The following is a 144179-nucleotide window of genomic DNA, read 5'->3' on the forward strand; positions in this document are numbered from 1 at the left end:
CCGGTGGGGAGTACAGTGGAGGTGTGCACACAACACCTGTACTACCGGCCCCCCACAAGGCCCTCCTCCGGTGGGGAGTACAGTGGGGGTGTGCACACAACACCTGCACTACCGGCCCCCCCACAAGGCCCTTCCTCTGGTGGGGAGTACAGTGGAGGTGTGCATACAACACCTGTACTACCGGCCCCCCACAAGGCCCTCCTCCGGTGGGGAGTACAGTGGAGGTCTGCACACAACACCTGTACTACCAGCCCCCCACAAGGCCCTCCTCTGGTGGGGAGTACAGTGGGGGTCTGCACACAACACCTGCACTACCGGCCCCCCACAAGGTCCTTCCTCTGGTGTGGAGTACAGAGGGGGTCTGCACACAACACCTGCACTACCGGCCGCCCACAAGGCCCTTCCTCTGGTGGGGAGTACAGTGGGGGTGTGCACACAACACCTGCACTACCGGCCCCCCCACAAGGCCCTTCCTCTGGTGTGGAGTACAGAGGGGGTCTGCACACAACACCTGCACTACCGGCCGCCCACAAGGCCCTTCCTCTGGTGGGGAGTACAGTGGGGGTCTGCACACAACACCTGTACTACCGGCCCCCCACAATGCCCTCCTCTGGTGGGGAGTACAGTGGAGGTCTGCACACAACACCTGTACTACCGGCCCCCCACAAGGCCCTCCTCTGGTGGGGAGTACAGTGGAGGTGTGCACACAACACCTGTACTACCGGCCCCCCACAAGGCCCTCCTCCGGTGGGGAGTACAGTGGAGGTCTGCACACAACACCTGTACTACCGGCACCCCACAAGGCCCTCCTCTGGTTGGGAGTACAGTGGAGGTCTGCACACAACACCTGTACTACCGGCCCCCCCACAAGGCCCTTCCTCTGGTGGGGGGTACAGTTGAGGTGTACCCACAACACCTGTACTATCGGCCCCCCACAAGGCCCTTCCTCTGGTGGGGAGTACAGTTGAGGTCTGCACACAACACCTGTACTATCGGCCCCCCACAAGGCCCTCCTCTGGTGGGGAGTACAGTGGAGGTCTGCACACAACACCTGTACTACCGGCCCCCCCACAAGGCCCTTCCTCTGGTGTAGAGTACAGTGGAGGTCTGCACACAACACCTGTACTACCGGCCCCCCCACAAGGCCCTACTTCTGGTGTGGAGTACAGTGGGGGTGTGCACACAACACCTGTACTACCGGCCCCCCACAAGGTCCTTCCTCTGGTGTGGAGTACAGAGGGGGTCTGCACACAACACCAGTACTATCGGCCCCCCCACAAGGCCCTCCTCTGGTGGGGAGTACAGTGGAGGTCTGCACACAACACCTGTACTACCGGCCCCCCCACAAGGCCCTTCCTCTGGTGGGGGGTACAGTTGAGGTGTGCATACAACACCTGTACTATCGGCCCCCCACAAGGCCCTTCCTCTGGTGGGGAGTACAGTTGAGGTCTGCACACAACACCTGTACTATCGGCCCCCCACAAGGCCCTCCTCTGGTGGGGAGTACAGTGGAGGTCTGCATACAACACCTGTACTATCGGCCCCCCACAAGGCCCTTCCTCTGGTGGGGAGTACAGTTGAGGTCTGCACACAACACCTGTACTATCGGCCCCCCACAAGGCCCTCCTCTGGTGGGGAGTACAGTGGAGGTCTGCACACAACACCTGTACTACCGGCCCCCCCACAATGCCCTTCCTCTGGTGGAGAGTACAGTGGAGGTCTGCACACAACACCTGTACTACCGGCCCCCCACAAGGCTCTTCCTCTCTTGGGGAGTACAGTGGAGGTCTGCACACAACACCTGTACTACCGGCCCCCCACAAGGCCCTTCCTCTGGTGTGGAGTACAGTGGGGGTGTGCACACAACACCTGTACTACCGGCCCCCCACAAGGTCCTTCCTCTGGTGTGGAGTACAGAGGGGGTCTGCACACAACACCAGTACTATCGGCCCCCCCACAAGGACCTACCTCTGGTGGGGAGTACAGTGGGGGTGTGCACACAACACCTGCACTACCGGCCCCCCACTAGGCCCTTCCTCTGGTGGGGAGTACAGTGGAGGTGTGCACACAACACCTGCACTACCGGCCGCCCACAAGGCCCTTCCTGTGGAGTGGAGTACAGTGCAGGTGTACCCACAACACCTGTACTATCAACCCCCCACAAGGCCCTCCTCTGGTGGGGGGGGGGGGGGAGTACAGTGGGGGTCTGCACACAACACCTGTACTACCGGCCCCCCCACAAGGCCCTCCTCTGGTGAGGGGGGGGGGGGGGGGGGGGAGTACAGTGGGGGTCTGCACACAACACCAGTACTATCGGCCCCCCCACAAGGCCCTACCTCTGGTGGGCAGTACAGTGGGGGTGTGCACACAACACCTGCACTACCGGTCCCCCCACAAGGCCCTTCCTCAGGTGGGGAGTACAGTGGAGGTGTGCACACAACACCTGCACTACCGGCCGCCCACAAGGCCCTTCCTCTGGAGTGGAGTACAGTGCAGGTGTACCCACAACACCTGTACTATCGGCCCCCCACAAGGCCCTCAGTGGGGGTCTGCACACAACACCTGTACTACCGGCTTCCCCACAAGGCCCTTCCTCTGGTGGGGAGTACAGTGGAGGTGTGCACACAACACCTGCACTACCGGCCCCCCCACAAGGCCCTTCCTCTGGTGGGGAGTACAGTGCAGGTGTACCCACAACACCTGTACTATCAGCCCCCCTCAAGGCCCTCCTCTGGTGTGGGGGGGGGGGGAGTACACTGGGGGTCTGCACACAACACCTGTACTAACGGCCCCCCACAAGGCTCTTCCTCTCTTGGGGAGTACAGTGGAGGTGTGCACACAACACCTGTACTACCGGCCCCCCACAAGGCCCTCCTCTGGTGGGGAGTACAGTTCAGGTCTGCACATGACACCAGCACTACCGGCCCCCCACAAGGCTCTTCCTCTGGTGGGGAGTACAGTTCAGGTCTGCACATGACACCAGCACTACCGGCCCCCCACAAGGCTCTTCCTCTGGTGGGGAGTACAGTTGAGGTCTGCACACAACACCTGTACTAACGGCCCCCACAAGGCTCTTCCTCTGGTGTGGAGTACAGTGGGGGTGTGCACACAACACCTGCACTACCGGCCCCCCACAAGGTCCTTCCTCTGGTGTGGAGTACAGAGGGGGTCTGCACACAACACCAGTACTACCGGCCCCCCCCACAAGGCCCTACCTCTGGTGGGGAGTACAGTGGGGGTCTGCACACAACACCTGTACTACCGGCCCCCCCACAAGGCCCTTCCTCTGGTGTGGAGTATAGAGGGGGTCTGCACACAACACCTGCACTACCGGCCGCCCACAAGGCCCTTCCTCTGGTGGGGAGTACAGTGGGGGTCTGCACACAACACCTGTACTATCGGCCCCCCACAAGGCCCTTCCTCTGGTGGGGAGTACAGTGGGGGTCTGCACACAACACCTGTACTACCGGCCCCCCACAAGGCCCTCCTCTGGTGGGGAGTACAGTGGAGGTCTGCACACAACACCTGTACTACCGGCCCCCCACAAGGCCCTCCTCTGGTGGGGAGTACAGTGGAGGTGTGCACACAACACCTGTACTACCGGCCCCCCACAAGGCCCTCCTCTGGTGGGGAGTACAGTGGAGGTCTGCACACAACACCTGTACTACCGGCCCCCCCACAAGGCCCTTCCTCTGGTGGGGGGTACAGTTGAGGTATACCCACAACACCTGTACTATCGGCCCCCCACAAGGCCCTTCCTCTGGTGGGGAGTACAGTTGAGGTCTGCACACAACACCTGTACTATCGGCCCCCCACAAGGCCCTTCCTCTGGTGGGGAGTACAGTTGAGGTGTACCCACAACACCTGTACTATCGGCCCCCCACAAGGCCCTTCCTCTGGTGGGGAGTACAGTGGAGGTCTGCACACAACACCTGTACTACCGGCCCCCCACAAGGCCCTTCCTCTGGTGGGGAGTACAGTGGGGGGGTGCACACAACACCTGTACTACCGGCCCCCCACAAGGCCCTTCCTCTGGTGGGGAGTACAGTGGAGGTCTGCACACAACACCTGCACTACCGGCCGCCCACAAGGCCCTTCCTCTGGTGGGGAGTACAGTGGGGGTCTGCACACAACACCTGTACTATCGGCCCCCCACAAGGCCCTACCTCTGGTGGGGAGTACAGTGGGGGTCTGCACACAACACCTGTACTACCGGCCCCCACACAAGGCCCTACCTCTGGTGTGGAGTACAGTGGGGGTGTGCACACAACACCTGTACTACCGGCCCCCCACAAGGCCCTTCCTCTGGTGGGGAGTACAGTGGAGGTCTGCACACAACACCTGTACTACCGGCCCCCCACAAGGTCCTTCCTCTGGTGTGGAGTACAGAGGGGGTCTGCACACAACACCAGTACTACCGGCCCCCCCACAAGGCCCTCCTCTGGTGAGGGGGGGGGGGGGGGGGAGTACAGTGGGGGTCTGCACACAACACCTGTACTACCGGCCCCCCCACAAGGCCCTCCTCTGGTGAGGGGGGGGGGGGGAGTACAGTGGGGGTCTGCACACAACACCAGTACTATCGGCCCCCCCACAAGGCCCTACCTCTGGTGGGCAGTACAGTGGGGGTGTGCACACAACACCTGCACTACCGGTCCCCCCACAAGGCCCTTCCTCAGGTGGGGAGTACAGTGGAGGTGTGCACACAACACCTGCACTACCGGCCGCCCACAAGGCCCTTCCTGTGGAGTGGAGTACAGTGCAGGTGTACCCACAACACCTGTACTATCGGCCCCCTACAAGGCCCTCAGTGGGGGTCTGCACACAACACCTGTACTACCGGCCCCCCCACAAGGCCCTCCTCTGGTGGGGGGGGGGGTGCAGTGGGGGTCTGCACACAACACCAGTACTATCGGCCCCCCCACAAGGCCCTACCTCTGGTGGGGAGTACAATGGGGGTGTGCACACAACACCTGCACTACCGGCCCCCCCACAAGGCCCTTCCTCTGGTGGGGAGTACAGTGGAGGTGTGCACACAACACCTGCACTACCGGCCGCCCACAAGGCCCTTCCTCTGGAGTGGAGTACAGTGCAGGTGTACCCACAACACCTGTACTATCGGCCCCCCACAAGGCCCTCAGTGGGGGTCTGCACACAACACCTGTACTACCGGCTTCCCCACAAGGCCCTTCCTCTGGTGGGGAGTACAGTGGAGGTGTGCACACAACACCTGCACTACCGGCCGCCCACAAGGCCCTTCCTGTGGAGTGGAGTACAGTGCAGGTGTACCCACAACACCTGTACTATCGGCCCCCTACAAGGCCCTCAGTGGGGGTCTGCACACAACACCTGTACTACCGGCCCCCCCACAAGGCCCTCCTCTGGTGGGGGGGGGGGGGGTGCAGTGGGGGTCTGCACACAACACCAGTACTATCGGCCCCCCCACAAGGCCCTACCTCTGGTGGGGAGTACAATGGGGGTGTGCACACAACACCTGCACTACCGGCCCCCCCACAAGGCCCTTCCTCTGGTGGGGAGTACAGTGGAGGTGTGCACACAACACCTGCACTACCGGCCGCCCACAAGGCCCTTCCTCTGGAGTGGAGTACAGTGCAGGTGTACCCACAACACCTGTACTATCGGCCCCCCACAAGGCCCTCAGTGGGGGTCTGCACACAACACCTGTACTACCGGCTTCCCCACAAGGCCCTTCCTCTGGTGGGGAGTACAGTGGAGGTGTGCACACAACACCTGCACTACCGGCCCACCCACAAGGCCCTTCCTCTGGTGGGGAGTACAGTGCAGGTGTACCCACAACACCTGTACTATCAGCCCCCCACAAGGCCCTCCTCTGGTGGGGGGGGGGGGGGGGGAGTACATTGGGGGTCTGCACACAACACCTGTACTAACGGCCCCCCACAAGGCTCTTCCTCTCTTGGGGAGTACAGTGGAGGTGTGCACACAACACCTGTACTACCGGCCCCCCACAAGGCCCTCCTCTGGTGGGGAGTACAGTTCAGGTCTGCACATGACACCAGCACTACCGGCCCCCCACAAGGCTCTTCCTCTGGTGGGGAGTACAGTTCAGGTCTGCACATGACACCAGCACTACCGGCCCCCCACAAGGCTCTTCCTCTGGTGGGGAGTACAGTTGAGGTCTGCACACAACACCTGTACTAACGGCCCCCACAAGGCTCTTCCTCTGGTGGGGAGTACAGTGGGGGTGTGCACACAACACCTGCACTACCGGCCCCCCACAAGGTCCTTCCTCTGGTGTGGAGTACAGAGGGGGTCTGCACACAACACCAGTACTACCGGCCCCCCCCACAAGGCCCTACCTCTGGTGGGGAGTACAGTGGGGGTCTGCACACAACACCTGTACTACCGGCCCCCCCACAAGGCCCTTCCTCTGGTGTGGAGTATAGAGGGGGTCTGCACACAACACCTGCACTACCGGCCGCCCACAAGGCCCTTCCTCTGGTGGGGAGTACAGTGGGGGTCTGCACACAACACCTGTACTATCGGCCCCCCACAAGGCCCTTCCTCTGGTGGGGAGTACAGTGGGGGTCTGCACACAACACCTGTACTACCGGCCCCCCACAAGGCCCTCCTCTGGTGGGGAGTACAGTGGAGGTCTGCACACAACACCTGTACTACCGGCCCCCCACAAGGCCCTCCTCTGGTGGGGAGTACAGTGGAGGTGTGCACACAACACCTGTACTACCGGCCCCCCACAAGGCCCTCCTCTGGTGGGGAGTACAGTGGAGGTCTGCACACAACACCTGTACTACCGGCCCCCCCACAAGGCCCTTCCTCTGGTGGGGGGTACAGTTGAGGTGTACCCACAACACCTGTACTATCGGCCCCCCACAAGGCCCTTCCTCTGGTGGGGAGTACAGTTGAGGTCTGCACACAACACCTGTACTATCGGCCCCCCACAAGGCCCTTCCTCTGGTGGGGAGTACAGTTGAGGTGTACCCACAACACCTGTACTATCGGCCCCCCACAAGGCCCTTCCTCTGGTGGGGAGTACAGTGGAGGTCTGCACACAACGCCTGTACTACCGGCCCCCCACAAGGCTCTTCCTCTGGTGGGGAGTACAGTGGGGGGGGGGGGGGGTGCACACAACACCTGTACTACCGGCCCCCCACAAGGCCCTCCTCTGGTGGGGAGTACAGTGGGGGGGTGCACACAACACCTGTACTACCGGCCCCCCACAAGGCCCTTCCTCTGGTGGGGAGTGCAGTGGAGGTCTGCACACAACACCTGCACTACCGGCCGCCCACAAGGCCCTTCCTCTGGTGGGGAGTACAGTGGGGGTCTGCACACAACACCTGTACTATCGGCCCCCCACAAGGCCCTACCTCTGGTGGGGAGTACAGTGGGGGTCTGCACACAACACCTGTACTACCGGCCCCCACACAAGGCCCTACCTCTGGTGTGGAGTACAGTGGGGGTGTGCACACAACACCTGTACTACCGGCCCCCCACAAGGCCCTTCCTCTGGTGGGGAGTACAGTGGAGGTCTGCACACAACACCTGTACTACCGGCCCCCCACAAGGCCCTCCTCTGGTGGGGGGGGGGGGGGGGAGTACAGTGGGGGTCTGCACACAACACCTGTACTACTGGCCCCCCACAAGGCTCTTCCTCTCTTGGGGAGTACAGTGGAGGTGTGCACACAACACCTGTACTACCGGCCCCCCACAAGGCCCTCCTCTGGTGGGGAGTACAGTTCAGGTCTGCACATGACACCAGCACTACCGGCCCCCCACAAGGCTCTTCCTCTGGTGGGGAGTACAGTTGAGGTCTGCACACAACACCTGTACTAACGGCCCCCACAAGGCTCTTCCTCTGGTGGGGAGTACAGTGGGGGTGTGCACACAACACCTGCACTACCGGCCCCCCACAAGGTCCTTCCTCTGGTGTGGAGTACAGAGGGGGTCTGCACACAACACCAGTACTACCGGCCCCCCCCACAAGGCCCTACCTCTGGTGGGGAGTACAGTGGGGGTGTGCACACAACACCTGTACTATCGGCCCCCCACAAGGCCCTTCCTCTGGTGGGGAGTACAGTGGGGGTCTGCACACAACACCTGTACTACCGGCCCCCCCACAAGGCCCTTCCTCTGGTGTGGAGTACAGAGGGGGTCTGCACACAACACCTGCACTACCGGCCGCCCACAAGGCCCTTCCTCTGGTGGGGAGTACAGTGGGGGTCTGCACACAACACCTGTACTACCGGCCCCCCACAAGGCCCTTCCTCTGGTGGGGAGTACAGTGGGGGTCTGCACACAACACCTGTACTACCGGCCCCCCACAAGGCCCTCCTCTGGTGGGGAGTACAGTGGGGGTCTGCACACAACACCTGTACTACCGGCCCCCCACAAGGCCCTTCCTCTGGTGGGGAGTACAGTGGGGGTCTGCACACAACACCTGTACTACCGGCCCCCCACAAGGCCCTTCCTCTGGTGGGGAGTACAGTGGGGGTCTGCACACAACACCTGTACTACCGGCCCCCCACAAGGCCCTCCTCTGGTGGGGAGTACAGTGGGGTTCTGCACACAACACCTGTACTACCGGCCCCCCACAAGGCCCTCCTCTGGTGGGGAGTACAGTTGAGGTGTACCCACAACACCTGTACTATCGGCCCCCCACAAGGCCCTTCCTCTGGTGGGGAGTACAGTGGAGGTCTGCACACAACACCTGTACTACCGGCCCCCCACAAGGCTCTTCCTCTGGTGGGGAGTACAGTGGGGGGGGGGGTGCACACAACACCTGTACTACCGGCCCCCCACAAGGCCCTCCTCTGGTGGGGAGTACAGTGGGGGTGTGCACACAACACCTGTACTACCGGCCCCCCACAAGGCCCTTCCTCTGGTGGGGAGTACAGTGGGGGGGTGCACACAACACCTGTACTACCGGCCCCCCACAAGGCCCTTCCTCTGGTGGGGAGTACAGTGGAGGTCTGCACACAACACCTGCACTACCGGCCGCCCACAAGGCCCTTCCTCTGGTGGGGAGTACAGTGGGGGTCTGCACACAACACCTGTACTATCGGCCCCCCACAAGGCCCTACCTCTGGTGGGGAGTACAGTGGGTGTCTGCACACAACACCTGTACTACCGGCCCCCACACAAGGCCCTACCTCTGGTGTGGAGTACAGTGGGGGTGTGCACACAACACCTGTACTACCGGCCCCCCACAAGGCCCTTCCTCTGGTGGGGAGTGCAGTGGAGGTCTGCACACAACACCTGTACTACCGGCCCCCCACAAGGCCCTCCTCTGGTGGGGGGGGGGGGGGGGGAGTACAGTGGGGGTCTGCACTCAACACCTGTACTACCGGCCCCCCCACAAGGCCCTCCTTTGGTGGGGGGGGGGGGAGTACAGTGGGGGTCTGCACACAACACCTGTACTACCGGCCCCCCACAAGGCCCTCCTCTGGTGGGGAGTACAGTGGAGGTCTGCACACAACACCAGTACTATCGGCCCCCCCACAAGGCCCTACCTCTGGTGGGCAGTACAGTGCAGGTGTACCCACAACACCTGTACTACCGGCCCCCCACAAGGCCCTTCCTCTGGTGTGGAGTACAGTGCAGGTGTACCCACAACACCTGTACTATCGGCCCCCCACAAGGCCCTCAGTTGGGGTGTGCACACAACACCTGTACTACCAGCCCCCCCACAAGGCCCTCCTCTGGAGTGGAGTACAGTGCAGGTGTACCCACAACACCTGTACTACCGGCCCCCCACAAGGCCCTCCTCTGGAGTGGAGTACAGTGCAGGTGTACCCACAACACCTGCACTATCGGCCCCCCACAAGGCCCTTCCTCTGGTGTGGAGTACAGTGCAGGTGTACCCACAACACCTGAACTATCGGCCCCCCACAAGGCCCTCAGTGGGGGTCTGCACACAACACCTGTACTACCAGCCCCCCTACAAGGCCCTCCTCTGGTGGGGGGGGGGTACAGTGGGGGTCTGCACACAACACCAGTACTATCGGCCCCCCACAAGGCTCTTCCTCTAGTTGGGAGTACAGTGGAGGTGTGCCCACAACACCTGTACTACCGGCCCCCCACAAGGCCCTCCTCTGGTGTGGAGTACAGTGGGGGTCTGCACACAACACCAGTACTATCGGCCCCCCCACAAGGCCCTCCTCTGGTGGGGAGTACAGCGGGGGTGTGCACACAACACCAGTACTATCGGCCCCCCCACAAGGCCCTACCTCTGGTGGGGAGTACAGTGGAGGTGTGCACACAACACCTGTACTACCGGCCCCCCACAAGGCCCTACTCTGGTGTGGAGTACAGTGGGGGGTGTGCACACAACACCTGCACTACCGGTCCCCCCACAAGGCCCTTCCTCTGGTGGGCAGTACAGTGGGGGGTGTGCACACAACACCTGCACTACCGGCCGCCCACAAGGCCCTTCCTCTGGAGTGGAGTACAGTGCAGGTGTACCCACAACACCTGTACTACCGGCCCCCCACAAGGCCCTCCTCTGGTGTGGAGTACAGTGCAGGTGTACCCACAACACCTGTACTACCGGCCGCCCACAAGGCCCTTCCTCTGGAGTGGAGTACAGTGCAGGTGTACCCACAACACCTGTACTACCGGCCCCCCACAAGGCCCTCCTCTGGAGTGGAGTACAGTGCAGGTGTACCCACAACACCTGCACTATCGGCCCCCCACAAGGCCCTTCCTCTGGTGTGGAGTACAGTGCAGGTGTACCCACAACACCTGTACTATCGGCCCCCCACAAGGCCCTCAGTGGGGGTCTGCACACAACACCTGTACTACCAGCCCCCCCACAAGGCCCTCCTCTGGTGGGGGGGGGGTACAGTGGGGGTCTGCACACAACACCAGTACTATCGGCCCCCCACAAGGCTCTTCCTCTGGTGGGGAGTACAGTGGAGGTGTGCACACAACACCTGTACTACCGGCCCCCCACAAGGCCCTCCTCTGGTGTGGAGTACAGTGGGGGTCTGCACACAACACCAGTACTATCGGCCCCCCCACAAGGCCCTCCTCTAGTGGGGAGTACAGCGGGGGTGTGCACACAACACCAGTACTATCGGCCCCCCCACAAGGCCCTACCTCTGGTGGGGAGTACAGTGGAGGTCTGCACACAACACCTGTACTACCGGCCCCCCACAAGGCCCTCCTCTGGTGGGGAGTACAGTGGGGGTCTGCACACAACACCAGTACTACCGTCCCCCCACAAGGCCCTCCTCTGGTGGGGAGTACAGTGGAGGTCTGCACACAATTGTACTACCGGCCCCCCCACAAGGCCCTTCCTCTGGTGGGGGGTACAGTGGAGGTCGGCACACAACACCTGTACTACCGGCCCCCCACAAGGCTCTTCCTCTGGTGGGGAGTACAGTGGGGGTGTGCACACAACACCTGCACTACCGGCCCCCCCACAAGGCCCTTCCTCTGGTGGGAGTACAGAGGGGGTCTGCACACAACACCAGTACTATCGGCCCCCCCCACAAGGCCCTACCTCTGGTGGGGAGTACAGTGGGGGTGTGCACACAACACCTGCACTACCGGCCCCCCCACAAGGCCCTTCCTCTAGTGGGAGGGGGGGGGGGGGGAGTACAGTGGGGGTCTGCACACAACACCTGTACTACCGGCCCCCCCACAAGGCTCTTCCTCTCTTGGGGAGTACAGTGGAGGTCTGCACACAACACCTGTACTACCGGCCCCCCACAAGGCCCTTCCTCTGGTGGGAGTACAGTGGGGGTCTGCACACAACACCTGCACTACCGGCCCCCACAAGGCCCTTCCTCTGGTGTGGAGTACAGTGGGGGTCTGCACACAACACCTGTACTACCGGCCCCCCACAAGGCCCTTCCTCTGGTGGGGAGTACAGTGGGGGTGTGCACACAACACCTGTACTACCGTCCCCCACAAGGCTCTTCCCCTCTTGGGGAGTACAGTGGAGGTGTGCACACAACACCTGTACTACCGGCCCCCCACAAGGCCCTCCTCTGGTGGGGAGTACAGTGGAGGTCTGCACACAACACCTGTACTACCGGCCCCCCACAAGGCCCTCCTCTGGTGTGGAGTACAGTGGGGGTCTGCACACAACACCTGCACTACCGGCCCCCCACAAGGCCCTTCCTCTGGTGTGGAGTACAGTGGGGGTCTGCACACAACACCTGTACTACCGGCCCCCCACAAGGCCCTTCCTCTGGTGGGGAGTACAGTGGGGGTCTGCACACAACACCTGTACCACCGGCCCCCCACAAGGCTCTTCCTCTCTTGGGGAGTACAGTGGAGGTCTGCACACAACACCTGTACTACCGGCCCCCCACAAGGCCCTTCCTCTGGTGGGGAGTACAGTGGGGGTCTGCACACAACACCTGTACTACCGGCCCCCCACAAGGCCCTTCCTCTGGTGTGGAGTACAGTTGAGGTCTGCACACAACACCTGTACTACCGGCCCCCCACAAGGCCCTCCTCCGGTGGGGAGTACAGTGGAGGTGTGCACACAACACCTGTACTACCGGCCCCCCACAAGGCCCTTCCTCTGGTGGGGAGTACAGTGGAGGTCTGCACACAACACCTGTACTACCGGCCCCCCACAAGGCCCTCCTCTGGTGGGGAGTACAGTGCAGGTCTGCACACAACACCTGTACTACCGGCCCCCCCACAAGGCCCTTCCTCTGGTGTTACAGTGGAGGTCTGCACACAACACCTGTACCACCGGCCCCCCCACAAGGCCCTCCTCTGGTGGGGAGTACAGTGGAGGTCTGCACACAACACCTGTACTACCGGCCCCCCACAAGGCCCTCCTCTGGTGGGGAGTACAGTAGAGGTCTGCACACAACACCAGCACTACCGGCCCCCCACAAGGCTCTTCCTCTGGTGGGGAGTACAGTTGAGGTCTGCACACAACACCTGTACTAACGGCCCCCACAAGGCCCTCCTCTGGTGGGGAGTACAGTGGGGGTCTGCACACAACACCTGCACTACCGGCCCCCCACAAGGTCCTTCCTCTGGTGTGGAGTACAGAGGGGGTCTGCACACAACACCTGTACTACCGGCCCCCCCACAAGGCCCTACCTCTGGTGGGGAGTACAGTGGGGGTGTGCACACAACACCTGCACTACCGGCCCCCCCACAAGGCCCTTCCTCTGGTGGGGAGTACAGTTGAGGTCTGCGCACAACACCTGTACTAACGGCCCCCACAAGGCCCTCCTCTGGTGGGGAGTACAGTGGGGGTCTGCACACAACACCTGCACTACCGGCCCCCCACAAGGTCCTTCCTCTGGTGTGGAGTACAGAGGGGGTCTGCACACAACACCTGTACTACCGTCCCCCACAAGGCTCTTCCCCTCTTGGGGAGTACAGTGGAGGTGTGCACACAACACCTGTACTACCGGCCCCCCACAAGGCCCTTCCTCTGGTGGGGAGTACAGTGGGGGTCTGCACACAACACCTGTACTACCGGCCCCCCACAAGGCCCTTCCTCTGGTGTGGAGTACAGTTGAGGTCTGCACACAACACCTGTACTACCGGCCCCCCACAAGGCCCTCCTCCGGTGGGGAGTACAGTGGAGGTGTGCACACAACACCTGTACTACCGGCCCCCCACAAGGCCCTTCTCTGGTGGGGAGTACAGTGGAGGTCTGCACACAACACCTGTACTACCGGCCCCCCACAAGGCCCTCCTCTGGTGGGGAGTACAGTGCAGGTCTGCACACAACACCTGTACTACCGGCCCCCCCACAAGGCCCTCCTCTGGTGGGGAGTACAGTGGGGGTCTGCACACAACACCTGTACTACCGGCCCCCCACAAGGCCCTTCTCTGGTGGGGAGTACAGTGGAGGTCTGCACACATCACCTGTACTACCGGCCCCCCCACAAGGCCCTCCTCTGGTGGGGAGTACAGTGGGGGGTCTGCACACAACACCTGTACTACCGGCCCCCCCACAAGGCCCTTCTCTGGTGGGGAGTACAGTGGAGGTCTGCACACATCACCTGTACTACCGGCACCCCACAAGGCCCTCCTCTGGTGGGGAGTACAGTGCAGGTCTGCACAAAACACCTGTACTACCGGCCCCCCCACAAGGCCCTTCCTCTGGTGGGGGGTACAGTGGAGGTCTGCACACAACACCAGCACTACCGGCCCCCCACAAGGCTCTTCCTCTGGTGGGGAGTACAGTTGAGGTCTGCACACAACACCTGTACTAACGGCCCCCACAAGGCCCTCCTCTGGTGGGGAGTACAGTGGGGGTCTGCACACAACACCTGCACTACCGGCCCCCCACAAGGTCCTTCCTCTGGTGTGGAGTACAGAGGGGGTCTGCAAACAACACCTGTACTACCGGCCCCCCCACAAGGCCCTACCTCTGGTGGGGAGTACAGTGGGGGTGTGCACACAACACCTGCACTACCGGCCCCCCCACAAGGCCCTTCCTCTGGTGGGGAGTACAGTGGAGGTGTGCATACAACACCTGTACTACCGGCCCCCCACAAGGTCCTTCCTCTGGTGTGGAGTACAGAGGGGGTCTGCACACAACACCAGTACTACCGGCCCCCCGACAAGGCCCTACCTCTGGTGGGGAGTACAGTGGAGGTGTGCACACAACACCTGCACTACCGGCCCCCCCACAAGGCCCTTCCTCTGGTGTGGAGTACAGAGGGGGTCTGCACACAACACCTGCACTACCGGCCCCCCACAAGGTCCTTCCTCTGGTGTGGAGTACAGAGGGGGTCTGCACACAACACCAGTACTACCGGCCCCACGACAAGGCCCTACCTCTGGTGGGGAGTACAGTGGGGGTGTGCACACAACACCTGCACTACCGGCCCTCCACAAGGCCCTTCCTCTGGTGTGGAGTACAGAGGGGGTCTGCACACAACACCTGCACTACCGGCCGCCCACAAGGCCCTTCCTCTGGTGGGGAGTACAGTGGGGGTCTGCACACAACACCTGTACTACCGGCCCCCCACAAGGCCCTTCCTCTGGTGGGGAGTACAGTGGGGGTCTGCACACAACACCTGTACTACCGGCCCCCCACAAGGCCCTCCTCTGGTGGGGAGTACAGTGGAGGTCTGCACACAACACCTGTACTACCGGCCCCCCACAAGGCCCTTCCTCTGGTGGGGGGTACAGTTGAGGTGTACCCACAACACCTGTACTATCGGCCCCCCACAAGGCCCTCCTCTGGTGGGGAGTACAGTTGAGGTCTGCACACAACACCTGTACTATCGGCCCCCCACAAGGCCCTCCTCTGGTGGGGAGTACAGTGGAGGTCTGCACACAACACCTGTACTACCGGCCCCCACAAGGCTCTTCCTCTGGTGGAGAGTACAGTGGAGGTCTGCACACAACAGCTGTACTACCGGCCCCCCCACAAGGCCCTACTTCTGGTGTGGAGTACAGTGGGGGTGTGCACACAACACCTGTACTACCGGCCCCCCACAAGGTCCTTCCTCTGGTGTGGAGTACAGAGGGGGTCTGCACACAACACCAGTACTATCGGCCCTCCCACAAGGCCCTACCTCTGGTGGGGAGTACAGTGGGGGTGTGCACACAACACCTGCACTACCGGCCCCCCACAAGGCCCTTCCTCTGGTGTGGAGTACAGTGGGGGTCTGCACACAACACCTGCACTACCGGCCGCCCACAAGGCTCTACCTCTGGTGGGGAGTACAGTGGGGGTGTGCACACAACACCTGCACTACCGGCCCCCCACAAGGCCCTTCCTCTGGTGGGGAGTACAGTGGGGGTGTGCACACAACACCTGCACTACCGGCCGCCCACAAGGCCCTTCCTGTGGAGTGGAGTACAGTGCAGGTGTACCCACAACACCTGTACTATCGGCCCCCCACAAGGCCCTCCTCTGGTGGGGGGGGGGGGGGGGGAGTACAGTGGGGGTCTGCACACAACACCTGTACTACCGGCCCCCCCACAAGGCCCTCCTCTGGTGAGGGGGGGGGGGGGGGAGTACAGTGGGGGTCTGCACACAACACCTGCACTACCGGCCCCCCGACAAGGCCCTACCTCTGGTGGGGAGTACAGTGGAGGTGTGCACACAACACCTGCACTACCGGCCCCCCCACAAGGCCCTTCCTCTGGTGTGGAGTACAGAGGGGGTCTGCACACAACACCTGCACTACCGGCCCCCCACAAGGTCCTTCCTCTGGTGTGGAGTACAGAGGGGGTCTGCACACAACACCAGTACTACCGGCCCCCCGACAAGGCCCTACCTCTGGTGGGGAGTACAGTGGGGGTGTGCACACAACACCTGCACTACCGGCCCTCCACAAGGCCCTTCCTCTGGTGTGGAGTACAGAGGGGGTCTGCACACAACACCTGCACTACCGGCCGCCCACAAGGCCCTTCCTCTGGTGGGGAGTACAGTGGGGGTCTGCACACAACACCTGTACTACCGGCCCCCCACAAGGCCCTTCCTCTGGTGGGGAGTACAGTGGGGGTCTGCACACAACACCTGTACTACCGGCCCCCCACAAGGCCCTTCCTCTGGTGGGGAGTACAGTGGGGGTCTGCACACAACACCTGTACTACCGGCCCCCCACAAGGCCCTCCTCTGGTGGGGAGTACAGTGGAGGTCTGCACACAACACCTGTACTACCGGCCCCCCACAAGGCCCTTCCTCTGGTGGGGGGTACAGTTGAGGTGTACCCACAACACCTGTACTATCGGCCCCCCACAAGGCCCTCCTCTGGTGGGGAGTACAGTTGAGGTCTGCACACAACACCTGTACTATCGGCCCCCCACAAGGCCCTCCTCTGGTGGGGAGTACAGTGGAGGTCTGCACACAACACCTGTACTACCGGCCCCCCACAAGGCCCTTCCTCTGGTGGAGAGTACAGTGGAGGTCTGCACACAACAGCTGTACTACCGGCCCCCCCACAAGGCCCTACTTCTGGTGTGGAGTACAGTGGGGGTGTGCACACAACACCTGTACTACCGGCCCCCCACAAGGTCCTTCCTCTGGTGTGGAGTACAGAGGGGGTCTGCACACAACACCAGTACTATCGGCCCTCCCACAAGGCCCTACCTCTGGTGGGGAGTACAGTGGAGGTCTGCACACAACACCTGCACTACCGGCCGCCCACAAGGCTCTACCTCTGGTGGGGAGTACAGTGGGGGTGTGCACACAACACCTGCACTACCGGCCCCCCACAAGGCCCTTCCTCTGGTGGGGAGTACAGTGGGGGTGTGCACACAACACCTGCACTACCGGCCCCCCACAAGGCCCTTCCTCTGGTGGGGAGTACAGTGGGGGTGTGCACACAACACCTGCACTACCGGCCGCCCACAAGGCCCTTCCTGTGGAGTGGAGTACAGTGCAGGTGTACCCACAACACCTGTACTATCGGCCCCCCACAAGGCCCTCCTCTGGTGGGGGGGGGGGGGGGAGTACAGTGGGGGTCTGCACACAACACCTGCACTACCGGCCGCCCACAAGGCCCTTCCTGTGGAGTGGAGTACAGTGCAGGTGTACCCACAACACCTGTACTATCGGCCCCCTACAAGACCCTCAGTGGGGGTCTGCACACAACACCTGTACTACCGGCCCCCCCCACAAGGCCCTCCTCTGGTGGGGGGGGGGGGGTGCAGTGGGGGTCTGCACACAACACCAGTACTATCGGCCCCCCCACAAGGCCCTACCTCTGGTGGGGAGTACAGAGGGGGTCTGCACACAACACCTGCACTACCGGCCCCCCACAAGGCTCTTCTTCTGGTGAGGAGTACAGTGGAGGTGTGCACACAACACCTGTACTACCGGCCCCCCACAAGGCCCTTCCTCTGGTGGGAGTACAGTGGAGGTCTGCACACAACACCTGTACTACCGGCCTGCACAAGGCCCTCCTCTGGTGTGGAGTACAGAGGGGGTCTGCACACAACACCTGTACTACCGGCCCCCCACAAGGTCCTTCCTCTGGTGTGGAGTACAGAGGGGGTCTGCACACAACACCAGTACTATCGGCCCTCCCACAAGGCCCTACCTCTGGTGGGGAGTACAGTGGAGGTCTGCACACAACACCTGCACTACCGGCCGCCCACAAGGCTCTACCTCTGGTGGGGAGTACAGTGGGGGTGTGCACACAACACCTGCACTACCGGCCCCCCACAAGGCCCTTCCTCTGGTGGGGAGTACAGTGGGGGTGTGCACACAACACCTGCACTACCGGCCCCCCACAAGGCCCTTCCTCTGGTGGGGAGTACAGTGGGGGTGTGCACACAACACCTGCACTACCGGCCGCCCACAAGGCCCTTCCTGTGGAGTGGAGTACAGTGCAGGTGTACCCACAACACCTGTACTATCGGCCCCCCACAAGGCCCTCCTCTGGTGGGGGGGGGGGGGGGAGTACAGTGGGGGTCTGCACACAACACCTGCACTACCGGCCGCCCACAAGGCCCTTCCTGTGGAGTGGAGTACAGTGCAGGTGTACCCACAACACCTGTACTATCGGCCCCCTACAAGACCCTCAGTGGGGGTCTGCACACAACACCTGTACTACCGGCCCCCCCACAAGGCCCTCCTCTGGTGGGGGGGGGGGGGGGTGCAGTGGGGGTCTGCACACAACACCAGTACTATCGGCCCCCCCACAAGGCCCTACCTCTGGTGGGGAGTACAGAGGGGGTCTGCACACAACACCTGCACTACCGGCCCCCCACAAGGCTCTTCTTCTGGTGAGGAGTACAGTGGAGGTGTGCACACAACACCTGTACTACCGGCCCCCCACAAGGCCCTTCCTCTGGTGGGGAGTACAGTGGAGGTCTGCACACAACACCTGTACTACCGGCCCCCCACAAGGCCCTCCTCTGGTGTGGAGTACAGAGGGGGTCTGCACACAACACCTGTACTACCGGCCCCCCACAAGGCCCTTCCTCTGGTGGGGAGTACAGTGGAGGTCTGCACACAACACCTGTACTACCGGCCCCCCACAAAGCCCTTCCTCTGGTGGGGAGTACAGTGGGGGTGTGCAGACAACACCTGTACTGTCGGCCCCCCACAAGGCGCAGGGTACTCCTGGGGCCCCTACGCCTCGGGGCCACCTTTGCCTATGAGGGCTCAGCGGTCGCAGCGTGAGGTATACAATGGGGCACTCCGTTAGTCCGTGGCTACACTATAGCAGTAAGACCTCCAGCACCGTGGTGGCGCCCTGCTAGAAGTCCTCTCGGGGACAGCGGCGCTCTTGGCGCCTGTGCAGCGGCCTCAGCCATAGGACTACAAGTCCCATGATGCTCCGCGGCGCTGCCAGGGTCGGCGGGATTTGTAGTCCTTCGCCATCTTAAACGGTGCGTTCGGCGCGGACTCGGTTTCCCATCAGCCCCGGGAAGCGCGCAGATCAGAGTGAGACAGCTGAGAGCCGAGTCTCCAAGATGGCCACTTGGGGAAGGAGGCGCGCAGGGCTGGGAGGCCGAGAGAGGTGAGCACGGTGTGCCGGCCGGCGGGGCCTCCTGCGGGGGCGCTGCGGCTCTGCTCGGGGGTCTGCGAAGGCCCGGGCGTCCTGTGTGTGCTGTGAGCGGGGACAGGCCCGAGGTCAGGGGGGACTGCGCAGGCATGTGCCGGGCGGCGGGCTCTCACGGGGTACCGGCAGCAGGGGGCAGTGTTACCACCTCCCGGCTTGTGGCTGGGTCTCTGTGCAGCCCCACCAGGGCCATCTTCCCAGTAAGGTCGTGTGGCTGAGAGGAGTCCGGGCCATCAGCCATTACGGGGGCGCGGTGCTAAATGTAAGGGGTCACTTTACTAACCCGTGACCCCGCGATGATCCGCCGCCGCAGGCTCGTGACGCCACCAGGAGAAGCCGCTTCATTCATCGCCGTTGTGCGTCAGGGCCTCGTGGACGGGGATGGCCGGGATCTGACCGATGGTCGCTAGGTGTAATGCCGGCCGCGACGAATGAGAATACTCCTGGAGCACGAAGACTGGGCGAGCGGCCCGTGTGAAGGCAGCCCTGTGCGGCCCTCCCGGCGGTGGTCCTTGTATGAGCCATGGCAGCCGCTCAGCTGTGGGCGTCCATCACGCTGACACAAGCCACGCCGGAGCCCACTGACACGTGAGGTGACTTTACACGGGATGACCGTTCTCTAAACCTGGGGGTCCAGCCGCCAGACGGAGTGGGCTGGGCCTTGGAGACGGAGTGGGCTGGGCCTTGGAGACGGAGTGGGCTGGGCCTTGGAGACGGAGTGGGCTGGGCCTTGGAGACGGAGTGGGCTGGGCCTTGGAGACGGAGTGGGCTGGGCCTTGGAGACGGAGTGGGCTGGGCCTTGGAGACGGAGTGGGCTGGGCCTTGGAGACGGAGTGGGCTGGCCTTGGAGACGGAGTGGGCTGGGCCTTGGAGACGGAGTGGGCTGGGCCTTGGAGACGGAGTGGGCTGGGCCTTGGAGACGGAGTGGGCTGGGCCTTGGAGACGGAGTGGGCTGGGCCTTGGAGACGGAGTGGGCTGGGCCTTGGAGACGGAGTGGGCTGGGCCTTGGAGACGGAGTGGGCTGGGCCTTGGAGACGGCGGCGGGAGGGCTGGGCCTTGGAGGCGGCGGCGGGAGGGCTGGGCCTTGGAGGCGGCGGGGGGGGGGTGCTGGGGGTTGGAGGGGTCGGCGGGGGGTCTGGGCCTTGGAGGCGGCTGGGGGGGGGGTCGGCGGGGGGGGCTGGGCCTTGGAGGCGGCTGGGGGGGGGGGGTCGGCGGGGGGGCTGGGCCTTGGAGGCGGCTGGGGGGGGGGGGGTGCTGGGGGTTGGAGGGGTCGGCGGGGGGTCTGGGCCTTGGAGGCGGCTGGGGGGGGGGGTCGGCGGGGGGGGCTGGGCCTTGGAGGCGGCTGGGGGGGGGGGGTCGGCGGGGGGGGCTGGGCCTTGGAGGCGGCTGGGGGGGGGGGGTCGGCGGGGGGGGCTGGGCCTTGGAGGCGGCTGGGGGGGGGGGGGGTCGGCGGGGGGGGCTGGGCCTTGGAGGCGGCTGGGGGGGGGGTCGGCGGGGGGGGGCTGGGCCTTGGAGGCGGCTGGGGGGGGGGTCGGCGGGCGGGGGGCTGGGCCTTGGAGGCGGCGGGGGCTTGGAGGGGTCGGCAGGCAGCGCTTGCAGATCTGTAACTGACTCGGGCTCTCCGGGTCCAGCGTGCTGCCGGCGTTGGGAGGCCGGGGCGTCGGGGTGGAGGACTTCGGGGAATACTTGGAGGACTGTGATTATTCTTAGCTCTGGTCAGTGGATTTAACGGGCGGCCCGTGGTTCTTCTCCCAGTGTAGGCCAGAGACACCAGGAGGTTGGACCCCGCTGACTAAAACGGTGACGAAGGTCGCGACACGACAGCGTTCTATTATTTTATATCCTCTCGTCGGCAGTGAATACAGGGGCTAACGTATGCAGGCGTAATATTCAGCGGCCACACGACTGCGCAGACGAGGCACGCGATGACAATTAGGACATACTAATGCGTGTCGGCAGCCCGATGCACCCAACCCCCCGGGACACGACTCGTACACATGGCAGGTTGCACCCGGCCTTCAGCATATCGTTTGCCCACTAGTTGGGGGGCACGAGCTGCTTTGGTGGGCGTGTACCAGTAGTCTCCACCCCCACCAAAGAACGCTCATTGTTTGCACTGAACGCACTTAAATGTGTGAGCGGTATTCGCACAAACACTCGCTGCTATGAGTGGCCGTAGCATGAAGGGTCCTGGTGAAGGACAAGCCCCCCTGAGACGGCGGCAGTGAGTGGTCCCTCAGTGGCCGTAGCATGAAGGGTCCTGGTGAAGGACAAGGAGTGAGCGGTCCTTCAGAGGCCGTAGTATGAAGGGTCCTGGTGAAGGACAAGCTCCCCCCCTGAGACGGCAGCGGTGAGTGGTCCCTCAGAGGCCGTAGCATGAAGGGTCCTGGTGAAGGACAAGCTCCCCCCTGAGACGGCAGCAGTGAGTGGTCCTTCAGAGGCCGTAGTATGAAGGGTCTTGGTGAAGGACAAGCCCCCCTGAGACGGCGGCAGTGAGTGGTTCCTCAGTGGCCGTAGCATGAAGGGTCCTGGTGAAGGACAAGCCCCCCTGAGACGGCAGGAGTGAGCGGTCCTTCAGAGGCCGTAGTATGAAGGGTCCTGGTGACGGACAAGCTCCCCTCTGAGACGGCAGCGGTGAGTGGTCCCTCAGAGGCCGTAGCATGAAGGGTCCTGGTAAAGGACAAGCTCCCCCCTGAGACGGCAGCAGTGAGTGGTCCCTCAGAGGCCGTAGCATAAGGGGGTCCTGGTAAAGGACAAGCCCCCCCCCCTGAGACGGCGGCAGTGAGTGGTCCCTCAGTGGCCGTAGCATGAAGGGTCCTGGTAAAGGACAAGCCCCCCCTGAGACGGCGACAGTGAGTGGTCCCTCAGAGGCCGTAGCATGAAGGGTCTTGGTGAAGGACAAGCCCCCCCTGAGACGGCAGCAGTGAGTGGTCCTTCAGAGGCCGTAGCATGAAGGGTCTTTGTGAAGGACAAGCCCCCCTGAGACGGCAGCAGTGAGTGGTCCTTCAGTGGCCATAGCATGAAGGGTCCTGGTAAAGGACAAACCCCCCCCCCCCCTCCAGAGACAGCGGCAGTGAGTGGTCGCTCAGAGTCCGTAACATTGTGTCCTGCCCACCCCCACCCCCAGAGACGGCAGCAGTGAGTGGTCCCTCAGAGGCCGTAGCATGAAGGGTCCTGGTGAAGGACAAGCCCCCCCTGAGACTTCGACAGTGAGTGGTCCCTCAGTGGCCGTAGCATGAAGGGTCCTGGTGAAGGACAAGCCCCCCCCTGAGACTTCGACAGTGAGTGGTCCCTCAGTGGCCGTAGCATGAAGGGTCTTGGTGAAGGACAAGCTCCCCTGAGACGGCAGCAGTAAGTGGTCCTTCAGTGGCCATAGCATGAAGGGTCCTGGTGAAGGACTAGCCCCCCCCCCCCCCCCCGATACGGCGGCAGTGAGTGGTCCCTCAGAGTCCGTAACATTGTGTCCCGCCCCCCCACCCCCAGAGTCGGCAGCAGTGAGTGGTCCCTCAGAGGCTGTAGCATGAAGGGTCCTGGTGAAGAACAAGCCCCCCCTCCCTGAGACGGCGACAGTGAGTGGTCCCTCAGTGACCGTAGCATGAAGGGTCCTGGTGAAGGACAAGCTCCCCCCTGAGACGGCAGCAGTGAGTGGTCCCTCAGAGGCCGTAGCATGAAGGGTCTTGGTGAAGGACAAGCCCCCCTGAGACGGCAGCAGTGAGTGGTCCTTCAGTGGCCGTAGCATGAAGGGTTCTGGTGAAGGACAACTTCCCCCTCCTCCCCCCTCCAGAGACGGCGGCAGTGAGTGGTCCTTCAGTGGCCGTAGCATGAAGGGTCCTGGTGAAGGACAAGCTCCCCCCTGAGATGGCAGCAGTGAGTGGTCCTTCAGTGGCCGTAGCATGAAGGGTCTTGGTGAAGGACAAGCCCCCCTGAGACGGCAGCAGTGAGTGGTCCCTCAGTGACCGTAGCATGACGGGTCCTGGTGAAGGACAAGCTCCCCCCCCCCCCCCCCCCCTCCAGAGACGGCGGCAGTGAGTGGTCCCTCAGAGTCCGTAATATTGTGTCCTGCCCCCTCTGCCGAGTGACTGTTGGGAGGATGGTTGTCCCAACAGCAGTCTGGCATGCTGGCGGTCAGAACACCAATGAGAAGCTGATGCCGGCGTCGCCGCGGTCTGCGGGTGCCTTCATACATCGCTGACTTGGTGTGGATTTTGCCACGGATCTGCAGCAGACTTCAATTGGAGGGTCCGTGGCAAAAACCACATCTTTGCCCGTTCTAATGGTTTTTCTGCCGTTTGGATGAGGCTCTTGGCACGGACATTCTCCCACCCTCGGGATCCGCTCACATGCTCCATGCCGCAGTGTTTGATGTGGATCGCCACATGGAGTTTGCGTTGTCAATGAGCAAAATCCACATGCAGAACTCAGATGTGCGTGAAGAAGTTACGAATTCCACGGCGAATTCTGCCATGTGAGCAAACCCTCAGGCGCCCTCACACGGGCGTACAGCGAAGCGCCGCAGCTGGGTGTAGCATATTTCATCATTGATGAGGTGCGCATGGAAAATGGAACAGACTCCGCGATCGAGCGGCTGTCTGAGAGGCTCCATTGAAAACATCGGGAGCGCTGTACCGTGGTTAGCGCGGCGCTGAAAACGCTGCATTAATCGCAGAACAAGCGCCTGTGTGAGGGAGGCCGTAGAGTGGCAATATGGCGGAATTCTCAATGGAAATTGGCGCGGTAGCCTGCAAATTTCCAATTAAAATGTGTGTGGGATAGAAGTGACCTGTGAAGTCCTGGCAGGGACTCTGCATGCCGCTTTGCCCGTTGAGGAGGACTAGGTCATCGTGCGTACCCACGGGCGTACAGTTATACACAGCTGTAGACTTCTGCAATGGCTGCCAGGCGGAACAATCCACGTTAGATGCCGCTGTGTCAACGTACTAGATGGCAGTGGGAAGCCTAAATCACAAGGGCAACCTACAGAGGCGAAGCATCATGTGGAGGTCCGCACGCCTCTGTACTTGGGACCACGCCTGGTTTGGCTTACAGATACTGACACAATATTGCAGTATGAACGGGGTCTGATTTGGTTTTGTCTCATTTGACTCCCTGGTGAGGAGACCCGCTGTGGTTCAGTGAGATGGTTGTAGACCCCAACAAGGCTTGGGTGATGCACTACTGGACTGGGATGATTTAGTGATCCTGCACTGAGCTGGGGATCGGCCCAGAGGACCCCGGAGGACCCTTCCAACTCTGCCAGTCTAGGATTCTATGATACTAATATACCAGTAGCACACTCTTGATGCCAATGTCTTTCCTCGGTTGTCACATGAAGGTCACTCGCTCAGCCCTGCTAGTCACTGACTTGGGCAATGTTTATGGCTGAACAACCAGTGTGTTCGCTGCCGACAGAAGTACTGGACACATAAAGGTGATGAAATTGGATTTTATTCCCATTCTCCCCTTTGTTGGCCTCGATGCCTGCAGTCCCCCTCCGCGGACACTGCCCGACCAGATCCCCATAGATGTGTGGAGGGGTTTGCCTTATTCCTGGAGGCGCTTCATATAGTGATGGGGAATGATGGGTGTGTTGGGCGCACAGATACGGCAGTCTAGTTCCTCCCCGCTCGATAGGATTGAGATCCGAGCTTCGGGTCGGTGAGGTCTGCAGACGTTCTGCTCCTCCACACTGCGTGCCGTATAACATGGCGCTCGGTCATGTTGGTGGAGACACAGAGCTGTACCAGCATATTACCACAGGGGAGGTGATGCCACAGTGTCCGGGAGGTCTCTGTACCAGTTGGTGTGAAGGGCGGTCTGCACTATAACCCAACACACACACAGCAGGACCTCTTCCACACCTCACTGTTGGGATGATGCTGTCACATAGAAACTGCTGTCCCGACGACCGCCACACTCGTGTCGCCATCCAACCGAAAGATGGTTACCTGTGATTCATCCACAACACTTGCTTCCATTTGCTTACAGTCCGTCGCTCCGAGCCCCATCACAGGCGCCGCTGTACATTCACTGCTGTGATGTGTGCAGCCACTCGTCCATGGTAACCCTTCACATGGTTTTCCCTACAGAGGGTTCTGGTGCTAATGGATGTTCCAGCGGCCTATGAGACCCCCTGAGCGAGGGCAGATGATGTGTGTGCTGTCTTCACAGCTCCTACAAGTCTTCGTTGTCCACATTCTGTCAGTTTACGAGGTCTCCCTGAACGTGGCGGCACCTCACACACAGGATGGCTTCCACCTCCCACTAACATGGCCAACAGTGGGCTCTGGAAGGTCCAGAAGCTGCAATGTCTGTGCTGATTGGTTGTCAGCTCTACACCTGGTGACATCCCCCCACCAGACCCTGTTGTCGGCTCTACACCTGGTGACATCCCCCCACCAGACCCCGTTGTCGGCTCTACACCTGGTGACATCCCCCCACCAGACCCCGTTGTCGGCTCTACACCTGGTGACATCCCCCCACCAGACCCCCGTTGTCGGCTCTACACCTGGTGACATCCCCCCACCAGACCCCGTTGTCGGCTCTACACCTGGTGACATCCCCCCACCAGACCCCGTTGTCGGCTCTACACCCGGTGACATCCCCCCCCCCGCCAGACCCCGTTGTCGGCTCTACACCCGGTGACATCCCCCCCCGCCAGACCCCGTTGTCGGCTCTACACCCGGTGACATCCCCCCCCCGCCAGACCCCCGTTGTCGGCTCTACACCCGGTGACATCCCCCCCCCGCCAGACCCCGTTGTCGGCTCTACACCCGGTGACATCCCCCCCCCGCCAGACCCCGTTGTCGGCTCTACACCCGGTGACATCCCCCCCCCCGCCAGACCCCGTTGTCGGCTCTACACCCGGTGACACCCCCCCCCCCCCCCCCGCCAGACCCCGTTGTCGGCTCTACACCTGGTGACATCCCCCCCGCCAGACCCCGTTGTCGGCTCTACACCCGGTGACATCCCCCCACCAGACCCCGTTGTCGGCTCTACACCTGGTGACATCCCCCCACCAGACCCCGTTGTCGGCTCTACACCCGGTGACATCCCCCCACCAGACCCCGTTGTCGGCTCTACACCCGGTGACATCCCCCCCCGCCAGACCCCGTTGTCGGCTCTACACCCGGTGACATCCCCCCCCGCCAGACCCCGTTGTCGGCTCTACACCCGGTGACATCCCCCCGCCAGACCCCGTTGTCGGCTCTACACCCGGTGACATCCCCCCCCGCCAGACCCCGTTGTCGGCTCTACACCTGGTGACATCCCCCCCGCCAGACCCCGTTGTCGGCTCTACACCTGGTGACATCCCCCCCGCCAGACCCCGTTGTCGGCTCTACACCCGGTGACATCCCCCCCGCCAGACCCCGTTGTCGGCTCTACACCCGGTGACATCCCCCCGCCAGACCCCGTTGTCGGCTCTACACCCGGTGACATCCCCCCCGCCAGACCCCGTTGTCGGCTCTACACCCGGTGACATCCCCCCCGCCAGACCCCGTTGTCGGCTCTACACCCGGTGACATCCCCCCCGCCAGACCCCGTTGTCGGCTCTACACCCGGTGACATCCCCCCCGCCAGACCCCGTTGTCGGCTCTACACCCGGTGACATCCCCCCCGCCAGACCCCGTTGTCGGCTCTACACCCGGTGACATCCCCCCCGCCAGACCCCGTTGTCGGCTCTACACCCGGCGACATCCGCCTCCCCCCCACACACACACACACACACACACACACAAGACCCCGGTGTCGGCTCTACACCTGGTGACATCCCCCCCGCCAGACCCCGTTGTTGGCTCTACACCCGGCGACATTTCCCCCACCAGACCCGTTGTCGGCTCTAATGCCGGCGACATCCCCCCACCCACCAGACCCCGTTGTCGGCTCTACACTCGGCGACATCCCTCTCCCGTCCCCGCCAGACCCCGTTGTCGGCTCTACATCTGGTGACATCCCCCCCCGCCAGACCCCGTTGTCGGCTCTACATCTGGTGACATCCCCCCCCGCCAGACCCCGTTGTCGGCTCTACATCTGGTGACATCCCCCCCGCCAGACCCTGTTGTCGGCTCTACATCTGGTGACATCCCCCCCCGCCAGACCCTGTTGTCGGCTCTACACCTGGTGACCCCCCCCCCCCCCCCCCCGCCAGACCCTGTTGTCGGCTCTACACCTGGTGACATCCCCCCCGCCAGACCCCGTTGTCGGCTCTACACCTGGTGACATCCCCCCCGCCAGACCCCGTTGTCGGCTCTACACCCGGCGACATCCCCCCCCCCCTTTCCCCCCCCCCCCCCCCCCCCCCCCCCCCACACACACACACACCGAAGACCCCGGTGTCGGCTCTACACCCGGCGACATTTCCCCCACCACCACCAGACCCGTTGTCGGCTCTAAAGCCGGTGACATCCCCCCACCCACCAGACCCCGGTGTCGGCTCTACACCTGGTGACATCCCCCCCGCCAGACCCCGTTGTTGGCTCTACACCCGGCGACATTTCCCCCACCACCACCAGACCCGTTGTCGGCTCTAAAGCCGGCGACATCCCCCCACCCACCAGACCCCGTTGTCGGCTCTACACTCGGCGACATCCCACCCCCACTCGGACCTCGTTGTCGGCTCTACACCTGGTGACATCCCCCCACCAGACCCTGTTGTCAGCTGTACACCTGGTGACATCCCCCCCGCCAGACCCCGTTGTCGGCTCTACTCCCCGCGAGTGTCCCCCCCCCCCCCCCCCCACACACACACACACACAAAAGACCCCAGTGTCGGCTTTACACCCGGCGACATTCCCCCACCAGACCCGTTGTCTGCTCTACACTCGGCGACATCCCACCCGGACCTCGTTGTCTGCTCTACACCTGGTGACTATGCACCTACCCCCTACCCCGCCAGACCCTGTTGTTGGCTCTACATCTGGGGGCATCTGATGGTTTCTGTCCTGGGATCCTCTCCTTTTATACCCATTGCTCACACCTCACCGGACTGCTGGGGGGCCAATACGTTTTACCAACATAGTGTGTAAGGCCTCTGGTGCACTTGCCGTCTGTGGCTTGTGATCAGGCAGGACGTGCCCTCCTGTCTGTTGTGGGCATAGGCTGCACATTGTCGTATATTGGCATGTCCTATTTCTTGTCCGTGATGCAGAAAAAAAATAGCGCATGTGCTGAGGTGGTTTTATTCCTCTGTAGTCCATTGGTCCGCTTGTGTGTGCGCCAGGTGCCATCCAGTACCATGCCGTGGCTGCGTCCTCCTGTCCTGGCAGAGAAGGGCAGCAATCACATGATATAAATGGTGGCTGGCATTCTGGTGGTCCTCTTCCGATGGCCTGCAGTTACTTCATACATGAGCTTTTAGGTGGTGCTCATCTTACTATGGAGACGGAGTCTTGGGACGCCTGTTGGGTGTCCAGTGCATGAATAATGGCTCAGTGAATGGAGGTGTAAGCGTGTGGTGCTCGCTGTGGCCGCCCGCCTCCCGTCAGTGAGCCGCCTGTCGTTGCTGGATGCTGATTACACGCTGTGCCTGCCAAAACTGAACAGATGAATTATCATTTGCCAATCAGCACTGAGCGCCGATCAGACCGTGTGGAGGTATGAGCGTAGGCTGCCTGGGGGCGTGCGTGCGTGCGTGATATATACATATACACACACGGTAACAGAGGCCCCGGCTGCTGTTGGCGGTGCCGCAGCTATGGGGATCCTAGTACAAACCTCCAGTAAGTCCTCCTTGTTTCTCTACAACGCTCTTAATTTGCAGAACTGTTCTCTCTACTACTGAGCGGAGTGAGTCAGCTGACCGCCGCCGTCCTTCAGCTCTTAGACCGGCCCCTCTACAGCACCACCTACTGGCAACTTCTTACTATTTTTTTTTTTCTTTATCTTTCATAAATGGTGAGCGCGTTTTTTGAAGTGACTGTGGTCCACATTTTGTCATTTGGAGCAGCAGAGCGCCCTCCAGAGGCCTCCGAGTTGAGGAAGTGTAATTTTAAGGCCTGTGTCACACAAACGGGTGTCAGGAAGGACCTAGTTGCTCCTTGGGGAGAGCAGCTAGGAGGTGCGAGGACAGTAATAAGGCCAGGCATGCACCTCTGGGTAATATGCAAATGGAGGTTGCCACAATACCTCTACAGCGCCACCTATTGGAAGGCCTTGTCTTTTCCCACCAACTAAGTGCTCGGGTATCTACAGGCCTCTCACCAGCCAGCCGGAAACTACAGCAGATGAGGAGCGAATCCCTCTAAACAGCAGCCGGTGGTGGAGGGGTTCTGGCTGACACTTCCAGTCTTTGCCACAAGGCTTGTTTAAGAAGTCTAGCATTGACTTGCAGGAACGCTGCCTTCCAGTAGGTGGCGCTGTAGCTGTATGGTTCCATCTTCCCATTTACACAAACGTATGTGCCAACTTGTGGCTATAAAACACGAGCTGCTCCTGTCCACGGGCGACCTTGCATTGCGTTACTCGTGGCGATACTCCGGCTGCAGTGAACGCTTTGCATAGTGTTTCTATGGAAAGCGCAGCCCTCTCTGTCCACGAGTGGAGAATCATAGCGATCTCCGCTCGCGGGACTCAGATTGCAGCATGCCGTAATTTGCCGCGACCCTCCGTGGTGAGCCTGTCTGTCAGATTGGCTCACTGCAGAGAACGGTCAGCTCCCCCTGCTCCTGTTACGGATATTCCGCCTCGCCCATGGACACGGGGCCTTAGTTTACAAGCGGATATGTCGCGTTGCACAACCCGCCGCTCGCTCTGTCTTCCAGCACACTTGCGCAGGGAAATAACGCATCTCGAGGTCCTTAAACTAATTGGCCATTCCGATCACCTGGAGCATCGGTGCGTGCACGCACAATAGTAAACGTTGCCAGGCCCAGCGCCCATGTGCCAGGCCTCACCCTGTACACAGCAGCCAACTGGGTGTGTTGTTTTTTTTAATGGCAGGCTAAGCTAAGTGAATTGATTGCTGCTGAGGTGAGTCTCCTCCCCTTCCTGTTAGATTTCCACTTCCTCTAAAGCCATCTTCCCTTTCTTTCCCCGCAGGGCGCCATTTTCCACCAGCGAGTGGTACATCGTCCATGAGATCTACAACGGTGAGAACGCCCAGGACCAGTTTGAGTATGAGCTGGAACAAGCCCTGGAAGCCCAGTACAAGTACATAGTGATCGAGCCCACCCGCATCGGAGACGAGACCGCCCGCTGGATCACGGTGGGGAACTGCCTGCACAAGACGGCGGTGCTTTCTGGTACATTCTGCCTTCTTACCCCCTTAGTTTTGCCTTCAGAGTATTCACCCTACTTGTCTCTGCCGGCCGGGATCCTCAGCTTGGCCTGCTCCACCCTCTATGGAATCTCCTGGCAGTTCGATCCTTGCTGCAAATACCAGGTGGAGTACGATGCCTACAAGCTCTCCAGACTGCCGCTACACACTCTTACCTCCTCCACGCCGGTGGTGCTCGTCAGAAGGGACGACGTCCACCGGAAGAGACTACACAACACCATAGCGCTGGCCGCACTGGCCTATTGTGTCAAGAAGCTCTACGAGGTCTACCTTGTATGATCGCCGGGCCCAGGATGCAAAAATAACACTTACTTTTTGTGGAATTTGCTAGAGATGAGAGAATTCTTCCGAAGTGAATAAGTCGTCGCTCCTTACGGGGTATTTACTGCGCTTTCTACTAGGATGGGGAGGACCTATACACAACATGGAGTATACTCACCCGTGGCGTATGGGGGAGGGCTTTTCCTTTTTTAACATAGACACCCAAGTATTTGTTGTACCATACTTAACCAGCCAGAAGTCCATGTGACCATTAAAGTAATAAAAACCACTTACCCGCTTTACTTGCTTTCCTCTTGTGGGAAAACCTTAAACTAGAGATTCCGTGTCCTGCGCCTCCACCCGTCTTAAAAGGGTGAACTATGAGTGGTGTGTGCCGGGCGCCCTCCGGGTCCTTGTGGAGGGCACTGGGGCTGCTGGAGGAGTATTGGATGTCCTTTAGGTAAAGCCCAACCAGAATAGGGAGATGCTGGCGGTCCGTGCGCCGATGAAGAGCTCTCCGTGTTTAGCCTCGTTATTTACAGCTCGCACAATCTGCCGGCGGTATCGCTTTCCTGTGATTGTACCTGATGGTTCAGAGAGCAGGTAATTTACCTGGAAACCACCTGGAGTCGAGGGGAATTGTGCCCTGTTAGCCTCAGGCGCTGACCACCTGATGCCCGCTGTAGACAGTGATAGTCTAGTGCCCCGTTTACACGGGACGTAGCTGTCAGCACATCATGTCCAACACTTGGCCCCGTGATACTCGCTGCGCTGTTACACAGGAGCACGGTCGATGTGGAGCCGACGGAGGAGCATTCTTTCCCGCCACCTTCATTCACTTTAAACTGTCCATCAGAAGTGAGCGACCGCTGTCTACGCTGACCGTCCTTCAGGCTCTGCATTCACTCCATCATGGTTCAGATTCCTGTGGGAGCCTGACTGATACTGGCCCTTTACACACTACAGGCCTGCGGGGGCCACCCTGGCCAATCCCAGCAGGTGTAGAGTCTTACTAATACATGGTGTGCACCCGGTAGTCGGAGAGGACTGTGCAGCCACCTGTTTGTCCAGGACCGAAGGGGCGCTTTAAACTGACCCCTCCAGTTTCTGTCCTAAGGCCGGGGGGGGGGTATTTTGTTCTTCTACCCTCTGATCGCATGGTTTTAGGCTCCACTTCTGCCCCTCCAACACGGCCACAGTAATCTACCTACCTAATGCACACTGTTCACTGCTGTCTGATTGGCCACTGCTGATCATGTGAGCAGCTGGGTAATGGGGTAGGTATGGGAACATTGGTAGTCTAACACTAAATCAGTGCATGCAGGTATTGGGTAGTCTGCAGATTGTGGTGGCCAACAATGAGAACCACAAGCGGAGGATCGGAGAGGCAGCAGAAGGTAATCTCCTCTGGGCCTGAAGGCGTAGAGTAAGTCCTTGTACACTCATGGCCAGAGCGCCCTCCAGTCCTGGAGAAACATAGAGGGCGTCCCCAGCTGACCCGACTACAGGATGCACACCGTGCATTAGTATACCTCATTAGTCACTACACCTGCTGTCATGACCAGTCAGAGCAGCATGTAGTGTCCTAGGGCTTATGGGGCCGTGTAATACATCGTATTAAAAGCCTGTTGATTCAGACACGTGTGTGAAACCCCGACGCATCTCCTATTGGTTGTAACATAGTATGTAAGGCCGAATGAAGACAATGTCCATCTAGTCCAGCCTGTCTATCCTACTGTGTTGATCCAGAGGAAGGCAAAAAACCCCAAGGCCAGAAGCCAATTAGCCCATCAGGGGGGAAGTTCCTTCCCGACTCCCTAATGGCAATCAGACTGTTCCCTGGATCACCCCCTAATAGTTCCTACCTTCCTATATACCCGGATTGACACTTAACCTAAGATTTATATCCTGTAATATCCTTCTCCAGAAAGACATCAAGTCCCCTTTTAAACTCCTCTATCGATTTTGCCATCACCACTTCCTCTGGCAGAGAGTTCCACAGTCTCACTGCCCTTAGAGTAAAGAACCCCCGTCTATGTTCGTGATGAACCCTGCTTTCCTCCAGACGTAGCGGCTGCCCTCTTGTTTCCATCACGGTCCTGGGTGTAAACAGATCCTGGCAGAGATCCTTGTATCGTCCCCTCATGGATTTATACACAGTTATTTGGTCGCCTCTTAGCCGTCTTTTTTCTAGAGTAAATAATCCCAGTTTTGGTGCCTCTCTGGGTATTCCAGTCCCGTCATTCCATGTATTAGTTTAGTTGCCCTTCTTTGATCCCCCTCCAGCACTGTAACATCCTTCCTGAGCGCCGGTGACCAGAACTGTACGCAGTATTCCATGTGGGGCCTGACAAGTGCCTTATATAGTTGGGGGATAATGTTCTCGCCCCTATGCCACTTTTACTGCACCCCAAGATTTTATAAGCTTTTGCAGCAGCTGCCTGGCATTGATTGCTCCAGTTACGTCTACAGCCCAAAAGTACCCCCAGGTCTTTTCCCTAGCAGTACCCCATTTAGTGTATATTGGTGACATCCGTTTCTCCTACCCATGTGCAGAACCTTACATTTATACACATTGAACTTCATTCACCATCACCCCCCCCCCCCCCCCCGATCCCCCGGCTTATCTCGGTCCGTTTGTAGCCGCACATTGTCCTCCGTTGCATTGATTATATTGTATAATTTTGTATCATCTGCAGATACTGATATTTTACTGTGCAGCCCCCCCTATCAGGTCATTGGTAAATATATTGAACAGGATGGGGGTCTAATACTGAACCCTGTGGCCCCCCACACCAGCAACGGGGGCCCAATCGGAGTATGAGCCATTTATTACCACCCTCTGCTTTCTATCATTGAGCCAGTTTTTTACCCACTTACACACGTTTTCGCCCAGTCCGAGCTGCCTCATTTTGTATATTAGCCTATTATGTGGCACGGTGTCAAAGGCTTTAGAGAAGTCCAGATATACGAGATCAATAGACTCTCCCTGGTCCAGCTTAGAGCTTACTTCATCGTAGAAACTGATCAGATTTGTCTGACATGAGCGACCCTTCATGAACCCGTGCTGGTTCTTCGATGGCGTCTCTCAGAAACCCCTCCAATATTTTTCCCGTTACTGAAGTGAGACTTACTGGCCTGTAGTTACCAGGCTCACTGTTAGACCCCTCTCTGTAAATTGGAACCACGTTGGCAATGCGCCAATCCAATGGTACTACACCGGTCTTGATAGTGTCTAGAAATATTAGGTATAGTGGCCTAGCTATCTCATCACTTAGTTCCCTTAGTATCCTTGGGTGTAATCCATCTGGGCCCGGCGATTTTATCGATTTTATATTTTATTTTTTTAAATCTTCTTTACCGGTTCCACACCTCCTCCTGCGTTAGGTATGACATATTTTGTGAGGGGTTCATTTTATTCCCCTGCATCTCATGTGGCATTTCCTTTTCGTTTGTGAATACACTTGAAAAGAAACTTTTTAATAGATTTGCCTTCCCTCCATCATCTTCAATGATTTCCCCTGCATTATTCATTAAAGAGCCAGTGCTCTCGGTGCAGATCCTTTTGCTGTTAATATACCGTATATTCCGGCGTATAAGGCGACGGGGCGTATAAGACGACCCCCCAACTGTTGCCTTATACGCCTGGAGTACAGTGTAGAGAAAAAAAAACAGTACTCACCCCCCCCCCCCCCCCCCCCCCCGTGGCATTCTGCGGCGCTGCTGCAGGCTGTCTCTCCCTCCTCGTCTCCGACAGAGCATTGCTTTCTGGATGCAGGGCTTGAAATCCCCGCCTCCAGAAAGCTAATGCTGCGATTGGCTAATTCATGCTGTCAGCCAATCACAGCCATTCAATGACATCATTGACAGCTATTCAATGTTGAATGGCTGTGATTGGCTGACACCGCATGGCGTCAGCCAATCACAGCCATTCAATGATGTCCTCCGTACCGTTATTTTTGAGGGTGTTGTCCCAATTAATGTTACCGATAGTTCTAAGCTCATCACATTTTGCTTTACTAAAGTTTAGTTTCTTTGTCTCTCCCTGATAAGGCATCCTATTGATTGACAGCTGGAAGTTGATTATATTGTGGTCGCTGATCCCCAAGTGCCCCTCAACCTGCACCCCCTTTATACGTTCCGGTTTGTTGGTTAGTACTAGGTCCAGAATGGCCCTCCCTCTTGTTGGTTCCTGCACAAGTTGGTTCAGGTAATTGTCTTTAATTACGCTCAAGAACTTATCACCCCTGTGAGATTTGCAGGTTTCCTTCTCCCATGTTATATCTGGGTAATTAAAGTCCCCCATGATAATTACTTCGTTTCGTTTTGACACCTCTTCTATCTGCCTTAGTAGTAAGTTATCAGTTTCTTCTGTTGCTTTTGGTGGTCTATAGAAGACCCCTATCAGGATTTTGTTATTCTCTCCCTGTAGTTCTACCCCATGTGTGTGTATTCTGCTCATTCTAGGCTGTAGAGGGTTAGGGGTGCAGAGTAAATGCATGTTCTACATATTAACTGTATCGCCTAGGGGACAAAGGCGCAGTCCGAGCCAGCAGTGTGCGCCCTCGCCGTCTGCCCATAGCGTCGCTTTGAGTGCATTCACACGCCGCAATATTCCACAAGATGCTGCAGAATATTCAATCCTGCAAACAGATCTGCGTGGGTGCGGACGGGTGCCACGTGGGTGCGGACGGGTGCCACGTGGGTGCGGACGGGTGCCACGTGGGTGCGGACGGGTGCCACGTGGGTGCGGACGGGTGCCACGTGGGTGCAGACCTGGATATGGGGTCTTCACACAACTTCTACCTTTTATAAACCGCTTTCTGTTGCAGTTTTTGGCGTAGATCCTTACACTGAATTTGCCCTGTTAGCAAAAGCCGGGGTGGAAGTCCGACGAGGAAACCAGCGTGGATTTTACCTGCGGGGGAGAAAATTGTGTGCAGATCAGCGCTGAAAGCAGCGGTGCTGAGAAACTTCGCCGGCGTTTCCCCCATGTGAATCGCCCTCTTACTGCTGGCAACTTCGTATCAAAATACGCACTTAGATTGTGACGGCGAAATAGTCTGCAGCGCCCCGCCGGATATTCCCGGAGGGTGAAAGCCATTCACATGAGCGCAGACCAAGATTCTTCGGGCTGCCCGGAGCATCGCTGTTGCAGCACATGACCCCCTCTCCATTCACATGGGGGGGGGGGGGGGGGAGTGCAGCCATGGTTTTTTTTTTTTTTTTTAGCTTGCACAAAAGGCCAATCAGCTGGCAAATAAGTGTTCGCTCGTTCACTGATTGGCTGCGGCTTTACAAGGACCTTAACGCCGGTGAGCCTGCGTGCGTCCGGATCCTGTCGCCTGGAGGCCTGTACGGTCTGATGCAGCTCATACATGGCACACTTCCAGTAAGGGGTTTCTTCTACATTTGTGGCTGGGCATAGATACAAAGGTGCTCATTACCACTAAGACATCCGTGAAGTGGTAGTACCTGTCCGCAGACCCCGCTGCTGTAGGCCGGCCCTCCATGGACATCCTCCAATCTTAAGGTGAAACCATCTCAGTTCAAAACTTGTCCGCGCCGCATGTACATGAGACGGAGCAGTCCGCTCTGCAACCCTGACCGGCTCTGCTAGCAGCGGCCCGCTGCCTTGTGGTGGCGTCATCCACGTAGCGCTGCCAAGTCTTCTGCGCATGCAGATTGGCAGCGCAATTCTGTCCACAAATGGGATCTATCGGCATATGCGCCAGCTGAGACTTGTCAGAGGCGGTGAGAGGGGAGGACGTTGGGAGCCAAACAGGCTTGGCATTACATGCAAAGGTCTCATTCCCTTCTATGGGAACTTTACGTGTAATGCTGAGCCTGGCCACTGCAGTATGAACGGAGCTGTGTGCTTCCTGCCTCTACGGTGCAGAACAGTCTTCTACTAGCATTATTAAGGTATGCTGTTTTCAACTGGCAAATTAAGGTAAGTGTGAGACAGGGAGGACTATCAGTATTGTGGCGTGCATTAGTAACATCGGATGACGAGTTCCCTTTAACGCCTATTATCACGTTTCTCTTCAACTCTAGAAACAATGCATATTTTTAGTGTACTTTTTCTGTTTAACTACTTTTCTCTGCTATCGGTAGCCTGTATCAGTGAGGTTGGCGGCCCAGGCCCTCTACTGATGGGATGCTGCATTCCTAAACGGAGCTGATTTTGCAGGAAGCAGACAGCTCCATTCTTACTGTAGTGGCCAGACTTGTTATCACATGCAAAGGTCTCATATATGTAATACCAAGCCTGGCCACTGCAGGAGAATGGAGCTGTCTGCTTCCTGCAGTAATCAGCTTACTGACCCATGAAACAATTGATAGGTGGTGATCCCAAGCTGCAGCCCCCGCTGATCTAGTACTGCTGGCCTATCCTGTGACTAGCAACTGGATAACCTCTCCTACAAGGAATTTACATTAAAACGGGTTTGAAGAAGACTTCTAACATTGAGAGCTCCATATTCTTGTTGGTCCTAGGAGCTCCATTGCCGTGGAGTAGAAGAGGTCATGCTGTATTGTAGTAGGGGTGCACGACGCCAGCTACCCGTGGGCTCCGTTACCGAACAAGACATCTAAGTGGCTTCCTTACAGGTTCTCACCACTTCTCCAGGCTCCGTGTAGAGGGGCTGCGCCAATGTAAGTCTACAGTTGGGGGAGGTTTTCATAAAGTTCACTGAATCAGTATTTTTAGACCTTTTGAGTCAGCTGTCGCTGCGGATACTATTATGTCTGAGGGGGCTTCATCAGGAGAAATGACTTCACCCCAGTCCATCCTTGGGCAGTATTCGGATGACTGTTTGGGACATCTGGAAGAATGACTGTCCTGATAAGAAGAGGGGAGGGCCACCACGAGTCCAGGGTCATACCCGCTGTAATGCATCCTCAGACCACTCATGGGTGGGCTCACTCACAGCCTAAGACCACCGCCATGAAGAAAGGACAGGACCTAAACCACCTCCAAGAGCAACTTCTCCCAACCATTAGGGGCCATGGCCAGAAAACACAACTATCAGTCTCATGGGGAACTTGTGGTCAAGCAAGGGACAAAGAAGAACACAAGCGGTGCTGACCGCCAGCAGTGAGGAGGAAGAACGGGCGTCTTCAAGGTTTGGCCCAGAAACCTCTCCAGCGTGTCGGAGGGAAGTGCAGACGTCTTGGAGGGTCAACACTTAAAATGTTGAGTCTTTACCTAAACGGTGCTTAGGATCGTACTTCAGTAACATAGACACATCTGAATAACGGCTCTTTCACACAAGCGGATATCGGCCGCCGGTTTCACGGTCGGCCGATATATGCTGTGATCTGATATATTGGATTCCATTGCATCAGATCACATGGCCATATTCCTGTGGCGTGAAAGCGGCCGGCTGGCCAATATAGCGCCAGGCGCTTTTACATCGCGCCCAAAAGAATTTCCGGCCAGGAAGATAGTTCTAAGACTGTCGACTGCTGCATGGGCTTCTATGGGAGACAATGACAGCGGCCGGAGGTGGGAGGGAGTTTAGCGGCGTGACTGCCCTCCACTACACCTGATTGCAATGGAACAGGGTGCAGACAAGGGGCGGGGAGGGTGCAGGAGCTTAGCTCCACCCCCCCATTGCAAACTGCCAGAGGGGGGAGGGGCAATGACATGGCGGCCTTGGCGTATTTGTGCCGGGGCCAATGCCATCTGAATGGGCGCACAAACGTTAGATTTGTGCGCCCGTTTACGAGTTTTTACTCAGTAGCGTATATCGGCCGGCTGTGAAACCGGCGGAGGATGTACGCTCGTGTGAGAGAGCCCTAAGGCTGGTGTCACAGCGGCGGGGGATTCTGGTTTCCTATTCCATTTGAGGAGCAGGAAATGGGAATCCCCAGGCCGAACGGTTCCCATTGACTGTAATGGCTTGCAACGCTTTTTCTTCCGGTATTTGGGCCGGATCAGCGACGGAACCTCCGGCCGGAGGCTGCGATGCAGATGTGCGCCCGCCCTAAGAGCTCGGAAAGCCAAACTTGTATCAGTCTCAAAGCTTTTGGCCGCGACTCTAGGCTGAAATGTGATAAAATAATAAGCGCAGGGGTACTTACCCACTGATCCAGCACAGCCGCCCCGCTCCTCCCAGGTTTTGTTGTGGAACGGATAGCACCTGTCCGCTGCAGCCAATAAGAGGCCGCGGCCGTTGGGTGCCATTCTGCATCACTGCTCAGATGCCAGGAGAACGGCACCCAATGGCCGCGGCCTCTTATTGGCTACAGTGGGCAGATGGTATCCGTTCCACAACGGCTGGCAGCACTGAGGCAGAGGAGGGTAAGTGCCCCTCCTACTGGCTAGCACGTTGTGAGCTTATCCTGCACCCAGACAACCCCTTTAAACCCAACTGCAGGGACCAACATGTCAATCCAGAAGGTGTTGGGCTGCGGCCACACAGGACACATTTACCACAACTAAGCTGGCAATGCCACCCCACCGCAAAGGGTTAAAGGCCTTTTCTGCCCTCTGGCCCGTTGATGGACGGCTGTCCTTGGCTGTTGCCACCCATGAAGCACCATACTCTCTGCTAGTCGGGGCTGGATGTAACGTCAGCACTGGGAGAGGAGTAACAGCGCGGCGCTCCCCCTTCTAACCGCAGCTCCAGCCAATGGCAGCGCAGCACTGGCAACCTCTGTATGTAATAACATGATGCAGCAGTTATTACAGTTATTTACCCCTTGCCAACTCAGGCAAATGGACGTACACTTACATCCTGCAACAGCGGGGATTGATGAGAAGACAGATCCCCGCTCTTGATCCCTTACGTACCACGACCAATGCTCATTACAGAGGGAGGGGGCTCTTCTGTGATGTCATCGGCCCTCTGCAACGTAAGTGAGGAAAGCCTGTGCGTTACCATGGTATCAGTATGGCTTATGACTGCTGTGACTAGTGATAATGCATTGTAGTACAGAAGTACTGCAGTGTATTACCAGTGTTATCATAGCTTTGCATACAAAACATTAAAAAAAGCTAAAAAGAATGAAAAAATAAAATCATTTTTTTGCATACTCTTCCCTCTTTGTTTAAAAACAACTTAGGGATGCGACAACGCCAAACATGAGTTTAACCCCTCAGTGGCCAGGCTGTTTGCGCCTTAATGACCAGGCCACATTTTGGAGATCTGAGCTGCGCCTCTAACATAGAATAACTCCGTAAAGGTTCTGCAGATCCCGGTGATCCTGACATTGTTTCCCACCACAGATTGTACTTCATGTAGGTGGGAATAATAGAACAAGAGAATGTGTGAATGTTTATTAAAAAGCAACAAAATTGGGAACATTTTTTTTTTAAATTGTCATTTTTTTCCCCCCATTTTCAATTGTAATATATCTCATATGTGCAGACAGACCGCAGACCTTGTTGATAAGATATATATTTCCATCTGCTTCCTTTATTCTGGAAGCACATTGTAGAAACTTTGTTGTTGTTTTTTAACCATTTAGGAGACGCACCAATCTAACATTACTTGTCAACATTTTGATGAACCCTTTGTTTTCCTGCACCGGGCCAAGATTGTAAAGCCTCATGGGTGTCCGAGTGATAGAGACCCCACTCTATAAACTACACCCCTGAATGTACTCACTGAGGGGGCCGGAGGATTTGGACCCCACAGTTTATTTTCAGGAGTTAATGCAATTTAGAGGAGAAAAAAGAAAATTAAATATTTTTGTAAATACGTCATTTTACAGACATACAGGTGCTCCCCGACTTGCGAACAGGTTCCGTTCCGGGAGCCCGTTCGCAAGTCCGTTTTGTTCGCAAGTCGAACAAATGGTAGTATGGAGGGGATCGCGGGTGGATCCCGCTCCATACAACGTCGGGAGCAGGCTGTTCTTACAGCGGGCACCCGGCGGCAGCAGTTCCGACGAGCCGCCCGCTTGTCAGAACTGTTAACACTTTAAATACCCCTCTGACAGCGGTATTTAAAGTGTTAACAGTTCTGACGAGCGGCGCGGCTCGTCGGAACTGCTGCCGCCGGGTGCCCGCTGTAAGAAACAGCCAGCACCCGACGTTCAGGGGGCCCGTACAGCGTCCCACGATGAGATCGTGGGACGCTGTGTGGTTGCTAGGCAGCCGGGGACCTCCTGAAAGGCCCCAGGGCTGTCTATGCAGAGTGCCCATCAAGCGCACGGCTTGCTAGGCGCTCTGCATAGACAGCCCTGGGGCCTTTCAGAAGGCCCCCGGCTGCCCAGCAACCGCGATGTGACCGGACAGGCTTCTATCAGGCTTGAGAGAAGCCTGTCCGGCCCTGCACAGTATGATGTCATGCCATAGCATTACATCATACTGTGCTGTACAGATAGTTCGTATCTAGCGAAATTCGTAACTCGAATGTTCGCAAGTCGGGGACTATCTGTATATATTTTTTCTAAAGTGCACAAGAAAACGAGGATTTGCACCCCAAAATGGATCCCCCTGTTTGTACTGTGATCAGAAAAATACCCACTGTGGCCCTCATCTTATGGCCGTATGCACAACAGGGCCCCAAATCAAAAGCAGCATTACACTTCAACTGTTTTTTACCTTTCACATGATCGCCATTATCCATTGAATAACGGTGATCACGTGACTTCAGACCGCTCACCGCTGCCCTCGGTCACTGCTCCAAGTTCTTGGCTACCTTTAGTACCCAGAAGCAAGGAGATATTAAATTTCCTGGGCTCTCCCCAGCTTCTGCGCTTGCGTTCGCCATTTCGCCGATGGGACTATGCACCAAAGCTGGGGAAAGGTCCGCGGATAAAGATCAGATACGTAATGGGGGGTGAAAATAACTTTTTTTTAACTTTTACATGATTGCCGTTATCCATTGGATAATGGTGATCACGTGACCAAGGACCGTGCACTGCGCCCCTTCCTCATGAAATCTCCAGGCTCTCGGCTAGGTTTAATAGCCGGGAATAGGGAGATTTTAACTTACCCTTGCAATTTGTGGCTTTTGCGCATGCGTCTGCCATTGTGGCAATGGGCACGTGCGAAGAAGCCGGGGTAAGGTCAGCGGATAAATCAGGGGGCCCCAAGTATCTAATTACGTACGATGAAACAAACTTTTTTTCTTTAATTTGCGTGGTCGCCGTTATCCATGTGACCGCGAGCCGCATACAGCGGTCCCCTGTGAGATCTCTCTGCTCCCGGGCTCCCAGGCCTTTTGCGCATGCGCCTGACATCTTATGTCTGGTACGCATGGGCAGAAGACAGCGTCAGGTCTTGGAAGGAGCAGAATGATGCAAGACGTTGCGGAGGATGGAGGGGAGTAGTTTCAGCTCCCTTCACGGATTCTATCTGTGAGGGGAGCTGAAACTTTAAACTTTTTGTTTACTTTCATGTGCTCGCCATCATCCATTGAATAATGGGGATCACATGACCGGAGGGTCGCATATCGTGGCCGCCACCCTGACAGCTCCAGGCTGTCAGCTACTTCCGGCAGCGATAGCAGGGAGCTGTCACATCCACAGCCCCCGCGGCTTTAACCCAAGGGATGGTGTGTTTTTACAGCCCTGGGGCTTGAAGCCCAAGACATAAAAAGACATCAAGCCATCGGACATCAGGCCATCGGACATCAGGCCATCGGTCGGTCAATTAGTTTGACGTTTTGTATGCTAAGCTCTAATGATGTCACTCATCTAACCCTGCGCCTCTGAGGTACATGCATTATATGATTCATACAGCGCAGAGCCGGGCAGAGCCTTCAGTGTCCTCTACGGTTCTTCCCTGATGAAATGATTGTTTTCACTGGTGCCGCTCCTCATCTATGTCCCTGTCATGAAATAACCAACTGCATATGTAAATCAAGACTTAAAGGGGCTGACTGATACGCGAACCTGGACACTAGGTAGCGGTGGGATTCCTATCTAGGAGTCGCACCGTGTACCAGGTGAGTTGCATCGACTTTCTCTATTCATACGTTGGGGCGCTGATATATGTCGACACACTATTTCCACATTGAGGAGGAGCTGCAGTAGTGCAGGGCCAGGGCTGGAGATAGCTGAGTACAAGTGCTTGAAAGGTAACGTTTCTCTTCCTGGTTGTGCTCTTACCCCTAAGGACCAGGCAAGATACTGGGCTTTAATCCCAGCCGATAGCAAAAATACAATGGGGGATTAAAGCCTCTGCTCCTGCAATCAAGCAGGTCGGGTCCTCAGTAACAGCTGAGAACCCGAGGGGAGAAGCAGTTTTTAACCGCTTCGGCCTTCTCTTTTCCCGGGTACATAGCACTCAATGAGCGCTATGTACTAAGAAGTGGAAGTGGTTCTTCCACTATGTGACTTGTCAATCACGTGACCAACGGGTACGCCCTGTTACAGCAGAGCTGCAGGGTCCTAGAAGACTCCCATCAGCTTTGTCACTAAAGGGGGGGATGTGTTCCCTGTAACTGGGGCTCCTATGGACGCCCCAGCTACAGTGAAAAAGTGTGTAGTAAAAATATATATATATGAATGACCCCCAGAGGTCTTATATGACATCATGGGGGTCATAGATAGTAAAAGCAATAGTTACAAAAATGAGTTTGAAAGAATTAGACTAAAATAAAAATATATACATCACAAAGAAAATGACCTAACGCCGACATCAACCAAAACAGTCGTCGTATGCGGCCTATAATTCGAAACAATATATATTATGTATCAAAATGTCTGAATCAAAATTAGGAACCCGTTCCCATTCTTTTTTTTTTTTTAATTAGTATATTTACGCTTAAACAACTATAAACATCAACAGATCTTCCCTGTGCTATCGGGGGAATAAAAGAATGCAGGCTATCTATAAGCAGAGAGATAGTGAGGGAACACTTAGCTAACTTACATGAATCCAAGTCTCAAGGTCCAGATGAATTACATCCTAGGGTACTAAAGGAAGCAGCGGTGGTAATTGCTGAGCCACTTGCCATAATCCTTGAAAATTCCTGGAGAACAGGAGAAGTCCCAGAAGACTGGGGAAGGGCAAATGTTGTCCCTATCTCCAAAAAAGGGAAGAAGGTGGATCCAGGAAACTACAGGCCTGTGAGCCTGACTTCTATACCGGGAAAGATCTTTGAACAAATTATTGAATAGCATGTATGCAAGTACTTGGATGAGAATGGAGTAATTAACCAGAGCCAGCATGGGTTCGTAACAAACAAGTTATGCCAGATGAATCTAGTTTCCTTCTATGACAGAATCACCGACTGGGTTGATCAGGAAAATGCGGTAGATATAGTATATCTTGACTTTAGTAAAGCATTTGACAAAGTATCTCATACTATACTTATTGAGAAAAGGACCAAATCTGGGATTAACAAGGCAACTGTTAGGTGGATTCACTACTGGCTGAGTGATCGTACCTAAAGAGTGGTCATAAATGGCTGCACATCCAAGTGGAAGAATGTATAAAGTGGGGTACCACAAGGCTCTGTCCTAGGCCCAGTGTTGGTCAACATTGTTATAAATGATCTGGAGGAGGGAATTGATGGGAAACTGATCAAATTTGCCAACAACACAAAGTTAGGAGTGATAGCTAACACTAGGGAAGAGAGGAAGAGTATTCAAAAAGATCTAGAAAAGCTTGCACAGTGGTCATTCTGACTAACAGAATGGTATTTAACAAGGAGAAATGCAAAGTCCTACATCTGGGCAAGAAAAATGAAAAAACATACAGAATGGGAGGAATTGGGCTCAGCAGCAGCACATGTGGAAAAGACTTGGGTATACTAATAGATCATAGACTGAACATGAGTCAACAATGTGATGCAGCAGCCAAAAAGGCAAACACAATTCTGGGATGTATTAAGAGAAACATAGAGTCTAGATCACGTGAGGCCATTATCCCCTCTACTCTTCCTTAGTCAGACCTCATCTTGAATACTGGGTCCAGTTCTGGGCACCCCACTTTAAAAAAGATATTGACAAACTGGAGCAAGTTCAGAGAAGAGTTACCAAGATGGTGAGTGGTCTGCAAATCATGTCCTATGAGGAACGGTTAAAGGATCTACGAATGTTTAGCTTGCAAAAAAGAAGACTGAGAGGAGACTTAATAGATGTCTACAGTATTTGAAGGGCTGTCACAGTGCAGAACGATCACTCCGATTTGCATTTGCAGAAGATAAGACCAGAAGCAATGGGATGAAACTGAAAGGGAGGAGACACAAATTAGATATTAGAAAAAAAACTTTCCGACAGTGAGGGGATCAATGAGTGGAACAGGTTACCACAGGAGGTGGTGAATTCTCCTTCAATGGAGGTGTTCAAACAAAGGCTGGACAAATATCTGTCTGGGATGTAGTGAATCCTGCATTGAACAGGGGGTTGGACCCGATGACCCCAGAGGTCCCTTCCAACTCTACCATTCTATGATTCTGTGGAGTGATGAAAGTAAACTAAAACTTTTTGGACCTATGGATCAGCCGTATGTCTGGAGAAGGAAGAATGAAGCATACACTGAAAAGAACAGCCTGACTACAATGAAGAATGGTGGTGGCTCGAAGATGCTTTGGTGGTGCTCTACTTCATCTGGCACTGGAAACCTGTAATCTGTAGCGGGCAAGATGGATTCAATCAAGTATAAGGAAATCCTAACAGAAAATGTCATGTCTTCTGTGAGAAAGCTGAAGCTTGGGCTATATTTGGACTTCCAATAGAACAGTGATCCCAAGAATATCAGAAAGTCAACCTTGGTTACAAATGAAGGCCTGGAAGATTCTTGAGTGGCTGTCAGTCTCCTTACTTAAACCTGATACAAAATCTTTGGTGGAATTTGAAGAAGGCAGTTGCAGCACGCAAACCCAAAAATATTAATGAACTGGAGGCCATTGTCCATGAGGAATGGGTTTAGATTCCTCAATCGCCAGGCCCAGATGGAATACATCCAAGGGTTCTAAGGGAACTAGGTGATGTGATAGCTAGACCACTATTTCTTATATTTATAAACACTATGGAGACCAGTGTTGTACCATTAGATTGGCGCGTTGCCAAAGTGGTTCCAATATACAAAAAAGGGTTAAAAAGAGAGCCTGGTAACTACAGGCCGATGTGTCTTACTTCAATGATTGGAAACATATTCAGGGGTTTCTGAGAGACGCCATTGAAGAATACCTCAAGGAGAACAACGGAGTAACTCCTCACCAGCACGGGTTCATGAGGGGGCGATCATGTCAGACCAATCTGATCAGCTTCTACCATGAAGTAAGCTCTAGGCTGGACCAGGGAGAGTCTATTGATCTTGTATATCTGGACTTCTCTAAAGCCTTTGACATCGTGCCACATAATAGGCTGATATATAAAAGAAGACAGCTCGGATTGGGTGAAAACGTGTGTATCTGGGTAAAGAACTGGCTCAGAGATAGAAAGCAGAGGGGGTAATAAATGGCTCATACTCTGATTGGGTCCCCGTTGTTAGCGGGGGCCACAGGGTTCAGTACTAGGCCCCATTCTGTACAATATATTTATCAACGACCTGATAGAGGGGCTGCATAGTAAAATATCAGTATCTGCAGATGTATTAATTATATTGTATAATTTTGTATCAACGGAGGACAATGTGCGGCTACAAACGGACCGAGATAAGCCGGGGGCTTGGGCAGAAAAATGGTGACTGAAGTTCAATGTTGATAAATCTAAGGTTATGCACATGGGGAGGAGAAACGGATGTCACCAATATACACTAAATGGGGTACTGCTAGGGAAAAGACCTGGGGGTACTAGTGGGCTGTAGACGTAACTGGAGCAACCAATGCCAGACAGCTGCTGCAAAAGCTTATAAAGTCTTGGGGTGCAGTAAAAGAGGTATAGGGGCGAGAACATCATCCTCCCACTATATAAGGCACTTGTCAGACCTCACATGGAATACCAGGAAAAATGTTGCAGTGCTGGAGGGGATTCAAAGAAGGGCAACTAAACTAATACATGGAATGAAGGGACTGGAATACCCAGAGAGGCACCAAAACTGGGATTATTCACCCCGAAAAAAAGACGGCTAAGGGGCGGCCAAATAACTGTATAAATACACGAGGGGACGATACAAGGATCTCTGCCAGGATCTGTTTATACCCAGGACTGTGACGGTAACGAGAGGGCATCCGCTACGTCTAGAAGAAAGCAGGTTTCATCAGCAACACAGAAGGGGGTTCTTTACTGTAAGAGCAGTGAGACTGTGGAACTCTCTGCCTGAGGACGTGGTGATGGCAGGATCCATAGAGGAGTGTAAGAGGGACCAGATGTCTTTCTAGAGTGCTATGATATTACAGGATATAGACATTAGGGGACCCGCGGGTTGGTGATCCGGGTTTTGTGGTCAGGTGGGAACTTTCAAAACGTTGATCCAGGGATTATTCTGACTGCCATTATGGAGTCGGGAAGGAATTTTTTCCCCACATGAGTTAAATTGACTTCAGCCTCTTTGGTTTTTTGTTTTTTTCGTCTTCCTCTGGATCAACAAGGGAAGTAAGCGGGCTGAACTGCATGGACACTCTCCTTTCAGCCTAACATACTATGTTACTATGTTCACACAGGATGGAAATATGCCGCAGGATGCAGCCAATTCTCCACACCAAAATCCGCAGGTCTAACTGCAAATTCTGATATGGAATTGCAAGTAGTTTTTCTACCATTTTCGTCCCACATGATTTTACTGTGAGTTTGCGGAGCATTGTGCCGCCTATTCTGTCCCGAAGGTTTCTAGCTCTTGTTCCCATAGCTTCTACTATTATGTTTTGTTGCTTTATTTAAATGCTTTTTCTATCTAATATAAAAATATTGGAAGAATCTCACCTCTGATGGGAACTGGTTGGCGTCACCAACAGATGAAGCCCTTAGAACTTAGGCAAAGTCCTCAAATGTTATGAACGGCTCCATAAACCGAGAATTAGGTAACAAAGCAATAGAGGAACATTGGATGGGAGAAGTTCTCTATTGCTTAACTCATTTTCTTATTCCTTTTATGCCAATGTGACGTAATGTATTTTTTTCATCCAGTCTACATGAAGCCGGGTCGTGTATGGTTAACATTGTTTTAAGGACAAGTACCTGTAAAGTCCTTAGTGTACATACCCGTGCACAGAGGAAGTCTAGCCACATCTATACATGTTGTACTATTCTGCTCTGCAAAAGCCATGTTCAAATTATTTTTATTGGATTTTCAATAAAAAAAAAAATTCTTAGTTTTACATTTGTAGTTTTGCATCATCTTACAGCAAAGGAGAAAAAAGAGCCACTGGCATCTCCCAATTCTGCATAGTCAAAACGGTCAACTAGTCCGTATGGGGGACAGATTATCCCTTCAGCAAGTCCCTGTTGGTGGGAGAACCAGTAGTGGCATACGCGCTTCAGAATTTCAGAGATGATGTGCATTTAAAACAAACAGAATAAAAGGAGACAGGGGTCGGGTAAGGTGGGGGGTGGGCTATCCACAGTGACCAGGATCTCAAGGTTAGAACTGCATGGATGAAATCCAATAAATAGCACCCGATTGGAGCCAATTTTTAGTTCCATGGAATTCCTTAATAGGATCCAGGCCATTCAGATGGCATAATATTTTTGTATTTTGCCCTCATCTGTTGCCGCAAGTTCTTCCATTTGAACTATATTGTCAAGGGTTTCCAGCCACATAATCCTTGTGGAAGGAGATGAGGACTTCCAAAGCCTTGGTATTATTTGCCTCATGGCGATGAGGAAACATCTAAGGGCACTTTTTTAAATTTTTGCGTACGGTCCCGAGATCATGGATAGCAGGGCTGCTTCTGATGTAGCGATCACAGAGTCTCTCTATAAACCGCATTGTAGAGGTTGGTAATCTCCTGCCACAGAGGATAGACCATGGGGCAGGACCACCAAATGTGAATGAAATCTCCTCTCCCTCTGGAGCATCTCCAGCAGGTGTCCAAGGTCTGGGGGTACATCTTAGCTAGACGTGAGGGATTAATGTACCATTGAATAAGATTTTATAATTAGTTTCTTGGAATTTCGATGATACTGCCAATGAATGGGTCAATGTAAATCCTTGTTCCACGCTTCCTCCTGGAAGGATCTCCCCAGCTCCCTCTTCCAATTCCCAACAAATCCTGTTAAGTCAGTGCGGGTTTTCTGTCAGCAAGAGACTATATAGTGTTGAGATACTTACTGTGCCCGAGGTAGGGGGAACACAAAGTTGTTTGAACCGAGAGAGGGGGGCAAGAAGGGAAACCAGTGGCCCCTGAGATTTCTACAAAGTGCTTAATCTAAAAATATATAAATCATGCTCAGGTCTGGGCCCACCCACCCATAAACCATGCTCCGGTCTGGGCCCACCCCCCAAAAAATATCTCACTCATTGGGTGGACTCCCAGTACCGTTATGACGTCTCTGACTCTAGGAGTAGAGGTACCCCCTACCCAGAGGAAGGAGCCCTCCAGGAAGGCCGGGAGATCAGGGTTGCTGACCAATGGGGTGAGGGTGGCAGGACGCGAAACTAGACCCACTCATAAGGCAAAGCCATTCCCGGCAGCCAAGACCTGTCTTAGAAGAGGGGGCAACAAGGCTGCCCTGCTAGCTACCACAGGCGGGAGCCAAAATGAGCCTGTTACCATGTCCCAGAAACCTTCGCACTCCATCTCCACCCACAACTTAGAGGACCCACTGTGTATAAAATCTAAAACACATCTACATTTGGCTGCCATGTAATAGAGAGCAAAGCTGGGCAATCTCACCCCCCCCCCCCCCCCCATTTCCCTGTCTTCGGATGAGGGTCTTGAATTTGACCCTGAGACTTGTACCTCCCCACACAAATTCTATTGAGAGTTTAACAATTTTGGTCAGGTAGGATTTAGGAGTCTTTAGCAGTTAAGTCTGGAGGAGGTACAAGAATTTAGGTAAAAAGTCCATCTTTAGGATGTTTATCCTCCCAAAATGAGATTGTGATGGGTCGCCATTTCCTAAGATCTCTTCCAAAGCTCTCGAGCATCAGTTTGAAATTGGCATCAAATAATGCTTTAGGATCGCTAGTGAGATTAATTCCCAGTATTTAATGTGGTCGCTCCTCCATTTCAAAGTGGAGAAGCTGCTAATATCTGAAACTACTTCCCGTGGAACTGTTATGTTAAGGGTTTCCGATTTACTTATATTGACTTTAAAGTTACTGATTGTGCCAAATCACTCGAACTCCTCCAAAGCAACTGGGATGGCAATCCGAGGGTTCGTACATTAATAAGTCATCAGCAAAAAGGGCTCGTTTATGTTTGGAATTACCTATCCGTATCCCTTGAATACTCCATCACCAGGACATATAAAAAGGGGAAAAGCGGGCAACCCTGCCTTGTTCCATTATTTATTGTAAAGGGAGAGGAAAGGGCACCTTCTACCCTATCCCGATCTGAGGGGACGTTATATAGGGCCATGATCCATTTTATAAATCTGGATCCTAGGCTGCTTTTCTTCAGGGTTGACTCCAAGAATCCTCAATGTACCCTATCAAAGGCTTTTTCCGCGTCTACTGATAATAAGCATAGCGAGATACCAGTCGAGCCTGCGAAATAGGGAACATTTTTCTGCTAGTATTGTCCCTTGCCTCCTGGCCCAGGACAAAACCAGTTTGTTCGTGGTTAGTCAAGATCGGGACGAGTGGCTTCAAGCAGGATGCCAAAATGTTTAAAAACAATTTAGTGTTGATATTTAGGAAGGCTATGGGACGATAATTGGAGCAGAGGGAGTAATCTTTCCCCGATTTTCGAAGAACTGTAATTACTGCCTGTAGGGCCTGCTGTGTGAAAGGGCAGGTCCCTGAGATGGAATTAAATGATGTTAATAGAATTGGGCTCAGTAGGTCTCAGATGGGCGGGGATTAGGAATCATTTTCGTGGTCTGAAATAAAGTTGTGTATTGTCTGCTTCACCTACTCTAGACACAGTGGGTTGTTAAGGAGATTATCCTTAAGACGCAAGGAATGGCTCACACCCCCTCCTGAGTAACCCCCTAGAGCCCCATAGTAGAGGAGTGTGGTCCGACCAGAGAAATGTTTCCACTGAGCTAGAGGGGGACAAGTCTAGGAGATATTCCAAACGCTTTTAGCTAATATGTGCAAATGAGTGGTAACTATAGTCTACCAAACGCAGTGAGACCAAGGCCTTCCTGAGTTTGTGTGTAAGAGAGAAAGAGACCCCGGACCTACCTGCTGCAGAGTCCAGCTCAGAATCGAAGCAGAGGTTAAAGTCTCCCCATAGGATTATTCGTGATCTAGCAGCAAACTTCGAGAGTGCATCCATGCCAACATAGGAAGTAACCATACAGCCGAATCCAGTCCGGAACTTAGTAGGCTAGTCCCAGAATAATACCGGGAAGTGGGCTAAAAAAAGCCAAAGATTGTAGAACCATCAGACATCGACCTTCGGGTTTGCAACAGTCCCAAGGATAGTGTTAGCTTCTTCAGATCAGAGGGTGTCTGGTTCTGCAGTCTTCCCTTCTATGTTTCAGGTTAACAGTGTGCCATGTTTCTGTGGATCGCTGGGCTGGAAGTGAAGGCGTAGTTGGCCACTCTGGTAAAGAAATCATAGGGAAGTCAACAGTCCCCATGAAATTTGGCAGGTCTCCTTAGGTACGAAGGGTAGCAGATTTACCGCTCTTACAGGCTACCAGTTGCAATGGATAGCCCCATTGATATGGAATGTCCCTTCCTCTGAGAGCATCCAATAATGGCTTTAGAGCCTTACAAAGTTGTAGTATTCTTCTTGCTAGATCTGGCAGGAGCAAAATAGGAGTACCCTGATATGACACTTTTTTAGCATTCCTAGCTCGATTTCGGATATCATGCTTGTCTTTATAAAAGTGGATATGGCAAATAATATCACATGGACATTTTAGGTCAAGACCTTTGGGGACCAGTGCCCTGTGAATTTGGTCTATTTTGACCAAATTTGGTCTATTTTGACGCTCCAGCTGCGTGTTAGTGATTTCTTCTGGTAATCCCCTAATATGAATATTGTTCCTTCTGTGCCTATTCCCTAGGACATCAATAAGTGCGAGGATACTTGAGATCTGTGTGGACTGTGCCATGATGACCTGTCTATGAGATTCAAGAATTGCAGCAGTTTGATCCTGATTTTTCTCTAAGGCGTGTACTATGTGGCCTATCTGCTGAACTTCTTTCTGGATCTGCGCTACTGCTTGTTACTGGGCCTCTTCAAGCCGTGAGAATGAAGAATTGGAAGCCACAGCTGTCACTGTCTATGTGCCGCAGATCCGCGGAAAAGCAAGAGATTTACAAAGAAAAAGAAAAATTGCACTACGCATGCGTCCGGCATATCTGGACACATCCGCCATGCTGAAGAAAGAAGATCCAGACGGCACGGAAGAGACCCACTCCGGACATGGACAGGTAAGAATTTTTTTTTTTCCGTCCTTGTCTGCAGGCACGCATGGATACCGCTGCGGGATTTAGCAGTGACATCCGTGTGTGCAAGTGGACATTGGGTCTTAGCATGAGTAAGGGTGGCTTTACACGGGGTAACTATCAACCAAATTATATTCCAGTCCAGTAAATGTAAGCAATAGTTGTTTTGTGGAAGCAGCCCCCCGGCAGGGTGATGAGCGCTGATTCTTTCACTAGTCGCTTCGTTCTACTTCACCTACAATTAAACTGGTTGATTATGTTCTGGTGTAAACAAAGGATCATCTGTCTTTGGCCGCCTTTGCAGGGGGTGGGTCGGACCCCACATGTGGGAATTCGTCTTGGTGCCCAGTGAGTGACCCCTGCATACCTATCCGGCAGGTGGAGGACGGGGTGCGGCGGGGGGGAGAGTAGGGAGGAACGGGGGTGGGGGGTGGGGGATCTCTCTCTCCCCCCCCCCCCCCCACCCACCCCCGCTCCCCTCTACTCACTCCCGCAACTCACCGCTCTCCCCCGTTGGCACCCGAATCTTTTGAGACGAGCGGGCAGGTACTCGCATAAGGCACTACTCGCTCGAGTATCTGTCCTTACCGAGTACGCGCGCTCATCTCTAATTTTTAACCTTTGAATGTAAACAAGATAAATTCCATTCAACAAGCAGAATTTAGTGAGACATGAATGGTAAAACATTAGAAAAGCAAACTGTTATTATGTCTATTATTATACAATGATGGGTAATCCAGCCCTGAATATTGATTTCCTACTTATTAGACAAATGTTCAAATACTGTTGGTCTGACTACTACGCCCCCATTGTTAAAACGTCCCCCTCACTCCCCCCCATATATATTTCCATCTGTTTACTTTATTCTGGAAGCACATTGGAAAAAATAAATTATACCTACCCGATAATCGGGTTTCCAGTCGTCTCCACGACAGCACCAATTGAGATTGCCTCCTCCTGATAGGACAGGAACATACTGAGAGGTTAAAAGCTCCCCCCCTTCCCCACTTTCCTCAGTGGATTCTAACGAATTGCCGGGGTAGGAGCTCAACTTCAATTTTTTCCCCTAACCGGGTTTTTTTTTTTTTTGGAAATTATATTCTATACTACTTTCTTAGGGGGGGAAGGTCCGGGTGCTGTCGTGGAGACTACTGGAAACCTGATTATCAGGTAGGTATAATCCATTTTTTCCCCAGTCGTCTCCACGACAGCACCAATTGAGACGTACCAACTAAAGTTTTCCTAGGGTGGGATTGCTGCCGAGAGGACTTTGCGGCCGAAGGCCATGTCCTCGTCCTGCTGCACTTTTACCCTATAGTGTTTAACAAACGTGTGGGGTTTCTTCCAGACTGCGGCTTTGCGTATCTGCTCGACCAAAGCTGAGCTGTGTTCGGCCCATGAGGATGCTACTGCCCTTGTAGAATGGGCTTTAAGAGCTAAGGGGATTTCCTTCCCGAGGGCCTTATAGGACTCTATGATGGCCAGGCGGATCCACCTGGCTATGGAGCTTTTTGCTGCTTTGCTCCCTTTATTTGGGCCACTGAACTGGACGAACAAGTTGTCGTCCCGCCTCCAGTGGCTTGTCGCCTCTATGTAGCCTAGGACTGCTCTCCTAACGTCCAGGCAGCTTAGGGTTTTTTCTTCCTCGTTTTTAGGTTTACTAAAAAATGAGGGGATTATTATGTCTTCGGACCTATGAAAATGTGATACCACTTTTGGCATGAAGGCAGGGTCCGTTTTAAATACTAATTTGGTGTCCGAGATTTTCAGGAATGGGTGGCGGATGGACAAGGCCTGCAGCTCGCTAACCCGCCTTGCGGAGGTGATGGCTACTAAGAAAATGGTCTTGATAGTAAGCATTTTTATGGGTAGTGCTTCGATCGGCTCGAATGGTACCGTTGTCATGGCCCTTAGGGCCCAATTAAAGTTCCAGTCTGGAAAAAGATTTATGGGCCTAGGCCGTAATCTAGTTGCTGCTGCTAGGAACCTGTTGACCCATCTGTTGTCTGCGAACTTTGTGTCACATATGGCGCTAAGGGCTGCGACCTGGTCCTTCAGGGTGCTTGGAGAGAGGCCCATCTCTAGGCCCTCCTGCAAGAACTCTAAGATTAGAGGGATGTCCGGGATAGAATCCCCGCGATCCCTTCCCTGTCTCCATGAGGCAAACCTTCTCCAGACTTTCTGGTAGATAAGGTGGGTCGTCTTTTTTCTGCTGGACATTAACGTTCCTACTTCCCTCTCTGAGAATCCCTTCTCTCTTAGTGAGGATTCCTCAAGAGCCATGCTATTAAGTGGAGCTTGTCTAGGCTCGGATGGTTCAGTGGCCCCTGTGATAGAAGATCCGTCCAGGTAGGAAAGGTGACTGGGTCCTGGACGCTCAATGTTGCTAGAAGACCGAACCAGCTTCTCTTGGGCCAGAAGGGGGTCACCAGGATTAGTGTGCATACCTGGGTTCTGAAATGTTGTAAGACCCTGGGGATCAGCGGTATAGGAGGAAAGGCGTACGCCAGCTCCTCTGCCCAGTCTTGACCTAGGGCGTCTACTGCTGTCGGCCGATCTCCCGGCCGGAGGGAGAAGTTGCTTACTTTGGCATTTTCCCTGGTTGCGAACAGGTCCAATTGTGGGGTCCCCCACCGGTTGGTCAGGATTCTGAACGCCTCCAGGGAGAGAGACCATTCTCCTGGGTCTATTTGCCTCCTGCTCAGAAAGTCCGCTTTTTGGTTTAGCGTCCCCTTCAAGTGGGTTGCCGTGATCGAAAGGATCCGGCCCTCTGCCCAGTGAAAAATTTTCTGTGCGATGTTTTGCAGGGCGGGAGATCTTGTGCCCCCTTGGTGTCATATATGGGCGACCGCGGTAATATTGTCTGACAGTATCTTTATATGCCGTTTCCGTAGCGAGTTCCCTAACTGCTGTAGGACCTGCCATACGGCCTGTAGTTCCCTGTAATTTGAGGACGGTTCTTTCGTCCTTTGAGGCCAGGGGCCCTGAAAGAACTGGTTCCCCACATGCGCTCCCCATCCCCGGGCGCTTGCGTCTGTTGTGATGTGAGTGGCTGGGTTTTGTAGCCAATGAACCCCTCTCCGCAGGTTCTCTGGGGATGTCCACCAACGCAGGGATGTTTTCACCATGCTTGGGATGTACATTCTTGTCCCTAGAGAGGACTGTCTCTTGTCCCACGTGGATAGGACTGAGGCTTGCAGAGCTCTGGTGTGAGCCTGGGCCCATGCCACTCCTGGAATGCTTCCCAGGAGAGACATGGCTTCCCGTGCATAATCGTCTCCGTAGGAAGGTCTTGACTAACCGTCGGATTTTTTGTATTTTCTCCTCGGGTAGGCAGGAGCATTGCGATTCTGAGCGTTATTCCCAGAAACGTTTTCTGCTTGTCGGGATCTAGGCTGTATTTTTCCCAGTTTATGATCCATCCTAAGGATTGGAGAAGTTCTAGCACTATCCCCAGGTGTTCCGTTAGGAGTTCTCTGGACTCTGATATTAAAATATCATCCAGGTAGGGTATTATTAGGACCGACTTCTTCCTCAGGTAAGCGGCTACCTCTGCCATAATTTTGGTGAAGATTCTGGGTGCTGAGGAGGAGATCCCGAAGGGCAGGCATCTGAATTGGTGGTGCTCTATTCCCTTGCCCATATCCACTGCGAACCTTAGGTATTTCCGGGACCCCTCGTGGATCGGTACGTGGAAATAAGCATCCTTTAAATCGATGGATGCCATGTAGGCTCCTTTGGGAATCAACTTTATCGTTGAGGCGATGGACTCCATCTTGAATTTTCTGTATCTGATTCAGAGGCTTCAGGTTTACTAGCATCCACTGCTTCCCGCAGGGTTTTCTTACTAGGAAGAGCCTGGAATAATGGCCCTGGGTTTCCTCGTTTTGCGGTACGGGGGATATTGCGTTTAGTTGTTGCAGGTCCCGAACGCTTTGCCTTAGTAGGTGTAACTGTTGTTTGGAGCCTCCCGTGGTAACGAATTTCCTTCTGGGGAGGGACACCAGCTCTATCCGGTATCCCTGCTGTAAGATCTTTGGGATCCATGGGCCTTCGCAAATCGCGGCCCATTGATCCACAAAGCTCCCCAGCCTTGCCCCTACGGAGCTGGCGTCAGGGTCTCTGCTTTGGCTCCTCTGCCCCCCTTGGGGTAACTCCAGCGGCCTGTCTTGCCCTTGCCTCGGTAGGCCTCGGGCTGTTGCCTTGGGGCCCGGAAGGTCTTCCCTCTCTGTGGCTTTTCTTCCGGGAATCCCTTCTTTTTGTCGGCCGCCTTCTCTAGGATCTTGTCTAAGTCTGGTCCGAACAAAAACTGGCCGTAGAACGGGAGGGCGCATAGCTTATTTTTTGAGGCTAGGTCGCCTGACCACGATTTCAGCCATAACACTCTTCTGGCTGAGTTAGAGCGGGCTGTAGCTTTCGACGAGAGTTTGACAGTTTTGGCCGCGGCGTCCGCTAGGAAATTTGTTGCCATACGCAGGATCGGAAGGGAATTTAGAATCTGTTCCCTCGGCATCTTATTGGTTAGGTGTAGCTGTAGCTGTTCTAGCCATACCCCCAGAGTCCGCGCCACACAAGTAGCTGCGATCCCTGGCCTAAGTATGTTTGCCGCTGCCTCCCATGATTTTTTTAGAAGGCCCTCCGCCTTGCGATCCATGGGATCTTTTAACTGTGCGGCGTCCTCAAAGGGCAGGGTCGTCCTCCTGGCTACTTTGGCCACGGGACGTCTACCCTAGGTACTTCCTCCCAGCTTGCGCAAACTTCCTCCTCGAATGGGTACCTTCTTTTTACCCCTCTAGCGGATAAGGAACCTGCGTCTGGTTTCTTCCACTCCTTTTGGATAATTTTAATGATGTTTTTGTGGACAGGGAAGGTATGCTTACGCCTCTCCCTTATGTCCCCCGAATATCTCATCCTGCAGGGTGCGTGGTTCCCTGGGCTCTTCCATTTTTAGTGTAGCCCTGACTGACAATCAATTCCGTTAAATCGTCCTGATGGAATAAGTATCTTTTGGGGCCCTCGTCATCTGAGGACTCCTCGGCCGCCTGTTCCTCTTGCTCCGACCCGATAGAACTCTCGGAGTCGGAAGGCTCGTCAGGAACATATGCCCTTTTCTGGCGTTTCGCTGGCGGCGCCAGGTGTGACGTTAGGGCTGATCTACCTCTTCTTTCACCAGCTTCCTAACGTCCTCCCGATTCCTCTTTGACTAGCCTAGCTACGCATGCCTTGCATAGAGGCCTCTGGTACGTAGCTGGCAGTTTTATCCCGCATTTTCTGGGTTTTGTTCTGGGGAGGGGGGGTCTTTTTTATCCCCCTGACAAATAAAGCATTTTTGCGGGTAAATATGCAGTTTTCCATACACAATACACTGGATATTTGCATTGTATTTTTTGCTGCACTGGCTACTTACGGCCGCTGAGGCTGAGGTTTCAGCTGTCTCTGGGGCTGGAGCACTCATTACTGTACCGATGCTGCAGACACCCTGCGACCTGTAGTGCTGGCTGTTCTGGCTTCTCTCAGGTTCCTATGTTTTTTTAAATTTTCGCGCTCCTGCGCTAAGCCCCGCCCCCTCCACTCCTGATGCAGACGCGATGATGTCATCGCGCTGGACACGTGACGCGGCGCCCCGCCCCCCGCCGTCAAAGGGCTTCCTGGAGCGCCGCGCTGTAACTCTGCAGGTAGGAGGAGGGGGACTGAGGCTCCGGCTTTGTACCCCCCATGGGCCGCCGCGGGAGGAACCTGGCCCGGGGGCTACCACCCCATGTGGCGTCCCAGGAGTCGTCTGGCTGGGAAGGGAGGACAGGCTGACCCACTGCCCTCCGATCCGCCCATGAGTAGACTCTGGCTGGCTTCTCCACCAGCCCCTCTCAGAGATCCTGCCTCCTGGCAGGACAGGAAGACACTGAGGAAAGTGGGGAAGGGGGAGCTTTTAACCTCTCAGTGTGTTCCTGTCCTATCAGGAGGAGGCAATCTCAATTGGTGCTGTCGTGGAGACGACTGGGGGAAACTTTAGTTTTTTTTTAACCATTTAGGAGATGCACCAATCTAACATTGATTATTAACCTTTTGATGAACCCTTTGTTTTCCTGCATCGGGCCAAGATTGTAAAGGCTCATGGGTGCAGAGTGACAGAGACCCCACCAATGACCTCACTCTATAAACTACACCCCTGAATGTACTCACTGAGGGGTCTGGGGGATTTTGACCCCACAGTTTCTTCTGAGGAGTTAATGCAATTTAGAGGAGAAAAAATAAAATGTCATATTTTTGCAAATATATCATTTTAAAGGTTTTTTCTTCCTATAGTGCCCATGAAAATGAGGATTTACACCTCAAATTGGTCCCCCCTTTTTGTCCTATGTTCAGAGACATCTCCATTGTGGCCCTCATCTTCTGTCCGTATGCACAACGGGGCCCAAACCGAAAGGAGCAGCCGGTGGCTTCCAGATCAGACATTTTGCTTGAAGGTGTTTTAGGCCCCATTGCCCACTGGTAGAGCCCATGAGCGGCCAAAACAACAGAGATCCCCACAAATGACCCCCTTTTGAAAACTAGACCCCTTGGTGAATTAATTTAGGGGTGTACGATGTATTTTGATCCCACAGTTCTTGAATGAATCTAAGAAAAGCAGAAGGAAAAATTTACGATTTTCATTTTTTTCGCAATTGTGTCATTTGAAACCTTTTTTTTTTTGCACAGCACACATCTAAATGTAGACTTACACCTCAAAATGGATCCCCCGTTTGTCCTGCGTTCTGACAACTGCAGAATAACAAGCGTTCCTGGGGCTTAGCGATGACGCAGGTACCCGTACACAATATAGTTGCATATGGGCTGCGGGTATATCCACGACCACGGAGCACAATGGGCTCTATGCTGCGGATAGCCGCCGTAAAATAGAACCTGCTGCGTTCTGTGTTCCTTGAGTGGATTACGTGATTCCGACCCGCTAATGTGAGCGCAATTGTGTAATCCAGTGCTTCTGATTGATCCACGTATTACCACGGATCAAATGCATATGGAATCCACAATTCCTATCCCCTTGTGTGAGAGCGGCCTAGTGGTAGATCACTCTTTATCAAGAGCCCGGGGGCCGCTCAATGCTCCAGGCTCTCAGGTACCTTTGGTAGCAGGGAATAAGGAGACTTTACATTTCCCGAGCCCTCCCCGGCTCCTGCACACGCGTCCAGCATTTTGCCGGCGGGCGCATGTACAGAAGCTAGGAAAGGTCCGTGGAGGAGGATCGCGTCAGGGTTCAAATGTGGAGGAATCCGGTAAGACGTTTCGTCTCCTCTCACTAATTGCAGTGGAGAGGGGGGATTAAATGTTAACTTTTTTTTTACTTTTATGTGATTGCTATTATCCATTGGATGACGGCGATCATGTGACCAGGGATCGTTCAACATGGCCCTTGGTTTCCCAGGCCCTTTCCAGCTTCTGCGCTTGCGTCTCCCATTTTGCGAATGGGTGCATGTGATGAAGCTGGGGAAGGGTCCACGGATAAAGATCCCATCGGGGGACATTACCGGAAGCCTTAGGTAAGTAATTTCACCTGCCCTCATGGATCTGACCCAATCCATGACAGCAGGTCAATTGCCGCGTTACCAGGGACCGCATACTGCTGCCCGCTGTCAAATCTCAAGGCTCTCGGCTACGTTTGGTAGTCAGGTGCAGGCAGATTTTGAATTCCCCCGGGAATCTGCGGCTTTTGCGAATGTGTCCGCCACATTGGCGACGGGCACATGTGCAGAAGCCGCGTAAGGTCTGATAAATCCAGGGGCCGTAGGTACGTAATTTCATCTTCCCTCATCGAAGAACCTTTTTTTGGGATAACAGCGATCATGTGGGAACTGCATACCGCGGACCCGGTGACAGCTCCCCGCTCCCCGCTACTAATGCTAGCAATTAGCAAAGAGATTATAAATCTTCCAGGCTTCCAGCCTTCTGCGCATGCGCCCAACACTTCAGCTGGCACGCATGCGCAGAAGACAGCGTGGGGTCTTGGAAGGACCAGAATGCGGCAAGACATCATAGAGCACAGAGGGGAGTACTTTCAGTTCCCTTCATGGATCTCATCCGCGAGGGGAGCTGAAACTTTAACTTTTATTTCCCTTTTTCTTCACTTTTATGCGATCGCTGTTATTCAGCCTTGTGGAATAACGCCCATCTAGTGAGGCTGTTAAAGGCATATTGGTGGTCACTAGGGGGTTACTAGGATGTCCCATGTCTTATACGAGTGCTAGAGCTCGCATTTTCCCTAAATTTGCCAGGCTAACTTTTCACGCGCAGGTGCAGCCCGACAATCAGAACTGTGGCCTGAGCATTTTTGGAAGGTCAGTGTTCACCTACCAGCTGGATATTTACTACACAGAATATTACAACTTTACTTAAAGGGAACCTCTCTTAACCGACCATCACCATAAATGATTGTGATGCTGTTCAGTGAGGTGGGGAGGTCATTGTTTATAGTCACTTCTATGGGAGTGTGCACAGTGGTCCAGAAAGAGTCAGATCTTCAGACTGACTGGACTTCATTAGCGAGCACCACGAGAACTGTGGAGCGGGCGACTATTAAAAAAAGACTTAGTTTATGGTGCGGTTTGGCACTGAGAAGTTCCCTTTAAGGCTAGGTTCCCACAGGGCATAATCCACCGGTTTGACCGCAGCGAAAACCCAGAGATTTCTGCCGGAAAAACACAGCTTCAAAACCCGCGGCACTTAGCCACAGGTTTTGGAGCGGCTTAGCCGCAGGCTTTTCCTTTGCGGTTGGCGCTCCCAAATAGGAGAGCGCGGCCGCAACAGAAAATAAAAATTTCACATGCTGCGGCCGTGGAATCCGCACCACACTGACGGCTTCTGCTGGCTTTGCTGTGACAGATTGGCCGTCCCGTGTGCACAAGATTTTTGACAAATCTTGTCCGCATGGCTTGCTAACCCTGAGATTAGCGGCTGCAGGCGGATTTGCCGCAGCAAAATTCCGGATGGAATTACTGCAACAAATCTGACCTGCGTAAAAACATCAATGTGGAGAAAGAAATGCATACATACTTCTCTCTAGCAAATACCAGGAGCGCCACGGCCTACCAGGAGCGCCACGGCCTACCAGGAGCGCCAACGGCTTACCAGGAGCGCCAACGGCTTACCAGGAGCGCCAACGGCTTACCAGGAGCGCCAACGGCTTACCAGCAGCGCCACGGCTTACCAGGAGCGCCACGGCTTACCAGGAGCGCCACGGCTTCCCAGCAGCTCATGTCGCCTCTTCTACAGAGACAAGAAAAAAGAATGTTAATACTGTTCATTAAACGACAAGAGCAGTTACTAACACGGCGCCATATTTATTCCTCGCCACCCAAATATCTCTGTAGTTATTCCCAGGAAAGAGAGCAGCGCTGAGTAAAACAGTCCTGGCAGCGAAGGGGGGCCAGCGCTACATCATTGTGGAACCCCCACAATGTGATCACGGGGCTTCCAATGGGTTGCTACGGCTTGAATGTGTCACTGGGTCTGCCAGCTATGGTGGCCTATGAGACGTAGCCGCTGGCTGATCTGTATAGACTTGGTAATACACTGAAGCATAGTACAGTACTAAAATGAGAAACATTGTGACATTAAAGACCCCTCGTGGGAGGAAAAAAAAGAACCGCTGCTCTGCTCCTCCATAGGGATCCCTTTGCTAGCTCTAAACCAGTGACCTAAACAAGCCAAAACTTCGGCAGAACCTCCAAGGAGCCATTGGAACTTCTACACAGCCCATGGAGAACTTACCTGGAGGTCTTCGCTGCAGGGGAGAGGGACAGGGAGCCGCGGCTCGCACAGCAGTGAGCACCCACGACCTGGCCTAGCGGGACCCACGTCCAGAGGCACCCGACGGAGGTCTCGTCCAGAGTCCCACGCAGAGGCAGAGCGGGGCAAGATAAACCCTCTGCTTGCAGCAGAGAGGCTCCGATACTCCGTGAAGCCGTGCCCCCGCCGCGGCCCTCACTGAACTCACGGCCGCCGTTCCGCAACGCAGTAGAGCGCATTCTCACTGGGGGTGATACCTCCTGCCAGACCGGATCCTCGGGTGATGGCCTCTCCCTCCAGCTCTCCAGTAGCGGCAACAGCGGGGCTCCACAGGCAGGCACGCCTAGGGATCGGCGCTCGGCTCCAGCTTTCCCCCGGAGCGACGGCCATTTTCTCTCCCTTGAAGCAGCAGCCGACTTGCTGCAAATCAGTCCGGCCACACAACACTGCCTCAAGCAGTGCAATAAGGGGAAGCAGGGAGGAATCTGCATCCAGCTTCCAGCACCCCCAAAACCAAGCAAAGGAGTGGGGGGGGGGGGATTTGAGTGAAAACCCCATTTTCACTTCACTGCAGCACTTAGCTGAAGCCCACCAGGGGGACTGAGGCTAGCCCCTTAGGACTTTGTCACAGCCAGCTCCACTGACGTATACCTCTGCCTATAGAGTAATATACCACAGCACCGTCTAGTGGCCAAAACCAATATATGCAGATTCTGAACTTCCATTCATTCCTTCTTCAGAGTGTATTAAATTAATAAATAAATGTAATTCTAATCCCCCAGACGGAGGAATTTCTGGACTCATAAAGCCTTCTTTCAAATAATAGAATTTGCAATAAGGACCGCTGGACTGTGACAGTGGCTCTCCCCACAAAGCAACTACTAGACAACTCTCTATCAATGTGAACAAAAAATATACCCTCCTCCCAACGTAGTGACATTAGACAGATACAATGAGAAAGAATACCAAAAGTGCCAATCCGGAGGCAAACAAAAGTACTAAAACACCTAACAGATCAACGGAAAGCGGAAAAATAACCAAAAGATTCACGCCTGAATGCTCAAAACCTACAAGAACACAAACTGCCACAGAAGAAGATAAAACTATACCCATGTCTACCTTCCCCTCAGACCTGGACAGTGATTCAGAGGAGGAGGCGCATCCACGAGATGACTCGGATCTGAGAAACTACATTAAAGCGCTACCCACCAAAGAGTGCATTAGAGATCTCTTCAAGGAATTCACCCAGACAATCAAGGAGGAAATCTCAGAATTGAGAAAGGACATCAAACACATTTACTCAAGGGTACAAACCCTGGAGGACACCTACACAAGTGGTGCACCACTCTGGGGGGGGGGGGGGGGGGGGGGTGACGGAGAGTCTCGTAGACAAACAAAAAGAAGCTTATTTTCAGAAAACTACAAATCGGTGATCTTGAGAAGAAACAACATTTAGGTAAGGGGAATCCCTGAATCAGTCTCAGATAAAGAAATACCAATGGTACTATCAGCTATTTTCACAGAGCTTCTGAATAAAACTGACGATTCTGACCTGGGCATAGAGAGGGCACATCGTGTCTTCCGACCAAGATCAGTCAATGCAGACTGGCCAAGGGACATACTCTGCTGTCTGCAAAGCTTCAAAATGAAAGAAGAAATTCTATACAAAGCTAGACCAGCAAAAAAGATAGAATATGTCGATAAGGAGCTTATGATATTCCAAGATCTATCCAGATTGACTCTTGACCTTAGAAGACAACTTCAGCCTTTAACCAAATCTCTGAGAGACAAAGCTATAGTCTATAAATGGTTGTTTCCTTTTGGCTTGGCAATATCTGGTACTAACAGGACATGGACCATCAGAACCCCCGAGAACCTCACTTACGTCCTATCCAAACTGGACCTGAGCCATATTCAAATACCGGACTGGACCACTGCTGAGGATCTCCTGAACCTGCCTGCTCTCCCAGCTTGCGAGAACTGGTAATCAGCGACACTGCGTAAAGTTAAGAAATCTCGCACTCATGAGACAAGCCCAACCAAAGCCTCCAGAAGAGGACTACCTAATGACGATACTTGAACGTCACACTAAATTCCCAAACCAGAGACACTTCATGACGCTTCCTCTTCCCTTGATCTCACTGCTTTCTATTTGGCATGTGTTTGTTTGCTTCTGCTTTCTTTCAGTCTTCTTTTATCCACAGCATTTACAGACTTCGTTGGGAGTCGTGGCTTCCTCTGTGCTTCTCCACGTCCCCGCAAATTCTCTAATTTCTGTCAACAACCTAGCTCCGGAAAGGACTTTGTCCCTAAATCTGGTCCAGCAGCAAAAGGTTATATTGTGTTTATTTGTTACCGGTCCTACAAAGACCAGCAGTTATTGTTGTGCTTCTTCCTTTATGTGTTCTGATCTCCCCGACAGTTTGTATAACATACTCTCTACAAATGTCATCTATGGCTGATATACACCGAGCCTCGTTCAATGGAAAAGGTATTAATATTCCACAAAAAGATCTCAAATACCCCACTACTTAGAGAAACAAGGGGTGGATATCATTTATTTTCAAGAAACTCATTTCAAGGAAAGTTACACCCCCCCTCACTAAAACCACTCAATGCCACCACTCCAATGAGAAGACATAGAGGCGTAGCTATCGTTTACATAAGAGTTCCCTTTCAAACATTAAATGTCTTAGCCGATCCAGATGGCAGATTTATCTTTGTCAAGGGATCAATTGGCGACAGAGTACTCACCCTAGCAAATATATACACTCCTAACTCTAACCAGGATGCCTTTTTTGTGGCAGTCACCAAACATCTGCAAGAATTCTCTGAGGGGGATCTCATTATAGGCGGGGATTTCAATGTGCCACTTAGTCCCACCCTGGACACGTCTAGTGGCTCCTCAGCGATCCCGTTCTCTAAAATTAAAAAAAAAAAAAATCAAAAAATTGTTGGCCGCCCCCCCCCTGGTAGACCCTAGGAGAGTTCTCAATCCAGACATAAGGGACTATTCCTTTTATTCCCTGGTTTATAAAAATTACTCAAGAATAAATTACTTTTATGTTAAGCATTCTCTCTTAGACTCAATCACCAAAACTTTCTACGACTTTATTTTATATTCTGACCATGCTCCAATCTTTGTGAGGATAGCCATCTCCCCCAAAAAGACATCGGTGTCCAATTGGCTAATAAACGACAACATAAAGAAGACATTGGATATACAAAGAGGTTTACAACACTATTTTGAGGAGAATACGCTAGAACCATCCAACCCCACGACCCTCTGGGAGGCCCATAAGGCAGTAATAAGAGGCATGTTTATTGAACTGGACGCAAGAAAAAAGAAGGAGAAAGAGAGGGAAATTACCCCTCTTACTGAACAGATCAAACACATAGAAACTTGTAACAAGAAACGTGTTTCATCTCAATATGAAAAACAATAATTTGACCCGCGTATCAAATTAAAAGATTCTAAATCAAAAATCTCAAAAGTATCTTTTTTTCACAAGATAGAAGCATTATGCTTTTTCGGACAAGTGCGGGAAAAAGCTTGCAGCCCTAATTACAACACAAAATGCAGAAGCCTTTATCTCTAAAATAAAAGACAAACACGATGTAATACATCACAAAGCATCGGAGAGCTCAAATATCAGGAAGCCGACTCTGTAGATTGGAGCTGTAAGGGTTCCCACGGGACAGAAATGTCGCAGAATGCCGGCAGCAGCAGCAGGACCACACAGGAATCCCACAGGATTTCTGCAGCAGAAAGGCAGTCTTAAATCCTGCGCCATTTGGCGTGGGGTTGAAGCGACTTGTCAGCCTGCCACATGGAGAAGAGAGTCCGCAGTGGAGGCGGCAATACAATTGACATGTTGCAGATTTGAACACCGCAGCGCACATCAGTTTCTGCGCAGCCTGTCAGAAGTTGTCTGCGGCAATTCCGCTTCAAGTGAACCCAGCCTAAAAAGTGTCTGGTCCTTTAGGAGTTAAATGATTATTCTGTTCAAAAGTGAGATCTTATCCAATGTCCAAAAGCTTCCAGTCCGGGTAAAAAATAAGCTGGAAAATAGTATTTTTCTGCCGTTCACAATCTACCTGCAGACACATAAGGAGAACTTCCAGGAGCCGAAGGTCAGTGGGACGGCCAGCGGACGACCGGTCAACAGAACCACCAGTGCCGGTAGAGCCGAACGCCTACAGACCCACCAGATGCTGTTAGCAAGCACTGCGCAAAACAGAACCATGGAGGCACTGCATCGGGTGAAGCCATCGGAAACCACAAGTAATTGGAGGAATTAAACAGATTTGGCGATCTCTACCTCCCAAGGCGACAGAGTCCCTCTGCCAGCTCTAGGCACTCTATGACCTGAACCCAGTCAGTTTCTCTATACACACGCCTTTCACTGGGCAGTTGACCAGGTAGGGCCCCCTTCATACAAAGGTTCAAGGGGTTGTCCAGGATAGGTCATCAATAATAGATCAACAAAGATCCATTCCCAGGAACCAATGCCAATCACCAGTTTTCTGGGATGGTGCAGTCATGCACTGATCTGATTACTGCAGGAAGCAGACAGCTCCATTCCCACTGTAGTGACCAAGCCTGATTTTGCAGACATTGAAATCGATGGGAACTTGGGCAACAATACGACCCTGGCCACTGCAGTGGGAATGGAGCTGTCTGCTTCCTGAAGAACGACCAGCTGATCAGTGGGGTTCCTAGGTGGCAGACCCCACCAATCTATTGATGACCTAACCTAAGGATTCCAATTTGGAATTTCCACTGGGATCTTTGTTCATATTGTGGTCTAGTCTTACTTCAAATGGACTTCATATTGATCTGAAATGACACTGCCTATGTGTAAGCCTCAAGCAGACGACATCGCTGCGAGCCGCTTGTCTTCTGAGAGCAGAAATATTGGGCTTTATGGAAATCCAACTTGTTCTTGTGGAGAGAGTTGGGAGGCGCTCATATACATCAGTCACCCGGACCCGCCAAAACCAGCCAGTTGGCCAACACTTCTCTAATGTGATCTAGTCTACATGGCTAGTACGGATTTTCCTGCCGGTGCCAAGGTACATTGAATGCCCAATCACAAAAGGAAACATTATTCTGACCACCTTCTACTATCGAGGTCGGCAGCGTGTAGCCATCAAGGAAGCATGTAGCTATCAAGGTGTGCGGTGGGCAGGCTGGGGTGTATATAAGGTGTGCAGTGGGCCGGCTGGGGGGTATATAAGGTGTGCAGTGGGCCGGCAGGGGGGTATATAAGGTGTGCGATGGGACAGCTGGAGGGTATATAAGGAGTGCGGTGGGCCGACTGAGGGGTATATAAGGTGTGCGGTGGGCCAGCTGAAGAGTATATAAGTAGTGTGGTGGGCCGGCTGGGGGGTATATAAGGTGTGCGGTGGGCCGGCTGGGGGGTATATTAGGTGGGCGATGGGCCAGCGGGGGTGGTATATAAGGTGTGCAGTCGGTGGACCGGCTGGGGGGTATTATTAGGTGAGCGGTGGGCCAGCTGGGGGTATATAAGGAGTCCGGTGGGCAGGCTGGGGGTATATGAGTGCGTTGGGGAGGCTGGGGGATATATAAGAAGTGCGGTGGGCAGGCTGGGGGGTATATAAAGAGTGCGGTGGGGCAGTATATAAGGAGTGCGGTGGGCTGGCTGGGGGGTATATAAGGAGTGCGTTGGGCAGGCTGAGGGGGTATATAAAGAGTGCGGTGGGCCGGCTGGGGGAGTATATAAGGAGTGCGGTGGGCTGGCTGGGGGAGTATATAAGGAGTGTGGTGGGCAGGCTGGGGGGGTATATAAAGAGTGCGGTGGGCTGGCTGGGGGAGTATATAAGGAGTGCGGTGGGCCGGCTGGAGGGGTATATAAAGAGTGCGGTGGGCCGGCTGGGGGGGTATATAAAGAGTGCGGTGGGCCGGCTGGGGAGTATATAAGGAGTGCGGTGGGCCGGCTGGGGGAGTATATAAGGAGTGCGGTGGGGGGGGGGGGGGTATATAAGGTGTGCCATGGGCCACCTGCTCACACATCACTCGTCAGTAGTAACGGGTGATTTATCAGAGTTGCCGTAAGGACTGATTATCATCTTTCAGGCGGCGATATTTCTCACACAGCGCAGCGCCAACAAAGGTGCATTGGGAAAAAAGGCTTCAGTTTGCATGTCAGTATCTGAATCGTATGTCATGGCCCCCAGACCATCACACCAGCAGGGGGCCGTGTGCTGCTCCAGCAAAGGCAGGATTGAGGAGCTCACTCTGAGGTCCCCAGACACAAACATGGCTGTCATCAGCGCCAAACTAAACCCGGATTCATTGCTGAAGACACCCAGTTTCACTCTGTAGCAGTCCCCTTTGCCATTCATGACATCACTGCAAATGGAGGGGACGGTGGGTGTCAAAGGTCGTACATGTAATGGGGGCGACGGTGGGAGTCAAAGGTCGTACACGTAATGGGGGCAGCGGTGGGTATCAAAGGTCGTACCTGTAATGGGTGCCTTGAGACCAAACGTTCTTCAGCCAAGAACCTGGAAATGGTTCACACACGGGTGTAATGATGGTGGCCCCTGTCTCTGGATAGCGAGCAATGAAACAGTTGGGACTGCTGGTGCTTGTCAGACAATCCTCTCTACTGGTGGCCTGTCAGGGGCGTCCTGAGACCGCTCACCTTGTGTGCCCCCATCCACTGATCCCAACACCTCCTAACAGTCTGGTTATACAGTTCTCTATACTGGTGGTCTGTAGGGGGCCTCCTGAGCCCGGTCACCTTGTGTGCCCTCACACATCCACTATTCCCAACACCTCCTAACAGTCTGGTCAGACACTCCTCTCTACTGGTGGTCTGTAGGGTGTGTCCTGAGCCCGGTCACCTTGTGTGCCCTCACACATCCACTTGTCCCAACACCTCCTAACAGTCTGGTCAGAGGCTCCTCTCTACTGGTGGTCTGTAGGGGGCGTCTTGAGCCCGGTCACCTTGTATGCCCCCATCGACTGGTCCCAACACCCCCTAACAGTCTGGTCAGATGCTCCTCTCTACTGGTGGTCTGCAGTGGGCGTCCTGAGCCCAGTCACCTTGTGTGCCCCCATCCACTGGTCCCAACACCTCCTAACAGTCCGGTCAGACGCTCCTCTCTACTGATGGTCTGTAGGGGGCGTCCTGAGCCCAGTCACCTTGTGTGCCCCCATCCACTGGTCCCAACACCTCCTAACAGTCCGGTCAGACGCTCCTCTCTACTGATGGTCTGTAGGGGGCGTCCTGAGCCCGGTCACCTTGTGTGCCCCCATCCACTGGTCCCAACACCTCCTAACAGTCTGGTTAGATGCTCCTCTCTACTGGTGGTCTGTAGGGGGCGTCTTGAGCCCGGTCACCTTGTGTGCCCCCATCAACTGGTCCCAACACCCCCTAACATTCTGGTCAGACGCTCCTCTCTATTGGTGGTTTGTAGGGAGCGTCCTGAGCCCAGTCACCTTGTGCGCCCCCATCAACTAGTCCCAGCACCTCCTAACAGTCTGGACAGAATGGCCAGTGGGGGATAATTCATGGATACGCCCCTCCAGCTTCTCACATCCCAATAATGCACTCCCCTCTGGTAACGGGGTGAAATCTCCTCTTTCCGTTGTAGAGGCGTCTAGTGGCCAACAAGCTCTACAAGCGGAAGAAGAGGTCACCACACACAAGAAGCCTCCGAGAGTCTCTTATAGTCCAAGGAGGGAACCACTTGTAGGGCCTCCGGTGACAAGACCATCCATCTAATCACCACAACTCCCATCATTTACAGATCTGCCTGAGATGGAGCCGCAGGACGGATGTTACTGCAAAACGACACCTTCTTCTGGGGGCGGATTTCCTTTGACAGGTTGTATTAGCCACTAATTAGAACTATAAAATGGTCTTTCTTGTTAATGCAGTAAACAGGGGTTTAGGGTGGGTGACTTGGGGAGGTGATGGCCAACCACCCAGCAAAAGCAGTCTGCCAACAAAAAGGTCACAATGTGACGTCACCCTAGGCGTCAGCCATGACTCGGTGCTGCACCAGCGGACTTCAACTACAAACCTTGAATAGTCGCTGGCGATGCCGCCACAGAATGTAGTTAGCATAATGAGGACTGGAGCTCATCCAGGGCGAGTGTTGTGGATGGTGACGCACAGACCTCCCTGCAAAGTTTTTGATCTAGTTGTTATTTTTAGGTAAGCAGAAACTAAATGACTCGTGAATGAATTGGCGCCGGTCGCGCTGCTGCTGGCCATGTCATTTACACGTGTTTGAGCAATCATCCAGACGATAGTTCGGTGTTAAGCGACCGTAAGGCCTGTTACAATCTATTGGTCGAACCCCTCCCTGCCCTCCTGCAAACTGCTGGCCTCAGGCACGTTCACGCAGGTGTATGCAGCCTAGTCACTGTGTATTTCAGCTCTTCTGCGGGTGTTAATAGTATGTCGTCGTGGCAACTGCAACAGTTTGTAGGTTAAATCTATCAAATTTTACAGGAGACACAAAAACAGCCAAAATGATGGGAGGAAACTGGGAATATCTAGAACAAGAGAGGGAATTTGAGAGTTTCTCATTGGTCTGTTGCCATACCACATATTGTAGCTGGTGTAGTGCACTAGATTTGCCACCAGGGTGCAGCTATTGCAATTACAACAACGCTATTTACACTTCTTGAGGGCTCCAGCCTGCTGTATCCACCCCTCTAGTTACTCTGCCATCACTCACCTGTATCCCCCTTCACGGATCTCACACGCCTCGCTTGTTGCTCCGTGTTCTCGTCTCAAACCTTCCTTGTACCTTGCTCTGGTGAATCCTCCCCCAGTACATACGGGAGGCAGTATTCCCTTCTAGCGGAGACTCCTGATCCTTTTTCCTCATGTGATCTCAGTTTGACCAGCTCAGATTTACTTGGAGTTATGGAGGCAGTTGCTATCGATCATAGACACTGCTGTCACACAGTTATAATAGAGGAGATAACATCACATCCTTCTGACTGAACACTTATGGGCTGCAGCTTATGTAGGAGAATATAGAAGGTAATGATAATTAAACAATCCTTGCAGCAGGCAACAAAGAGGTATAGCCTCAGTTAAAGGGGTTGTGTCCTTAAAAAAAAAAAAAAGGAAAAAAAAAAATTTCTATAATTACCTATGGCTCCCTCATCAGTCTTCTTACCAGATCTTCTCCTCCCTGACCTCCTGCCTCCCCCAGTCACCCGGGTCACGTCCTCCAGCCCGCCAATTCCTCTTCTTATTGTGACAAAGCCTTCATCCCCGACATTCTCCTTCGGCAGGTCGGGGGACCCAGTCACTAGTGACACAGTGTTCACTGCCTAGCAGGAAACGCCGAATCCTCGGCCGTTTGCTTTAGTGTGACTGTACATGCGTGAAGTCTCGCCACTAGTGTTTCATAAGCTCTATTGAACACCAGCAGTAAGATACTGCGCATGCGCGCTAAAGCAGGCTGCCAAGGATTCAGCATTCACTGCCTGGCAGGAAGTGAACTGCAGCTAATGGATGCTCCAAAACAGGAAGAAGAGCATCCGGCAGGCCAGAGGTAACGTGACCCAGGGGGGGCTGCAGGAGCCAGGAGCAGAGCGGGGAGGGGAAAATGTAGTCAGAAGACTGTCGGAAAGGAGAAGAGGCAAGTATAGATTTTTTTTTTTATTTTCTAATGACAAAACCCCTTTAATGCAAGAGAGTTGAAAGGGAAACCAAACCTGTCCCCATCAATATGGTGCCTGTTAAGTATCAGACAGGCGTGGCAGTGGCTGCAGTACATAGAGGAGACCTCCAGAGTGTAGCAGGCAATCAGGGGAGAGGGGGGGGGGGGGGGGTCAGGCATGGAAAAATGTGTCACGCCATTATCACCTACAGCACCCCTGCTGTCACCTAACGAGACTACAAGTCTCTGGAGAAACTCACAAGGCTTCTTTACACCAGATGATAATTAGGCAAATGAACGTTCCTTCCTGATCACTGCCCTGTATAATACAACTTAGTAATATTTATAGTACCGCTGTTTCTGGTGGCACTGTTTACTAATGTAATATATAGAGAATGAAGGACCTGTTATGTCACCGTCATGTGATCAGGGGCGGAGCATGTAACTCACTGAAGGACCTGTGATGTCACCATCATGTAATTAGGGGCAGTGCATGTAACTCACTGCAGGAAAGTGATGTCATTGTCATGTGACCAGGGGCGGAGCATGTAACTCACTTAAGGACCAGTGATGTCACCGTCATGTAATCAGGGGCAGAGCATGTAACTCACTGAAGGACCTGTGATGTCACCATCATTTAATTAGGAGCAGTGCATGTAACTCACTGCAGGAAAGTGATGTCATTGTCATGTGACCAGGGGCAGAGCATGTAACTCACTTAAGGACCAGTGATGTCACCGTCATGTAATCAGGGGCAGAGCATGTAACTCACTGAAGGACCTGTGATGTCACCATCATTTAATTAGGAGCAGTGCATGTAACTCACTGCAGGAAAGTGATGTCATTGTCATGTGACCAGGGGCGGAGCATGTAACTCACTGAAGGACCAGTGATGTCACCGTCATGTAATTAGGGGCAGTGCATGTAACTCACTGCAGGAAAGGGATGTCATTGTCATGTGACCAGGGGCGGAGCATGTAACTCACTGAAGGACCAGTGATGTCACCGTCATGTGATTAGGGGCGGAGCATGTAACTCACTGAAGGACCTGTGATGTCACCATCATGTAATTAGGGGCAGTGCATGTAACTCACTGCAGGAAAGTGATGTCATTGTCATGTGACCAGGGGCGGCGCATGTAACTCACTGAAGGACCAGTGATGTCACTGTCATGTGACCAGGGGCGGAGCATGTAACTCACTGAAGGACCAGTGATGTCACCGTCGTGTGATTAGGGGCAGTGCATGTAACTCACAGCAGGAAAGTGATGTCACAGTCATGTGACCAGGGGTGGAGCATGTAACTCACTGAAGGACAGGTGGTCGTTAGTACTTTGCAATCAGGTGACAAGTGAGCATTTGCTGATCAAAGTATATGCAGGCAATAAAAAAAAAAATGCTCACCCCTCAGCAGGTCATGTAACTGGAATGTGCCGCTGGCAAATGCAATGGAGTTACTGAATACTCGTCCCACACTAGTATACTGGTCCCATACACACCAGTAGGGAGTGCCAGTCCACAGTGAGAGAGGCCACTTCTACCTCTTGCAGAGATGGTGACTGGGGCACGACGGGTACTATCGCTAACCAGACAGTAGGGCTACAATCAGGGCATTAGCTCGACTGTGGCTAAGGGCAGATCTCTAGTGGAAGAGAACTTGCAAAGTCCAGACCCTGGGGGGCGTCTTTTACTACTTCTGGAAAACGGACAGAATTGAAAAAAAGATGTACTCTAAAATATTACATGTTGGTGCATAAAAGAACAGAGTGTGTTCTCTTAAAGGGGTTGTCCAGGTGCAAACTATTGCTGGACCTATCTGCAGGATAGTCAACAGGGGTTCACTACCTGGACTACCTACTGGTCACTTGTTTTCTAGGCCAGTGTGCTCATGCACTGGACTGATGCTTGCAGGAAGCAGATAGCTCTGTTCCCGCTGCAGTGGCCAGGTTTGGTATTGCAGGGCAAATAGTCATTGAAGTGAATAGAAACTTTGCCTGTAATACCAAACCTGGCCACTGCAGCAAGAACAGGAGTATCTGCTTCCTGCAGTAATCAGCTCAGTGCATGAGCACAGTGGCCCGACAAACAAATGATAAGTGGTGGCTCTTGGGACAGACCTCCCCCAATAAGATGGCTTATCTTGTGGCTGGGCCCATCACTAGTTTGCAACCTCTTTAAAATGGAAGCAGCCACCATTTTCTGAAGGTAGAAACATTTATTGTGACTTGGCAGAGTAATCCGCCGTGACCAGCTGGAGCGCTCAAGACATTTGGTCAATCTTCACATTATGAATCCTTAAACTTTCTTTCCTTTTTGGCTCTTGCTGCCATCAAAGAAAAAAACAGCTTTGGAGCGAGAACCCTGAGGTATACGGCCAGCGTGGGCAGCGGCCCCGCTACCAGGACATCTTTACTCCGTTCTCCAACAGCTCTCAAGACAATCTGCGCCACCTCTTCCGGGGTTCTTCCTTCGGCCGTCGTCTTGTCCATCACTGCCAAAAAATGGGTAAAAGTAAATATGGCAATCAAACAGTGTGCATCTCCACAGTCCGGGGGGCTTCATGCAGGTCATGCGGTGGCCTCGGGGCCCCTCATCCGGCACTCCCTACTGACAACCGACCGGACGTACTGACCCAAGTATTCACCACCCACAGGAGGCCCTGCACTTCATTAGTTTTCCCTTCCACATTATGTTCAGCACTTCGCCTTCCCTCTCGCACTCTACAATTTATGCTATCCCCCTTTATTGCAGGATCGTTGCCCTTCGTGTATCCTGCCATATGTTAGGCCCATGGACATGCACTTCTATTTCTAGCCCAGCTGATACAATGTTTGGTCCTGTGGATCATTATGTCCACACACAAGATGGCGCTGCAGGTTCATCAGAGTTCGAGTACTCTTGCCACACACAAGATGGCGCTGCAGGCCGGAGGTGGGGCCCAGAGGAGACGGAGGGGGGTAGGTCCAAACTGTCTCAGATTACTGTGGTAACGCGAAAGCAAATACATGTTGCCCACCGCAGATCCCTAGACCCCCAAGCAGGAGGAGGTGGCATAATAAGGCTGAGAAACCATGACCGAGGTAGGACCCGCAATACTCTGTGTGGGAAGTATGTCAGCCGGCCCTGAAATCCATGTGTACACACACACTTCATTCTGTGTACGTGTCAGGCAGCTGAACACCGCTATGGGAAACCTTTGTGCACCCGCAGTATAGGCGGACCCCAGTAACATTTCTGTAGCAAGAGTATAGGCGAAACCCTGAAAAAATTTGGTTACCAAGAGTGTAGGCGAAGCACGGAAAAATTTGTTTCCTAACAGCATTGGCAATGGCCTGAAAAATTGGTGTACCAAGAGTACAAGTGTACCCGTGAAAAATTGCTGAACGCCGAGGGCAGGTGAAACCCATAAACATTTTTTAAAGATACAGCTTGTTATTAGTTAATTTGTAACAGAGCCTGGAGGCCGCCCTCCGCAAAAATTTGTTTAAGTTTAACTTTTAAAACTTTTAAACAGAGCCTTTTCGGCCGCATAGAAATCGGCAGTGCAGCGTGATGACATACTGTTTTAGGAGGAGGAGGAGGAGAAGAAGTAGGAGTAATATCCGAGAGGTATACATAAATAGAATTCTCCCCTTTTTTGGGGTGATAGGAGAAAACTGCATCCTCTGTGGCAGCAAAAAGAATCTTTAGGATCCGCTGCTTTCCACCGGTGGAGAAGTCTGGGGAAATCCAGCCTTTGTTCATCTTAATGAGCCTAAGCATGTTGGCGCTGTCCGTTGACAGGCGGGTACGCTTATCCGTGATAAGGGCAGGGCAGGCCAGCGCCTCCAGGGGGTACAGTGCAAGTTCGTGCCATGAGCCCAGCTTTAACACCCAATAGTTGTATGGAGTCAAGAAGGCTATGTACTCCCTTCACCATCTTTTTACAGTGCTCCCTCCGACTCAGTTTTGACTGGGGAGTGGTGACACAGTCTTGCTGGGAAGCCATAAAACTGGCAAAAGCCTTGGAGAGTGTTCCCCTGCCTGCGCTGGACATGCTGCCTGATCTCCACGCCTCCCCTGCTAGTTGGCCCTCTGAACTGCGTCTTCTACTGCTAGCGCTGTCAGATGGGTACTTTAGCATCACTTTTTCCACCAGGGCCCTGTGGTATTGCATCCCTCTCATACCCCTTTTCCTCTTCGGGAATGAGTGGAAAGGTTCTCCTTATACCGTGGGTCGAGAAGGGTGAACACCCAGTAATCCATGTTGGCAAGAATGTGTCCAACGCGTGGATCACGGGAAAGGCAGCCTAACATGAAGTCAGCCATGTGTGCCAGAGTCCCAGTACGCAACACATCGCTATTCTCACGAGGAGGATGCTCCACCTCCTTTTTAGCCCATACACGCTGAACAGATGACAGGCAAGCAGCATGGGTACCCTCTGTAGTGTGGCCAGCAGTTTCTTCCCCCTTCTCCTCCTCCTCCAAAACCCGCTGAGATATAGATGTGAGGGTGGTCTGGCTATCAAGCGACATACTGTCATGCCCCGTCTCCTCTTCTAACCGCAAAGCGTCGGCCTTTATGCTTAGCAGCGAACTTCTCAGCAGGCAAGGCAGTGGGATGGTAACACTAATGATGGCTGCATCGCCACTCACCATTTGGGTAGACTCCTCAAAGTTTGAGGACCTGGCAGATGTCGGCCATCCATGCCCACTCCTCTGTAAAGTACTCCGGAGGCTGACTACCACTCCGCCGCCCATGTTGGAGTTGGTATTCCACTATAGCTCTACGCTGCTCGTATAGCCTGGCCAACATGTGCAGCGTAGAATGCCAGCGTGTGGGCATGTCGCACAGCAGTCAGTGCCCTGGCAGCTGAAACCGACATTGCAGGGTCCTCAGGGTGGCAGCATCCGTGGTGGACTTGCGGAAATGTACGCACACGCGGCACAGCTTGCCAAGCAGGTCAGACAAGTGGGGGTAGTTTTTCAGAAACCACTGAACCACCAGATTGAAGACGTGGGCCAGGTATGGAACGTGTGTGAGGCAGCCAGGCTGCAGAGCCACCACCAGGTTACGGCCGTTGTCACACACGACCATGCCCAGTTGGAGGCTCAGCTGCGAAAGCCAGAGGTCAGTCTGCTCTGTCAGACCCTGCAACAGCTCGGGGGCCGTGTGCCTCGTTACCTAAGCTGATTAGTTTCAGCATGGCTTGCTGACGCTTGCCCACTGCTGTGCTGATGTGCCGCGTGCTACCGCCGTGCTCACACTTCGTAATGGAGAGGTGGAGGTGGTGGAGGAGGAGGGAGGCAGTTTGGAAGAGGTGGCATAATAAGCCGCAGATACCAGCACTGAGGTAGGACCCGCTATTCTTGTTGTGGGTAGCACGTGTGCAGTCCCAGGATCTGACTCGGTCCCAGCCTCCACCAAGTTCACCCAATGTGCCGTCAGGGAGATATAGTGGCCCTGCCCGCCTGTGCTTGTCCACGTGTCCGTCGTTAAGTGGACCTTCCCAGTAACTGCGTTGTTGAGGGCACAGGTAATGTTGCGGGAGACGTGCTGGTGTAGGGCGGAGATGGCGCATCGGGAAAAGTAGTGGCGACTGGGGACCAAATAGCGTGGGACCGCCACTGCCATCATGTTTTTAAAAGCCTTCGTTTCCACAAGCCTATACGGCAACATCTCCAGGCTGATTAATTTGGCAATGTGCACGTTTAAAGCTTGTGCATGCGGGTGGTTGGCGGCGTATTTGCGCTTTCGCTCCAACGCTTGTGTTAGCGACAGCTTGAATGCTGCGCTGAGAGACATTGCTGGATGGAGTGGAGGACGGTGGAGGTGAGGGTGTGGGTGCAGGCCGGGAGGCGCTCGTGCCTGCGTCCTGGGAGGGGGATTAAATCTGTGTGGAAGGTTGCGGCACAGGGGAAGAGGCAGTGGTGTGACCCGGAGGGGGTGAATGGCCTCCGTCCCACCTTGTGGGGTGCTTGGCTATCATATGCCAAGCGCATACTGGTGGTGTTGAGGCTGGTAGTGGTGGCTCCCCGGCTGATCTTGGTGCGACACAGGTTGCACACCACTGTTCGTCGGTCATCCGCGATCTCACTAAAAAACATCCACACCTTTGAACACCTAGCCCTCTGCACAGAGGCTTGGCACCAGGGGTGCTTTGGGAAATAGTTGGTGGATTATTCGCTCTGGCCCTGCCTCTACCCCTGGCCACCGCACTGCCTCTTCCAACCTGTCCTGCTGCTGCACTTGCCTCCCCCTCTGAAGACCTGTCCTCAGTACGCTTAGCAAACCAGGTGGGGTCAGTCACCTCATCGTCCAGCTGCTCTTCCTCCAAATCCTCTGTGCGCTCCTCCCTCGGACTTACTGCCCTTACTACTACCTCACTGCAAGACAACTGTGTCTCATCATCATCATCCTCCTCACCCACTGAAAGCTCTTGGGACAGTTGCGGGAAGTCCCCAGCCTCATCACCTGGACTCCAGGAACTTTCCAAAGGTTGGGCATCGGTCATGACAAACTCCTCAGGTGAGAGAGGAACCGTTTTTTCCCCACTGATGGCAGGGACCCGAGAACAGTTCCTGGGAGTCTGCCTGCTCCTCAGAATGTGTCATTTTCATGGAGTGAGGAGGCTGGGAGGAAGGAGGAGCAGCAGCCAGAGGATTCAGAGTTGCAGTCCCTAGGTCTAGAGTAGTGGACTGCGTAGAAGACTGGGTGCCCGATACATTGCTGGATGCATTTTCTGCCATCCACGACAGGACCTGCTCACACTGCTCTGTTTGTAATATAGGTCTACCATGCGGACCCATAAATTGTGATATGAAGCTGGGGACCCCAGAAACTTGTCTCTCTCCTAATCCCTCAGCAGCCGGCTGTGATTAACCCCGCCCAGGACCTCGGCCTGCGCCCACATCCTCACTTGGACGCCCGTATCCATGTCCTTACCCCTTACTCCTACCCCTCATCATGTCGGGTTAAGGATAGAGCAGGGCCCAAAATAAATTACCCCACCCTATAGCGCTGAGAACTGTGGTAATTTACCGCACACAGAGACTTGTAGATAGCGGAGGCTCAATGCTGTGACTGGAAAAAAGTAACCCGCTGTCTTGCACTGATACGGAGGGGTCATTTACCGCTAAGAGAGACTTGTAGATAATAGAGAGGCTGTATGGAGTGGGAGAAAACTATACAGCCAGTGGACAGTGCTAATAACAGGGGCAGCTTCACCGCACCCAAGGAAAGAATATTGTGCGATGTTCTGCACAGGGGCAGAAAGATATACAGCCAGTGGATATTGCTGATAACTGCGGCTACTTCACCCAACACATAGAATGGTATCTGTGAAAAGGTTTTCTGCAGTGGGCCAGGTAATATTTGCATTCTATTTAGCGATAAGAGCGAGATGCTATAGCTGTAATGCTCTGCAGAGGGATAGATGTTTAAAAAAAATAAATAAATTGGTGCACTACTGCTACCAGCAGCCACAACAGTAATGCACACGGTCAGATGTGGCCCTAAGGAGGACCGTTGGGGCTCTTGAAGACAGGATCCTACGCTAACATTTTCCCTATATCAGCAGCAGCACTTTCCCTAACCTCTGCCAGCATGCGTCTGAGGCGAGCCGCGGGCAGGACCACTTTAGGTACTCGGCGGTCACCTGATCGGCCCAGCCACTCACTGCTGGGGGGTGTGATAGGGCTGGCGTGTCACAGCAGGAAGTGGTAATGCCTTCCCCGCATGTCTATTGGCTAGAAAATGGCGCTAAACATGCAGGGAAGGAAATGGAATTGACTCGAGTACCGCGTGGTGCTCGTCTCGAGTAACGAGCATCTCGAGTACCTTAATGCTCAAATGAACATCAAGCTCGGACGAGTGCGCTCGCTCATCTCTAATGGAGAGGGTCTGGGAAACTAAAAATCGCCTAAAAGGTAGCAGAGAACCTGGAGCAGTGACCGAGGACCGCGGTGAACGGTCTCCGGTCATGTGATCGCCGTTATCCAATGGATAATGGCAATCACATAAAAGTTAGAACACAGTTGATGTGTAACGCTCCTTTCGGTTTGGGCCTCGTTGTGCATACAGACATAAGATTAGGGCCACAGTGGAGAGGTCTCTGAACACGGGACAAACAGGGGATCCATTTTGGGGTGAAAGCCTTCATTCATATGTGTGCTGTACAAAAAAAAATGGTTTTAAAATGACAGAATTGTCAAAAAAAAAAATGTTTCCCTTTTACTTTACTTAGAGATTCAGTCAAAAACTGTTGGGGCAAAATCCGCAGTGCACCCCTAGATGAGTGCATTAAGGGGTCTAGTTTTCACAATGGGGTCATATGTAGGGTCTCTATCATTCGGACACCCATGAAACTTTACAATCTTGGCCCAGTGCAGGAAAGCAAACTGTTCCTCAAAATGCTGATAATTAATGTTAAATGGTTAAAAAAAAAAAAAGTTTTTCCAATGTGCATCCAGAATAAAGTAAACTGATGGAAATATATATCTTATCAGAAATGTCTACAGTCTGTTTGCACATATTTGCCATATTACAGTTGAAAATGTGAAAAAAAAACCTTTTTTCACAATGTTCCCAATTTTGGCACTTTTAATAAACATTCACACATTCTCTTGTTCTATTATTCCCACCTACATGAAGTACAATATGTGGTGGGAAACAATGTCAGGATCACCGGGATCGGAGTTATTCTATGTTACAGTGAGGCATGGCAGATTTCCAAAATCCGGCCCCGTCACTAAGGCACAAACAGCCTGGCCACTGAGGGGTTAAGGTCCCATTGAAATCAACGGGCGAGGGGTTCCAAGGGATGCCAGGAGATAGATGTGCTGCCATTTTCATGCTAGAAGGGGAAAACAATCCATTTGTGAGTCCAGAAGGATGGCGGGCCGTGGTCGAGAGCGTCCATGTCTTACAGAAGTTTGTAAGACCGCTGCCTTTTAGCGCACTTTACAGCGTGCGCAGCTGCGCTTTACTGCGTTTGTCCTACTTGCCTGCAGTTTTACTGCCTATTTCTGTGCAGTAACAACAAGCTGATGACGTCACGACTTTTCCCTCCTGGTGGCGCAGTAACTTGCGTGATAGAAACGCAGTATTAGGGCAGACACCCACTGGTGTTTTTTTCAACACTGCGCTGCGAGAGTAAGGGAAAACGCTTGCCTCGCAGTGCGAGAAAAAAAAACGGGAATACGCTGGGATATTGCCAGTCTTTTCAATAGGGCTAGCCCCATTTAAAAGATATGGAGAATACCGCGGAAGTGCAGCATGCTATCCCATTGCTTTCAATGGGATCGGTGCTGCTGCTGGTCCCATTGAAAGCAATGGTTTTGGCAAACCCTGCAGCATGATTTTCGGGGAAGCGCTTGAAATATAAGGGGAGTACTTTTTTTAACTTTTTTTTTTTTTTACTACTTATTGATGATTTTCAGGGAAGCGCTTTCAATGAGACTGGCAGCAGCGCCGATCCCATTGAAAGCAATAGGAGAGCATCCTTCATCCCCCGCGGTTGCAGCGCAAGATACGAAATATCACCAGTGGGTGTCCAGCCTTAAGTGGATGATTTGGTTGTGTAAAAAAAAAAATAACCAGTCAATAATTCATGTCAAATCCGCGCTACAAGACTAAAAACAGAAGGTGCAGCATGCGGTAAACACGCTGCGCAAAACCGCTGGTGTGGGAGGCCTCACTGAAACGCATGGAGCCCTAGTGCTGCATATTACGTTCGTGCAAAAAAACCAGCAAAAAGACGCGCTTGTGCGAGAGTAGCCTGCGGGGTAACGAAGTGCGAAACCCCTGGAGTCCATGCTGCACCTCACTGCTTGACGGCTTCACTCCCAATCCATGGTGGCCGCGTGCAACGACTGCATGATGGGCATTATGTCCACAAGCACACGGCATCTGCTGAGCAGAGATTCTTCAAGCATTGGTTCTCCCACCGCTGCTCAGCCAATCAATGCAGTGCTGGATAAACCAATGCAATGGCTGTGATTGGCCGCGAGGCAGCCAATTCATAAATCCTGCCTCTACAATGTGATGGCTGTTGATTGGCTGAGCAGCGGTCGAAGAACCAATCACAACTGTCGCTTCCTGGAGGTGGGATTTAGGACTCCTGTAAGCAGGAAGTGATGTATGAGTGGCCGAGGACTGTAGGAAGCGCGTTGGAGTTGGAGGGCAGCGGGAGGGACCTGGATTGAGACTGCTAGGTAAGTATAATAAGACCTCCGTGGTACTCTCACTCACTTTCCCATCATGCGAGGTACATGCCCTACGGCTTTCTGTCCGCTGTCCATGCGAGTAGCAGTTATCTACCGCCCCCCAGGTGCTCCTCGCCTGTTTTTGATGTCTCGCTCCCCCACTTTCTATCCTGCAAAATCTCAACCCTCATCTTAGGCAAATCTCCCCATCTGCCCCTCAGCTTCTATCGCTCACCTCCTCCCTCGGTCTCTCCAGCTCACAGGGATGGCACCACTCTGGATCTGGTCTTCCTCTGCTTCCCACTTCACTAACTCCCCTCTCCCGCTCTCGGACCATAACCTTCTCTCTTCCTCTGTCAAGCTTCCTAGTATCTCTCCAGACCCACCTACCTACCAGACCTATGGGAAACTTCAGGCCGTTCACACCCAGGACTTTGCCGAGTTTCTACAGGCTTCTCTGTCCCCCATCTCTCTCCTCTCCTGACCCAACCTGGCTGCCGCACATTACACCACGCCTCTACGCTGACGATACCCAGTTATACCACTCCTCCCATGACATCACAGCGCCGGTCCTCCAGAGCGCCACCGACTGTCTATCCGCTGTCTCTAACACTATGTCCGCTCTCTAGCAAACCTCTCTAAAACGGACCTGCTGGTGTTTCCACCCTATGCTAACTGCCCTCATCCTGACATCTTAGTGTACGGCAAGCTGAGCGCTCCGAGCAGGGTATGCAAAAGACAGCTGGAGCGCTGTCTTCTGCATACAGCGCCTTTCTTCTCCGCACTTTCGGCTGGTGTGCCGTTGAGAACTGCCAGAGGGATACCAGCTGAGAGAATCTTATCAGTGCTAACGGCTGAGATATCAGCCTGCACCGCTGCTAAGAATCATCGCTCATTTCTAGAAAACTAGGAGAGCGATGAACGAGCAGCGCAGGATGGGCGGGTATTTAGATGGGTTCTTCCACACAAGTGTGTTTTGTAGGCTGCGGCACGCTCTATATAGCTGTGATTTGCGATTTTTTTGTAGCCGATGTTTCCCTATGGAGCGTTCCTGTGTGTTGCATCACACAGAGACGCGGTTGAATCATTGCTGTGATTGGCTGAGTCAGCACTTGAGAACCAGTTAGAGCTTCCTGCAGGCGGGGATTTAATGTCCCGACCAGGAAGCTCTGCAGGAAAACTTCAAGCAACTGCCGGGGAGGTTCAAGGGAGAGGCGCGGGTAGATGACAGTGCCGGAGAGGGGATGGATTATTTTATGTTTTATGCAGCTAGGGCTTAATTTTGGGGTAGGGCTTATATTTCAAGCCCCCCCTCCAGAAAATCCTCACACATGGTGCTATAAAGTCACACAACTTTTTAGGTTATTTATTTTATCTAGGGCGACCCAACGGTGGGTTTTAGCTTATGGTGGGATTGTTTCGCCACAGTTACGGCTTGACAGGCAAGCTCAGAGATTTCAGTAGGCTCCAGGCTATCCTGACACCGTGATGCCAAATGGCGCCATCCTCCAGGCTGACTAGATCAGACTATTTAGGATAGCTTGTACTTCAGCATCCAAAATGGATAGCAGCCACTATCAGCACTAACGCTGATCACGGCTGCTGGAAGCTATAAAAACAAACAAAAAATCCCAAAAACAGCCTATTGCAGCTGGCTAGGGAGCAGAGTCCGTTCCATACTCCGTGGCTTCTGCCCTTCATGACATATGTATGTTAGGTGGTCCTGAAGGGGTTCAATGGCTCACATTGTGCCGTAGGCAAGCATTTAATAAGCTGGCCACTGTACGGTAGAGGATAGCCCCGCTTCCCTTCTCATAAAAGGACAACGGTTTGTAATGAGGTTGACCTAGGTCAGACCGGAAGAGGAGGTAAGTAACCTGCAACACGGCTCTAGAAACATACTTCCCACTAAGGGCACGAACGGCTTGTTCAGAGGCACGTTTACAATCTACCAAGAGAAGCGGGCTTGTTTATGAAGACATGTCTACCTCCGTATCTGGACCCATCTTCAGTCACGGCATTCAGCGAGAGGTTGGTCTGAATGTAGCCAGGACTTATAACCGTGACGGCAATGTCATGTGGCACCATTTCAGCTCTCAGGCAATCAAAGAAGGCTTGTGTAGCATGCTTAGATGCCGAATCTGTGGAGGAAGGAACTAGAGTTAGTGGTGAAGCACCATACCGCTGTCCTGGCCGCAGGTGATTCCAGTCATCAGTTAGTGGTGAAGCACCATACCGCTGTCCTGGCCGCAGGTGATTCCAGTCATCAGTTAGTGGTGAAGCACCATACCGCTGTCCTGGCCGCAGGTGATTCCAGTCATCAGTTAGTGGTGAAGCACCATACCGCTGTCCTGGCCACAGGTGATTCCAGTCATCAGTTAGTGGTGAAGCACCATACCGCTGTCCTGGCCGCAGGTGATTCCAGTCATCAGTTAGTGGTGAAGCACCATACCGCTGTCCTGGCCACAGGTGATTCCAGTCATCAGTTAGTGGTGAAGCACCATACCGCTGTCCTGGCCACAGGTGATTCCAGTCATCAGTTAGTGGTGAAGCACCATACCGCTGTCCTGGCCGCAGGTGATTCCAGTCATCAGTTAGTGGTGAAGCACCCTACCGCTGTCCTGGCCACAGGTGATTCCAGTCATCAGTTAGTGGTGAAGCACCATACCGCTGTCCTGGCCACAGGTGATTCCAGTCATCAGTTAGTGGTGAAGCACCATACCGCCCGCTGTCCTGGCCGCAGGTGATTCCAGTCATCAGTTAGTGGTGAAGTACCATACCGCCCGCTGTCCTGGCCGCAGGTGATTCCAGTCATCAGTTAGTGGTGAAGCACCATACCGCTGTCCTGGCCGCAGGTGATTCCAGTCATCAGTTAGTGGTGAAGCACCATACCGCTGTCCTGGCCGCAGGTGATACCAGTCATCAGTTAGTGGTGAAGCACCATACCGCTGTCCTGGCCACAGGTGATTCCAGTCATCAGTTAGTGGTGAAGCACCATACCACTGTCCTGGCCGCAGGTGATTCCGGGTCATCAGTTAGTGGTGAAGCACCATAACGCTGTCCTGGCTGCAGGTGATTCCGGGTCATCAGTTATGGTGGTACGATGCTTCACCACTGTTTTGTAAGGCACGGCATGGTGTTCCCCCTGAGGTCCAATGTGACGTGGTCTGATCTTTAGGTGCCCGCCCTGGATAGCAGCTTCTAGTCTTTGTGGGGATTTCCAGACTGTCAGAAGCTTGCTGAAGATTGGAGGTCGATCCTCCGAGGCTAAACTCCTGTGAGGTAAAGGTCCCCCTCGTAGGCTCCCTGTTGCACACCAGTGAATGCCCCTCGAAAGGTTCCGGGTTAAAGGTCACCAAAATCAGAGATGTCTTCACCGCATTGCCTACGTACATTTTCTTGCCCAGGGATGCCCGTTTCCTGCCCCATGCGGCTAGGATCGCTCCCTGGAAGGTTCTTGTGTGAGCCTGGGCCCATGCTACCGCCGGGATACAAGGGATTTCCTAACGGTGAAATGGCTGTCCTGACGGTATAGGTTTTGTGTCTTTGGACTAGGAGTTGTAATTCCTGAATCCTTACGGAGGGAAGAAAAGCACGTTGGTTCTCTGAATCGAGGACGACTCCTAGAAAGGTTTTCTTCTGGCTGGGGGTCCGATTTCTTCCAGTTGATGACCCACCCTAGGTATTGGGGGCATAGAATAACTATTGCTGGGTGTTCTTTTCGACGTTCCCTGGATTCGGCTACAACTAGTAGGTCATCTAAATATGGTGTGATCAGCACGGACCTCTGCCTTAAATTGGTGAAACCGTGGGGGGCAAAGCATATTCCGAACGGAAGGCAGGAACTGAAGATCGCTTACCCCCCATTCTAAAACTCAGATATTTCTAAGAATCTGCGTTGACTGGGACATAAAAAGAGGCTGCGCCACTAGAGAAGAGACGGTTTCTGTACTTACATGCGGATCTGAAGGGGATGCTGATCTTTCCTTGCACGCTGCTGATCACTACAATATGTCCGCCCTTCTTCTGGATCATAGATGGTAGAAGAGCTTAAAACGGGAGCAGAAAAAGGAACATAAACAGCTTAGAATACGGAATACCCCCCCCCCCCCCCCCACACACACACACACACACCGGTATAAACATGGCTGTCTGTACAGTGAAGGACATGCTACTGCTGACTACATTACTAGGGTGCCCCACTAGCGCCACCTATCCTCAATAGGGAATAAATGTCACGGTTACTGGGGGTCTGACAGCTGGGAACCCCGGTGCTCCGATGGCTTCTACGTGACAAGCAGATTGCTGAGCCCCTCAGCCCCCTACCACCCCATACAAGTGAAGACACCATAAAATCTATCTCGTCTCGTTCATTGGGGGACACAGCAAAGACCGCGAGGTATAGCTACTGCCACTAGGAGGCGACACTAAGCCCAAAAAGTGTTAGCTCCGCCCGCTGGCCATATCCCCTCCTAATCAGCTTGCATGCCAGCAGTAGGAGCGTCCGTGCGGGAACGGAGAGAACGATAGTCAGTAATATGACACAAAGGTTCTAACCAATGAAAACACAGCACCATGTGTGACTTACAGAACCGGGGTCCTGGCAGGGCTAAACACCATGTCCTATAAGTAAGGGGTGAGTGCTGCGCCCCCCAGAGGTGAGAAAGAGATTTTACAGCGAGTGTCATTGGGGGACAGCGAAGACCGTGGGATGGCTGACGCAAAAAGTGTGAATTCGGTAGGACTTACAGAAAATGTGTAGGGACCACCAGGAGCCCCCCTACACCCTTGCAAGGCGGAGGCACCATTGCCAACCATCCATGAGGCTCCCATCGCCCTGGCAGAGTGTGAAACGGTGGTGTCTTACCCTTAGCCCGGTAGGCCTCAGCAGCACCCAGCGGATCCAGCATGAGATGACAACATTTGGAGGCCGCAAGACCACAACTCGGACCCCCCAGTATCACCAACAGAGAATCAGAGCGTCGGAATGATGAAGTCTGTTCCAAATAGATCTTCAGAGCTCGCACTAGGTCTAAAGTGTGCAGAGCTCGTCCCCTTGGGTGGACTGCCACAGAGCGATGGCAGCACGATGCCCTCATGGATATGGAAAGACGGAGATACAACCCCGTGACCTCAGAGACCCTTCAGAGGGAAGTAACAACCACCACGAAGGCTACCTTCCAGGATAATAACCGCCATGGTACCCTTGCTAATGGTTCGAATGGATGGGCCTGTAGGGCGCCCAAGACCAGATTCAAATCCCAAGGAGGTCCCGGGGAGCGAAACAGGGGTGCGGTGTGAACGACTCCCAGCAGGAAGGTGCGCACAACCGACCTGGATGCCACGGGGCAATGAAAAAGGACAGACAAAGCGGAAATCTGTCCTGTGAGGGAACTGAGGCTGAGCCCCATCACCAGCCTCTCCTGGAGGAAGGACAGAAGGCGAGGCAAGGAGAACCGCATAAGGTGAAAACCCCTCCGCTCGCACCAGAGAACGAACCCTCTTCGCACGTGATGATACACCCTTGACGAGGACGGCTTCCTAGCCATAAACATCGTTTGGGTGACCGGGTCCAAAAACACGAGATTTTGTAAGAACCTTACCTAAAATCTCTTTCTCACCCGTATCATTGGGGGGGGCACGGCCTAGACCTTGAGACGTCCAAGAGCAGTACTCAAGGGGTGGGAATATAAAAGAAGCCACATGCAGAAGACGCGAAATCAGCTCTGTAACTGCAAATAGGTGCCTAGGAGAGCAAAAAGAGGGTCCGAGAACCGGCCCACCACCGAGAAAAAGGAGCTCCTGACTAGGAGCTTCCGATGAGACACCCATTCTAGAAATATGTGCCGTAACACAGCCTGAATATATGGCGTCGCTGGCACAGTGACCCGGCACCAATGCGACGAAACCACTACAGAATACCAGGGCTCCACCAGTGATGTCAGGAGCCACAGCGGAGCGCCAGGGTGACCGAAGAACCTCCGCCCAAAGCGCATCCCGCTTAGTAGAGGCAAGTAGACTGGGCGAGCTGAACGTGACATCAGTACCATCAGAAGGTGGGGATGGAACTAAAGAGCTGGGGCCCCTGGACAGGCGGCCTCGTTGCCAGATGGGAGCCTTACTGGTCTCTTTCCAAAATCCTCCGGAGTCGGGAGGGCGGGCGCTAAGAATTGCAAACAGTATTAGCCTATACCATCTCAGTCTGCTGCTAAATAGCGCAGGAGGATCGCAGCGCGCTACTAACGCCATCTGATTAGATGCTCGTGTCCCGCGCTCTTACCTGCGTAGGACGGCTACGTGGAGAGATGTTGTAGGAGTGAAGTCGCAGACCGCTCTGACTACAGAGAACTAACGGCAGAGGCCCAGACATGCCTAATAGGGGAGAAGGCGAGGCCCGTGCCACATGAGTGACCCACGAGATACCCTGTAGCTCGGTGTAAATCTCGTACCGTCTGCAGGTACTTGTCCGCGTATGGGAGGGACCACGGGTCTCAGTAGGACCAGAATCACGCTAAGGTGGACCGCATTCGACCTCCTGAGTCGGGGTAGATTGGAGAGTAATGCTACTCCATCAACCTGCAGGAGGAGGTGGAGCCATGGCGCCAAGAATGGGGCACATAGCCACTGGTGAGGGGTGCGGGGAACACGAACTGTGCCAACACAATACAAGGCACGGCAGCCAATATATACATGCCCATGGCGGCACCGACCAAGCCACGTGACCGCATGTAGAACACCCCCGGCTACATAGAGACCCAACCAGCAGCTGGGCCATTCCTTAAAAGCCGCACGGCAGCTGGACTATACCACGTTCTTTTGGATGGTAGGTGAGCAACCACCCCGGACTGGACACAGCCCCCAAAACAATCCATGGCTTAGGGTGCCAGCGCCTTATCAGTAGGCCACTGGGGTTACCTGCACTGACCCGCAGGCATGCCGCCTGACAGCGCAAATCAGTGCCTCCTGGAGACATCAGACACCCAGGAGAACGATGCCGCTAACAGGCGGACAGAGACTGCGCAGAGACACAGAACGATGCCGTTGACAGGCGGGCAGAGACACCGCAGACACACTGAACGATGCCGTTGACAGGCGGACAGAGACTGCGCAGACACACTGAACGATGCCGCTGACAGGCGGACAGAGACTGCGCAGACACACTGAACAATGCCGCTGAGAGGCGGACAGAGACTGCGCAGGGACACTGAACGATGCCGTTGACAGGCGGACAGAGACTGCGCAGGGACACAGAACGATGCCGTTGACAGGCGGACAGAGACTGCGCAGACACACTGAACGATGCCGTTGACAGGCGGACAGAGACTGCGCAGAGACACTGAACGATGCCGTTGACAGGCGGACAGAGACTGCGCAGGGACACTGAACGATGCCGTTGACAGGCGGACAGAGACTGCGCAGGGACACTGAACGATGCCGTTGACAGGCGGACAGAGACTGCGCAGAGACACTGAACGATGCCGTTGACAGGCGGACAGACTGCGCAGAGACACTGAACGATGCCGTTGACAGGCGGACAGAGACTGCGCAGAGACACTGAATGATGCTGTTGACAGGCGGACAGAGACTGCGCAGAGACACAGAACGATGCCGTTGACAGGCGGACAGAGACTGCGCAGAGACACTGAATGATGCTGTTGACAGGCGGACAGAGACTGCGCAGAGACACTGAATGATGCTGTTGACAGGCGGACAGAGACTGCGCAGAGACACTGAATGATGCTGTTGACAGGCGGACAGAGACTGCGCAGAGACACTGAATGATGCTGTTGACAGGCGGACAGAGACTGCGCAGAGACACAGAACGATGCCGCCGACAGGCGGACAGAGACTGCGCAGAGACACAGAACGATGCCGTTGACAGGCGGGCAGAGACACCCCAGACACACTGAACGATGCCGTTGACAGGCGGACATAGCAGACAGTGCACTGCTTACAACTGGCCCAAACATGACTGTTCCAGAGGACCAGCAAACACGGACAAGGCGCTCACTGACACCCCAGCGCCGTCCGCCCCGCCTGTGAAGCTGATCCCATCAGTAAGCTCTAATATGGCCCCAGAGCAGTCAGTGAAGGTGTAACACAACACACCGCGTGGCGACAAATACACAGCCTGACGGGCAGGGTGACCCAGGAACGGACCCCGAACAGGACAGGCCAGCAAGGGAGGCCATTTTTCTTACCTGCTCCTTTCTGCTCACCTGTCTTCTCTTAAGACGGCTCCCCAACTCCAGCAGAGCTCAACCCTCCCCATCGCCTGCCCTTTCACAGGGAGGGGATGCAGACCGCTCGGAAGAAAGAAACGGGGAGCTCTATGGCTGGTGGGTCCTAGTGCCCTTGGTCAGCCAGCCATCACTTCCAGCAGAGCACTCACCCCAAACATCACCTGCCCTGCGCGGGGAGGGGATGCTGATTCGGACTAACGGGGGGGCTCAATGGCTGGCGGGACACACGCGGGAGTACCTGGGTGGTCCTCCTGAGGGGACCAGGCCGACAACAGAAGGTTTGCTCTACTTCTGTTCGCCTCCTCGGTTGGGTTAAAAGGGAGCATTAGCCCCCCCCGTTAGCTGTGGCCCATCCTCTCAGCCCTTGTGGGCGAGACTGTCTGCCTCCTAGCACACAAAGCTGAAAACTGATTATATCCCTCCCTGCTGACACCCAGTTAATCAGCGGGCGGCGCTAACACTTTTTGTGCATAGTGTCGCCTCCTAGTGGCAGTAGCTAAATCTCAAGGTCTTTGCTGTGTCCCCCAATGACACGAGCGAGAAAGAACGGAGGTCCCACAGGTGCAGCACCAGTCTCAGGAGCGCTGGGGGTCTCTGTTGTCGGACCTCCAGAGATCAGACATTAAAAGGGATTTTCTGGTACTTAAACATTTCCCAAAGGCATAGAGAGGCGTGTCTGCTCCCTTATGTCACCCGTGTGTGCTCACTGCTAGGAACCCGGAGGCAGCCGGCTAGCGGCTGGGTGCCACGTATTGTGCACTTGACCACTCCGCTAAAGAACAATCACTACTGACGCCTGTGATTGGCTGAGCAGGTCACCGCTAACCTGTTTCTTCCAAGTTCCACGCATCCGGCCCCGGAGCTCCAAGAGCGAGGGAGTGCAGGGCTCTAACTTTACTCATCGCGAAGCCCATTTCATTCCCAGAAAGGGTTAAAGCAGACGGCCAGGCCGCATCCCGCTGCGAGACATGCGAGCCGTGCCCCTGCAGTGACTACTGGAGCTCACCTCCTCCGGCGTCTCTACGCTCTGCCATGTGCCAGCTGGGCAGGTAATCCAGTGCTCGGCTCTACCTGGGGACACAGAAAGCTGGTCTGTGCACAGCTCTCCTAGGATCTGTGCTTCTGGTTGATAGAGCCTACAATTAGTGTAAGCAGGTAGAGGGGGATATTCGGAGTCCTTGCCGTCCTTGGCTTACCTGCATCCCTGCTAACAGCGCTGACCAAGTACTACTTTAAACCTATTCTTCGCTGCTGACTTAATGTTTGACGGCAGCAAAGGCGATCCCAGCTTATACCCTCAGAAAGCATTATCCCAAATCTACAAAGGCCTTCTACGACGCGAGGGGCAGCAGTCGTGCTTCGTGGACGCGGCTCCAGTCACTTCCAATAGTACCGCTGGAGATCGCTCTGCACCGTCCGTCAGCCCCGGCATCCGCCATGCATGACCAGTGTCCCATTCAGTCTGACGGCACTGCGGGTGGGAGAAGCACAGGACCCCTTTATCAGGATTGGTTGAGGGTCTCTATGGCGGGAGCCCCTCTGATCATATTGTTATCCTCTACTCTCTGGATAGGAGAGAACTGTAGATTTGGGGAGGAGCCCTATAATGGGGTGTGAACACTGTCTTCATGCTGGACCTACAGTCCAACTCACTATTTTAGCTTACATTTTATTATGTTTTGCCCTTTTGGAAATTAACCCCCCCCCCCCCCCCCCCCCCTCATTCTGCACTCCGTACCCCATAATGACAACAGAACGGGGGAAATCTATATGCATTTTCCTAAAGGGTAAAACACTCACATTTTGCAGCGACCCTGTGCTTAGCTGACCCTTTGGCAGCAATACCAGTCTGGGATGTGGATGCCACAAGGTTTGCACCCCTGGATTTGGGGATTTTGTGTCCTCTTGTCAGGTTGGATGGGGGCGGTCTGTGGTCAGCCATCACACTTAGTAGCCAAAAAGGTCCAAGCTTGGTTTCATCAGAGCAGAGAATCTTCTTACTCGCAGTCTGAGGGGCCTTTAAAAACTTTTTGGCAACTCCAGGCGGCTTCCATGTCTCTTACTGAGGAGGTTTCTTTCTGAGCCCTCCGTCATAAAGCCCCGATTGGTGGAGGTTGCAGGGATGGTCGACCTTCTGGAAGTTTCTCCCATCTGCACACAAGATCTTTGGAGCTCAGCCAGAGTGACCGTTGGGTTCTTGGTCTAATCTCTTACAAACCATTCTCCTCCTTAGTTTGGGGTCAGCGGCTCTAGGAAGAGTCCTGGTTGTTCTTCCATGTAAGTATTATGGGGGTCGCTGGGTTCTTGGTCTCCTTTCTTACAAGATCCGTCTCCCTCCAAGTTTGGTGGGTCAGCGGCTCTAGGAAGAGTCCTGGTTGTTCTTCCATGTAAGTATTATGGGGACCGTTGGTTCTTGGTCACCTCTCTTACAAGACCCTTCTCCTCCTTAGTTTGGGGGTCGGCGGCTCTAGGAAGAGTCCTGGTTGTTCTTCCATGTAAGTATTATGGAGGCCACAGGGCTCTTGGAAACTTTCAGTGTATTTGTAGCTTCTCCAGACCTGAGCCTCCACACAATCCTGTCTCTGAGCTACACAGTTCTATCCTCCCCATGGCTTGGTTTTGGCTCTGATATGCATTGTGAGCTGTAATCTATAGATTGGGGGGGAGGGGGGGGGGGGGTTCTTATGCCCAATTAGCTGAATTTACCCCAGGTGACTCCAAGCAGGGTTTAGAAACACCTGAAATAGGACCCCCCCCCCCCCCCTGGCTAAATATCACGTGTCATACCAAAATGGTAGTTTTTAATTTCTAAAAAAAACGGGAATTTTTCTTACCGATAATTCCCTTTCTTAAAGGCATCATGACAGCATACACCGGGAGGTTGCTCACCTGCTGACCTGATGGGACAGGAAGAGGCAGAACATAAAAAGCACCTCCCCTCCACTAAACACCAGTGCGTTCCAAATAACCACAGTGACAGAATACTTAACCAGAAGGTGTGTTTTATTGGCCCCACACACCTCAGACAAAGAAATCATAAGCATACACCTCATGTGTTTAAGCCAACAAGGGTAACCGTGTCGGTAGGGGGGGAAAAGCCCGTATGCTGTCATGATGCCTTTAAGAAAGGGAATTATCGGTAAGAAAAATTCCCGTTTTCCCTCCGACATCATGACAGCATACACCTGGAGGAATACCAAATAACTGGCATGGGCTTTTTTAGGGAGGGATTACTGCTTGAAGCACCTTCCTCCCGAAGGTTGCATCCTCAATAGATTTTAATGTCCAGCCTATAAGGTTTAATAAACGTATGACTAGAAGTCCACGTGGCTGCGTTACAAATCTGTTCGATTGAGGCGTGCGCTCTTTCTGCCCAGGAAAATGCCACCGCCCGAGTGAAGTGGGCTTTCAAACCTTCTGGGGGAGGAATGCCCTTGGCCTTGTAAGCCTCCTGGATGGCTCTTCTGAGCCACCTGGCTTATTGAATCTCTAGAAGTGGCCTTCCCTTTGGCCTGCCCCTGAGACTGAACGAAAGTTAGTCAGTCTTTCTGCAACTTTCCGTTGCCTCAAGGTACGCTAATGCAGCTCTTTTAACGTCAAGATTATGGAGCCTCTGCTCCTTTTCGTTTTTAAAATTTAGACAAAGGCTGGAATGACTATTGGCTGGCCTCCGTGGAAGTCTGACAAGACTTTGGGTTGGAGGGAAGGGTCTAAGGAGAATATGATCTCATCAGGGTGCATAGTCATATATGGGGCCCTTTGCGAAAGGGCCTGAATTTCAGCCACGCACATAGCCGACATAACTGCCACAAGGTGGGCTACCTTGTACGTCAGCAAGGCGATGGATAGGTTTCTAAAAGGTTCAAACGGGGGAAAATCGCAGAAGGCCTGAAGGACTATAGTCAGATCCCGGGGGGGGGGGGGGGGGGGGGGCGCACCATCAGCTTTATGAATGGATGCAGTCTACTCGCTCTTCTAGGAAATTTCCTGATCCCCTTGTGCTCAGCAAGCGTGAGATCAAAGAATGCCCTCAAAGCCACTACTTGGGCTTTGAGGGAATCTGGACTCAACCCTTTATCCGGGCCTGCCTGGACGAAATTTAAAATTTTTACGAATGTCTGATTGGATGTCCTGACCCATCCATTCTGAGAATTTTTTCCCGACTTTGGGATAAAGCTTTTCCGTCGAGGGCATAAGGCTCTCGCACATAGTGGAAACCCGTTAGATGATAAACCCTTTTCTAAGAATTTTACCCGTTCAAGATCCAGACTGTAAGCCTGAACTTGTGAACCTCCGGGTAGAGGAGAGGACCCTGCAGCAATAGGTCCAGTCCTGACGGAAGATGGAGAGGCTCTCCCACTGACAGATCTCAGGAGAGGAAACCAAGGTCTTTTGGGCCAATAAGGCGCTACTAACGTTACTGACAGCCCTGGCCGCAGTAATTTCTTAGGAGTAGCGGAATCAGGGGTAAAGGGGAAAAAGCGCAAGCTAAGTCCCAAACCCAGGGGTGAGAGGGGGCACCCGTGCCTAATGCTTGTTTCTCCGAGTCACGGGAAAAGAGAAGACGGCAATTGGTATTTGCGCTTTACGCAAACAAAACTATTTTGGGTGCCCCCTATTTGTCCCGAGCAGGCTAGACACTTCGGGATGGAGTCCCCACTCTCCTGCGTCCACTTTCTTCCTGCTTAGAAAGCCCGCGACTGAATTCTCGGCCCCTTTTATACGGAAGGCCGACAGTGACTTAGTTGTGAGTTCCGCCCATTGAAGGAACCTTCTCGCCAAATGCTGAAGTAGAGGATTCCTGGTGGAACCCTGGTGGCGAATGAGTGGCACTGCCATCAGGTTATCGTAAAAAAATCCTCACATGCTTCATCCCTAAACAGTTTGCAGGCTACGTCGGGTTTCCCAAACCTCATTACGTTCTCTAACGTTAGATAACCTCGATCTCTCATGAGGGTCTTAAGTACCCTGGATATGGCCACCTTCAAAGGTGACGCCTCACCCTTTTGCGCTGGTATCAGTTATCGCATCAGTTATCAGTTACCCCATTAAAAGGCTGTCTGAGGACAACCTTCAGCGGAGTGAGGATCTAGCCCTAGTGGAAATAGGGATTGTCCTGTCAAGTGAGGAATGACTTGTCCCCCTTCTGGAGGATAAGTGTCTGAAGATCACTGCTGTGGAACTGGGCCCAGGGAACCACTCCAATGCATGAAGTCATTAGCCCCAGGATCCGCATCACCTCTTATTGAAACTGTAGATTTTTTATAGAGAGCAGAACATTCTCTAGAATGAGCTGTTTCCTTAGAGGAGGAAGGGATGAACATTGGAGACGAAAATCCAAAATGACTCCTAGGAATTTTTTCCTGGTGTCCGGATCCATGTTGGATTTCAAATCATTAATGATCCAGCTCAGACCCTAAGATAGCTGAAGCGTGGACCCCAAGTGTGACCTCAGAATAGTGAGGGGATCTGCCACCAGCCGGAAACCATCTACTGAGCTATGCCCCCTTTCAGATGGGGGATGATGATAATCCCGCGATTGTGCAGAAAGGCTACCATTCCAATCACCCCTTTGGAAAAGCTCCGTGAAGCAGAGGAGATTCCAAAGGGAAGGCGCCATTCTCAGCGCAAATTTAGGAACTTTTTGCGAGTTGTCATAATTGGGGATGTGATAATGCTCATCCTTTATGTCAATCGTAGCCATAACGTTATCCCTACCAATCAGGGGGGTTGCGGTTCTGATCGTCTCCATCGGTGGGAGCCATCTGGTTCAGAAGGAGAGGGGAGTAAAACCCTTTCCCCCATTCCGTCTTAGGGATGGGGATAACTGCACCGATATCCAGCACGATTTGTTCACCCTTAAGAAGAGCCTGCTCTAGGGTTGGTGCCGGGATGACGGTCACGGTAGAACCGGAAGCCCGTACTTGGACCCAGGCCCACACAGTCCGAGGTTAAAAAGAATCTATTTGGAGGGCGGGGTACTAGCTCAAATCTTGTACCCCTCCGTCACCAGGCCTGCGCTTGTGGGATCGATTCCTGTCATCAGGATCGTTTCCCAGCGTGTGGTAGGCACCGTCAGTAGCTATGTTTCTCCAACTAGTGCAGAAGTGAACTAATCTTCTGCGGGCATGAAGATGCAGGTTGAGGGACCACAGTAAGACCCTTACCGCTTCCTCCGGTCTTTCCATTCCCCACTTATGTTATAGAGGAGGGACATGGAATTAAGGCGCTTTTTGCGGAGTCTGATGACTAGCCGCCCCGAACGGGTAGGGTACACAACCTATCTTTGGAGGTTATGTCTCTTGACCACTACTTTACCCCTGAATGACTGCCGCGGTGGTGCCGGAAAGCCCGTCCTTGGACCCAGGTCCACGCAGTCTCCGGTTAGCTCCCGGATGAGGTACTTCCCACTGGGGCAACCGGGGCTGGCAGAAGAGATGCTCGTGTTGGATAGGGCTGCCTGAGATCCGAAGCAGACCGTAGAAGCTGCCTAGTCAAACCGCAGTAGAGCGAGCCACCAAGGTGGCCGCAGTATTAGCTTTATAATGAAGCTGGACGTGGACCAAGCCTTACGCATGGTCATGTCTACTTTGTTGCCTTTGAGCGGGACGTATCCTCAGATGGCGTCTCCTCAAGGATAGCCACTTCATTGTCTGCCAATAAAGGACACTCCTAAAATTCTTTTAGAAATTAACGGAGCTTGATCCATACAATTCCAATCATTAAGGATCAATGGTTTAAGTGTGGCGTTTACAGGGAATGTAGATTTACGTTGTGGAAGCAGACTCGCAACATGACGTCCTGCACAGTGCAAGGTTTTTAGCGTTTTTTTTTTTTTTAAACGAGATATTTTTTCTCTCCCTGCGACACTTCCAAGATCTACAAGATCGAATTCTTCTGCCATGTCAGAGTCGGACTCTAACACTGCTGGAGCAGACCCTCTTGTGGCCCCTAAGGGCCCTGGTTGGAGGTCCGACAGGTAGGACTGTTTCTTCCCGGACAACTGACTGGATTTCAGACATGGGGGAAGATTTTTCTTCCTGCAGAATTTTCGCTGAGCAGGAAGCGCATAATGTTTTAGAATAGGAGTCGTCAAGTTTTGTAAGCATACAGGACGCTTTTTACTTCTCCTCCTAGCCCCCCTAGGTTTTTGAGTATCCCTGTCGTACGTGACAAGGGAGAGCTCTGTTAGTAAGGGAAGTGTAGTGCAGGTGTCCGTAGGTTGGCCCACAGGACCACTTACAGTTTGGAGATTCTCTGGGTCCTCTCTTGGCCGACATCCTGCGCTTGTGGGATCCATTCCTGTCCTTAGAATCGATTCCTAGTGTGAAAAAACAAAACACCAGCCGACCCTGGTGCAGGGGCTTTACATTTTGAATTTGGCGCCAAGCCGCGCCAGGCCACGCCCCCTTTGTGCGCTCCATCGAGGCCACGCCCTCTTGCGGAGCATCTGGCGTCACACTCCTTGTGTTCCGCCCGCTACAGCCGGGACCCAGAGATGGCGGTCGCCGCCTGGTTGGCGACCGCGGTGGCGCCGGAAAGTCCGTCCTTGGACCCAGGCCCACCGGAGATGGCGGCCGCCGCCTGAAATGACGGCCGCAGTGGTGCCGGCAGCCCGTACTTGGACCCCGGCCCACGCAGTCCCCGGAAAGCGCCCAGATGGGGTCCTTCCCACTGGGGTTGCCGGGGCTGCCCGAAGAAAAACGCCGCCGCTTCGCCGGTAAGTCCTCCTCCGGCATGGGACAGCGTCGCTGGAGCTCTGCCGTTCCTGTCCTGAAGGGACAGGAAAAACACTGGTGTTTGGTGGAGGGGAGGTGCTTTTTATGTTCTGCCTCTTCCTGTCCCATCAGGTCAGCAGGTGAGCAACCTCCAGGTGTATGCTGTCATGATGACGAAGGGAAAAGGCACATAGATTTCTCCCCCTCTGCTGCCACTTTGTCATTATGGGGTACTGAGTGCAGAATGATGGGGAACACAGTCAAGTGAAAGGGTCCGCAGCCCTTCTAGGTCCCTGTAGATAGTCCTGCTGGCCATTGTCTGTATGTGCCCCGGCGTAGAGTCATGGGGGCAGATATCCGGCCACAGACACATAATGTGATCTGTTTACTCACCTTTAGTCAGTGCAACTGGTCCGAAGTAGTTAGTGTCCATGATGGTTCTGTCCACACTCAGCTTGGTGTCCACAATGGCCCCACGGTAACTGACCCCCGCATTGTTAATCAGAATGTCCACCTTCCCCACAAGGTGAAGGATTTCTCTGGCTGCACTTGCCACAGCCTCCACGTCCGAGAGGTCGAATATCACCATGTGCGGCTTATGAAACTGTAGTACAAAGGAAAGTCATTAGCAGCCGTTAGATGGGCTTCCCTCTTGAGTTAAAGTGTTGCAGTAAGTCGGATGGCGCATTAGGTGGCGCCGTTAGGCAATACTTCTATATAACACAAACGGTCATATCCGGAGCCCCTTAGCGTTATTCCTCCATCACTGGGGTGTGAGGCGGCTTTAGTTTCTCTTGTTACCATTGTCGGGTACCTGGGACTTGTTATTCAGTCCTTTATTGGGAGGCGGGGTAACCAGGAAACGCTGTACTGACATTCCGTTTGGCTTTACTGCTCGCCGTGTGATATAAATTCTACTTGGTTTCTGCTTTTTTGGAAGCGGTGGTAACAATTCTGCTTTTTTTTTATTGTTTAGGTCGGGAGAAGGACAGACTGTAAACATTATCTGTAAAGGTTTTAGGATACAATAAGATAAAAGAACTGCATCGGCCGCCACATGACGAGCTGCACGGAGGCCAAGCCGCCTTAATATCAGAGGCCGTCTAGACAGAAGAGAGATCTAAGGCACAGGTGTCAAACAAGGCCCGCCACCTCATTTTATGTGGCCCGCCGGCTGTGCAGTAAGTCCCCTCACCTCCGCGCTGCTGTCAGTAGCTGATCTTCTATCGGCTTGTTCTGTCTAGTGCAGACAGTAATAGAGGAGTGCCGATAGCAGACTGACAACGGAGGAGGGAAGAAGACTGCAGAGAACATGAGAGCGACGCTGAGGAGGAGCAGCTGCAGGGTGAGAGCCTGGTCAGCCCTGACCTCCCCTCACCGGCCCTCCCTCTGTTCATGGCTGCAGGCCTGGGGGGCATCAGGGGCCCAAGTATGCAAGAGGGCCCCAAGAAGAGAGCAGCCGGTATACCTGCCAGTGGGACCACATTGGATGCAGGCAAGTACAAAAATGTGTATATAGAAGTGTCCCTGTGTGCATGTGTATATATGTGCGCCTGCGTACAATAGCGCGCGCGTCTGCAGGAACAAGAGACTATCTGACTACTTACTAACCATACCAACCTTCATGGCGCCGCCTCTTATCAGACACAGCTGCTTTATCACATCCTTCAGCCCTTCTTCATTCCGCCCGCACAGCACAACCTGAGCTCCAGCTTCATAGAATACTTTGGCACATTCTGAAAAAAAAAACAGCAAATATGGAAAACTCATAAAAAGGTTTTTTTTTCTAGTTTCAGAAAGTTTTGATGCGTCAGCTAAAGGCCAGAAACGTGTAGAAACAATGAAGTGCTGGTACAATATGTAGTGGGACTTCTAACCTGCTGATATACAGCATGCTACTGCTGCACTGACCCCTAATATATCTATATATAGTCATTACAGCGCCCCCATGTTACAGTCCTGGGTATAATAGATGATAGGAGAGATCTCTGTACTGACCCCTAATATATCTATACATAGTTATTAGAGCGCCCCCATGTTACAGTCCTGGGTATAATAGATGATAGGAGAGATCTCTGTACTGACCCCTAATATATCTATACATAGTCATTAGAGCGCCCCCTTGTTACAGTCCTGGGTATAATAGATGATGGCAGAGATCTCTGTACTGACCCCTGATATAGCTATACATAGTTATTAGAGCGCCCCCTTGTTACAGTCCTGGGTATAATAGATGATAGGAGAGATCTCTGTACTGACCCCTGATATATCTATACATAGTTATTAGAGCGCCCCCATGTTACAGTCCTGGGTATAATAGATGATAGGAGAGATCTCTGTACTGACCCCTAATATATCTATACATAGTCATTAGAGCGCCCCCTTGTTACAGTCCTGGGTATAATAGATGATGGCAGAGATCTCTGTACTGACCCCTGATATATCTATACATAGTTATTAGAGCGCCCCCTTGTTACAGTCCTGGGTATAATAGATGATGGTAGAGATCTCTGTACTGACCCCTGATATATCTATACATAGTTATTAGAGCGCCCCCTTGTTACAGTCCTGGGTATAATAGATGATGGGAGAGATCTCTGTACTGACCCCTAATATATCTATATATATATAGTCATTAGAGCGCCCCCTTGTTACAGTCCTGGATATAATAGATGATGGGAGAGATCTCTGTATTAACCTCTGATATATCTATACATAGTTATTAGAGCGCCCCCTTGTTACAGTCCTGGGTATAATAGATGATGGTAGAGATCTCTGTACTGACCCCTGATATATTATACATAGTTATTAGAGCGCCCCCTTGTTACAGTCCTGGATATAATAGATGATGGGAGAGATCTCTGTACTGACCCCTGATATATCTATACATAGTTATTAGAGTGCCCCCTTGTTACAGTCCTAGGTATAATAGATGATGGTAGAGATCTCTGTACTGACTCCTCATATATCTATACATAGTTATTAGAGCGCCCCCTTGTTACAGTCCTGGGTATAATAGATGATGGGAGAGATCTCTGTACTGACCTCTGATATATCTATACATAGTTATTAGAGCGCCCCTTGTTACAGTCCTGGATATAATAGATGATGGGGGAGATCTCTGCACTGACCTCTGATATATTATACATAGTTATTAGAGCGCCCCCTTGTTACAGTCCTGGGTATAATAGATGATGGGAGAGATCTCTGTACTGCCCCCTGATATATTATACATAGTTATTAGAGCGCCCCCTTGTTACAGTCCTGGGTATAATAGATGATGGGAGAGATCTCTGTACTGACCCCTGATATATTATACATAGTTATTAGAGCGCCCCCTTGTTACAGTCCTGGGTATAACAGATGATAGGAGAGATCTCTGTACTGACCCCTGATATATTATACATAGTTATTAGAGCGCCTCCTTGTTACAGTTCTGGGTATAAATAGATGATGGGGGAGATCTCTGTGCTGACCCCTGATAGATCTATACATAGTTATTAGAGCGCCCCCTTGTTACAGTCCTGGGTATAATAGATGATGGGAGAGATCTCTGTACTGACCCCTGATATATTATACATAGTTATTAGAGCGCCCCCTTGTTACAGTCCTGGGTATAATAGATGATGGAAGAGATCTCTGTACTGACCCCTGATATATATATACATAGTTATTAGAGCGCCCCCTTGTTACAGTCCTGGGTATAATAGATGAAGGGAGAGATCTCTGTACTGACCCCTGATATATATATACATAGTTATTAGAGCGCCCCCTTGTTACAGTCCTGGGTATAATAGATGAAGGGAGAGATCTCTGTACTGACCCCTGATATATTATACATAGTTATTAGAGCGCCCCCTTGTTACAGTCCTGGGTATAATAGATGATGGGAGAGATCTCTGTACTGACCCCTGATATATTATACATAGTTATTAGAGCGCCCCCTTGTTTCAGTCCTGGGTATAATAGATGATGGGGGAGATCTCTGTACTGACCCCTGATATATTATACATAGTTATTAGAGCGCCCCTCAGCAAGAGTTTTCTAAACTAAATAATCCCAGTTTTGGTCATCTCTCTGGGTATTGTAGTCCGCCTAATCCGTTTGTTACTTTAGTGACATCGCACACCAGACGTTCGGATCACAAACAATAAAAATGTATGACATTTTACAGAAACACATTCATTCAAAGCAAATGGTAGATGGACGATTCTAAAAGTGGCAATATACAGAGCCAGGTTCATAGATGATATAGCATGGGGTTATCAGGCTTCACCCAGGTGTAATCGGCAAATATGGACAAGCCCCTCGTTACAGGTGGGACTCTAAAGCAGATGGCTCTAGCAGGCCGTTGGTAATGCCTTACCTTTGCCCAATCCCGATGTAGCGCCAGTAATGACCACCACGGCATCCTGGATGTAAGCACTGCTACGAAGTCTCTGCAAGAGCTTCAACAGACCGTAGATCCCAACACTGCCGAGCAGGAAAGGAAGGATGACCCACGACGTCAGGTCCATCAGTCTATGCCGCGAGCCAGGAATGCTCTTCCTAATGGGAGAAGTAAGATGTAACTGGAAACAACTGTCAGACAGACATGAAGGAGCAAGAAGCGTCTTACACGTATAAGCCACTAGGGGGCTCCCGTCCAACCCCTCTGCAATCTACCTTGCCAGTAGGTACAGAGCTTCTGTAGTAACAAGGAGTAGTTTCTTCAGCTGCCCCCTCCCTTGCCATCTTCACAGGAAAGCTCCTGCACTTACAGGCTGCAAGCTGACAGATCTGCAGATAGCGATGTCCACAATCTGCCCCTCCTGTTACAGCATGTGGGAGTCTGCACACATTACACATACTATAGTGGGTTTACTAACCATTTGGCTACAATGTCTCTACATGCCTGCTTGTCCTGGGAGAGCAGAGGGGTGGGCATTCATATACTGCCTCCCTGCTGATTGGACTAAAGACAGTGCAATGCAGCATGGAAGTGAGGGAAAGTCAGGACAGTGAACTACTGGCAGAATGCTAGTCTTGCTACATCCCCCTCCCTGAAAGTAGATTGAAAACAGCACAAAAATGTGGGAAACCACCCCAAAAAAATCAGAACTAACAAACATGAAATGGTGCAAACAGCAGTAAATGAGGGTGAGAAGAATCGGGGGGGGGGGGGGGGGGGGGTGTTGTAGAGAACTCAGGTCCTTTAAAGGGAGTCTGTCAGCTGGAGCGTACAGTCTATCCTGCAGGCAGCATGATCTAGGGCAGAAGGAGCCGAGCGGACTGATGAACAGTCCAGTGGGAGGTCCTATCAGAGACTGACAACCTTCCCTGCATGTACAGTCATAAACAGATAACTGCCGATCACTGATTGCTCCGCCCACTGGACTGGTCAGCTTAGAATGTGCAGAGATAGAAATGAGTACAAGTTATACTAAGTATAGAATGCATCCACCCGTGGTTGGTAAGTTAGGCCGCGTTCACACACGGGATCTGATGCCGAATACTTCTCCCATTCATCTGAATTGATAGTCAGAGAAAGCTGGAGCCAATCCAGATAGAGGTCAGTGGATGCGTTACCCATGTAGTGGGAGGACGACTGATCATCCGCAAGCTGCGGCTTAACGAGAGGACGCCCTGAGGGCAGAGGATGATGCAAAGTATTGTGGGTAGGTAAAAATCTAGTGGAATGGTGCAATTCCAGGTGAATTAGAAGCAGGAGGTGTGACAGCGACTAACTGTATTGAGTTATATTAAAATCCCCCTATAAAAGGTGTCTCAAAGCATGAAGCCCCGTCATCAGTTAGGCTGAGATGAAAGGTCCAGCACATCTGGTCCACCGGAACCCGATCCATCCGCTGCTCTGCCGAGCCCCGCTCCTTGCCCCGGCCCGGACCCTTGCCACACTTTCACCCCAGCTTTATGCCACGAACAGGTTTTACATGCTGGTTTTAATGTAATTCAACAAAAGGAGATGGTTGTCAGCGACTCACATGCCTGGTTCTAGTCCACCTTACGGATGGTTGACTTTGCCTACCCACTTATTTGAATAGGAAGACGCCAGGTACATAGTATTGCTGCGGCAGCAGGGAGAGGGCGCTATGAGTGTTATGTGCAGGCAGCTGCGGCACCAATGCTGACCCCGGTGCTCTGTTGCTGCCCACCAGCTGTAACTGTGGCATCTCCCCTGCTGCTCCTCCAGTCTCCGTCTCCTGCTGTCAAAGTCACCTGAATGTCCCCGGCGCTGCAGGAGTCTTCGCTGTTTGCCAGCTGCTGTGGCATCTCCCCTGTTGGTCTGCCGCTCTCCATCCCCACTCTTAATCTGGCGGTCCACTTTGCAAACAGCCAATCAGGAAGTGGGGGCATCACCTTGCTGTCAAGCAGCCTAAGCCTGGTGTACACCCACCACTTCCGGTGGAGTCAAGGTACACCAGTACCATTATTAGATTTGATATCCATGTCGTGGAATAAATAAATAAACAGACGTGACACGCTGATGTCTGCATGTGGATGCGTAGCGTCGGGGATGCAAACCCGTGGACTTCCTGGTGTGGAGGTTACATGCAGGTATGTACGAGATACTTCAGTGTAGCCAAGGGGGCAGATACATCACATCCTCACGTATGCAGCAACGTTCCATCCGACTCCCTGGAAATACTGAGATGGAACGAGCCTAAGGAGTCTATCCAGCGTGCAGGTCTGCCTGCTGCCAGGGCCACAACATGATGGAGGGCTGCTAAAGCATCCGTGTGAACAATGAAGGCCTACGATTCTGTCCTCGGAGACCCGGGAGTCTACACCCCCAGACGGCGAGGACGGCCCAGAGGGGAGCTTCACATATTCTGGATCTTAGGGAGGACCCACTACAGAACACCTGCCCCAATCCTGCTAGGTGTGAACTCCAAGACTGTTGGTGCCAGTACTGCTATGGGGGTATGCGGCCACCACATATGTTTAGGGGAAGCAACAGCAGCCCCCGCCTGTAGCAGGCAACCAGGCTGACAAATGAAAGCTGGAATCCAATTGATTACCAGACGCCACTTTGTTTATGATATTGGAAAAGAGGTCTCCATCACAGTCCGAAGACCGCCATCTGTTGCCTAGGAAACAAGAACTAAACTGCTATCTATGAGCATCTGCTCCACTTTCCTCAACAGTCCATGCACTTCAAGGGCGGCCTGCAAGTCTCATCATAGATGTACCAGCATCACAAGCTCTAAATGGCGGGTGGTTGGGGGGGTCGCCATTGTCCCCCGTCCTCCTTACCGCCAGGAGGACCTGCTGGTCACACAAGCGCACCGTTCACTTCCAGTGGCCAAGATACCCAAGTGGAGTATTTCCTGCACTCCCATGGAAGTGAACGGAGTGCTGACCGGCATGCTCAGCCGCTGCGCCACTCAGTGACATCACTGCGGGGGGAGAAGTGGCGCAGTGACAGGGGAGCGGGACATATGGGTCCTGCAGGTCGGAGGCAAAACCCTTATTATAGAAAAGCTTTTGCCACATTTATAAAGATAAACTAAACCCCCCAAAGCATATTTGGTGCCGCTGCGTCCATAACAGTCCCATCTATCAACGTCACCAATATTCCACAAGATGCAGATCGCCAGGAAGTGAAGCCAACGCCAGAACTGCACATCTGGTCATCCTGTCTCCACGAGAAAGATGCAATGAGAAGCCATCAAAAGAGACGTATGAGGTCCAAAACAGCAGCGATGGGAGCTGCGGGCCGCCCCGCACAACGCGGGCCGGCAGAACAAAGCCCCCGTCGGCCCCTCGGCCCGGCAGAACAAAGCCCCCCTCGGCCGGCAGAACAAAGCCCCCGTCGGCCCCTCGGCCCGGCAGAACAAAGCCCCCGTCGGCCCGGCAGAACAAAGCCCCCGTCGGCCCCTCGGCCCGGCAGAACAAAGCCCCCGTCGGCCCCTCGGCCCGGCAGAACAAAGCCCCCGTCGGCCCCTCGGCCCGGCAGAACAAAGCCCCCGTCGGCCCGTCGGCCCCTCGGCCCGGCAGAACAAAGCCCCCCTCGGCCCGGCAGAACAAGGCCCCTCGGCCCGGCAGAACAAAGCCCCCGTCGGCCCGGCAGAACAAAGCCCCCGTCGGCCCCTCGGCCCGGCAGAACAAAGCCCCCGTCGGCCCCTCGGCCCGGCAGAACAAAGCCCCCGTCGGCCCCTCGGCCCGGCAGAACAAAGCCCCCGTCGGCCCCTCGGCCCGGCAGAACAAAGCCCCCGTCGGCCCCTCGGCCCGGCAGAACAAAGCCCCCGTCGGCCCCTCGGCCCGGCAGAACAAAGCCCCCGTCGGCCCCTCGGCCCGGCAGAACAAAGCCCCCGTCGGCCCCTCGGCCCGGCAGAACAAAGCCCCCGTCGGCCCCTCGGCCCGGCAGAACAAAGCCCCCGTCGGCCCCTCGGCCCGGCAGAACAAAGCCCCCGTCGGCCCCTCGGCCCGGCAGAACAAAGCCCCCGTCGGCCCCTCGGCCCGGCAGAACAAAGCCCCCGTCGGCCCCTCGGCCCGGCAGAACAAAGCCCCCGTCGGCCCCTCGGCCAGGCAGAACAAAGCCCCCGTCGGCCCCTCGGCCAGGCAGAACAAAGCCCCCGTCGGCCCCTCGGCCAGGCAGAACAAAGCCCCCGTCGGCCCCTCGGCCAGGCAGAACAAAGCCCCCGTCGGCCCCTCGGCCAGGCAGAACAAAGCCCCCGTCAGCCCTCGGACAGGCAGAACAAAGTCCCAGTCAGCCCTCGGACAGGCAGAACAAAGCCCCCGCCCGCCCTCGGCCAGGCAGAACAAAGCCCCCGCCCGCCCTCGGCCAGGCAGAACAAAGTCCCAGTCAGCCCTCGGCCAGGCAGAACAAAGTCCCAGTCAGCCCTCGGCCAGGCAGAACAAAGTCCCAGTCAGCCCTCGGCCAGGCAGAACAAAGTCCCAGTCAGCCCTCGGCCAGGCAGAACAAAGCCCCCGTCAGCCCTCGGCCAGGCAGAACAAAGTCCCAGTCAGCCCTCGGCCAGGCAGAACAAAGCCCCCGTCAGCCCTCGGCCAGGCAGAACAAAGTCCCAGTCAGCCCTCGGACAGGCAGAACAAAGCCCCCGCCCGCCCTCGGACAGGCAGAACAAAGCCCCCGCCCGCCCTCGGACAGGCAGAACAAAGCCCCCGCCCGCCCTCGGACAGGCAGAACAAAGTCCCAGTCAGCCCTCGGACAGGCAGAACAAAGCCCCCGCCCGCCCTCGGACAGGCAGAACAAAGCCCCCGCCCGCCCTCGGACAGTCAGAACAAAGCCCCCGCCCGCCCTCGGACAGGCAGAACAAAGCCCCAGTCAGCCCTCGGCCAGGCAGAACAAAGCCCCCGTCAGCCCTCGGACAGGCAGAACAAAGCCCCCGTCAGCCCTCGGACAGGCAGAACAAAGTCCCCGTCAGCCCTCGGACAGGCAGAACAAAGCCCCCGCCCGCCCTCGGACAGGCAGAACAAAGTCCCAGTCAGCCCTCGGACAGGCAGAACAAAGTCCCAGTCAGCCCTCGGACAGGCAGAACAAAGTCCCAGTCAGCCCTCGGACAGGCAGAACAAAGTCCCAGTCAGCCCTCGGACAGGCAGAACAAAGTCCCAGTCAGCCCTCGGACAGGCAGAACAAAGTCCCAGTCAGCCCTCGGACAGGCAGTACAAAGTCCCAGTCAGCCCTCGGACAGGCAGAACAAAGTCCCAGTCAGCCCTCGGACAGGCAGAACAAAGTCCCAGTCAGCCCTCGGACAGGCAGAACAAAGTCCCAGTCAGCCCTCGGACAGGCAGAACAAAGTCCCAGTCAGCCCTCGGACAGGCAGAACAAAGCCCCCGTCAGCCCTCGGACAGGCAGAACAAAGCCCCCGTCAGCCCTCGGACAGGCAGAACAAAGCCCCCGTCAGCCCTCGGACAGGCAGAACAAAGCCCCCGTCAGCCCTCGGACAGGCAGAACAAAGCCCCCGTCAGCCCTCGGCCCCCACGGACAGGCAGAACAGACAGCTCTCTGCTGCCCCCCAGCTGAGCCTACCTCACACGGCTACAGCTCTGTTCCTACAAGTGCCACCGACATGCTTCTGCTGTAACGTTAAAGACTCTCCTGTTGACAACCCCAATAGAAGCAGCGGTCTGTGGTACCCTGAAAGGATTAAAGGGGATGTCCTGGATTATAAGAACACGGCTGACTTCTTCCATGCCCAGCGCCGCACTCCTGCTACTGCAGCTCCATTCACTTCAGTGTAGACGCAGTACTACACCGCCCTTGTGGAGGTCATCCTCTAAGAGGGCAGCCATGTTTGTGTATCTTGTACAACCCCTTTAAGAGTCCGCCAGTCTAAGGAGTGTCTTAGGAGGCACTAGTCTCTTCCTGCGCTGCGGTCACCGGGGTGGGACTGCCCGGCTGCAGACACAAGGCGCTGGCATCTTCCTCGCTTCTTATGAAGTACAAAGCCTCCAGAACCAAGAGACTCACCCGCCAGATCTGTGGGTCTATTTTTACCGCCACTCACTACCTCATGCTGCATCAATGCCTCCTAATCCAGGCCGGCGCTCCAAGCAGAGGACATGGCCTGACCCCGCTGACATTCACTAGGCTTTATATAGCGAGGGGCTCTCCGGGACCGGCACATACAGGACTCCTGCGGACTACTGCTACAGCTCCCTTCTGTGTGCCCACCCAAACAACGCTCGCGCCCCTCCACAACTCTGCCGGCCCACTAGGGTGCTTTCACAGAACCATCATCCTTCGGCTCTGCACCAACCAGCGAGGGTCTGAACCCTATTCCTTCAGTGTAAACACTGCGCCGACTAAACGACAGACCGGCGGACCTTTCAGTGTAAACGGGCGGGATCACTTATCACAGCCGACCAACTTACTGTACATGGTGGCGGGCAGGAACGATAACAGACTACTCCACCTCCATGCCGTCAGCCATGCTGCTCCCTCTAGTACCTCCTCTGCCTCACACCCAGCCCATCCCATCACCGACTACCGAGCATGCAAGACTGTCCACAACCTGTCCCCCCCATACATCTCTGACCTAGTATACCAATACCCCCCACGTAATCTATATACAACCTGTCCCTCCATACATCTCTGACCTAGTATACCAATACCTCCCACAAGTAATCTATATACAACCTGTCCCCCCCATACATCTCTGACCTAATATCCTGATACCCCCACATGTAATCTATATACAACCTGTCCCCCCCATACATCTCTGACCTAGTATACCAATACCCCCCACGTAATCTATATACAACCTGTCCCTCCATACATCTCTGACCTAGTATACCAATACCTCCCACAAGTAATCTATATACAACCTGTCCCCCCCATACATCTCTGACCTAATATCCTGATACCCCCACATGTAATCTATATACAACCTGTCCCCCCCATACATCTCTGACCTAGTATACCAATACCCCCCACATGTAATCTATATACAACCTGTCCCCCCATACATCTCTGACCTAATATCCTGATACCCCCACATGTAATCTATATACAACCTGTCCCCCCATACATCTCTGACCTAATATCCTGATACCCCCCACATGTAATCTACATACAACCTGCCCCCCCCATACATCTCTGCCCTAATATCCTGATACCCCCCCATATGTAATCTATATACAACCTGTCCCCCCATACATCTCTGACCTAATATACTGATACCCCCACATGTAATCTATATACAACCTGTCCCCCCATACATCTCTGACCTAGTATACCAATACCCCCCACGTAATCTATATACAACCTGTCCCACCACATATCTGACCTAATATCCTGATACCCCCACATGTAATCTATATACAACCTGTCCCCCATATATCTCTGACCTAATATCCTGATACCCCCCACATGTAATCTATATACAACCTGTCCCCCCATATATCTGACCTAATATCCTGATACCCCCCACATGTAATCTATATACAACCTGTCCCCCCATACATCACTGACCTAATATCCTGATACCCACATGTAATCTATATACAACCTGTCCCCCCATACACCTCTGACCTAATATCCTGATACCCCCCCATGTAATCTATATACAACCTGTCCCTCCATACATCTCTGACCTAATATCCTGATACCCCCCACATGTAATCTATATACAGCCTGTCCCCCCATACATCTCTGACCTAGTATACCAATACCCCCACGTAATCTATATACAACCTGTCCCCCCATATATCTGACCTAATATCCTGATACCCCCACATGTAATCTATATACAACCTGTCCCCCCATATATCTGACCTAATATCCTGATACCCCCCACATGTAATCTATATACAACCTGTCCCCCCATATATCTGACCTAATATCCTGATACCCCCACATGTAATCTATATACAACCCGTCCCCCCATATATCTCTGACCCAATATCCCGATACCCCCCACGTAATCTATATACAACCCGTCCCCCCATACATCTCTGACCTAATATCCTGATACCCTCCACATGTAATCTATATACAACCTGTCCCCTCCATACATCACTGACCTAATATCCTGATACCCCCCACATGTAATCTATATACAACCTGTCACCCCATACACCTCTGCCCTAATATCCTGATACCCCCACATGTAATCTATATACAACCTGTCCCCCCATACACCTCTGCCCTAATATCCTGATACCCCCCCATGTAATCTATATACAACCTGTCCCCCCATACATCTCTGACCTAATATCCTGATACCTCCCACATGTAATCTATATACAACCTGTCCCCTCCATACATCTGACCTGCTATACCAATACCCCCCACATGTAATCTTTATACAACCTGTCCCCCCATACACCTCTGACCCAATATCCTGATACCCCCACATGTAATCTATATACAACCTGTCCCCCATACATCTCTGACCTAATATCCTGATACCCCCCACATGTAATCTATATACAACCTGTCCCCCTATACATCTCTGACCTAATATCCTGATACCCCCCACATGTAATCTATATACAACCTGTCCCCTCCATACATCTGACCTGCTATACCAATACCCCCCACATGTAATCTTTATACAACCTGTCCCCCCATACATCTCTGACCCAATATCCTGATACCCCCACATGTAATCTATATACAACCTGTCCCCCCATACATCTCTGACCTAATATCCTGATACCCCCCACATGTAATCTATATACAACCTGTCCCCTCCATACATCACTGACCTAATATCCTGATACCCCCCACATGTAATCTATATACAACCTGTCCCCTCCATACATCACTGACCTAATATCCTGATACCCCCCCACATGTAATCTATATACAACCTGTCCCCCCATACATCTCTGACCTAATATCCTGATACCCCCCCATGTAATCTATATACAACCTGTCCCCCTATACATCTCTGACCTAATATCCTGATACCCCAGATGTAATCTATATACAACCTGTCCCTCCATACATCTCTGACCTAATATCCTGATACCCCCCACATGTAATCTATATACAACCTGCCCCCCCTCCCCCCTACATCTTTGACCTAATATGGCGTCATAAGACCTCTAGGGGTCATTCACTTTTTTTTTTTTAATTACACTTTCCCGCTGTAGCTGGGGCGTCCATAGGAGCCGCAGCCATAGGAGCCCCAGTTACAGGGGAAAATATCCACTGTAGTGACAATAGTCACTGGCAGAGCTGATCAGGGTCTGCTGGACCCATGCAGCTCTGCTTCAAGAAGTGGGCCCAGTGGTCACATGACTGCCAGCTCACGTAGTCGAAGAAACCATACCTTCCACGTCTTAGTACATAGCACTTATTGAGCACTCTTTACCAGGGAAAGAAAACCGCTCCTCCCTTCTCCTTCGGGCTCTCAGCTGTGACTAACGGCCGAGGATCCCACCGGCTGCTGCTTGACTTCAGAAGCTTTAATCCCGCACTCTATTTTTACTATGGGCTGTGATTAAAGCCCAGGACCAAGTGCCGTATATTCACTGTGCTCGGTCCTTAAGGAGTAGTTCCCTTGTAAGGGCTCCCACACACTTGCGTTTTTTGATAACGTGATTGTCAATGGGACTTACTAATGTTAAAAACGCATCACAGAGCAGCGCAACTTCAGTTTTTGGTACGTTGCATTTTTAGCTTTAGAAAGTCCCATTGACAATCGCGTTAGCAAAAAACGCAAGTGTGTGGGAGCCCTAAAACCATCAATAATCTGTGCTCAGGATAGGCCATCAGTAGTAGATTGTCACGGTCTGCCACCAGGCCGATATTCTTGTGCTGATTTCTACCGGAAGGAGACAGCTGCGCTCTTACTTCAGTGGCCAGGTCTGGTATTACAGGCAAAGATCCCACTTATTTCAATGACTGTAATACCAAGCTTGGCCACTGGAGTTCGAACGGAGCTGTCTGCTTCTTGCAGAATATAGCTCAGTACATAAGTGTACTGATCTGGCGATCAGCTCATCAGTTGGGGTTCCCAGGCGACAGACCCCCGCTAATCTTGACCCATCCTGAAGACAGGCCATCAATAGCCTACAAGTGCCCAACTCCTTTAAAGCTGGCATAGAAAATTCCACTCTTAATAGGTTTTGCCCGGCCACAAAAAAAAAAAGTTACAGTAGGCTCTCGTTTGTTCTCTAGGGTCCTTGGATCATCCCGTTATCCCAACTAAACTGATAACCAGTGATGTAGCACATGTCCCACCACCCTGCGACAGCACTGCCTGGCCAGAGGGGTCCGCTGACAGCAGATTACTGACAAAGCAGATGCAGAGAGGGGCCCCGTGGGCCCCGCTAGGTCCACTTACCTCCACTCTTCCCATCACTATACAATGGACAGACAGCAGAGGAGCGGGACCCGTCCTCCAACGCCCTGCAGACCAGCGTGACAAGACAGAACTGACCGGCTTGTGGCCACAATGTCCCGGCCGTCAGGCTCATGTGACACGACAAGAATAGAAGCCAAGTGTCTGCTCTGTACTCGCTGCCAGGTAACACATCACCCCGTTTATGGGCAGCGCCGCTCGCCACAGGATATCCGCATCGCTCAGCATGTGGCACACCGGGCCAGTAACTGAAGTAGGGACCAAAACTGGTTTTATATGGGAACTCACCGACACACTAAGATGGATTGGCCAATCAGGTAAGGAAGGTCCCCGATGTCCAGCAGCATCACCGGCCAAGAGCCAAAGGAGCGGCACTTCAACCCTCCCCTCTCCGGCAGCCACGGCGCTCGCCCAACGGAGTGGCGGACGGCCACCTGCCAACTCTCCTGTGGCTACTGAAGCCTGCCAGTTGACCGCCAGACCCTACCGCATTTTGAGCGGCGGGCACTGGGGTTGCAGCGCTGAACGTGGGGCCGTCGGGAGAGGGAAGCGGGGACTTTAAGGCAGATAAACCCTTCGAGTTTTGCAACAACGTTCCCATCATAGCGTAATATGCGGTGAAAGACCGCCCGGACGTGAGCCTAAGAGAGGCCGACAAAGAACACGGGGAGATCCCCCGGCTGCACCCATCATGAACCCTCAGGGGGGGGTACGGCCGGGAGAGGGGGCGTCTGTAAGGGCACGGCACATGGCACAAAATGCAAACAGCTCTGAGAACCACTTGAAGCCCAAATGTCCCCACGTGATTCCATCACAGCAGGGAAGGGGCAGTGTGGCGCTGCTGCTTCATCCTCTGCGCCCCCTCCCAGGCATTCCCCTCCAATCACTACCAATATTAGGTAAATACCGCTGCAGCGCCACCTATTGGAGGCAGCATTCCTGCAAGTCAATGTCCGACCCTTAATACAAGCCTTGTAACGACTCGGAATTAAAAGCCAAGCCAGACTCCATAGACAGCTGTTAGGGATATTGTTCCATCCCCCTTATTTGCATATTACCCAGAGGAGCCTGAACGGCCTTTTGAGTCTCCTCAGTCCCCGTCTAAGTGCTCTCCCTAAGGAGAAGAGATGGCCTTTCTGCCCCCCTATTAGGCAAGCACATCCTAGGCTGGATGTCAGGGAGGTTGTGTTCTGGCTGTGCTCCCTGACCTCGGCTCTGGACTTCACTACCCCCAGCATCTGTGCCCGTAGGGCGTTCCTGCGCCTCGGCCCACCCGTGTGTGACCACTTGGGGAACCTGCAGCACAGCTAGCAAGCTTGAAAACCGGGGTTCCCCAGGTGCTGCCACCTCACCCAAACCAGAGAATGGCAGGCGCACCCACATTCACTTGCCAGCTTTACTGACTAACTTGGATTATGCCCAACTGGTGCCACCAAGGTCTGGGGATTCGCACGAGTATATGCGTGTTTCCCACTGACTTCTATGGGGCTTTTGGTGCGCGGATGCACAGGTGACTTACACGCGTGTGAAGGAAGCCCATGAACTGACAGTTACATTCACGGTGCCCTGCTTGCACATACCTTACATGTGTAGATACACCCGTGAAGCCGGCCTGGCGCTATTACACGGACACTGGTGGCAGTCGCTGCCAACTGCTTCCGGCAAAGAGCTATTCCTGCAACTCGCCAGAATAGGCGGGCAGTAAAGTGGCCCCGCCGTATGCCAACCTTGTCATGGCAGGACTGGAGCGTGACTTCCTGGCCTTCCTAGATTGTCACGGACACAACATATGACAGTTACTATAGTAAAAGGCAACTTCACATCCCATCACAGAAGAGGTTGGCAGTCCGAGCGTCTGTGACGTATCAAGACCGGAATGAACCTCGGAGGGGGCTTCATGCATCACTGGAGATTATGGGAGATCTACAGCAGGGATAACACTCTGGCCTGGTGACCCCCAACACTAATGTAGAGGCTAATAACACTCTGGCCTGGTGACCCCCAACACTAATGTAGAGGCTATAAAACCATCACACCCATACATTAGACGAACACTCGCGGTGAGACACCACGCATACCCAGTCGCAGCGCCAGCGAGCCAAAACAGACTGCCGAGGATTCAGCACTCCCTCCCAGGCAGTGAGCGCTACATAACTAGTGACCGGGTACACCGACCTGCCGGAAGGAGAAAGCCAGGGATGTAGGCTACATCACAGGAAGAAGAGGATCTGGCCGGCTGGAGGTGAGGTGACCCCCCGGACCGGAGGAGCATGAGATCGGAGAGGTGAAGATGCAGTCAGAAGACTGGCAGGAAGGAGTGGGCAGGTACTAGGCCAGAACCCCCTTAGGCCTGAGAGTTTGGGAGCCGCTGTAGCATTATGTATGATGGTTGGCCGCTACAAGGTCTCCCATCTACAGGATTACTTGGTTCCTCTCACTGGGACAATCCCATTCTGCTACGGGAATCGCACAGGGCGCCAACTTGTGAGGGCGATACCAGGCGGGTGTAGGTTGGGGACAATTGCCCCTCCTCAAGTCTCTCCAGACAGATGGTCCTCTTCCTCCCTGCAGCAGTGCCTTGTGGAGCTACATGAATCCTCCTCCTCCTCCCCTCCGAGGTGCCCCAGTCAGCCCACAAGTGCTAAGTTACTTGCTATGAGGTCCATCTATGTACTGAGCTTGGTTCTGGTGCTGTACTTCTTGTAAGAGCTTGCTTCCAGTACTGTATTTACTGTGAACAGTCACAGATGATGCTGCCGCACCCATAGACTCCTCAGTCACGTTACAAGAGGTTAATGGGTGTGCCGGCTTAGGCAGCACTGACGGGATGGACGGGACGCCCAGTGTGATATTAGGGAGGGGTCACCAGGTGTAGAGCTGACAACTGGGTCTGGTGGGGGGGGGGGGGATGTCACCAGGTGTAGAGCTGACAACTGGGTCTGGTGGTGGGGGGGGGATGTCACCAGGTGTAGAGCTGACAAGGGGGTCTGGTGGGGGGGGGATGTTGCCAGGTGTAGAGCTGACAACGGGGTCTGGGGGGGGGGGATGTCACCAGGTGTAGAGCTGACAACGGGGTCTGGTGGGGGGGGGGATGTCACCAGGTGTAGAGCTAACAACGGGGTCTGGTGAGGGGGGGGGGGATGTCGCCAGGTGTAGAGCTGACAACGGGGTCTGGTGAGGGGGGATGTCGCCAGGTGTAGAGCTGACAACGGGGTCTGGTGGGGGGGGGGGGTGTCGCCAGGTGTAGAGCTGACAACGCGGTCAGGCGGGGGGATGTCGCCAGCTGTACAGCTGACAATGGGGTCTGGTGGTGGTTAGATATCACCAGCTGTAGAGCTGACAACAGGGTCTGGTGGGGGGGGATGTCACCAGGTGTAGAGCTGACAACGGGGTCTGGTGGGGGGGGATGTCAGCAGGTGTAGAGCTGACAACGGGGTCGGGTGGGGGGATGTCACCAGGTGTAGAGCTGACAACGGGGGTCTGGTGGGGGGGGATGTCACCAGGTGTAGAGCTGACAACGGGGGTCTGGTGGGGGATGTCACCAGGTGTAGAGCTGACAACGGGGGTCTGGTGGGGGGATGTTACCAGGTGTAGAGCTGACAACGGGGGTCTGGTGGGGGAATGTCACCAGGTGTAGAGCTGACAACGGGGTGTGGTGGGGGAATGTCACCAGGTGTAGAGCTGACAACGGGGGTCTGGTGGGGGAATGTCACCAGGTGTAGAGCTGACAACGGGGGTCTGGTGGGGGGGATGTCACCAGGTGTAGAGCTAACGATGGGGTCTGGTGGGGGGATGTCACCAGGTGTAGAGCTGACAACGGGGTCTGGCGGGGGGATGTCACCAGGTGTAGAGCTGACAACGGGGTCTGGCGGGGGGATGTCACCAGGTGTAGAGCTGACAACGGGGTCTGGCGGGGGGATGTCACCAGGTGTAGAGCTGACAACGGGGTCTGGCGGGGGGATGTCACCAGGTGTAGAGCTAACAACAGGGTCTGGCAGGGGGATGTCACCAGGTGTAGAGCTGACAACGGGGTCTGGTGGGGGGATGTCACCAGGTGTAGAGCCGACAACGGGGTCTGGTGAGGGGATGTCACCAGGTGTAGAGCTGACAACGGGATCTGGTGGGGGGGATGTCACCAGGTGTAGAGCTGACAATGGGGAAGGCCTAGGACCATTGGTTATAGTGAAGACCGCCCTTCACACCAAGGGGTATAGAGACCTCCCGGACAATGTGGCATCACCTCCCCTGTGGTCATACTCTGGTACAGCTCTGTGTCTCCACCAACATGACCGAGCGCCATGTCATACGGCACGCAGTGTGGAGGAGCACAACGTCTGCAGACCTCATTAGCCAACCCAAAGTCCGGATCTCAATCCTATGGAGCAACTAGACGGCCATATCTGTGCGCCCATCCCCCATCACTATCTGAAGCTCCTCCAGGAATGGAGGCAAATCCCTTCACACATCTATGGGGATCAGGTGGGCAGCATCCGCGGAGGGGACTGCAGACACTGAGGTGGCCTAACACCAGGGGGTGTTCAGTACTTGTGTCAGCGGGGGGCACAGCCACCGCCCGCCCTCAGGGTCAGCGGGGGGCACAGCCACCGCCCGCCCTCAGGGTCAGCGGGGGGCACAGCCACCGCCCGCCATCAGGGTCAGCGGGGGGCACAGCCACCGCCCGCCATCAGGGTCAGCGGGGGGGCACAGCCACCGCCCGCCATCAGGGTCAGCGGGGGGGCACAGCCACCGCCCGCCATCAGGGTCAGCGGGGGGGCACAGCCACCGCCCGCCATCAGGGTCAGCGGGGGGGCACAGCCACCGCCCGCCATCAGGGTCAGCGGGGGGCACAGCCACCGCCCGCCATCAGGGTCAGCGGGGGGCACAGCCACCGCCCGCCATCAGGGTCAGCGGGGGGCACAGCCACCGCCCGCCATCAGGGTCAGGGGGGGGGCACAGTCACTGCCCGCCATCAGGGTCAGCGGGGGGCACAGTCACTGCCCGCCAACAGGGTCAGCGGGGGGCACAGCCACTGCCCGCCATCAGGGTCAGGGGGGGGGCACAGTCACTGCCCGCCATCAGGGTCAGGGGGGGGCACAGCCTCCGGCCCGCCATCAGGGTCAGCGGGGGGCACAGCCACTGCCCGCCATCAGGGTCAGCGGGGGGCACAGCCACTGCCCGCCATCAGGGTCAGCGGGGGGCACAGTCACTGCCTGCCATCAGGGTCAGCGGGGGGCACAGTCACTGCCCGCCAACAGGGTCAGCGGGGGGCACAGCCACTGCCCGCCATCAGGGTCAGCGGGGGGCACAGCCACTGCCCGCCATCAGGGTCAGCGGGGGGCACAGTCACTGCCCGCCATCAGGGTCAGCGGGGGGCACAGCCACTGCCCGCCATCAGGGTCAGCGGGGGGCACAGCCACTGCCCGCCATCAGGGTCAGCGGGGGGCACAGCCGCTGCCCGCCATCAGGGTCAGCGGGGGGCACAGCCACTGCCCGCCATCAGGGTCAGCGGGGGGCACAGTCACTGCCCGCCATCAGGGTCAGCGGGGGGCACAGTCACTGCCCGCCAACAGGGTCAGGGGGGGACACAGTCACTGCCCGCCATCGGGGTCAGCGGGGGGCACAGCCACTGCCCGCCATCAGGGTCAGCGGGGGGCACAGCCACTGCCCGCCATCAGGGTCAGCGGGGGGCACAGTCACTGCCCGCCATCAGGGTCAGCGGGGGGCACAGCCACTGCCCGCCATCAGGGTCAGCGGGGGGCACAGCCACTGCCCGCCATCAGGGTCAGCGGGGGGCACAGCCACTGCCCGCCATCAGGGTCAGCGGGGGGCACAGCCACTGCCCGCCATCAGGGTCAGCGGGGGGCACAGCCACTGCCCGCCATCAGGGTCAGCGGGGGGCACAGCCACTGCCCGCCATCAGGGTCAGCGGGGGGCACAGCCACTGCCCGCCAACAGGGTCAGCGGGGGGCACAGCCACTGCCCGCCATCAGGGTCAGCGGGGGGCACAGCCACTGCCCGCCATCAGGGTCAGCGGGGGGCACAGCCACTGCCCGCCATCGGGGTCAGGGGGGGGCACAGCCACTGCCCGCCATCGGGGTCAGCGGGGGGCACAGCCACTGCCCGCCATCGGGGTCAGCGGGGGGCACAGCCACTGCCCGCCATCGGGGTCAGCGGGGGGCACAGCCACTGCCCGCCATCGGGGTCAGCGGGGGGCACAGCCACTGCCCGCCATCGGGGTCAGCGAGGGGCACAGCCACTGCCCGCCATCGGGGTCAGCGGGGGGGCACAGTCACTGCCCGCCATCGGGGTCAGCGGGGGGCACAGTCACTGCCCGCCATCAGGGTCAGCGGGGGGCACAGTCACTGCCCGCCATCAGGGTCAGCGGGGGGCACAGCCACTGCCCGCCATCGGGGTCAGCGGGGGGCACAGCCACTGCCCGCCATCGGGGTCAGCGGGGGGGCACAGCCACTGCCCGCTATCGGGGTCAGCGGGGGGCACAGTCACTGCCCGCCATCAGGGTCAGCGGGGGGGCACAGTCACCGCCCGCTATCAGTGGTACTGGCGGCCCGGAGGCAGTGGGCACTCACTTGGCTCCGGCTAGCAGCATCACCCGACGGCCCCTGACTGCTCATACGGACCGGCACGCTGCTCCCTCCACTACTGCCGGCCTGCTGACGTCGCGGGAGTCATGTGATTACCATGGGCAGGAGAGGTCACGTGGTCCTAAAAGATGCTAAATCCCACACCACCTCCACACCATTCAAAACCTGATTGGTTGTTTGGGTTGCCTCGAGTAGAGGTGGTGTGGAAGAGGGATTTATGCCCGCAGGACCTGTGTGATGTCACGCCCACGTGACTAGACTTGAGTGGGTGGAGACAAACTGCAGTCTGCCGGGAAGTGCGGTAGAAGAGAGCTCACATGTGTAGAGTATACTGGGAGAGCGGCCCGACGGGGAAAATGCTCTGCATGGACTGAGGGCTCTGTGTGCACCGGGCTGCAATGCTCTGCAGAGCTGATGTTTATGTGTAAATTGGGATTCAATACTCTGCAGCACTGGGGTCTCTGTGTGCCCCGGGATGCGATGCTCTGCAGCACTGGGGTCTCTGTATGCACTGGGATGCGATGCTCTGCAGCACTGGGGTCTCTGTGTGCACCGGGATGCGATGCTCTGCAGCACTGGGGTCTCTGTATGCACTGGGTTGCGATGCTCTGCAGCACTGGGGTCTCTGTGTGCACTGGGATGTGATGCTCTGCAGCACTGGGGTCTCTGTGTGCACTGGGATGTGATGCTCTGCAGCACTGGGGTCTCTGTATGCACTGGGATGCGATGCTCTGCAGCACTGGGGTCTCTGTGTGCACCGGGATGTGATGCTCTGCAGCACTGGGGTCTCTGTGTGCACTGGGATGTGATGCTCTGCAGCACTGGGGTCTCTGTATGCACTGGGATGCGATGCTCTGCAGCACTGGGGTCTCTGTGTGCCCCGGGATGCGATGCTCTGCAGCACTGGGGTCTCTGTGTGCACTGGGATGCGATGCTCTGCAGCACTGGGGTCTCTGTGTGCACTGGGATGTGATGCTCTGCAGCACTGGGGTCTCTGTGTGCACTGGGATGTGATGCTCTGCAGCACTGGGGTCTCTGTATGCACTGGGATGCGATGCTCTGCAGCACTGGGGTCTCTGTGTGCCCCGGGATGCGATGCTCTGCAGCACTGGGGTCTCTGTGTGCACCGGGATGCGATGCTCTGCAGAGCTGATGTTTATGTGTAAATTGTGATTCAATACTCTGTGTGCACCGGGATGCGATGCTCTGCAGAGCTGATGTTTATGTGTAAATTGTGATTCAATACTCTGCAGCACTGGAGTCTCTGTGTGCACTGGGATGTGATGCTCTGCAGCACTGGGGTCTCTGTGTGCACTGGGATGCGATGCTCTGCAGCACTGTGGTCTCTGTGTGCACCGGGATGCGATGCTCTGCAGCCCGGGGTCTATCTGTGCATCGGGATGCGATGCTCTGCACCACCAGGGTCTGTGTGTGCACCAGGATGCAATGCTCTGCACCACCGGGGTCTATCTGTGCACTGGGATGCGATGCTCTGCACCACCGGGGTCTATCTGTGGACCGGGATGCGATGCTCTGCACCACCGGGGTCTATCTGTGCACCGGGATGCGATGCTCTGCACCACCGGGGTCTATCTATGCACCGGGATGCGATGCTCTGCATAGGGTGAAATCCCCCTGTGGTGTTTGTGTTTTGCGGTAGGATCCCGCGGCCTGTGGGCGGCGCTCTATTACTGTGATGGCGCAGCTGCAGCGGTGGGACGCTGCTCTCCTGCCGGCAGCCCCTTATCTCCACGATTAGTTATAAACCAGCGGCTCTGAGGCTTCGGCCCACGGACGGACGGACGGACGGACGCTGGCTGCGGGATCCGTGATGCGTCCGCACTGCGTAGCGCCTGTTACATGCTGTGGGACATCGCTTCTTCCTGCACATCTGCGGTTTCCACAGGCGGAGAGCGAGCGCAGCATGCGCCATTTTACCGCGGCTTCCATTGAAGTTAATGCGAGCCGTCCGATCACATTGCAGGAAGGTCGCGGATGCTGCGTCCTCGGCTGCCTGTCCGTGGGTGACTTTTTTTCTTCCCACTGTTTCCCGCGGCGATAATCCGGACGCAGAGAACGCTTTCCATAATGTTGCTATGGTAACTGCAGCCCCCGTCCACAAGCGGAGAACCACAGCGATCCTCCACTTGCGGGATTTAACTCACAGCATGCCACGATTAGCCGCGGTGAGCCTCTCTGTCAGCGCAGGATAACGCTACGCCCGGGGACAGGGGGCCCTCGCGAGGCGATGATGTCGGAAAGCTTTACTTTACAAGAAAAATCAGCACAGCGGTATTATTGTATCTTGAGGCCACCAGGACGTCCTGGAGGAGGAGCCAAGACTGACGGGGTGACGCCCCCTCTACCTGATTGGCTGCACAGCGGATGGGGCTGCAGGTCCTTGAAGGCCACTAAGCATTCTGTGAAAATCGTTGGGATTAATGCGAGAAGCATGCATGGCCCCGGCTGCAGCCACACGGCCCCCGCTGCGAGGCTCTTCTCCAGCGGCGGCACACAAGCCGGCCCCCCGATGTCAGCTTGACATATTGGCTGGCAGCAGGGAGCCCACAGTGACAGGTGGCCGCCGCAGTCTGCAGCACCACAGCAGGGATCAGAGCCGCTGGACACCCCGCTCACTGGATGGGAGGCAATAGCAGGGCACGACAGCAGCAGTTGCGACATGGGCACAAAGTGTGAGCGGGTGTGATGGAACAGACAGGCGCCAGCATGGACTGAGCAGGCAGCTGGTGCCCGGGATACAACATACAGCCTATGGCCAGGACGGAGGGCTCATCCACCGGTCGGCCAGGACACATCCCTGAGGAGCGGGGCAGGAGCGAGCAGAGAGTCCATGCTGCAGCACCGTGTGCTTCCTGCCGGCCCTGCTGCCTTACTAACTGTTCATAGTGTAAGCCGCAGTGGACAGCGAACTCTAAGCTGCAGGGCTGGCAGAGAGCACCACCCACTGTGCTGCTAGGACCTTCAAGGTGTGACCCAATGAGGAGATGGGGGCGTGGCAAGGGCGTTCCTCTAGCCAAGCCCTGTCCCAACCCCAGCTGCCGGTGGCATCATGATACAATAATACCCTGTGCTGCGCCGATCCATGGGCGAGCCGAGCGTTCCATCCGCCATACAGTGGGAAGACTCAGCGCTGCGGACTCCAGCACTGCCTCAGTGAGCCTGCGTGCCGCGGGTCTATGGATTTATGTGTGTGGCGCACCAATGCAGACGTGGCGAATCATCCGGCGCAGCAGGACGTCCTCTGGCATTACTCCGACTTCATTACTGTGAGCTGCAGCCAGTCTTACTTTTATTCTAGTCAGGTTTTTAACCCCTTAATAACACGTGTTTTCACCGTTAAGCACCCAGCGACACTTGATTTATAAATTGTCGCAGTTACAGAGCCGTAGCCATGCCTGCACCGGCCTTCTTGGAACCTGCGGACGCTTCCTGTAGAGCCCCTTTAACGTAGTCCTGGATATTCATGAGTTCCAGGCCACACCCACCCCGCCTTCCAGCCAATGACTGAGTGCTGCCTATTACTGTGCATAGACAGAGCCACCAATCATTAGCTGGATGGCGGGGGGGGGGGGGGGGGGGGCTACATTGTGTGAATATTCAGGACTACTTCTGTGTCTACTACTAATAAACTGCAAGTTTCTCCACAACTCCTGCAGATCTCCTCGGTATTTACACATAGAGGTGAGGAAGATTCTCCTCAGTATATACACATAGAGGTGAGGTAGATTCTCCTCAGTATATACACATAGAGGGGAGGTAGATTCTCCTCAGTATATACACATAGAGGTGAGGTAGATTCTCCTCAGTATATACACATAGAGGGGAGGTAGATTCTCCTCAGTATATACACATAGAGGTGAGGTAGATTCTCTTCAGTATATACACACAGAGGGGAGGTAGATTCTCCTCAGTATATACACATAGAGGTGAGGTAGATTCTCCTCAGTATATACACATAGAGGTGAGGTAGATTCTCCTCAGTATATACACATAGAGGTGAGGTAGATTCTCCTCAGTATATACACATAGAGGTGAGGTAGATTCTCCTCAGTATATACACATAGAGGTGAGGTAGATTCTCCTCAGTATATACACATAGAGGTGAGGTAGATTCTCCTCAGTATATACACATAGAGGGGAGGTAGATTCTCCTCAGTATATACACATAGAGGGGAGGTAGATTCTCCTCAGTATATACACATAGAGGTCAGGTAGATTCTCCTCAGTATATACACATAGAGGGGAGGTAGATTCTCCTCAGTATATACACATAGAGGTGAGGTAGATTCTCCTCAGTATATACACATAGAGGTGAGGTAGATTCTCCTCAGTATATACACATAGAGGTGAGGTAGATTCTCCTCAGTATATACACATAGAGGTGAGGTAGATTCTCCTCAGTATATACACATAGAGGTGAGGTAGATTCTCCTCAGTATATACACATAGAGGTGAGGTAGATTCTCCTCAGTATATACACATAGAGGTGAGGTAGATTCTCCTCAGTATATACACATAGAGGTGAGGTAGATTCTCCTCAGTATATACACATAGAGGTGAGGTAGATTCTCCTCAGTATATACACATAGAGGTGAGGTAGATTCGCCTCAGTATATACACATAGAGGTGAGGTAGATTCGCCTCAGTATATACACATAGAGGTGAGGTAGATTCGCCTCAGTATATACACATAGAGGTGAGGTAGATTCTCCTCAGTATATACACATAGAGGTGAGGTAGATTCTCCTCAGTATATACACATAGAGGTGAGGTAGATTCTCCTCAGTATATACACATAGAGGTGAGGTAGATTCTCCTCAGTATATACACATAGAGGTGAGGTAGATTCTCCTCAGTATATACACATAGAGGTGAGGTAGATTCTCCTCAGTATATACACATAGAGGTGAGGTAGATTCTCCTCAGTATATACACATAGAGGTGAGGAAGATTCTCCTCAGTATATACACATAGTGGTGAGGTAGATTCTCCTCAGTATATACACATAGAGGTGAGGTAGATTCTCCTCAGTATATACACATAGTGGTGAGGTAGATTCTCCTCAGTATACACACACGGAGGGGAGGTAGATTCTCCTCAGTATACACACACGGAGGGGAGGTAGATTCTCCTCAGTATACACACACGGAGGGGAGGTAGATTCTCCTCAGTATACACCCACGGAGGGGAGGTAGATTCTCCTCAGTATACACCCACGGAGGGGAGGTAGATTCTCCTCAGTATACACCCACAGAGGGGAGGTAGATTCTCCTCAGTATACACCCACGGAGGGGAGGTAGATTCTCCTCAGTATACACCCACGGAGGGGAGGTAGATTCTCCCCAGTATATACACACGGAGGGGAGGTAGATTCTCCCCAGTATATACACACGGAGGGGAGGTAGATTCTCCCCAGTATATACACACGGAGGGGAGGTAGATTCTCTTCAGCATATACACATCGAGGTGAGGTAGATTCTCCTCAGCATATACACATAGAGGGGAGGTAGATTCTCCTCAGTATACACACACAGACGTGAGGTAGATTCTCCTCAGTATATACACATAGAGGGGAGGTAGATTCTCCTCAGTATACACACACAGAGGTGAGGTAGATTCTCCTCAGTATATACACACAGAGGTGAGGTAGATTCTCCTCAGTATATACACACAGAGGTGAGGTAGATTCTCCTCAGTATATACACAGAGAGGGGAGGTAGATTCTCCTCAGTATATACACAGAGAGGGGAGGTAGATTCTCCTCAGTATACACACACAGAGGGGAGGTAGATTCTCCTCAGTATACACACACAGAGGTGAGGTAGATTCTCCTCAGTATATACACACAGAGGTGAGGTAGATTCTCAGTATACACACACGGAGGGGAGGTAGATTCTCCTCAGTATACACACACAGAGGTGAGGTAGATTCTCTTCAGTATACACACACGGAGGGGAGGTAGATTCTCTTCAGTATACACACACGGAGGGGAGGTAGATTCTCCTCAGTATATACACACAGAGGGGAGGTAGATTCTCCTCAGTATACACACACGGAGGGGAGGTAGATTCTCCTCAGTATATACACACAGAGGGGAGGTAGATTCTCCTCAGTATATACACACAGAGGGGAGGTAGATTCTCCTCAGTATATACACACAGAGGGGAGGTAGATTCTCCTCAGTATATACACACAGAGGGGAGGTAGATTCTCCTCAGTATATACACACAGAGGGGAGGTAGATTCTCCTCAGTATATACACACAGAGGGGAGGTAGATTCTCTTCAGTATATACACACAGAGGGGAGGTAGATTCTCCTCAGTATATACACACAGAGGGGAGGTAGATTCTCCTCAGTATACACCCACGGAGGGGGGGTAGATTCTCCTCAGTATATACGCACAGAGGTGAGGTAGATTCTCAGTATACACACACGGAGGGGAGGTAGATTCTCCTCAGTATACACACACAGAGGTGAGGTAGATTCTCTTCAGTATACACCCACGGAGGGGAGGTAGATTCTCCTCAGTATACACCCACGGAGCGGAGGTAGATTCTCCCCAGTATATACACACGGAGGGGAGGTAGATTCTCCCCAGTATATACACACGGAGGGGAGGTAGATTCTCCCCAGTATATACACACGGAGGGGAGGTAGATTCTCTTCAGTATATACACAGCGAGGTGAGGTAGATTCTCCTCAGCATATACACATAGAGGGGAGGTAGATTCTCCTCAGTATACACACACAGAGGTGAGGTAGATTCTCCTCAGTATATACACATAGAGGGGAGGTAGATTCTCCTCAGTATACACACACAGAGGTGAGGTAGATTCTCCTCAGTATATACACACAGAGGTGAGGTAGATTCTCAGTATACACACACGGAGGGGAGGTAGATTCTCCTCAGTATACACACACAGAGGTGAGGTAGATTCTCTTCAGTGTACACACACGGAGGGGAGGTAGATTCTCCTCAGTATATACACACAGAGGGGAGGTAGATTCTCCTCAGTATATACACACAGAGGGGAGGTAGATTCTCCTCAGTATATACACACAGAGGGGAGGTAGATTCTCCTCAGTATATACACACAGAGGGGAGGTAGATTCTCCTCAGTATATACACACAGAGGGGAGGTAGATTCTCCTCAGTATATACACACACAGAGGGGAGGTAGATTCTCCTCAGTATATACACACAGAGGGGAGGTAGATTCTCCTCAGTATATACACACAGAGGGGAGGTAGATTCTCCTCAGTATATACACACAGAGGGGAGGTAGATTCTCCTCAGTATATACACACAGAGGGGAGGTAGATTCTCCTCAGTATATACACACAGAGGGGAGGTAGATTCTCCTCAGTATACACACACACGGAGGTGAGGTAGATTCTCCTCAGTATACACACACGGAGGGGAGGTAGATTCTCCTCAGTATACACACACGGAGGGGAGGTAGATTCTCCTCAGTATACACACACGGAGGGGAGGTAGATTCTCCTCAGTATACACACACGGAGGGGAGGTAGATTCTCCTCAGTATACACACACGGAGGGGAGGTAGATTCTCCTCAGTATACACACACGGAGGGGAGGTAGATTCTCCTCAGTATACACACACGGAGGGGAGGTAGATTCTCCTCAGTATACACACACGGAGGGGAGGTAGATTCTCCTCAGTATACACACACGGAGGGGAGGTAGATTCTCCTCAGTATACACACACGGAGGGGAGGTAGATTCTCCTCAGTATACACACACGGAGGGGAGGTAGATTCTCCTCAGTATACACACACGGAGGGGAGGTAGATTCTCCTCAGTATACACACACGGAGGGGAGGTAGATTCTCCTCAGTATACACACACGGAGGGGAGGTAGATTCTCCTCAGTATACACACACGGAGGGGAGGTAGATTCTCCTCAGTATACACACACGGAGGGGAGGTAGATTCTCCTCAGTATACACACAGGGAGGGGAGGTAGATTCTCCTCAGTATACACACACGGAGGGGAGGTAGATTCTCCTCAGTATACACACACGGAGGGGAGGTAGATTCTCCCCAGTATACACACACGGAGGGGAGGTAGATTCTCCCCAGTATACACACACGGAGGGGAGGTAGATTCTCCCCAGTATACACACACGGAGGGGAGGTAGATTCTCCCCAGTATACACACACGGAGGGGAGGTAGATTCTCCCCAGTATACACACACGGAGGGGAGGTAGATTCTCCCCAGTATACACCCACGGAGGGGAGGTAGATTCTCCTCAGTATACACACACGGAGGTGAGGTAGATTCTCTTCAGTATACACACACGGAGGGGAGGTAGATTCTCCTCAGTATACACACACGGAGGGGAGGTAGATTCTCCTCAGTATACACACACGGAGGGGAGGTAGATTCTCCTCAGTATATACACACAGAGGGGAGGTAGATTCTCCTCAGTATACACACACGGAGGTGAGGTAGACTCTCCTCAGTATACACACACGGAGGGGAGGTAGATTCTCCTCAGTATACACACACGGAGGGGAGGTAGATTCTCCTCAGTATACACACACGGAGGGGAGGTAGATTCTCCTCAGTATACACACACGGAGGGGAGGTAGATTCTCCTCAGTTTACACACACGGAGGGGAGGTAGATTCTCCTCAGTTTACACACACGGAGGGGAGGTAGATTCTCCTCAGTATATACACACGGAGGGGAGGTAGATTCTCCTCAGTATATACACACGGAGGGGAGGTAGATTCTCCTCAGTATATATACACGGAGGGGAGGTAGATTCTCCTCAGTATATACACACAGAGGGGAGGTAGATTCTCCTCAGTATATACACACAGAGGGGAGGTAGATTCCCCTTAGTATACACACACGGAGGGGAGTAGATTCTCCTCAGTATACACACGGAGGGGAGGTAGATTCTCCTCAGTATATACACACACACACACACACACACACACAGAGGTGAGGTAGATTCTCCTTAGTATACACACACGGAGGGGAGGTAGATTCTCCTCAGTATACACACACGGAGGGGAGGTAGATTCTCCTCAGTATACACACACGGAGGGGAGGTAGATTCTCCTCAGTATACACACACGGAGGGGAGGTAGATTCTCCTCAGTATACACACACGGAGGGGAGGTAGATTCTCCTCAGTATACACACACGGAGGGGAGGTAGATTCTCCTCAGTATACACACACGGAGGGAGTTAGATTCTCCTCAGTATACACACACGGAGGGGAGGTAGATCTCCTCAGGTATACACACACGGAGGGGAGGTAGATTCTCCTCAGTATACACACACGGAGGGGAGGTAGATTCTCCTCAGTATACACACACGGAGGGAGGTAGATTCTCCTCAGTATACACACACGGAGGGGAGGTAGATTCTCCTCAGTATACACACACGGAGGGGAGGTAGATTCTCCTCAGTATACACACACGGAGGGGAGGTAGATTCTCCTCAGTTATACACACACGGAGGGGAGGTAGATTCTCCTCAGTATACACACACGGAGGGGAGGTAGATTCTCCTCAGTATACACACACGGAGGGGAGGTAGATTCTCCTCAGTATACACACACGGAGGGGAGGTAGATTCTCCTCAGTATACACACACGGAGGGGAGGTAGATTCTCCTCAGTATACACACACGGAGGGGAGGTAGATTCTCCTCAGTATACACACACGGAGTGGAGGTAGATTCTCCTCAGTATACACCCACGGAGGGGAGGTAGATTCTCCTCAGTATACACCCACGGAGGGGAGGTAGATTCTCCCCATATACACCCACGGAGGGGAGGTAGATTCTCCCCAGTATACACCCACGGAGGGGAGGTAGATTCTCCCCAGTATACACACACGGAGGGGAGGTAGATTCTCCTCAGTATGTACACACGGAGGGGAGGTAGATTCTCCTCAGTATGTACACACGGAGGGGAGGTAGATTCTCCTCAGTATGTACACACGGAGGGGAGGTAGATTCTCCTCAGTATGTACACACGGAGGGGAGGTAGATTCTCCTCAGTATGTACACACGGAGGGGAGGTAGATTCTCCTCAGTATGTACACACGGAGGGGAGGTAGATTCTCCTCAGTATGTACACACGGAGGGGAGGTAGATTCTCCTCAGTATGTACACACGGAGGGGAGGTAGATTCTCCTCAGTATGTACACACGGAGGGGAGGTAGATTCTCCTCAGTATGTACCCACGGAGGGGAGGTAGATTCTCCTCAGTATGTACACACGGAGGGGAGGTAGATTCTCCTCAGTATGTACACACGGAGGGGAGGTAGATTCTCCTCAGTATGTACACACGGAGGGGAGGTAGATTCTCCTCAGTATGTACACACGGAGGGGAGGTAGATTCTCCTCAGTATGTACACACGGAGGGGAGGTAGATTCTCCTCAGTATGTACACACGGAGGGGAGGTAGATTCTCCTCAGTATGTACACACGGAGGGGAGGTAGATTCTCCTCAGTATGTACACACGGAGGGGAGGTAGATTCTCCTCAGTATGTACACACGGAGGGGAGGTAGATTCTCCTCAGTATGTACACACGGAGGGGAGGTAGATTCTCCTCAGTATGTACACACGGAGGGGAGGTAGATTCTCCTCAGTATGTACACACGGAGGGGAGGTAGATTCTCCTCAGTATGTACACACGGAGGGGAGGTAGATTCTCCTCAGTATGTACACACGGAGGGGAGGTAGATTCTCCTCAGTATGTACACACGGAGGGGAGGTAGATTCTCCTCAGTATATACACACGGAGGGGAGGTAGATTCTCCTCAGTATATACACACGGAGGGGAGGTAGATTCTCCTCAGTATATACACACGGAGGTGAGGTAAATTCTCCTCACTATACACACATGGAGGTGAGGTAGATTCTCCTCAGTATACACACACGGAGGGGAGGTAGATTCTCCTCAGTATACACACACGGAGGGGAGGTAGATTCTCCTCAGTATATACACACACACACACACAGAGTTGAGGTAGATTCTCCTCAGTATACACACACGGAGGGGAGGTAGATTCTCCTCAGTATACACACACGGAGGGGAGGTAGATTCTCCTCATTATATACACACACGGAGGGGAGGTAGATTCTCCTCAGTATATACACACAGAGGTGAGGTAGATTCTCTTCAGTATACACACACGGAGGTGAGGTAGATTCTCCTCAGTATATACACACAGAAGTGAGGTAGATGCTCCTCAGTATATACACATAGAGGTGAGGTAGATTCTCCTCAGTATATACACATAGAGGTGGGGTAGATTCTCCTCAGTATATACACACAGAGGGGAGGTAGATTCTCCTCAGTATATACACACAGAGGGGAGGTAGATTCTCCTCAGTATACACACACAGAGGTGAGGTAGATTCTCCTCAGTATATACACACAGAGGTGAGGTAGATTCTCCTCAGTATACACACACGGAGGGAAAGTAGATTCTCCTCAGTATACACACACGGAGGGGAGGTAGATTCTCCTCAGTATACACACACGGAGGGGAGGTAGATTCTCCTCAGTATACACACACGGAGGGGAGGTAGATTCTCCTCAGTATACACACACGGAGGGGAGGTAGATTCTCCTCAGTATACACACACGGAGGGGAGGTAGATTCTCCTCAGTATACACACACGGAGGGGAGGTAGATTCTCCTCAGTATACACACACGGAGGGGAGGTAGATTCTCCTCAGTATACACACACGGAGGGGAGGTAGATTCTCCACAGTATATACACACACAAACACACACACACACACACACACACACACAGGTGAGGTAGATTCTCCTCAGTATACACACACGGAGGGGAGGTAGATTCTCCTCAGTATACACACACGGAGGGGAGGTAGATTCTCCTCAGTATACACACACGGAGGGGAGGTAGATTCTCCTCAGTATACACCCACGGAGGGGAGGTAGATTCTCCTCAGTATACACCCACGGAGGGGAGGTAGATTCTCCTCAGTATACACCCACGGAGGGGAGGTAGATTCTCCTCAGTATACACCCACGGAGGGGAGGTAGATTCTCCTCAGTATACACCCACGGAGGGGAGGTAGATTCTCCCCAGTATATACACACGGAGGGGAGGTAGATTCTCCCCAGTATATACACACGGAGGGGAGGTAGATTCTCTTCAGTATATACACATCGAGGTGAGGTAGATTCTCCTCAGCATATACACATAGAGGGGAGGTAGATTCTCCTCAGTATACACACACAGAGGTGAGGTAGATTCTCCTCAGTATATACACACAGAGGTGAGGTAGATTCTCCTCAGTATATACACAGAGAGGGGAGGTAGATTCTCCTCAGTATATACACAGAGAGGGGAGGTAGATTCTCCTCAGTATACACACACAGAGGGGAGGTAGATTCTCCTCAGTATACACACACAGAGGGGAGGTAGATTCTCCTCAGTATACACACACAGAGGTGAGGTAGATTCTCCTCAGTATATACACACAGAGGTGAGGTAGATTCTCAGTATACACACACGGAGGGGAGGTAGATTCTCCTCAGTATATACACACAGAGGTGAGGTAGATTCTCTTCAGTATACACACACGGAGGGGAGGTAGATTCTCCTCAGTATATACACACAGAGGGGAGGTAGATTCTCCTCAGTATATACACACAGAGGGGAGGTAGATTCTCCTCAGTATATACACACAGAGGGGAGGTAGATTCTCCTCAGTATATACACACAGAGGGGAGGTAGATTCTCCTCAGTATATACACACAGAGGGGAGGTAGATTCTCCTCAGTATATACACACAGAGGGGAGGTAGATTCTCCTCAGTATATACACACAGAGGGGAGGTAGATTCTCCTCAGTATATACACACAGAGGGGAGGTAGATTCTCCTCAGTATATACACACAGAGGGGAGGTAGATTCTCCTCAGTATATACACACAGAGGGGAGGTAGATTCTCCTCAGTATACACACACACAGAGGGGAGGTAGATTCTCCTCAGTATACACACACGGAGGGGAGGTAGATTCTCCTCAGTATACACACACGGAGGGGAGGTAGATTCTCCTCAGTATACACACACGGAGGGGAGGTAGATTCTCCTCAGTATACACACACGGAGGGGAGGTAGATTCTCCTCAGTATACACACACGGAGGGGAGGTAGATTCTCCTCAGTATACACACACGGAGGGGAGGTAGATTCTCCTCAGTATACACACACGGAGGGGAGGTAGATTCTCCTCAGTATACACACACGGAGGGGAGGTAGATTCTCCTCAGTATACACACACGGAGGGGAGGTAGATTCTCCTCAGTATATACACACACACACGGAGGGGAGGTAGATTCTCAGTATACACACACGGAGGTGAGGTAGATTCTCCTCAGTATACACACACGGAGGTGAGGTAGATTCTCTCAGTATACACACACGGAGGGGAGGTAGATTCTCCTCAGTATACACACACGGAGGGGAGGTAGATTCTCCTCAGTATACACACACGGAGGGAGGTAGATTCTCCTCAGTATACACACACGGAGGGGAGGTAGATTCTCCTCAGTATACACACACGGAGGGGAGGTAGATTCTCCTCAGTATACACACACGGAGGGGAGGTAGATTCTCCTCAGTATACACACACGGAGGGGAGGTAGATTCTCCTCAGTATACACACACGGAGGGGAGGTAGATTCTCCTCAGTATACACACACGGAGGGGAGGTAGATTCTCCTCAGTATACACACACGGAGGGGAGGTAGATTCTCCTCAGTATACACACACGGAGGGGAGGTAGATTCTCCTCAGTATACACACACGGAGGGGAGGTAGATTCTCCTCAGTATACACACTCGGAGGGGAGGTAGATTCTCCTCAGTATACACACACGGAGGGGAGGTAGATTCTCCTCAGTATACACACACGGAGGGGAGGTAGATTCTCCTCAGTATACACACACGGAGGGGAGGTAGATTCTCCTCAGTATACACACACGGAGGGGAGGTAGATTCTCCTCAGTATACACACACGGAGGGGAGGTAGATTCTCCTCAGTATACACACACGGAGGGGAGGTAGATTCTCCTCAGTATACACACACGGAGGGGAGGTAGATTCTCCTCAGTATACACACACGGAGGGGAGGTAGATTCTCCTCAGTATACACACACGGAGGGGATGTAGATTCTCCTCAGTATACACACACGGAGGGGAGGTAGATTCTCCTCAGTATACACACACGGAGGGGAGGTAGATTCTCCTCAGTATACACACACGGAGGGGAGGTAGATTCTCCTCAGTATACACACACGGAGGGGAGGTAGATTCTCCTCAGTATACACACACGGAGGGGAGGTAGATTCTCCTCAGTATACACACACGGAGGGGAGGTAGATTCTCCTCAGTATACACACACGGAGGGGAGGTAGATTCTCCTCAGTATACACACACGGAGGGGAGGTAGATTCTCCTCAGTATACACACACGGAGGGGAGGTAGATTCTCCTCAGTATACACACACGGAGGGGAGGTAGATTCTCCTCAGTATACACACACGGAGGGGAGGTAGATTCTCCTCAGTATACACACACGGAGGGGAGGTAGATTCTCCTCAGTATATACACACGGAGGTGAGGTAGATTCTCTTCAGTATATACACGGAGGGGAGGTAGATTCTCCTCAGTATATACACAGAGAGGGGAGGTAGATTCTCCTCAGTATATACACACAGAGGGGAGGTAGATTCTCCTCAGTATACACACACAGAGGTGAGGTAGATTCTCCTCAGTATATACACACAGAGGTGAGGTAGATTCTCAGTATACACACACGGAGGGGAGGTAGATTCTCCTCAGTATACACACACGGAGGGGAGGTAGATTCTCCTCAGTATACACACACGGAGGGGAGGTAGATTCTCCTCAGTATACACACACGGAGGGGAGGTAGATTCTCCTCAGTATACACACACGGAGGGGAGGTAGATTCTCCTCAGTATACACACACGGAGGGGAGGTAGATTCTCCTCAGTATACACACACGGAGGGGAGGTAGATTCTCCTCAGTATACACACACGGAGGGGAGGTAGATTCTCCTCAGTATACACACACGGAGGGGAGGTAGATTCTCCTCAGTATACACACACGGAGGGAGGTAGATTCTCCTCAGTATACACACACGGAGGGGAGGTAGATTCTCCCCAGTATATACACACGGAGGGGAGGTAGATTCTCCCCAGTATATACACACGGAGGGGAGGTAGATTCTCCTCAGTATATACACACGGAGGGGAGGTAGATTCTCCTCAGTATATATACACAGAGGGGAGGTAGATTCTCCTCAGTATATACACACAGAGGGGAGGTAGATTCTCCTCAGTATATACACACAGAGGGGAGGTAGATTCTCCTCAGTATATACACACAGAGGGGAGTAGATTCTCCTCAGTATATACACACAGAGGGGAGGTAGATTCTCCTCAGTATATACACACAGAGGGGAGGTAGATTCCCCTTAGTATATACACAGAGAGGGGAGGTAGATTCTCCTCAGTATACACACACGGAGGGGAGGTAGATTCTCCTCAGTATATATACACACACACACACACACACACACACACACAGAGGTGAGGTAGATTCTCCTTAGTATACACACACGGAGGGGAGGTAGATTCTCCTTAGTATACACACACGGAGGGGTGGTAGATTCTCCTCAGTATACACACACGGAGGGGAGGTAGATTCTCCTCAGTATACACACACGGAGGGGAGGTAGATTCTCCTCAGTATACACACACGGAGGGGAGGTAGATTCTCCTCAGTATACACACACGGAGGGGAGGTAGATTCTCCTCAGTATACACACACGGAGGGGAGGTAGATTCTCCTCAGTATACACACACGGAGGGGAGGTAGATTCTCCTCAGTATACACACACGGAGGGGAGGTAGATTCTCCTCAGTATACACACACGGAGGGGAGGTAGATTCTCCTCAGTATACACACACGGAGGGAGGTAGATTCTCCTCAGTATACACACACGGAGGGGAGGTAGATTCTCCTCAGTATACACACACGGAGGGGAGGTAGATTCTCCTCAGTATACACACACGGAGGGGAGGTAGATTCTCCTCAGTATACACACACGGAGGGGAGGTAGATTCTCCTCAGTATACACACACGGAGGGGAGGTAGATTCTCCTCAGTATACACACACGGAGGGGAGGTAGATTCTCCTCAGTATACACACACGGAGGGGAGGTAGATTCTCCTCAGTATACACACACGGAGGGGAGGTAGATTCTCCTCAGTATACACACACGGAGGGGAGGTAGATTCTCCTCAGTATACACACACGGAGGGGAGGTAGATTCTCCTCAGTATACACACACGGAGGGGAGGTAGATTCTCCTCAGTATACACACACGGAGGGGAGGTAGATTCTCCTCAGTATACACACACGGAGGGGAGGTAGATTCTCCTCAGTATACACACACGGAGGGGAGGTAGATTCTCCTCAGTATATACACACGGAGGTGAGGTAGATTCTCTTCAGTATATACACGGAGGGGAGGTAGATTCTCCTCAGTATATACACAGAGAGGGGAGGTAGATTCTCCTCAGTATATACACACAGAGGGGAGGTAGATTCTCCTCAGTATACACACACAGAGGTGAGGTAGATTCTCCTCAGTATACACACACAGAGGTGAGGTAGATTCTCCTCAGTATATACACACAGAGGTGAGGTAGATTCTCAGTATACACACACGGAGGGGAGGTAGATTCTCCTCAGTATACACACACGGAGGGGAGGTAGATTCTCCTCAGTATACACACACGGAGGGGAGGTAGATTCTCCTCAGTATACACACACGGAGGGGAGGTAGATTCTCCTCAGTATACACACACGGAGGGGAGGTAGATTCTCCTCAGTATACACACACGGAGGGGAGGTAGATTCTCCTCAGTATACACACACGGAGGGGAGGTAGATTCTCCTCAGTATACACACACGGAGGGGAGGTAGATTCTCCTCAGTATACACACACGGAGGGGAGGTAGATTCTCCTCAGTATACACACACGGAGGGGAGGTAGATTCTCCTCAGTATACACACACGGAGGGGAGGTAGATTCTCCTCAGTATACTCACGGAGGGGAGGTAGATTCTCCTCAGTATATACACACGGAGGTGAGGTAGATTCTCTTCAGTATACACACACGGAGGGGAGGTAGATTCTCCTCAGTATATACACACAGAGGGGAGGTAGATTCTCCTCAGTATATACACACAGAGGGGAGGTAGATTCTCCTCAGTATACACACACAGAGGTGAGGTAGATTCTCCTCAGTATACACACACAGAGGTGAGGTAGATTCTCCTCAGTATACACACACAGAGGTGAGGTAGATTCTCCTCAGTATACACACACGGAGGGGAGGTAGATTCTCCTCAGTATACACACACGGAGGGGATGTAGATTCTCCTCAGTTTACACACACGGAGGGGAGGTAGATTCTCCTCAGTATATACACACGGAGGGGAGGTAGATTCTCCTCAGTATATATACACGGAGGGGAGGTAGATTCTCCTCAGTATATACACACAGAGGGGAGGTAGATTCTCCTCAGTATATACACACAGAGGGGAGGTAGATTCTCCTCAGTATATACACACAGAGGGGAGGTAGATTCCCCTTAGTATACACACACGGAGGGGAGGTAGATTCTCCTCAGTATACACACACGGAGGGGAGGTAGATTCTCCTCAGTATATACACACACACACACACACACACACAGAGGTGAGGTAGATTCTCCTTAGTATACACACACGGAGGGGAGGTAGATTCTCCTCAGTATACACACACGGAGGGGAGGTAGATTCTCCTCAGTATACACACACGGAGGGGAGGTAGATTCTCCTCAGTATACACACACGGAGGGGAGGTAGATTCTCCTCAGTATACACACACGGAGGGGAGGTAGATTCTCCTCAGTATACACACACGGAGGGGAGGTAGATTCTCCTCAGTATACACACACGGAGGGGAGGTAGATTCTCCTCAGTATACACACACGGAGGGGAGGTAGATTCTCCTCAGTATACACACACGGAGGGGAGGTAGATTCTCCTCAGTATACACACACGGAGGGGAGGTAGATTCTCCTCAGTATACACACACGGAGGGGAGGTAGATTCTCCTCAGTATACACACACGGAGGGGAGGTAGATTCTCCTCAGTATACACACACGGAGGGGAGGTAGATTCTCCTCAGTATACACCCACGGAGGGGAGGTAGATTCTCCTCAGTATACACCCACGGAGGGAGGTAGATTCTCCTCAGTATACACCCACGGAGGGGAGGTAGATTCTCCTCAGTATACACCCACGGAGGGGAGGTAGATTCTCCTCAGTATACACCCACGGAGGGGAGGTAGATTCTCCCCAGTATACACCCACGGAGGGGAGGTAGATTCTCCCCAGTATATACACACGGAGGGGAGGTAGATTCTCCTCAGTATATACACACGGAGGGGAGGTAGATTCTCCTCAGTATGTACACACGGAGGGGAGGTAGATTCTGCTCAGTATGTACACACGGAGGGGAGGTAGATTCTCCTCAGTATGTACACACGGAGGGGAGGTAGATTCTCCTCAGTATGTACACACGGAGGGGAGGTAGATTCTCCTCAGTATGTACACACGGAGGGGAGGTAGATTCTCCTCAGTATGTACACACGGAGGGGAGGTAGATTCTCCTCAGTATGTACACACGGAGGGGAGGTAGATTCTCCTCAGTATGTACACACGGAGGGGAGGTAGATTCTCCTCAGTATGTACACACGGAGGGAGGTAGATTCTCCTCAGTATGTACACACGGAGGGGAGGTAGATTCTCCTCAGTATGTACACACGGAGGGGAGGTAGATTCTCCTCAGTATGTACACACGGAGGGGAGGTAGATTCTCCTCAGTATGTACACACGGAGGGGAGGTAGATTCTCCTCAGTATGTACACACGGAGGGGAGGTAGATTCTCCTCAGTATGTACACACGGAGGGGAGGTAGATTCTCCTCAGTATGTACACACGGAGGGGAGGTAGATTCTCCTCAGTATATACACACGGAGGGGAGGTAGATTCTCCTCAGTATATACACACGGAGGGGAGGTAGATTCTCCTCAGTATATACACACGGAGGGGAGGTAGATTCTCCTCAGTATATACACACGGAGGGGAGGTAGATTCTCCTCAGTATATACACACGGAGGGGAGGTAGATTCTCCTCAGTATATACACACGGAGGGGAGGTAGATTCTCCTCAGTATATACACACGGAGGGGAGGTAGATTCTCCTCAGTATATACACACGGAGGGGAGGTAGATTCTCCTCAGTATATACACACGGAGGGGAGGTAGATTCTCCTCAGTATATACACACACGGAGGGGAGGTGGATTCTCCTCAGTATATACACACACGGAGGGGAGGTGGATTCTCCTCAGTATATACACACACGGAGGGGAGGTGGATTCTCCTCAGTATATACACACACGGAGGGGAGGTAGATTCTCCTCAGTATATACACACACGGAGGGGAGGTAGATTCTCCTCAGTATATACACACACGGAGGGGAGGTAGATTCTCCTCAGTATATACACACACGGAGGGGAGGTAGATTCTCCTCAGTATATACACACACGGAGGGGAGGTAGACTCTCCTCAGTATATACACACACGGAGGGGAGGTAGATTCTCCTCAGTATATACACACACGGAGGGGAGGTAGATTCTCCTCAGTATATACACACGGAGGGGAGGTAGATTCTCCTCAGTATATACACACGGAGGGGAGGTAGATTCTCCTCAGTATATACACACGGAGGGGAGGTAGATTCTCCTCAGTATATACACACGGAGGGGAGGTAGATTCTCCTCAGTATATACACACACGGAGGGGAGGTGGATTCTCCTCAGTATATACACACACGGAGGGGAGGTGGATTCTCCTCAGTATATACACACACGGAGGGGAGGTGGATTCTCCTCAGTATATACACACACGGAGGGGAGGTGGATTCTCCTCAGTATATACACACACGGAGGGGAGGTAGATTCTCCTCAGTATATACACACACGGAGGGGAGGTAGATTCTCCTCAGTATATACACACACGGAGGGGAGGTAGATTCTCCTCAGTATATACACACACGGAGGGGAGGTAGATTCTCCTCAGTATATACACACACGGAGGGGAGGTAGATTCTCCTCAGTATATACACACACGGAGGGGAGGTAGATTCTCCTCAGTATATACACACAGAGGGGAGATAGATTCTCCTCAGTATATACACACAGAGGGGAGGTAGATTCTCCTCAGAATATACACACAGAGGGGAGGTAGATTCTCCTCAGTATATACACACAGAGGGGAGGTAGATTCTCAGTATATACACATGGAGGGGAGGTAGATTCTCTTCGGTATAAACACATAGAGGCGAGGTAGATTCTCTACAGTATATACACAGAGAGGTGAGGTAGATTCTCCTCGGTGTATACACATAGAGGTGAGGTAGATTCTCCTCGGTATATACACAGAGAGCGGAGGTAGATTCTCCTCAGTATATACACACGGAGGGGGGGTAGATTCTCCTCGGTTTATACACGTAGAGGGGAATTAGATTCTCCTCAGTATGTACACACAGAGGGGAGGTAGATTCTCCTCAGTATGTACACACGGAGGGGAGGTAGATTCTCCTCAGTATGTACACACGGAGGGGAGGTAGATTCTCCTCAGTATGTACACACGGAGGGGAGGTAGATTCTCCTCAGTATGTACACACGGAGGGGAGGTAGATTCTCCTCAGTATGTACACACGGAGGGGAGGTAGATTCTCCTCAGTATGTACACACGGAGGGGAGGTAGATTCTCCTCAGTATGTACACACGGAGGGGAGGTAGATTCTCCTCAGTATGTACACACGGAGGGGAGGTAGATTCTCCTCAGTATGTACACACGGAGGGGAGGTAGATTCTCCTCAGTATGTACACACGGAGGGGAGGTAGATTCTCCTCAGTATGTACACACGGAGGGGAGGTAGATTCTCCTCAGTATGTACACACGGAGGGGAGGTAGATTCTCCTCAGTATGTACACACGGAGGGGAGGTAGATTCTCCTCAGTATGTACACACGGAGGGGAGGTAGATTCTCCTCAGTATGTACACACGGAGGGGAGGTAGATTCTCCTCAGTATGTACACACGGAGGGGAGGTAGATTCTCCTCAGTATGTACACACGGAGGGGAGGTAGATTCTCCTCAGTATATACACACGGAGGGGAGGTAGATTCTCCTCAGTATATACACACGGAGGGGAGGTAGATTCTCCTCAGTATATACACACGGAGGGGAGGTAGATTCTCCTCAGTATATACACACGGAGGGGAGGTAGATTCTCCTCAGTATATACACACGGAGGGGAGGTAGATTCTCCTCAGTATATACACACGGAGGGGAGGTAGATTCTCCTCAGTATATACACACGGAGGGGAGGTAGATTCTCCTCAGTATATACACACGGAGGGGAGGTAGATTCTCCTCAGTATATACACACGGAGGGGAGGTAGATTCTCCTCAGTATATACACACGGAGGGGAGGTAGATTCTCCTCAGTATATACACACGGAGGGGAGGTAGATTCTCCTCAGTATATACACACGGAGGGGAGGTAGATTCTCCTCAGTATATACACACGGAGGGGAGGTAGATTCTCCTCAGTATATACACACGGAGGGGAGGTAGATTCTCCTCAGTATATACACACGGAGGGGAGGTAGATTCTCCTCAGTATATACACACGGAGGGGAGGTAGATTCTCCTCAGTATATACACACGGAGGGGAGGTAGATTCTCCTCAGTATATACACACAGAGGGGAGGTAGATTCTCCTCAGTATATACACACAGAGGGGAGGTAGATTCTCCTCAGTATATACACACGGAGGGGAGGTAGATTCTCAGTATATACACACGGAGGGGAGGTAGATTCTCTTCGGTATAAACACACAGAGGCGAGGTAGATTCTCTACAGTATATACACAGAGAGGTGAGGTAGATTCTCCTCGGTGTATACACATAGAGGTGAGGTAGATTCTCCTCGGTATATACACAGAGAGCGGAGGTAGATTCTCCTCGGTATATACACACGGAGGGGAGGTAGATTCTCCTCGGTATATACACACGGAGGGGAGGTAGATTCTCCTCGGTATATACACACGGAGGGGAGGTAGATTCTCCTCGGTATATACACACGGAGGGGAGGTAGATTCTCCTCAGTATATACACACGGAGGGGAGGTAGATTCTCCTCAGTATATACACACGGAGGGGAGGTAGATTCTCCTCAGTATATACACACGGAGGGGAGGTAGATTCTCCTCAGTATATACACACGGAGGGGAGGTAGATTCTCCTCAGTATATACACACGGAGGGGAGGTAGATTCTCCTCAGTATATACACACGGAGGGGAGGTAGATTCTCCTCAGTATATACACACGGAGGGGAGGTAGATTCTCCTCAGTATATACACACGGAGGGGAGGTAGATTCTCCTCAGTATATACACACGGAGGGGAGGTAGATTCTCCTCAGTATATACACACGGAGGGGAGGTAGATTCTCCTCAGTATATACACACGGAGGGAGGTAGATTCTCCTCAGTATATACACACGGAGGGGAGGTAGATTCTCCTCAGTATATACACACGGAGGGGAGGTAGATTCTCCTCAGTATATACACACGGAGGGGAGGTAGATTCTCCTCAGTATATACACACACGGAGGGGAGGTAGATTCTCCTCAGTATATACACACACGGAGGGGAGGTAGATTCTCCTCAGTATATACACACGGAGGGGAGGTAGATTCTCCTCAGTATATACACACGGAGGGGAGGTAGATTCTCCTCAGTATATACACACGGAGGGGAGGTAGATTCTCCTCAGTATATACACACGGAGGGGAGGTAGATTCTCCTCAGTATATACACACGGAGGGGAGGTAGATTCTCCTCAGTATATACACACGGAGGGGAGGTAGATTCTCCTCAGTATATACACACGGAGGTGAGGTAGATTCTCTTCAGTATACACACACGGAGGGGAGGTAGATTCTCCTCAGTATAAACACATAGAGGGGAGGTAGATTCTCCTCAGTATATACACACAGATGGGAGGTAGATTCTCCTCAGTATACACACACAGAGGTGAGGTAGATTCTCCTCTGTATACACACACAGAGGTGAGATAGATTCTCCTCAGTATATACACACAGAGGTGAGGTAGATTCTCCTCAGTATACACACACGGAGGGGAGGTAGATTCTCAGTATATACACACGGAGGGGAGGTAGATTCTCTTCGGTATAAACACATAGAGGCGAGGTAGATTCTCTACAGTATATACACAGAGAGGTGAGGTAAATTCTCCTCGGTGTATACACATAGAGGTGAGGTAGATTCTCCTCGGTATATACACAGAGAGCGGAGGTAGATTCTCCTCAGTATATACACACGGAGGGGAGGTAGATTCTCCTCAGTATATACACACGGAGGGGAGGTAGATTCTCCTCAGTATATATACACCTGGAGGGGAGGTGGATTCTCCTCAGTATATACACACACGGAGGGGAGGTGGATTCTCCTCAGTATATACACACACGGAGGGGAGGTGGATTCTCCTCAGTATGTACACACACGGAGGGGAGGTAGATTCTCCTCAGTATATACACACACGGAGGGGAGGTAGATTCTCCTCAGTATATACACACACGGAGGGGAGGTAGATTCTCCTCAGTATATACACACACGGAGGGGAGGTAGATTCTCCTCAGTATATACACACACGGAGGGGAGGTAGATTCTCCTCAGTATATACACACACGGAGGGGAGGTAGATTCTCCTCAGTATATACACACACGGAGGGGAGGTAGATTCTCCTCAGTATATATGTTACCATACAGCGCGGCACGGGGTCCCGCGGTCGGCGCGCGTCGCTCCGGCGCCGGCTCCAGCAGCCTGGAGCCTGTGTTGAGGTTATCCCAGCAGCTTGGGATGGCCGGTGGGCGGCGGCATGGGCGTGTCCGCCCGTATGGTGCCGCCCGCACTCCTCCGTTCTTCTTATACAGCAGTGGGTGGAGTTGCCTCCTCCCACTCTCCGCCCGAAGGGCGGAACCTTGTGGTTAAGAGACTGGCAGTGATGTGAGCTCACTGCCAGTTATTGGTTCTGCTTTCATCTAGTCAGTCTGTCTGCAGTTTACCTCAGCCAGTCCCTAGTTGTCTGTCAGCCCTGCTATCCTTTCTCAGCCTGTTTCTGTTGGTCCTGTTAGCCCCTAGTCTGGTCTGTCCCAGTCAGCACTAGTTGCTATTCAGGTCCTGTCTATCTGCCTGTGAGCTCCATCTCCAGCCCTGCTTGTACTTGTAAGTTTTGTTGGTTTGTTCCACCTGCCTCTTCTGTCGGCACTCTGTCCCCTGTTAGTAGTTCCATCTAGGTAGTCGCCAGGTCCCTAGCCAGCGCAGGGACCGCCGCCCAGTTGTCCGCCTGGGGTTAGCCAGGGCCGAGGCAAGTAGGCAGGGACAGTGGGGTGCGGGAAGATCAGGGCACCCCATCTGGCGCTCTGGGGGGCAGAGTGCCGTAACATAATAACTGGCCCTTAAAATACTTTTTTTTCATGGCGGCGATCAGCACCCTTGCAAACCAGCTGCAAGACCTGGTGCCGGTGATCCGGGATTTGTCAGCTCGCATGGTGGCCCAGGAGCAG

At 53.4% G+C, this 144179-nt stretch overlaps 2 protein-coding genes across 4 annotated transcripts; one reads left to right on the forward strand and one right to left on the reverse strand.

Moving 5' to 3' along the window:
• Positions 1-19240: 19240 nt before the first annotated feature.
• Positions 19241-31276, forward strand: TMEM11 (transmembrane protein 11). The gene is made up of 2 exons (XM_066577247.1): positions 19241-19412; positions 30489-31276. The coding sequence occupies exons 1-2, from the start codon at positions 19366-19368 to the stop codon at positions 31003-31005; spliced, it is 564 nt and encodes a 187-aa protein (XP_066433344.1). The 5' UTR covers positions 19241-19365; the 3' UTR covers positions 31006-31276.
• A 42706-nt stretch (positions 31277-73982) lies between these two features.
• Positions 73983-119448, reverse strand: DHRS7B (dehydrogenase/reductase 7B). 3 transcript variants are annotated; one of them, XM_066577248.1, is made up of 7 exons: positions 119298-119447; positions 102300-102481; positions 99554-99669; positions 98327-98537; positions 85929-86021; positions 83961-84113; positions 73983-74278 (listed from the first exon to the last, which is right to left on the reverse strand). In XM_066577248.1, exons 1-7 carry the CDS (start codon positions 119315-119317, stop codon positions 74073-74075), a joined length of 981 nt encoding a protein of 326 aa, XP_066433345.1. In that variant the 5' UTR covers positions 119318-119447; the 3' UTR covers positions 73983-74072. The 3 variants fall into 3 exon arrangements, with proteins under 3 accessions (XP_066433345.1, XP_066433346.1, XP_066433347.1); XM_066577249.1 differs by lacking the exon at positions 119298-119447 and adding an exon at positions 112693-112818; XM_066577250.1 differs by lacking the exon at positions 83961-84113 and having other exon boundaries at positions 119298-119448.
• Positions 119449-144179: the final 24731 nt, after the last annotated feature.

The sequence above is a fragment of the Eleutherodactylus coqui genome, chromosome 8, assembly GCF_035609145.1.
Source record: "Eleutherodactylus coqui strain aEleCoq1 chromosome 8, aEleCoq1.hap1, whole genome shotgun sequence".
Lineage (NCBI taxonomy): Eukaryota > Metazoa > Chordata > Amphibia > Anura > Eleutherodactylidae > Eleutherodactylus > Eleutherodactylus coqui.

What these genes read in the sequence shown, in the direction of transcription:
- DHRS7B (XM_066577248.1), bottom strand. Translation starts at nt 119,317, where the DNA reads ATGCTGCTAGCCGGAGCCAA. An exon ending in ATGCTGCTAGCCGGAGCCAA is followed by an intron (nt 102,482 to 119,297) that starts GTGAGTGCCCAC and finishes TTCTCCCATTAG; the next exon opens with GAAGAGCATTCCTGGCTCGC. An exon ending in ACCAGTTGCACTGACTAAAG is followed by an intron (nt 86,022 to 98,326) that starts GTGAGTAAACAG and finishes TCCCGTTTTAAG; the next exon opens with CTCTTCTACCATCTATGATC.
- TMEM11 (XM_066577247.1), top strand. Translation starts at nt 19,366, where the DNA reads ATGGCCACTTGGGGAAGGAGGCGCGCAGGGCTGGGAGGCCGAGAGAG. An exon ending in GGGCTGGGAGGCCGAGAGAG is followed by an intron (nt 19,413 to 30,488) that starts GTGAGCACGGTG and finishes CTTTCCCCGCAG; the next exon opens with GGCGCCATTTTCCACCAGCG.